General features: G+C 38.5%; 2 protein-coding genes across 4 annotated transcripts; both read right to left on the minus strand.

Annotated features, from left to right (window-relative positions):
- Window positions 1-7,199: 7,199 nt before the first annotated feature.
- Stk31 (serine/threonine kinase 31) lies at window positions 7,200-79,605 on the minus strand. 3 transcript variants are annotated; one of them, XM_034519286.2, is made up of 24 exons: window positions 79,448-79,605; window positions 77,525-77,571; window positions 77,383-77,435; window positions 72,550-72,648; window positions 67,383-67,457; window positions 65,824-65,982; window positions 53,687-54,045; window positions 51,710-51,884; window positions 49,292-49,407; window positions 46,470-46,629; window positions 45,603-45,725; window positions 41,068-41,247; window positions 40,484-40,600; window positions 40,027-40,146; window positions 38,397-38,528; window positions 36,467-36,568; window positions 35,105-35,185; window positions 32,486-32,611; window positions 31,019-31,147; window positions 30,763-30,849; window positions 29,789-29,938; window positions 25,838-25,960; window positions 11,415-11,483; window positions 7,200-7,584 (listed from the first exon to the last, which is right to left on the minus strand). In XM_034519286.2, exons 1-24 carry the CDS (start codon window positions 79,507-79,509, stop codon window positions 7,348-7,350), a joined length of 3,081 nt encoding a protein of 1,026 aa, XP_034375177.2. In that variant the 5' UTR covers window positions 79,510-79,605; the 3' UTR covers window positions 7,200-7,347. The 3 variants fall into 3 exon arrangements, with proteins under 3 accessions (XP_034375177.2, XP_034375176.1, XP_076769303.1); XM_034519285.2 differs by having other exon boundaries at window positions 79,341-79,475; XM_076913188.1 differs by having other exon boundaries at window positions 79,366-79,467.
- A 9,429-nt stretch (window positions 79,606-89,034) lies between these two features.
- On the minus strand, window positions 89,035-110,559 carry Fam221a (family with sequence similarity 221 member A). Its single transcript, XM_034519501.2, has 7 exons — window positions 110,384-110,559; window positions 105,988-106,161; window positions 102,333-102,523; window positions 100,215-100,421; window positions 95,256-95,372; window positions 93,147-93,226; window positions 89,035-89,497 (listed from the first exon to the last, which is right to left on the minus strand). Exons 1-7 carry the CDS (start codon window positions 110,446-110,448, stop codon window positions 89,429-89,431), a joined length of 903 nt encoding a protein of 300 aa, XP_034375392.1. The 5' UTR covers window positions 110,449-110,559; the 3' UTR covers window positions 89,035-89,428.
- Window positions 110,560-127,247: the final 16,688 nt, after the last annotated feature.

The following is a 127,247-nucleotide window of genomic DNA, read 5'->3' on the forward strand; positions in this document are numbered from 1 at the left end:
AATACATGTTCTTCTACAAGCTGACCGCCAGTTGAACCAGCACCATTTGTTGAAAATGTTGTCTTTAAGAATGCAAATTGACCCATTCTCATCTCCTTGTACAAAGCTCAAGTCCAAGTGGATAAAGGACCTCCACATAAAACCAGATACACTGAATCTAATAGGAGAGAAAGTGGGCAAGAATCTCAAACACATTGGCTCAGGGGAAATTTTCCTGAACAGAACACCAATGGCTTATATTCTAAGATCAAGAATTGACAAATGGGACCTCATAAAATTGCAAAGCTTCTGTAAGGCAAAGGATACTGTCAATAGGACAAAACAGCAATCCACAGATTGGGGAAAGATCTTTACCAACCCTACATCTGATAGAGGGGTCTAATATCCAAAATATACAAAGAACTCAAGAAGTTAGACTCCAGACAACCAAATAACCCTATTTAAAAAATGGGGTACAGAGCTAAACAGAGAATTCTCAACTGAGGAATCTCAAATGGCTGAGAAGCACTTAAAGAAATGTTCAACATCCTTAGTCATCAGGGAAATGCAAATCAAAGCAACACTGAGATTTCACTTTACACCAGTCAGAATGGCTAAGATCAAAAACTCAGGTGACAGCAGATGCTGGCGAGGATGTGGAGAAAGAGGAACACTCCTCTATTGCTGGTGAGACTGCAAGCTGGTACAACCACTATGAAAAGCAGTCTGGCGGTTCCTCAGAAAATTGGACATAGTGTTACCTGAGGACACAGTTATGCACTCCTGGGCATATACCCAAAATATGTTCCAACATATAACAAGGACTGTAGGAGCTGAAGGGGTTTGCAACCTCACAGGAACTACAACAATATCAATCAACCAGACCCCCCTCAAAGCTCCCAGGGACTAAACCACCAACCAAAGAGTACACAGCGGGTACCCATGGTGCCAGCTGGATATGTAGCAAAGGATTGCCTTATCTGACATCACTGGGAAGAGAGCCCCTTGGTCCTGTGGAGGCTTGATGACCCAGGATAGGGAAATACTAGGCTGCTAAGAAAGGAGTGGGTGGGTGGGTGAATGGGGAGCACCCTTGCAGAGGCAGGGGATGGAGAAGGGGATAAGGGGCTTGTGGAGGGGAAAGTGGGAAAGAGGATAAAATCTGAAATGTAAATGAAATAATCAATAAAAAATGAATACATGGCATACCCATATTTATAGGACTCAATGAAAGCAGTGCTAAGAGAAAAGTTCACAGCACTAAGTGCTATGAAAAAAAATTGGAGATATCTCATACTAGCAACTTAGCAGCACACCTGAAAGCTCAAAGACAAAAAGAAGTAATCATACCCAACAAGAAGTGATGCAAAAAATAATCAAACTGTGGGCTGAAATCAATAAAATGGGAAAAATATAAAGAGTCAATGAAACTAAGAGATAGTTCTTTAAGAAAATCTGTAAGATTGACAAAAACCTTTACTAAATTAACTAAATGGCAGAGATAAGGCTGTCAACTCTATCCATATCTATTCAATAGAGTATTTAAGTTTTAGCTAGAGCAGTAAGAAAAGTGAAGATCATGAGAATACAAATTCTAAAGGAAGAAGTCAAGGTATCATTATTTGCAGATAATATGATAGTACACATAAGTGGCCCTAAAGATTCCACTGGAAACTACAGAGGACAAACACTTTCAGCAAAGTAGCTGGATACAAAATTAACTTTAAAAAAAATCAGTATCTCTCTCTCTGATACAAATAACAAATTGACTGAAAAAGAAACCAGGGATATAACACCTTTCATGGTAGACTCATATCAAATATCTTGGGGTAACTTTAACCAAGCAAGTGAAAGACTGGTATGATAAAACTTTTGTCTTAAAAAAAAGAAACTGGCCAGGCAGTGGTGGTGCATGCCTTTAATCCCAGAATTTGGGAGGCAGAGGCAGGCGGATTTCTGAGTTTGAGGCCAGCCTGGTCTACAGAGTGAGTCCCAGACAGCCAGGACTACACAGAGAAACCCTGTCTCGAAGAAAGAATGAATGAATGAATGAATGAATGAATGAAAGAAGAAAAGAAGGAAAGAAAGAGAAGAAAGAGAGAAAAGAAAGAAAGAAAAGAAAGAAAGAAATTGAAGAAGATATCAGAAAATGGAAAGATCTTTATGCTCATGAATCTGTAGGATTAACATAGTAAAAAGGGCCATCCTACCAGAAGCAATCTATAGATTCAATGCAATTGCCCTCAAAATTCCAACACAATTCTTTACATCTTCAAAGGACAATTGTCAACTTCATAGCTAAAACAACCTGGAATAATAAAAGAACTGCAGGTCTCACCATGTCCAATACCAAGTTGTATTAAAAAAGCTATACTAATAAAAACTAAGATCAGACCCATTGATCAACGGAATTGAAGACCCAGACACAAATCCACAAACTAGACACCTGATTGTTTTATGAAGTAGCCAGAAATAGACACTGGAAAACAGACAGCATCTTCAAGAAATGGTGCTGGTCAAACTAAACAGCTATATGTAAAAAATGCAAATAAATTCATACTTTTCACCCTGAACAAAATTCAACTCCAAATAGAACAAAAAAAAAAAAAAAAAAAAAAAACAAAAACTCAACATAAAAGCAGATACACTGAATCTAATAGAAGAGAAAGTGGAGAATAGTCTTGAACACATTGGCACAGAAGACTTTCTGAACAGAACATCTATTATCCAGACCTTAAGACCAATAATTAATAAATGAGAACTTGTGAAAACTGAAAAGTTTCTGTAAGGCAAAGAACACAATCAGATAACACAGTAGCCTATGGAAGGGATTTTTTTTTTACCAACTATATAGCCAATAGAGGGCTGATATTCAAAGTATATGAAGTACTCAAGAAACTAAATAATTTTAAATCCAATTTTAAAATGGGGTGCAGATTTAAGCAGAGAATTCTCAACAGAGAAATCTCAAATGGCTGAGAAACACTTCAAGAAATGTTCAACATCATTAGCCATCAGGGAAAAGCAATTCAAAACTACTTTGATATTCTATTTTATACCTTTCAGAATGGCTAAGATCAATAACAGAAGTGACAGCGCATGTTGGTGAGAGCAAAGGGAACCCTCAATCATTACTGATGGAAGGGGAAACTTGTACAACCACTACGGAGATCAATATGGCAGTTCCTCAAAAAGTTGTGTATTGGCCAATGTACCTCAAGACCCAGCTATACCACTCTTGGGCATATACCAAAAGGATGCTCCATCCTACCACAAGGTACTTGCTCAAAACTGCTTTATTCATAATAGCCAGGAACTGGAAACAACCTAAATGTTCCTCAACAGAAGAACAGGTGAAGAAATTGTGGCATATTTATAAAATGAAATACTATTCAGCCATGAAAAAATTATCATGAAATCTGCAGGCAAATGGATAGAACTAGGAAAAAAAATCATCCTGAGTGAGGTTAACCCAGACCCAGAAAGAAAATATGGTAATCACCTATAAAGTGTTGAATGTTGGTCTTCTGCTATGTATGGCCCCCAAGACTTGGTTGCCCCAGAGATAACAGTCTGCATGTAGATCCGAGTGACACTATGTGACCTTGCCCCAAAGTTATTTCTGATTGGTAAATAAAGATGCTAATAGCTGATAGCTGTTCAGAAGAGACATAGCCAGGGTTTAGGGTTCCTAGGCTTGGGGTCAGAGGAGAATGAGGAGGTCAGGAAGGTGAAGGTGAAGGAGGGAGAGGAAAACATCATGGGTTAGGAGTCAAGAAAGCATGGACCTGGCCAACTGAAGTTAAGAGCAGCCCAGATGAAATAGTAGTAACTTGGGGTTATCAATTTTTTTAAAAAAAAAGATTTTAACAGCATAGAGGGTAGATATCTGATGAGTTTTAATGCTAATTAAGGCTTATTGTAAATATAAAGGTCATATGCATTTTTTTTATCCAGGAAACTAAGAGATTAAAGGTGGGTTAGAAACCTCACACTGGGACTATTTTCTACAATAATATAGAGATACTAGCCATTAAGTAAATAACCAAAGCTACAGTTCATAAAACCAGAGAGGTTAGGTAAAGAGGAGCAGTTTGGGGGATGCAGGGATCTCCCGAGGAGGAAATAGATTTTACAGGGAGACTGGAGGTGGATTAGTGTGGATGGGAATGAAGGATCAGATGGGAGGGGGGGGAAATGGGGTAGAGGGAGAGAATTGGGGAAACACAGCTAGAATTGGGGAGCACTTGGAGGTGGTATGTAAAACTAGTGCAGTGGGATCTTCCTGGAATCTATGAAGGTGATCCTCATGAAGACTCCTAGTAATGGGGGAAATGCTGAGTCTTACCTGCCCATCTCTCATAGTCAGGTAAGGTGTCCAGGGGTAGGACATGGCTGCATTCAATTGCGTTGTTGGCCAAGGAGGTCCCATAGAGATTCCCAAACAGTCTAGGCTGTTGCTAAGACAAAATGTTGAAAATTGACAGCAACTTCCCAATGCTGAAGACAATACCCACAAAACTCATCTAACACGAGAGGTCGAGCAGAGCCTATATGGATCCTTCATCCCCGTGTTCTAGTGTCTTTAACATGGAAAGGTACTCTGCAGGCTACCAAAAGAGAAACATAAACACCAACCCAGCCATAAAACCTTTGACCTACAATCTGCCCTGTCTGAAAGATATGTTGGTTCATATTGCACAGAACTTTGAGGAGTAGCCAATCAATGTCTGATTTGACTTAAGGTCCACTGCATGAGACAGAACCCATACCCAACACTGTTTGGGTGACCAAGAACCAATAACTAGCTCAAAGACTAAAGGTAAAAGCAAACACTGCTGGTCTTTTTTTTTAATCAATAAAATAATTCCTAATAATATTCTGCTATACTCATGTATCAGTGCCTTATCCAGTTATCACCAGAGAGACTTTCCCCAGCAGCAGATGAGACCAGATGCAGAGACTAACAAAAAGACATTATGTGGAGAGTATAAACTGGAGGTCTCCATCAAATCTATCCCCTCAGAACTCACTGAATCCCATGGAAGAAGTGGGAGAGAGAATGTAAGTCTTAGGGAGAGGGGAATGGAGATATGGCTCAGCACTTAAGATCACTGATTGCTCTTCCTGAAGCTCTGAGTTCAATTCACAGCAACTACTGGGATGGTGGCTCACAACCATCTGTAATGGGATCCAATACCCTCTTCTGGTGTGTCTGAAGACAGTTGCAGTGTATTCATATACATTAAATAATGAATAACTTTAAAAAGTCTGAGAGGACAAAGACACAAGAAGAAGGCCCTCTGAATATCTACCTAAGGTGGATATGAGTTCACAGAGGCTGAAGCAGCAAGCATAGGGCCTACAGGAGTCTGCACCAGGTCCTCTCTGTATATAATGTAGCTATTAGCTTAGTATTTTTACGGACCTCCTGACTATGAAACAAATGATCTCTGATTCTTGCTTTGGAGACTCTTTTCCTACTGTTAGGCTGTTGTTCCCACTTTGATATGATAGTTTTTGCTTATATTTTGTTTTTTCAAAAACTTATAGTCCATTAAATTAGAAAATCTTAGAGAAATGAATTAATTTCTAGATGAATATGACCTACTGAAGTTAAATCAAGATGAAGTAAATAACTGAAACATATTTGTAACAAACAAGATAAAAGCAATTCAGGATAAAAGCAAATCTCCCAAAAATACCCAAGAAAAAATGGATTCAGCACAGAATTCGAGCGGATTTCAAAATGAAATATAAAAGGGAAGAAAACTTCCAAACTCTTTTTGACAAAGTCAGTACTGTGATACTAAAACCAAATAAAGTCCTCACAACATAAAAGGATTACAAGTCAGTTGTTGGCCATGATAAATACATACCTAAAAAGCCTAAAAATACTGACAATGGACATATAGTCCAGGTGTAGATTTTCTAAACAAGATCCTGGTGCCCAGGAAATGGGGCCAATATTCAGCACATGGAACTTCATAACATTAAAAAGCTTCTGTACTATTAAAAAAAATCTTAATCAGCTAAAGAAACCTCCTAGAGAATAGGAAAAATCACAGCCAGCTACACATCTGACATAGGGTTAGTGTGGAGAATATAAAAATAACTCAAAAAAAAAAAAAAAAAAAACCCTAAACACTAAGGACACAATTTAAAATTGAGATATAGATTTTAACAGAAATTTCTCAAAAAAAGACATAAATAGCTAAAAAATATTTTTTAAAGTGTTCACCATTCTTAGCTATGAGAGAAATCAAATTAAAATTACTTTTTGAGACTTCATTTTATCTCAGAATGGTCAAGATTAACATGATAACATGTGCTGACAAGAATTTGGGTTAACGGGAAATGTCATGCACTTTTGGTGGTACTGCAAATTGATAAAGCCACTATGCAAATCACTAGAACAGTTTTTTAAAATAATAAAGATGAATCTACTGTATGATCCAGCTATCATATACCCAATGGATTCTACATCGTATTACAGAAGTAAATGATCTTTTATGTTCATTGCTGCTCAGGTCTCTATTAACTGATGAATGGATAATGAAAACTTGGTACCTATATTCATGTAAAGTAACATGAAATTGTGCAATTTGAAGGTAAATTGATAGAACTGAAAAACAGTATGCTAAGCAAAGTAACCAAATACACAAAGATAAATGTTATAAACTCTAATTCTTATGTGGAACTTACCATCAAATCTTTAGATTTGTATGATTAATTTGGATATCTTGTAGAAGGCAGGAGACTACAGACAGTCAATGTCTGTGGAATACTGTCATAAATGGAACATATGTATTATACCCTCTCCAAGATTCAGGGAAAATGGGGGGGGGCGGTATTAATGGCTGTAAAAATTAGCCGTCAAGAAAGACAAAAGCTAAACAGCTGTCTTCTGGAAATAATGGGACCACTGCACTCATTAATTCATAGATCTCTTTAAACACTGAAAATTTCTAAAATTGTTAGCCCTATAAGTTCAAGGAACATGTCTTCACTTATTTTTATGTTGCTAGAACTGGATTAAAAACAGATGCCAATTATCCTTTGCTACTAAAAATATCAGCCTTTACTACAACTAACTAGCATACATCAAATATAGAACTTGCACTAACACTATAATGACTTAATTCCAGTAAGTCTAAATAGAAACTCCTTCCATAATAATGCCAAGTTAGGCAAACTTGCAAAGAATATGAATGATTTTTCAGACGTAACCAAAACATGTCTTTTATTGCTTACAACCCAAATCTAAAGATACAATCCAACAAGTTTCAGAACATTTACACACATTTTTGTCTACTAAGCAAACAGAACAAAGTTTTTAAAAGGGATATACACAGAAACAATAAAGGACTAGTTTGTCAGTAAAGGGTTGGCTTCATCATTTCTTGCCTTTTCACTATATCTATCTAAACTCTCCATCTTCGATTCATCTTCTTTGTTATGCTGAGTATATTCAATCTCTTTTTCTGCGTTTGGAATTGATTTCTCCTTTGGAAGCAAGAAACATTCAGCATTCAAAACTTGTTCAGCAGTCATTGAACTTCTAAAATATATCAAGCTACAGAGGAGGGACTTGACATTATTATCCTGCAAGGAAAAAGAAACATTTAATAAAGAATCAAAGTCAAGGCTACACAGAGAAACCCTGTCTCAGATAGATAGATAGATAGATAGATAGATAGATAGATAGATAGATAGATATAAAAAAAAGTCAAAATCAAAACTAATGGCAAAAAGAACCAATCTGTAATGACAGAGAATCCGATTTAAAAACAAAAACAAACCCTTTTAGTTACTAACAAAGGCTAACATCAGTTTCTATCTAGATTTTTAGATTCTTTCCAAGTTTATCTACATTTCAACGGAAAGAGGTATCTCGAGTAATAAGAAAACAGAATTTACATACCAAGGGAGACGCAAAAGCAAAGAGAATTATAGCTACAATAAAATGAGTGAAATATGAACAAAATTTTCCCCCTTTTATGGGATAGTGGTCAGAGTTTCACATGAAAATTTCACACCACTACTACCCAACATTGTATGGGAGACTGAGACCACTTAGGCATGGGAAATAAACAAAAATAAAACAAAAAAAATTAAAAGGGGAAGATGTAAAAAAATCACTATTTGCAAATGATACAGATGTTAAAGCATTAAGAAGCCCACTTAAAAGTTATTAGAACTAATAACTAAGAAAATTAAACAGGGAACTGGAGAAATGGCTCAGAAATTAAGAGCACTGACTGCTCCTCCAGAGGTCCTGAGTCAATTCCCAGCAACCACATCATGCCTCACAATGTTCTATAATGGGAATATGAGGCCCTCTTCTGGTGTGTCTGAAAACAGCTACAGTGTACTCACATACATAAAATAAATAAATTAAAACAAAGAATAATTAAAAGAGTTTCAGAAGCATATACTTTGAGCCACAAGATATAGTTGAAAGAAATCAAATTTCTATAATAAATGGGGAAATCATCAATGTTTTGTGGCTCAGCAAACAACACTAATAAGGAACCATAGTGAAACAACCCTTATTAGATTAACCGGCTTTTTTGTAGATAAACTACCTCTGAAAATTTTTTAGATCAGAATAATAATTCTGACTATATTTAAAAGAACAACATGCAACAACTCATATACCCCAATTCCTAATATCTATTAACAGTGATATCAAGACAACATGATACTGGCAAAGGACAGACACAATCTGTCCTTGATTTCTGATGCTTGGACTTACATTTTTACTTTACAATGATGAAAAACCAAAAGCATTTTACTAAGACTATACTTCAAAGTTTAAATTTTTGATACTTCCCATATTAGAAATACATAGTATAGTACTCTCATTGATGCTGGGCATACTCAGTGATCTGCACTCTAAATCAGCACATGATCACCAAGACAGTCAAGCAATGTTCTGCAGTGTACTGTGTGCTAAGACGTTAATTCTGCAGGTAATGTGGACCATATGCATTTTAAAGTTAAAATGTAAGGCCATAATCCTACCATAATAGAGGAACATCTGTAAGACAGAAGAATAAAATTCAGAGTCTAGAAAGAAACCCACACAGCTATCAGCTACTGATTCTCACAAGAGTGGCATGACGCTCTAATGATTACAAAATGGTCTTTTCCACAAATAGTGCCGGGACAGATAGCCACATGCAAAAGACTGAGGCTGGAATATTACCTCTTAAAATATACAACAATTTAATTCAAAATAGACCAAAGATCTAAATATAAAAGCTTAAATTATACAAGTGTAAGAAGAAAATAAAGGTAAATTTTTCAAATTTTAGATTTAATAAAGAACTCTTGAAAATAATCCCATAAGTACAACCAACAATGGACAATTAAAAATTATACTTTTGCTCCAAATGACACTATCAAAAAATGAGAATACTGCTCATAGAATGAAGTAAACCATTTGCAAGCCACATGCCCAATATGGTATTTGCTTCTAGAATACAAAAGCAGCCTTAAAATTCAAAAATCAAAGGGCAACACAATTTTTAAACTGTAAAAAATAGGAAGAGTCTGCACAGGCATTTCTCTGAGGAAGACATAACAAATTTAAATGAGGACTGTGAGTGAGACAGTACTCCCATTATGATAGCTAGAATAAAAAAAGTCTCACAGCCAGTGTTAATGCAGAAGGACTGAAGCTCAAACATATGCTGCTACAAATATAAGATAATGTCTTGGAATCTAATGGGTCTTCAAAGTACTAAATAAACAGTTGCCACAAGGCCCATTAATTCTACCACTAGGTATATACCCAAAAGAAATGAAACATATCTGCTCAAATGTCTGTATATAAATGTTTGTATACCAAAATGTCCATAAATAGGTACCAATAAATTATGGTAAATCTATCACTGGAATATTACTTAGCCACAAAAGGGATGAAACAGTAATACTAGAATTTGTATGAAGCTTGAAGCATGCTAAGTGAAAGCAAAGTATACTCTACTCATTATGATTCCATTCATATGAATGCCCACAATAGCAAATTACACAGAACAGAAAACATATTAATTGTTAATTAGAATTAAGATAAAAAAAAATTAAAGATCCTGAGAGATGGCAGATACAATGTAATGAGTTTTTGGTGTTGGTTGGACACATATGACTATACTAAAAAATACTAAGTTACACACGCAAGGTGGATAAACTGTAAAGTTGGTTATCTTTTTACTGCTTTAAAATTATTTAATGCTTTACAGAAAGGTGTGTTGTATAACACTAAACTTTAAGATGCATTAAAATTTTAAGAAAATTAAAATGTCAAACTATGAATAAACCATGATAAAAAAGACTCCAACAGAAAAAATACCTCATGAATCTTTCCTTCCTTAAATTGCTTCTTGACAAGTATTTGATCACAGCAATGAAAAAAGTAACTAACAGAGAAATTCCATCCTGAGAGGAGGAGTCAGTGACCTGACCCTGTCGTTCTTGGGTCTCTGGAACTGTACAGGAGGACTGTGCAGGAGTTTACAAGTTGGTGATAAAATCCCCTGGAATGTCAAAAGCAGAGCACACTGTGCTTCTAGTGGGAGTTAAGAAGGTAAGAATGCCAAAGAACATCAGACAGCGGCAGTCTATTCCACGAGGTTTCAGAGGGGAATAGGATTCTTACTGTTAACTGGACTAGATGCGATCCATGTGATATTCCAGGAAAAAAAAAAAAAAAAAAAAAAAAAAAACAAAGAAACAAAAAAACAAAAATCAAAACTTGTGCTTTCTTCCCATACCCTGAGACCCTGAGTGTGAGGAGAACCTGGATAAAGAAGTAACACTTTAACATATTTGGCAGGGGAAATTTCAAGACAGAAGAACATTCAAATTATGGAGTGGCTACTGGTGACTTTTCCCATTCAGATCTACAGTACAAGACAGCAAAGAGTGAACTAGAAGGACACATATACAAAAAAATTGTAGTTAAGAAAAAGAGCTTGGGCAAGATTACATTATTAATTTCATTTCCAATGTTTCAATCCTTGTACCTAGCAACCACTAGTATTAGTACCCTAATACCCTAGTAGCTAGTTCAATTCCTAATCCCAGACAAGTGTTCAGTATAAGTTGTCTGAAAACATATGGATGACAAAGCTCTATCAATGACATACATGAATTTCAAAGAAAAGATCTACATCTTAGACACAAAATATAAAACATTCATTTCAAAACAAAATAACCTCGAACATATAGTAAATACTGTATTTCCTTATTGCATAGACAATTTGTTAATTATCTGGCAGTGGCATAAGTAGGGTACTTCTATTTTCTTCTATACTTCTTTATTTCTAATGCAAGTTTGAATTTTTATAGAAATTAGAAAACATTTTCAAAGACTTGTACATTCATATTACTACATATTCCAAATGAGTAAATAGCCAAAGGAAACCTACCAAATGAAACTGATCTACTTTTGGAATTCCATCTTCATTTGTCTCAAACTCTTGATTTTGAACAGAAAGCTGCAAAAGAACACAAAGTGAACAGGCTTCAAAGGTATCTAAATCAGTGGTTCTCAACCTACAGAAGCTGCATATCAGATGTTTGTATGTATGATTCATAACAGCAGCAAAATTGTAGCTATGAAGTAGCAATGAAATAATTGTATGACTGGGAGTCACCACAGCATGAGGTATTAGAAGCGCCTTGGCACTAGGGAGGTTTAATTAGCATTAAGTACTGATCCTGGAGAGTCTGCTCTGGACCACTTCCACAAATAGCACACCCATGGCCCACTGGCTGCATGTATGTAGGAATAGTATGTAGGAATAACCAGGAATGAAACCCAACACTTTGTAAATTACAGTATCATACCACAATGTCCAAAGACTGGCTACCCTTAGATTATGGTGAACAGAGAAGAGCTCACAAGAAAGCATACTTCTCATGCAGGATAAAAGCTCTTTAGTAAAATAAAAGTACTTACACATATAACTAAATGGCTTCTGAAGCACCTACAGTGATAATTAGTTGGCAGGCATACCATAAATAAGCACTGTACACTTCCTTGCTTTCCAAGAAAATATTAGAGGAGCTAGAGAGCTGGCTCAGTGGTTAAACGCACTTACTGTTCTTACAAGGGACCTGGGTTCTGTTCTTGCAACCCACATGGTGGTTCACACCATAAATAACTACAATTCCAGAAAATCTAATGTCCTCTTCTGACTTCTGCAGGACTGGACACACACATTGTGTACATACATGCATGCAGGCAGACACTCACTTGAAATAAAGTGAATTAATCTATTTTTCAAAAAAAATGTTCTGAAACTTAGTAATCTGTACTATGTTGGATTTACCTATTCTCAAAACTTAAATACCAAGAAAATAAATCCAGTGAGTTTCCTTCCATTCTAACACTTACTTTCTGTTCCTGAAATATAAGATAAATTTTAAGAAACTATTTCTTCTGGTTAGTTCTATATCAACTTGGTACAAAATAGAGTCATCTGGTGTCAGGAGCCATAATGGGACAAGCTAGTAATTAGCAGGTGATCATCCAGAAATGGCTTGCCTTGGATTATTATATAATCTGCAACAAGTGAGCCCTTATTCAGCAAGGCTGCAAGGGACTTATTTTAGGAAAGATTTCTGCTATTAATATGCTTTTCCTATTATTATTATTATTATTATTATTAAACAAATATAACTACCACTAAGCAATAGCACACCTCTTTGGAGCAGATCTCTGCAGATCCACGAAGATGTACTGTCTTGTAGTGATGCTATATAGACAAATAGATGACTTAAGTCTTATCGATGATCCTAAAAGAATTCCTAGATTTATATCAATGATTATTTAAGCTCTTTTATGACGGGACTGCTATTAGGTCCTTTTCTGATAGTCAAAACTGCAATGAGAACTCTGACAGTCTCCCAAGTGTCACCAATTAATTGTTCTTAAGACAGTAACCAGACTTTCTCCAACTCAGAGCACATTCCAAGAGGTTGTAAAACAATTAACCAAAGGTCACTAATAGGGAACTCATGATTTATTACAGGTGCTGGGATAGAAGATAAAATATTGCCTGGGGTTATCTATGTAAAACTTCACTAATTTCTTAGTTATAGTTTTAAACCTTCAGTGAACCTGGGAAGCTAGACAGGTGATGGATGTTTAGTCAGATAATTACTCCTAATGGATATGCAAACATTCGCTGTCGTAAACTTCTATTTCAATTTATGATTTGACTTTTGATGTGAACCTGTGATGAACCTTGTAACATGTGATCATGTATTCTGAAAGATGTATACGTACTGAAGAAAAGACAAAGAGGGTTGTCGCCATAGTCATTCGTCCCTTCCTTTCCTTTTCCCCTGCCTAGAATTTTTAGAACTTTTCCCTTAGTAGAATTTTTTCCTTTTCCCCACTTAGGACCTTTCCACTTTTCCCCTTAGATACCTTTTATAGGAAACTTTTTACACTTAGTGATAAACTCTATAATAACTTCTCTAAGTGTTATTTTTTCCTGCAACCTCAGACTAGCAGGCATAAGTTAAGAGCCCAGCAGTTCCTGCTGAGATAGTACAAAGGCTATTTACTTAATCCTTTGCTGTTTTGGGGATGAGGTGCTAGTGCCAGAAACTGCAGTTTCTGGCTTCAGGATCACAGAAGTCAGGTCAGCTACAGTAGAATAGTAACATAGATAAGTAAACTTTTATTATACAGCAACCCTAAATATCTCGTAAGACCAAAGTCTTATGCGATCTCTTAAGACCAAGTCTTACCCCCTATGCCCCACTGACACTCTTCCCCCTCCACTGCCTCAAAAAGAACCAAGAAGAAGAAAGAAGATTCCACACCACACCAGGGCTGCCCCCACTCTGGCAATCTGAAAAGAGGGACTCTCAATTGATAAAATATCTCCCAAAAACTGGCCTATAGGCAAGTCTGTTGGGCATTTTCTTGATTAATAATTGATGTGGGAGGGCCCAGGCCACACTGAGTGGTATCAATGGTGCAGGTGGGCCTAAGAAAACAAACTGAGCAAGCCATGAGGAGAAAGCTAGTAAGCAGCACTCCTCCATGGCTTCTGCTTCAGTTCCTGCCTTCAGGTTCCTGTCTTGACTTATGATGATGGATTCTAATATGGAAGTGTAACAAAATAAACCTTTTCCACCCCAAGTTTCTTTCTGTCATGGTGTTTTATCACAGCAATAGAAAGCTAACTAAGATACTACTAAATATACCTTTGTAAGGTATTTTGACTCATCTATTTCATCACCCATCCTAACAACTATCAATCAATGATTGTTCTTTTTCTACACACAAATCCAATTCCATATTTACTACTATTTGGTGGGGAGAAATACAGGTACACAAGCATGTGTGTGTGTGTGTACGCATGCACACATGCACGCATATGTGTATGCAGAGAGAACAACCTCAGTTACCCTTTCTTGGAAATTATATTCACTATCTTTCTATTGCTGCGGTAAAATTCCATGACCAAGGCAACTTATAAAACCAAGTGTTTAATTTGGAGTTCATGATTCCACGGGGTTAGAGTCTGTAACCATCATGGCAGTAAGCATGGTAGTAGACAGTATGTCGCTAAAGCAGTAGCTGTATACTCAGATCTCCATACATAAACAAAAGATAAAGGAAAAGACACTGGGAATGGTGGAAGTCTTTTGAAACCTCAAAGCCTGCCCCCAGTGACACACATCCTCCAATAAGACCATACCTCCTAGTCCTTCCCAAACAGTTCCTCCAACTAGGGAGAAAGAATCCAAACATATAAGCCTATGAGGGACTTTCTCATTCAAACCACAAGAGTCATCATCACTACCTTGTGTTTTGAAACAGGGTCTCTCTCCTTATGCTGAAACTCCCAGATTAACCTAGCCTGGCTGGCTAGTGAGCCCCAAGGATCCACCTGTCTCCACCTCCCCAGTATTAGAATTTCAGGTATGCACCAAACTCTTGGCTTTTTTACATTAGTTCTGGAGACTGAACTCAGAACCTCATCCTTGCACAGCAAGGACTTTACTAACTGATCTATCTTCCCAGTCCACATGTTTATTTCTTTTGAGATAAACCCTATATAAATCATAATTTCACGTATAAATGCCTCACTACAAAAAGATAATACTGGGTCAGTTTCTTCATGGCCCCAGAACTACCACACCCACCATAAACTATACTGTCAGGAAACTCAAAGCAAGCATATGTCACAGGACAATATGCTAATAAGAAACTATGACACATACCCACACAGTAAGCAGCAAGGCAGAAACCTGCACAGAGACAGAGTATCTACAGGATATCTACACGCAGCACGCTCAATGTTGGGAAGGACAACCCAGGAGTGTGCAGCAGTCAACTGGACTCCTAAAAACTAACAGCGGCATGATTACCATCTGTAACCTGACATAGGATTGCTTACTAGTGAAATTAGAATCTGTGACCTTAACTCCTCTCCATTTATTCTTTTTGTCTAATAATTTCTATTTCATTTTCCTTTGGAATGGCTTTAACCTGGCTAAAGAGTCTTTAACAACCTCTCAAGACCTGGAACCCATTTAAGTTGTCTGACTACATTTCTTTCTTTTCATTCTATCTTTCGCTCCTACTGATGGATCCTCACCTCATCCCTTTTGTTCCCTCTTTCAATCTGCTTTTCCTTCTTCGTCATAAGTTCATAATGTTCCTCGTCATAAGTTCATAATGTTCCTCGTCATAAGTTCATAATGTTCCTCGTCATAAGTTCATAATGGATGGATCTAGGCTTTGGCAGTGATTATTTTTGAGACAATAGTCTACTTTCAGGGAAGTATTAGAGAACAGTGGCCTGAATACTAGTCTAACAGTAAAATGACACTTCAACCTTTCAACAAAGTCATCCCTTTTGAACAATGCAAACACACTGAAAGAAAGTGGGTATTTTTTAAAAATCCAACCAAACTAATTCCAGATGTGAACATCCCAGGGCAAAACCACAAAAAGAAAAACATGAAAAACTGGGACAACAATACTTCAAAAATGTTGATCCCACTCTCAGCACTCCCCAGTTGCCTGTAGTTCTTTGTCTAGAGATAAGACCCAGTGAGTTCTCCCTTTCTGTGTTAGCGTGCAGGAAGAGCTCTCCATTTGGTTATCTAATAATGAAATGATCAGCCCTGAGAGCATATACATGGAGGTAACTTTATACAGACTAAGAGGTTGTATTTATTCATGTATTTTGGAGAGTGTGTGTGTGTGTGTGAGAGAGAGAGAGAGAGAGAGAGAGAGAGAGAGAGAGAGAGAGGTAACTAGTGCACTACTAGAACATAATAAAACACATATGCATATTTTAATATTCATTAAAGACCATTAAGAAAATCACAGAGAGGCTGAAAGATACCTTAGTTAGTAGAGCACTTGCAGTCTAAGCATAAGAACCCCTAGCACCAACATCAAAAGTCAGCTGAGGTAATGTGTGCTTTTAAACCCAATTCTAGAGACAGCCACATGACTCTTGAGACTTGCTAGACAGCCAGGCTGGAAAAATAAGCAAGTTCTATATTCTATGAAAGACCATGTATCAAAGTGGAGAAAATAGAGTGTAAAATAACTAAGGAGATGGTTAACATCAACCTCTGACTTTCACACATAGGCCATCTGAACCTTGCTTGATGCTTCTGCTCCCTTCACCCTTGTGGGCAGGTGACCAATGAACCCCAAGGAAAAGAAGACTCACACATGACTCTATATTTAAATTTTCCTTAGAGAACTGACCATAAGATTACTAGATCTGATAAAAGATTCGGCCAAGTATCAGATTACAAATTCAATATACAAAAGAATCAGTAACGTTGATATACACTAATAAAAACTTTGCTGAATAAGATATCAGAAAAACAATCCCACTCAAACTATTTTAATACTTAGACATATAGATAACCAAAGATATCAAACACATCTATGTCAGAGGCCGAAAGAGAAGCCAGATCGAATCAGTTATCTTGGAGAGGAGTTTAAGCCAGAACAGGTGATTGAACCAGCCAGGAAGAGTTCAGAAAGAACTAGGAAGGAGTAAGACTCAGAGGCTAAAAACATTCTAGGCCTAGGTTAGATTGTACGGAGGCTAGTAGCTTCCAGAACTAGGCCTAGAACTAGGTTAGAAGACTGAGGCTCAAGAGAATAAAAAATGCTTTTACATATGGCACTTCATGTGTTTGGAAGGAAAAAAAAGACGTTAACAGAAGAAGAGGAAGAGAAGGAAGAAGAGGGAAAGGAAGAAGATGACAAAGATGAAGATGACAACAAAGAAGAAAAGAAGAAGGAAGAGGAGAAAGAAGGAGGAGGAGGAAGGAAGAAAGAAGAGGAGGAAAAAGAGGAGGATGAGGAAGAAGAAAAGGAGGAGGAGGAGGAGGAAGAGGAAGAGGAGGAAGAGGAGGGTGAGGAAGAAGAGGAAGAGGAGGAAGAGGAAGAAATTCCACCAACAACACTGCAGAAAGCAGGGGACATCTGACAGAAATATCACAGCGAGCAGGAAATAGCTGCCCCCCAACGTGATTGAAGAAATCCCACCAATGTTCCAGAGAGCAGAGGACAACCAGCAGGAATATCACATAGGGCAGGAGACATCTGACAGAAAACCACAGAGGAGTAATTTTCCTGGGTTATCTCCTTCAAGCTCAGCTGGATGTCCAAAGAGGCTCAGGAGACCCCAGAGCAGCAGGAGCCTCAAGCCCAGAGGAAAAACTGACACAGGAGCCTCTAATATATCGAACCACCATCAAATCATAGTAAGCCACCCTAAAAGATAATTCTAATAAAATAGACTTTTCCTGCATTAGAAAATGGGAAATTCCATTTCAGATCCCTTGAGAGCAGGAATAGAAGTTGAGGGGGATAGAAATATTATTTGAAAAATCCATTGCAGTACTCACTGCAATCTTGACCACCAGAGTAAACTTCTCCCTACTTTCAACTGCAGTCTTTTGTTTCTGTTAATAGCTGTAGAGCAAGAAAAATAGCTATGATAATACAAAGGCTTGAGAGACAAGAGACAGTAAGAGAACAGAAAATGCTAACTATGAACTGATGGTACCTAATGAAATTGAGGATAGGTAAGAAGTTCAGCTCAGTGGCATGGAGCTGGATATGGAATGCAAGTGCCTAAATGTCTAGTTTATGTGTGGATTCATAAAGATCTAATTGTAGCTTGACAAACCAAAAGGGGGAATAAGATTAACTGAACGATACTGGATTGTAGGAAAAAACTGCTGAATTAGATCAATCTATATACTTTAAAGATGTTTTAACATCAGAATGGAGATCTGAGTACACAGAAAGACAGCAATGCAGATAACGCAGAAAGCTGATCTCCCCTCCCCCTGAATGGGACAGCTCAACAAGCTAGCTGTAAAAGGACACGTCAATACACTTGTTAGGCTGGCAGACTGGAAAACCTTGATGCTGACATGAACTGATGTTGAAGGGCAGATGATCAGGACTGCAGCTGTGAAGGATCATCACATCAATTGGATCTGCATAAGGACATTTGGAACATTAAATTTATGGAGTTGATAATTGTTTCTGTTAAAATATTTTTTACTTGTGTTAAGAGTTAAAATCTTTCCTTTTTATTTAGACAAAAGGAAAATGTTGCAGGATATTTGATCACACTGTGAACCCCATGATCATGTTGTTTATTGGAAAAACCTGTTTCTAGTTGTGGTGTGGCTCAGCCTTAGCAAGCACCTTTAATCCCTCTGGCTGTAATACAGACACTTCTTTAGTGTACACCTTTAATACCAAACAATAAAGTTAAAGTTACATTTTAGAAGGAAGCACCCATGTTTCAAAGCAATGTCCAGTTGAGTGGCAGACACAAGTAATAAATGAAAGATTTGACAGAATAGGATATTCCCAATTCTCATGAGGAGAGGAAACGTAAGCTACTTGAGAGGCAGTGCAGAGAGAGAGGAGGCAGTTTTACTAGGACAGTTTTTCAGACAGGTTGCAATAAGAGAACAAGCTAGACATAGGTGAAGAATCAATGTGCTAGAGAATGAGAGGGAGCCAGAATATTAGAACAGATTGCCAGAGTTAGTTTGAGGCTAAGCACAGCAAAAGTCAGAGTCCAGGAGAGAAGCCAGATTGGATCAGTTGGCTTGGCGAAGAGTTTGAGAAAGAAGAGCTGAGTTGAACCAGCCAGATTTCAGAAAACGCTAGAAAGAGTGAATTTATTCAGCAGCAAGTCTCGGAGGCTGAAAACATTCTAGATTTTATGGAGGCTAGAAGCTTCCAGGACTAGGCCTAGGTGAGTATATGGAAATAGTAAGCCTAAGCAACAAGTGAATCAGGTGAATAAAACATACTTTTATACCTCTAGAAGGTATTTTAAATACTTTTTTTAAAAAAGTAATAAAACATAAGCCAATGAAAAACAGGCAAAGGGTATAAAGAGACTTCATCAAATATATAGAAAACAAAATGTGTTCAACATAATTGTCCATTATGGAAATGAAAACTAAAATCGTGACAGCATACATCTACACACCTATGTATATGGTTAAATAGAAAATGACAATACCAGTCAGTGACAATAATGTAGCCAAGGGAGCTCATTTTCATGACTAGAGTCAAAAACGATAGTCACTCTGCAAAGCAGTTTGGCAGAGAATAAAAATTATTCACACAATTGCAATATAACCCATCAATCTCACTCAAAGATGTTTACCCTAAAAAAGACATTTTGGTTACAACAAACACTATACACAAAGCTGTTACAAGCAGTATCATTTGTAATGACCCAAAACTAGAACTACCCAAATATTCTTTAATATGTGTAACAAATTAACTTGGTATACTCATACAAAAACACATTAGACAACATGCATGAGTTTCAAGGGCAATACACAGAAAGAAAATATTCTCAAATATTTATTGTTTTGTGGCCTTCTTCAATAGACAAAATACAGGTGTTTTTAAAATGACAATGTTTATTAAGGGCAAAAAGAGTGCTCCTACACATGTGTCCAAACCAGGGCCCATAGGCCACATGCCAAGAATATCTATGAATTGGCCTAATACAAAATCACAGACTTACTTAAATCATTATGGGATTCTATGTATAGATTTTGTTGTTGTTATTAACTAAACTAATGAAAATTTCTTGTCACAATATAAAATGGTTAGACACATTTGGACTAGAGAAAGAACTTGGTGACAAAAGGATAATACACATCAACTTGGGCACATTGCAAAATCCCTTAACAATAGCAGCAGTTACTACACTGCTGAATGATAACTGAATAACCAAAGAAATCAAAACTTTCTAGTACTGAATGAAAATGAATACATAACATACTAAAATGAGACATAATGAAGGCATTGCTAAGAGGAAAGTCTACAATACTCAGTGTCAAGGTGTAAAAATATAAGATCTCTAATAACTGGTGTATGTTCCTGAGGCCTTAGAAAAATAAAAGCAAATCAAACTCAAACAGTATACAGGAATAAATTAACAAAATCTGGGGCTAAAAATGATGAAACAGAAAAAAACAAACAACAAAAAGCATTACAGAGTCTATGAAATGATTAGTTTCTTTGAAAAGCCAAATGAAATTAACAAAGGTTTACTCAAGTTAACTAGAAAAGACTTAAAGTAATAAAGTTATAAATGAAAAGGGAGACATTACAACACAAATTAAATTCAGAAAGTGCTAGGAACATACTTTTAAAATGTCTACAACAAGAAATTAGAAAATTGACAAAATAGATTTTCTCCTGCTTTCTACTTGAAGCTTTACAAGCTCTAGTTTTACACTTAGATCTAACAAACGTTTCTCTTAATTTTTATGCATAGTACAAGGAATTACTCAGAGTTTATTCTCCATATATGGATGTCCATTGTTCCAGTACTTCATTCACTCAAATAACTGCCTTGTGGGAGCAGGATCAGGTGTAGAGAAAGACAGGAAAGAGGCCCAAAGGGCCAGGAGAATGTATGGAAATCTGAAGCTACTGGGATAGGAGGGGTGGAACTCACTCTCTAGGAAGTCCCAGAGACCTGAGATATGGGATGCTCCCAGGAGTCAATGCAGGTGACCTTAACTAAGATGCCTAACAAACAGGGATATGAAACTTGAAGAGGTCACTTCCTGTAGCCAGGCAGGATTCCCAATGGAGAGATAAGGGCCACAACCTACCCACAAAACTTTCGACCCAAAATTTGTCCTATCTAAAAGAAATGTAGGGACAAAGATGGGGCAAAGCCTGAAGAAATGGCCAAGCAATTACCTGCCCAATTTGAGACCCATCCCATGGGCAAGCATCAATCCCTGACACTATTAATGATACTCTGTTATGTTTGCAGACCAGAGTCGAGCATGGCTGCCCTCTGAGAGGCTCCACCCAGCAGCTGACTGAAATAGATGCAAATACCCACAGAGAAACATTGGTTGGAAGTTGGGGAATCTTATGGTACAGTTACGAGGATTGAAAGCCCTGAAAGGAATAGAAACCCTAAAGAAAGACCAACAGTATCAACTAACCTGGACCCCTGGAAGCTCTCAGAGACTGAGTCACTAACCAAAGAGCATACATGGGCTGGACTGAGGCCCCCAGCATATATGTAGCAGACATGCAGCTCAGTCTCTGTGTGCATCCAACAACTGGAGCAAAGGCTCTCCCCTAAAGCCATAACCTGACTTTGATATCTGTTCCCCAATAGGACTGGCCTCAGTGGCAAAGGATATGCCAAGTCCTGCAATGACTTGATGCAGAGTAGAAGGATATCCATGAGGACCCACTCTCTCAGAAGATAAGGAGAGAGGAGATGTGGGAGAGGGACTCTGTGAGGTAGAGACCAGGAGCAGGGGTAGCATTTGGAATGTAAGTAAGTAAATAAATAAACAATTTTTTTAAAAGTCAACTGGCCATACATGACCAGATACATTTCTACTAATCTCTATACCACTGTTTCTCAACATGTGGGTCAACCTATGGTCACAACACTCACAAAGGTTGCATACCAGATATCCTGCATATCAGATATTTACATTACAATTCATAACAGTAGCAAAATTACACTTATAAAGTAGCAGTAAAATAATGTTATGGTTGAGGGTCACCACAACATGAGAAACTATATTTAAGGGTTACAGCATTAGGAAAGTTAAGAACCCCTGCGCTATACCATTCTAGTCATCTATAACTCTAACTTCACACTGGTATCAGCCTGGTTTTATAAGCTATTATTTTATTGTCTTGAAATGAGATCCTACAAGCCTTCCAATTCTGATCTTTTACAAAGTTATCTTGGTTACTACAATCCTATACAGTTTATGTAAACTACAACATGTATTATAATACCTAATTATTGATTTCTACACACAAAACAACTACCAGCATTTTTGTTGAAAGTACTTTGAATTTATAGGTCAATCATGAGTAGAACTTTCATAAAGCATCATCAGGTTTTCCAGTCCATAAATATAGTATTTCTCTATCTGTAGCCTTAATTGTTCTTAGGAATGCTTTGTAGTTTTCTATGTACAATGTCTCATATATTTTTGGTTAAATATCCAACGTTTTATATTTTGGTATTTTCAAGATTTTCTATGAGTATGTGAGGGAGTGCATATACACAATTCCATGTGCAATAGTTGTCTTCCTCTGTTCCTCTCTTCCTTATTCCCTGAACTAGGCACAGGATGAAGCCATGCTTGGCTTATTTATGGTTCTGAGGCTTCAAATCCAGATCCTCATTCTTACAAAGTAGGCCCTCTTGCCCACTGAGTCATCTAACAAGCTACTTTCATGATTTTTAAAATCATTTAATGTATGTTTTGTCTGCATGTATGTATGTGTAAAATATGTGTACCTAGTGCTTGCTGAAGCCAAAAGAGCATCAGATCCCATGGAACACAAGCTATTCATGATTGATGAGCCACCATATGCTTTCTGGGAACCTGGGTTCTCTGAAAGAATGAATATTCTTAAGCAATGAGCCATCTCTCTGGGCCATATTTTCATAATTTTCCATTCCCTATTTTCTGCTAGTATATAAGGAAAGATTACATTGAAATTAAAACTGTTACCTTGATAAATACATGTTAGTTCTAGCAGATTTTACATAAACCCCTAAAAGTATTCTACTTTGTCAATCATGTCATCTGCAAATAAACTCAGCTTCATTTCTTTGCTTTTAAATTTAATGGCTTTTCCTTTCATTCATCTGTACTAGCTAAAGCAGGGACCAACAAACTATGACCTCTACAGCAAATCAGTGCTATTTGTTTTGTACAAACTGTAAATATTGTTCTCATGTTTTTAAATATTTAAAAGAATATCAAAGAAATACTTCTTTGACTATTTGTGTTTATTATCTTACTTGTTGACTATTTGCATCTACTGTGTTGCTAGTCCCTCAACCTCGAACTGGCCTTAATACTTGCATGTAATTAAAATGTTATAAAAGCAAAAAGGAGGAGAGGGGATGGGACAGGGGAGTTCTAGGGAGGAGAAATGGGGAAAGGGGATGACATCTGAAACATAAATAAACAAAATATCCAAGAAAAAAAAGAAATACTATTTAATAAATGTGAAGGCTATATAAAATTCAAATTTCAAAATCCATTAATAGACTTTCATTGGAACAGGTCACATTTACTTGTCTATGCTTTGGTGATACAGCAGCAGAACTTGGTCCTGACAACATATAACATGACATAGAGCCTAAGAATATAATGAGCTGTCCTGTTATAGAAAACATTTGCTCATCTCTGGGTAAATATAATGTTCACTAGAAGAACAAATGTCCTTCCCTTTAACTAACCACTCAAATTTGTAAGCACTAAGTTGTCTGTCCAGTACTTAATCACTCCAAGTCTTAAGCAATGTATAACATCATGCACACACCAAAAGAGAGAACATGCCAAGGGCTCACTGAGCATTATCTCCTGTACATGTGTTAATTTGTTTCACATGACTATAGAATAAAATCATATTCACAAATTGAGTAGAACAAAAGAAAAATGTAATGACTATAATTTATATATAGCATATAATACATGTAATATATACTATATATAAAAATAGAAAATTGATAGTAGTAAGATAGTTTATAATTTAAACTATATTTAAAAGATAGTTTATAATTTAAAAAACTCATATTATTGGAAGGAGATTCAGAATTTAAGAGTAAGAAGCCATCTCGAGTGTTATGCCAAATACCAGTGGATTCATGTTAGTTCTCAAATTTACAGTGGAAGTCGTTATAATTAGGAAAAAGTTTAAAGATACTTACAGTGTATCTGGCATAATTCTAACACCTACCTGAATGTTTTAACTTTACATAGTGAGCTTAGGAATTTCAAAAATGATGATCCACTGAGCGTTGATGCGGTAGATACTGCTGATAAAATTCCCCATGGCCTGAGGTCAGTAATTCTATTTTGGTCAAGCTTCAAGAACGGCATATATAGCTTGATCATGCTAGCCCTTTTTGTTCTGGGAATACTTTTATTCTTGCCCATCATGTGAAAGCATGTCTTTAACATCATCGACATGTTGGCAGCCAAATTACATGGCTTGAGCCTGAAAATGGACCCCCAGACAGAGTTATTAAATTAACAGGCTGACAAGCCAAGGATGGATAAGATTCTGCACAGAGCCTTACCAACCTAAGACAGAAGTGCATTGCTTTGGATAATGCATACTCCATGATGCATAAGGAAGGCATTCTTATCAGAACGACCTAAGACAGGCTCAATCTTGTTAATGAAATTAAAAAATGGGGAGAGGCAGAGAACCTTTGGGGGCTGCTTGGCAAGAATCTGACATGGGCCAAGGACAAGGAAGTAGGCTTCAGGCAGGAATCTGACATTAGGCTAGAACAAAGAAGTAATCTCAGGCAGGAACCTAAATATTAGGCTAGAACAAAGAATTGATTTCAGGCAGGAATCTAAATATTGGGCTAGAACAAGGAAGTAGGCTTCAGACATGAAAATGACTTTGGGCTAGGACAGAAAGTAGGCTCAGATACTTTGGTCATCCTGATAAGCCCTTAGAACAGTGATCAGGAGAGTGTTCACATAGTTGGGTTTAATGCCTTGCTTGTTCTTTGACTATTTGTGTTTATTGTATTGCTTGTTCCTTGACTATTTGCATCTATTGTACTGCTAGACCCTCAACCTAGAACTGATCTTAATACATGCATGTAATCAAAATGGTATAAAAGCAAAAAAGAGTAAGGGGTGGGATAAGGAGTTCTAGGGAGGAGAAATGGGGAAAGGGGATGACATCTGCTGTATTTTAAATAAATAAAGTATCCAATAAAAAATTAAAAAGGAAAAAATTAAACAACAACAACAAAAAGTTCTAAGCATGGGAAGACAGCATAGTTGGTAAACTGCTTGCCACCCAAGCATGAATACCTGAGTTTGATCCTCAGAACCCATGTAATAAAAAGGAAAAAAAGAAGCTGGGCCTAGCTGCACATGCCTATCATCCCAGTGTAAGAAGGCAGATAGGCAGATCTCTATAGATTAATGGGTAGCCAGCCTAGCCTACTTAGCAAGCTCCAGGACAATGACAGACCCTGTCTCAACAATCCAAGAAGATGACTCCTAAATAATTCATCTAAAGTTGATCTTTGGCTTCACCATGCATACACACAGATGCATGTACATTACACACAAACAGCACACGCGTGCACACACACACACACAGACACACACACAGACACAGCAAATTCTACTTTTTAAAAGTATAGTGTAGCATTATTCTTCATCCAGAAAAATGGTCAAAAATAACAAAAATCATCCCTTTAGATTGTGAAATATATGTAAACTGTTAATGATTTTTAAAGCAACATACCCATAATAAAAGACAGCCATAAGCATATAAGTCTGAACTTGCAGAAGGAGGTTTTCCAATTTTCAATTCGGGTGATAGCAAACTCAATCCACCAACCATCATGTTCACTGAAGCTCGCTGGCTCTATAAAAAACAGTATTTTAAACAATGAAGGTTTTGTGTGAAAGCCTCTGTTCTCAATTTAAAAATTGTTTTGAAATATTTCACTGTCTCAACTCTCAAATATATAATTTTCTATTCTTACAAATTTTACTTTTATTATACTCAGATGCAAATGTGGACTGAAAATGACTGATTCTGGTGTTTTTATCATAGACATTGTTTCATATTTTTCAATTTTAATCTACCATGTGTACACACGTTTGTGTGTGTGTGTGCTAACAGATAAATGGATAAGCAAGCATGCGTCACTGAACATACGTGGAGTCAAAGGATAACGTTCTGAAGAAAGCCTTTGCCTTCTGCCTTATCAAAGCAGGGTCTTTTTGTTCATTCTGCTACTATACCGCCTACTTCAGGCAAACTGGGCAGCAAACGTTGAATTCTCGTTCCTACCTCCCATCTCACTGTAGAAGTGCTAGAATTGCAAGTATAGGCCACTGCATTGGGTTTTCTTGACTTTTTCCATGGTTTCCAGGGATCAAACCCAGGTCATCAGGCTTACACAGACAACACTTTACCCACAAAGCCATCTCCCCTACTTCCTACTTGTATAGTTTAATAAATTGACAAAGCAGTACTATTTTCTAATTCTGAACATTCTAAATATTTGAAATTTTACAAATTCTTTTTCTTTGTGACCATTTTCTAAATATACCATTTTCCAAGAAATCAAAGGGTAATGACAAATCATGATACCTAAATTCAGTCTGCCCTTAAGTTACAGTTCTGACTATCATATTTATTTGCTGTGTGATTTAAATTTTAATTTCTCCACATCTAATTTTTAAAATCAAATAACATCTACATTACAGATGTAATATAGTCATAAAGATGTTAGATAGCACAGTGCCTACCATATATCACTAAGTCTTAATTGTATATCTTCTCCACTTACTCTCTCTACCCCAACTTCTCTAAGTATAGTTTAAAATCCAGAAGCTACAGCATCAACTGGGAATTTTAAATGAGCAACTAAAATAGCATGCTGGGAAGAATACCAGATGACAAACAGATATAAAAGAGGAAGAGTGATGGTCACACCCACAATTGTACCAATGATATGCTCAAAAATAAACTGACATGATTCCTTAAAATTTACTTGTAAAATCCTTATTTTCTTATGTTATCATAATTCTCAGATAAATTAATGTGGGACAATAGAATGTTTCAGAAAATTGGTCTATATAAATCATGTACAACTTTTGATTAGTTTTATATTCATTTTTCATCTTTTTGAGCTATCATATGAAAAGCACTAAAACTATATATATCCAGCATTTATTCTAAAACTTGTAAACAGCCAAATAACAAAGTACATAACAACAATGCTTGACAAGAATGTATGTGAAGAAACCTGACCTTTGTCTGATGCTTATGAGGACAAAAAATGATAGGCACTTTGGAAAAACTTCTCAAGAAGGCAAACAGTAAACTAGATATATTTATTATAAACCTATTAGAATCAATACATTACTTAAAATTATGTAGTTCATTACTATAAGCAATCTAGAACCTGCTTTTTTTTTAAATGGTCTAAGTTTGCCTCTTGAGAAAAGAATAAAATACTGTATTCTTATTCCAAGAGTCCATAGTACGTGGAATATAGCAAGAAACAAGTTCTGTTGCAGTCAACTTTCCTAACAGTTTTGGGCAGCAAAAATTCCAAATGTAGTAATGATTAGGAATTTAGATTTTCTATACTGGGACCCTTGAAACATAGATGAAAAGAATTCCAACCAGAATATCAACACTAGAGCATAATCTTGCATGGTAGGAAGATAAAACTAGTTGATCAAGAATTCTTGCCACTAAAAACCTTTAGTAGGGCTAGAAAAGATGATTCAGTGGTTAAGAGCACTGGAAGCTCTTCCAGAGAACCTGGGTTCAATACCCAGCATCCAAAGCAGCTCACAACTATCTGTAACTCTAAGATCTGACACACTTACCCAAACATACATGTAGGCAAAACACTAATGCACATAAAATAAAAAATAAAAACATTTGTGACTGTCTTAGGGTTTTCATTAATGTGAAGAGACACCATGACCAAGCCAACTCTTATAATGGACATTTAGTTGGAGCTGGCTTACAGGTTCAGAGGTCAGTACATTATCATCAAGGTGGAAAGTATGGCAGCAACCAGACAGGTATAGCACTGCAGAAGCTGACAGTTTTACATCTTGATCAGATGACTGTCTCCCAGTAAGATACGAGGAAGGTCTCAAAGCCCACTCACACATTGACACACTTCCTCCAACAAGGCCACAACTCCTAATAGTGCCACTCCCTTGGCTAAGCATGTTCAAACCACCACAGTGACTTTTTTTACAAGCCAATTCTGTTTTCTTATAATGTGTTTTGAGATACGTAGACATCAACTGTAAGACAAACTATTACTCAACCCCATACATAACTTGTTAAGTATTCTATCAAACACAAGGAATTTTCAAAAGAAAGGAAATAGAATTACACGACAGTTCCCCAAAGCAATGAGAATGCCTGCATAAATGACTTGTACACTAATGTTCATGGCAACCTAACTCATAATAATTAAAAAGCATAAACCTAGAGATAAGCTTGAGGGTACATACTTGTAATTTCAGCATGTAGAAGGCTGAGGCAGGAAGATCACTGGGAGTTCAAGACTTGTCCTACAAAGATAGTTCAAAGCCAGGATTTGCTACCCAGTGAGATGCTGTCTCAAGCAAAAACAAAAAGTGTAAACTCAAATATCTATCCACTAATGAAAACACATACCAAAGTAGCACATATACATACAATTAAATACATTTGGCCATAAAAAAATAAGTCCCTAAATATTCAACAACATAGATTAACTCTGAATGTTATACTAGATAACAAAAATGATTCACCAAAGGTCAACTATTACATAATTTTACTTATATGAGATTACAGAATAAGTTAATCCAGAAGCACAAAGTATATTATATTACTGGTTTCCAAGGCCTGAGCAGAAGCAGAAATGAAAATTAACTGCTAATCAGTAACTACTTTGGAATGTGATAAAAATTATCTGGAATTACATAGTGATAATCAATATACCACTACATAAATATGCTAAAAACTATCACTGAATTCTACACTATCTCCTTGTGAACTCTATCGCAATAAAGCTGTTGTATTTTAAATGGGAATTATTTAGTCATTTAATACACACACACATACACACACACACACACACATATATATAATGGGCTATATACAATTAAAATAACAAAGAGAAAAGTTCTCCTTTGTGATCATATATATTCTTAGATTTCCTATTCCACACAAAAACATAAAAATATCACATTCTCTCAATTGTCTGGACTTTGTTTTCTCTACAAACTGCGTATTGGGAGATAATGTGGCAACAAATTAAAAGCCACATAGTTGAACCTAGACTTAAACTAATTTAAAACACAGATGGTTCCCAGGCTTCCAAAAATGTACTATATTGATAATAACAAAGCATGTATATTTAAATGTAATCTGTGAAAGAAAGGAACACAAGCAGAGGGAGGTTCTTACATGTCTCTAGTAACTCTTTCCTGATAAGAAAAGTAACAATCAATGTTGTCAAGGCCACTGAGTACATCGGAGTGCTTCTGTATTTATGGCAAAACCACACACTGCTCACTACCATCTAGATGACTGTTACAGGTACTATTTGTACTACATGACACACCTTAATTCAAAGTGCAGATCTTACAATCAACCAGCACATTGAATGTAAATGCTGAACCACTTTAATAAGTATTTTCATCCTATAAAGCTATGATATTTTACCTCAGATTTGGTGAAGTCAAAATCTCCAACAATCCCTTGTTCACGATTTAGGGCAAATACATTGTTCTGATGAAGTGATCCATGAATTATGTTAGCTTTGTGCAATGTATGTAGTCCTCGAGCAACACCTTTCATGACTTTTAAAGCTTCCTGCAAATAAATACACATTAAAAAGGTGGAGTTTAGAAAACTGACACCTCACTTTAATATATAAATTTTGTCTCTATTAAAAGGCTAGCCTAGAATTAAGACCCAAGTCATTCCTAGTATACTCTCTGCCTCCTGCCTTCCTTTCAAGACAGGAGCTCCCAACAGTTGCCACCATCATGTCTTATTCTGCCATCGGGACACACTGGAATTTTAAATCCAATTAAATGTTTTCTTTATAAGTTGCCTAAGTCATGGTATTCTATCATAGCAATAGAAACATAATACTCTCTGTACCTGGTAACATCGTAAGTGGTTTTTGCATACATGCAGACATACACATACACACACATCTCTCTAAAGCAACTTACATTATAAATAACCAATATATAAAGCAGCTGAAAAATAATGAATAATGCTAATAATTAGAATCAGAACATCCTTCAGTAATTAGAAATTACTATTTCTAATTCTAATTTTATAATGATAAAAGCTAAAGCTGCCACTTAAAACTTCAGATACTAGCTACACACACACACACACACACATCATAGCTTAATAGTTGTAAGGTCAATTTGGGCTCTGGAATCAGAAAGACGTAACTTCAAGTTCCAGTTCTACTTCTGGATAAAGAGGTTCTGTCCAAATCACTTCATCTTTCTCAACCTCATTTTTCTCATGTATAACAAGATTAAGCGTAGGCTGATGCAACAATGAAATAGAATAATGCAGGCCAAATATTTGTGCAAGACAGCATGCAGCACTGGGTGTTACATATTAGATATTAGTTTCTCATTTCATGCAACTATGAAAGGATTTTTACTTACTTCTGAAGTTAAAGGCATACTGGCTTGAACTGCACTCAGGTTTGCCTTAGGGTAATATGGGACCATCAGATAGGCAACAGGATCAGACTAAGAAGCAAAATAGAAAATGTAACTCAAGTGACTAATGCATCAGTATATTTGCATTGTACACTAATCCTATGAGGTAACTACTATTTTACATTAAGAAGAATAAATTACTACTTTAAAGCTTATTTTAAAAGATCATTTCTACAATAGATTAGCTTAAGAACTTTACCTTACACATAAACAGGAATATTAATGGCAGTAACCCAGATTCTTCTTCTTTAGCATATCCACAAGCTCTATGATAGGAGGCTGCTCTCTGAATCACCCTGCCTTCTGTGTCAACATCCACAGAATAGGCCTAAACAACAACAAAAAACAGCATTGATAATTTCAACATTAAAAACCTAATTCTGATTTATTATTTCAACTTAAGTATGACAAGTTGTGTTAGCATTCTGTGTAAACCACAACCCCCACAGTTACGTAGCAACAGCCAGGTATGTTCCTCTCCACAGTTACCTGACAACAGCCAGGTAGGCCTAGTCTACTATAAAAGGGGCTTCTTGCCCTGCCCTCCCCTCCCCTCCCTTCCCCTCTCCTCCCCTCCCCTCCCCTCCCCCCTCCCTTCCCCTGCTCTTCCCTCCCCTACCCTCCTCTCTCTCTCTCTCTCTCTCTCTCTTGATCCCTCTGTTCCCTCACCCCTTCCCCCTTCCCTTCCCCCTCTCTCCACATGCTCATGGCCTGCCTCTACTTCTCTACTCTCTCTGCCTCGCTCTGCCTCTACTATCCTCTTAACTCCCCTCCCCATGCCCTGAATAAACTCTATAATATACCATACCTTCGTGTGTCTGGTCCCTCAGGGGGAAGGGATGCCTTGGCATGGGCCCCCTGAGACATCCCCTTCCCGCACACCTCACCACACCTCTATAGAACATATTCTCTTTCTCTTTATCTTTTTATAAACACATCAAGTTGAATTACATTATTTTTCTATTTTAACTTTTAAGTACCTTCTTCATCTGCATTGAATGCTATATTACAGAAGGGAATAATTCTACCTGCAGCCTACACTACATTTCCAAATATGTAGCAATAGGGCAATTTAAACATCTTCTGATGTTAACTCACAGTCTTAGCTCACAAGAAGAAATTGAGGGGCTGGAGAGATGGTTAGATGTTAAGAGCATTTGTTGCTCTTGTGAAAGATGAGAATTTGGATCTGAGTGCTCACATGGTGGCCCACAACTGTCTGAACTCCAGGTGGAAGGGATCCAATGCCCTCTTCTGACCAAAACATGTCCAGGCATACATATGTAACAAAGATACACATGCAGGCAAAACACTTATACACAATAAACAAAAATTTTTTAAAAAGCAACTTAAACTAAGCATCACAAGACTGTGTTGGCAATATAAATAAGTTTTCAAGAAATATCTTTTCTTAAAACAAGAATTTTTAAAGGCTACTGGACAAAATGTAGTAAGTTACCCTGAAAGAAAAAATGAATAACCCTTGTGAAGTCAGTGCTCATTAAGGAAAGAGGAGAAACTTTAAAGTCAAAAGTAGCTCTAACATAACCATCATACCAGTCAACTTACATACTTTAAAAATAGTGGGTTTCTTTTCTTCCTTAAAAGTAAAATCACAACTTCCTTTATAGTTCTGAAATTTCCACAGATCAGAACTTAAACTCACCTTTAAGAGAACCGGCTGCCCATTGACCTCAGAGCGCACCAGAGGACGCTTGCTGCTAAGTTCCCTCATGGGCTCGGTGTCAAGAAGGTCCCGCTCTAAGCTCATAGTAAGAAGACCACCAGAATTCTAGACACAAATTTGTATTACATTTAGATCATTGAAAATGACTTAGGGCTTTCAAATCACAACATGGTTAGGTGCATACTATTAACTGCAGTGTAGATCACCAAACGAAGAAAGAAAAAAATGCTTATTAAAGGTTAGGGTTTTTTTTTTTTTTTTTTTAAATTCCTGGCTCTTGAACTTCTCTTGGCTACTGTGTAACTACCAGACATTTAGTCACTGCTGTAAACTTAGACCAGATTGTAGAAACAAATGAGGTTAAGAAGACAGCTTAAAGGGAACTCAATACTTACTTGAAAAACCTCATACATATCTTTAAAAAATTAAAGACAACTGGGCAGTGGTGGCGTGTGCCTTTAATCCCAGCACTTGGGAGGCAGAGGCAGGCGGATCTCTGAGATCGAGGCCAGCCTGGTCTACAGAGTGAGTTCCAGGACAGCCAGGACTACACAGAGAAACCCTGTCTGGAAAAAAAACAAAAGATTAAAGACAAGTAAAAGTAGCTCAAGAACAGCAATAAGGAATCTAAGAGTTATGATCACAATGTAACGCTGACACCAGTACCCTGCTTAACATCCTTAAATGTAGAAATGATTTTCAAAAGTTTAATTCTACCATTTTATATGTTTACATTAAAATGATGGTTTTCTTCTTTAGTGGATTATTTTTAACTTATTTTAAAATTTTCATGTACATGTACTGTATTTATATTATGCCCCCTCCCTCCAAAGCCTTTGTCTCCCTAGTCTTAAATTCATAGCCTTTGTTTTTAATATTTGTTACACACATACACAAGTAAATACATAAATACAACCTGATGAGTCCATTTATTGTTGCTCACATGTGTATGTTTTTAGTGCTAAATGTTTTATACTGAATAACATCAGGGGCTTATCCCTGAATAAGATTCATTTTTCCCTCTTTCATGAGTCATGAACTTCCTGTAGCTTTTTATCTAAGGTGGGACCTTGTGAGATTTCCTCTATCCATACTGTGATGAAACTACTACTATCATTTTCCCATTATAATTTCTGTTATTATACTTATTGGTGGGTATTAAGTATTAAGAATACAGGATAGTTTATCAGACACAAGACAGTCTCTACAATTAGAGTTACTAGCTTCAAGGAGAAATGTACTTTTTTGCTTTTTTTTTTTTTTTTTAACTGTTTTGGTTTGGTGTTTGGGTTTTTTGAGATAGCTCTCACTTGGTATCCCAGGCTATTCTGGAACTCGGGTCACCCAGGCCAGACTTCCGTCAAACTGAAGGCAATCCCATTGCCTCAGTTTCCCAAAATCTGAGATTATATGAGTAAGTTATGATTTCCAGTTCACACATCATTTTTAAATATCATATGGGAAGACTTTATAATAATTGCTTAAAGAATGTTTTTGTTTTTGTGGCACTGGAAGCCATGAAGCTACATGACCAAATGCAATTCAAGAAACTTTAATCTTACATTTGTGAAAATAAACTCATAAACAAACACTTATTTATAGACTGTTTTAGCTATCACCATTACTTAATAACACATTTTTGAGACAGGGTCTCATGTAGCCCAAGCTGGCTTTGAACTCTGATCCTCCTGCCCCTATCTCCAAAGTACTAAGAATGCTGATGTGGGCCACTAAATGCATTTTATGCAATGCTGGAAGACTGAAAGATTTTATGCATGCTAAAAAAAAGCACTCTGCCTACTGAATTATAAGCCTGGACATGCACTAATGACAGTCTCAATAAATAAACACAAATATCTTCTTTATCTGTGGATTCTGCTTCTTTGTATCCAATCAATTGTAAGTGAAAATATTCAAAATTATATCTGCACAAAATGCAGGGTTTTGTCATGCATTTCTAAACACTGTATGCTAGTTAATTTATGTAAAACTTATATCTTACTAGGTATTGTAAGTATTCTAGATATAATTTTAAAGTATACTGGGAAAACAGAATATGGTCACTCAAGTCTGTAATCCTAGAACTCACAGCAGGGTCCAAGGAGGATGACAAGTTCAAGGTTAGCCCAGGCTGTGTCCCAAGACCCTTTCAAAAATCAAAAACAAAAACATATATTCAAATATTATGTCATTCTATATTAAGAACCTTTAAATGCTGAATTCTGGACCCAAGGAGTCTAGGGCACAATTTTAAAAATCAGAGAATAACAGTACTTCATCCAGTTCTTTATCACCACCAGGGATATGATAACTCTCCCTACAAAGTTAATTCTTAATTATTCTTTGAGTTATTTAATGGACTAATCTCCTGGCCTTTGTGAGACGTGCTTGCCAAGGAAACAAAGCTCACATCAATATCTCTACTTTAAACTATTTGGCGTAAGACAGTCTTGAAGAACAGTTCAAAGAACCTTTTAAATATTTATGGGGAGCATTTTCATAAAAACGGTATTTCAGATTTGACACTGAAATGATATGAACATAACCATGTTTTACATTCTCTGCATAGTGGCAATTCTCAGGGGAAACAAAGCTTACCATATACTTAAGCAATCCTATTTCAGGATACAGCAGCGGCAGCTCAGGGAACCAATTCTGGGTCAAGCTATTCAGCTTCTCCTAAAGTTAGAAAGTATTTTTATTATACATCAACATGTATTCAACTGTAGCGTGCTGCTTTTCAGGAAAATATATTTCCATCTGCTTTTTCCTCTAATAAAGTATCTAATCTTTAATATTTTACTTCTACTTCAAAATTATCAAGCAAAACATGGCTCACTTCATATTCAAAGTAAAATAAAAAGAAAATATTGTAATCTTAATAATAAACTGTCATTTCTTAAAATACTAAGAACATAATAACATTTTTAAATGACTACTTAATTTAAGAAGAAAATCCTAAAAGCCTTGAGAAAAAAAAATAAGTATGCAAGTCTACATAAAGCATTTTGAAGCAAATGAGAAAACCGAAAATTTTATAAAGAAAAGTAATGTATCAACATGTTTACTAAAGAAAACTTCTAAACATTTACTATAGAAAACCTCTAAACATTTTATTAAAAGATTCAAAGGGTGCCGGGCGGTGGTGGCACACGCCTTTAATCCCAGCAGTTGGGAGGCAGAGGCAGGCGAATTTCTGAGTTCGAGGCCAGCCTGGTCTACAGAGTGAGTTCCAGGACAGCCAGAGCTACACAGAGAAACACTGTCTCAAAAAACAAAAACAAACAAACAAACAAAAAGATTCAAAGGTATGCCAGAGATATCTAAATTGTATCATGGTACACAAATTGTACTTAAAATGTCTATTATTTACATACTATTTTTACTTTGAACAATTGTCCCTGAATTAACTCTTCCTTATAGTATCTCTCAGACATAAAATGCAGCAGTCTTCCCAATGAGAAGAGAATGTAGGCTGCTGACTTTCTAAGGCCACAGAATTTAGGAGGAGAGTGGAGAGGATGGCATGACCGTTCTGGTTATATCTGTCAGGTAATCACGCTGCTCCTCTCATGTCTTTATTGCTTCTCAAGCTGAAAGGGTATTCACGTAAATCTGTGAGAATATCTGTCATGTGTTAAATAACAAAAATAATGCAAAAGTGTGTGTACCACAAGCTAAATTCCAAAACAAACAGAAAAACAACTATCAAGAAGTTGAATTTTAACTTACTGCTTTTACCACTGAGAACATGACGAGTGATTTTTCTTCTTTATGATAACCTGAAATTTCTACATTGGTAGAATTCTCATGAATTTTATCATATGAAATTAACTTGTAAATTCATGTGAACATTACTATGCCAAGATAATACCTCTAGTGTATGGTTATATGAAATCTGTGACTTTAAATTCAATTTCCTGACTAAAATCTAATTTAAATTTTCATAGAAATACTTACATACTCCTCCCTTTCATGATAAATTTCCTGAAAGACACTATTGCGCAATTGAGTTATTTCTTGCTTTATTTTCTCAATTTCAGTTCCATCATGGTCATCAGACTTTATCAGAGAAAAAAAGTAGTCAACAAGATTATTATACTATAATGAAAACAAGTCTTCCTCTAAGAACTAATGCAATTTCCATAGTAAATCAGTCTGTGTAGTTCTTATGCATCTTTCAGTATGGTCTTCTAACATTAAATAAATCCATTTATTTTAACACTAACTTTTCTCAAAACTATAAAAAAAGTATTTAAATGTAAAATATTATTAAATACTTTTAAGTTCCTGTACATCTTCTTGAGGATAAAAACAACTAACTTCAATCTTAAAATAAATATTAACAAGAGCAACTGAATTGGATTCGGTGAAATTTTTACTTAAAATAAAATTTTTAAAAGCACACTCAACAAAATGATGAATGACTGTCTAAATTATCTGCTTTGAGAAAAATCTATGATTTAGAAATAAATATTCCATATGAGTTCAATGGAATGGTAGTAAATAAGTGGCCTCAAAAGGTAAAACTGCATTAAAGTTAGATATGTCTATAGCCCTAGTAAATTGAATGTGCTCAATTTCGGCTGATATATTTCTCTAAAAGTTGAAAAATAAGATGGAAAAAGACTACCTTTTCTACAATCTAGAATATAATAAAACAGGAAGCCTCTTAAACTGCAATTAGTTTTAGAATAGCTCCCACTGTGCTTCCAATTAAATCTAAGAAGAGGAACAGAGATATCAAGTTGGATAAAGACATACTTCAGATCTCTTCTGTATTTAAATAAAATCCCCAAGAAAATTTATAGAATTACTAATTTATTCACAAAGCTTCATGCCTAAGAAAGGTTAGTCAAAATTAGAAAATCCTAATCCTTCAGCTCTAGTATCATGTGAAAACAACTTTTAAAAGTTGTAAGAAATATTATATCCAGTGTTAAAATAAGTTTACAAAAGTGACCATGCTGTTTAAAGTTACTTTATCACAAAATTCTACCTTTGGAGATGGAACTCAATCAATAAAGTGCTTGCCTTGTAAGTAAGAGGATCTAAATTCAATCTCATAATATTTAAAAAAGAAAAAAAGGGGGGGGGGGAGAAAGTAGTGTGAACCTTTGATTCCTACGCTAGGGAGACAGAGACTGCTGGTTCCTTAGGGTTCAGCCTAACCTATCTGGTGAAATCCAAGCCAGCAGTGCACTATCTATCTGCAAAAAATAAAGATAAAGGGGACAGTGTCTGAGGAATGACACCCAAGGTTGTCTCTGACCTCCATGTATATATGAACACACATACATGTATGTACACACACAGGAAAAGAAACCCAACCTTTGGGAAAATAGTCTACTAGCTAAATATAGTAGGTTTTTATTAGACATTCTAATAGTCCAAAGGAAATAAAGCATTTGAAATTTTATTCTACAATTTTTGTGTTACTAAAAAAAAATCAATGTATGAATGTAAAACACTCAATTTTTAAATATTTAATTATATGAGAGGCATGTATTCAGTATAAATGTCATTCAAATTTATTTCCATATACAAAGATAAAAAGATAAACTACTGGGCTTGTAAGATTGCTCAGCCGGTAAAGGAATTTGCCTCTAAGTCAAGGAGCCTGAGTTCAATTCCTGAGACACACATGGTGGAAAGAAAGAACTGACTCTCCCAAGTTATTCACTGGCATCCACATGTGCAGCGCTACACACCCATACATTCACACATATACACTAAATAATGTAATTAAAATAAAAATTTTAAACTAACAAAGTACATAACACAAAATATGAATACAATGGTTCTCTGGTTTATAGAGTGTATTTATACATGGCTTTATAAAATAGTTCAACCAAAGTGAACAAATTAGCTAAAAGAATTTTTTCCTTACTTCTTCCAAATTACTCTTCTCAACCAATTTCCATCTCAGTTGAGCTTTTAAGCCTTTCAGTGTCTTCTTGATGGATAGCAAGTAATCCACACTGGGGCTCTTATTTAAACAGTCGATGATCTGCTTTTTAAACTATATGAGATAAAGAATTACCATATTTTCAATACATGAAACAATAGTCACGGAACATCATTGTTTTTATGAGTGCCTGGGTTTAGAGTAAGTATTAAGAAAGTTCCATAAATTTTCTAAAAAGCAATGCTATCAACTGATTTTCCTAATTGTCCATATTTCTATTTAGAAGAATCGCAGGTTTGGTGCTCAAGGTACCAAAGGAAATACTCTTCAATTCAACTAAGACATGAAATTAGACACATACTGCTAACATAAATACATACTGAAATTTACAATGAGAGTCTAAGCTGAAATGATTCTTCTCAAAAGTAGTTTGATAATATGTATCAAGTTTCATAATGTTCATTCATTTTAACTTAAAATTATAAGAATCTGAGAAGATATATGTAGAAGCTGGTAGAAGGAAGAGGCCATGTTTGAAAGTGACTTCTAGTTTGAGGGGCAAAGTGATGAATCAAAGAAAGGTTTGACAAAAGAAGTAGGATAAGCCCAACTCTCAGGAGAACAGAGAGGAAAGAGAGTCTGCTTAAGAGAAGGCAGAAAGAGGGAGAGGAGGCAACCTAGATGTAAAACAGAAGAGTGTTTTACATATAGTTTGCAAAAAGAACAAGTTAGACACAGTTGAAAACAGAATGCACCAGAGAATGAGAAGGAGTCGGAAGATTAGAATAATTGCCTGAGTTAGTTTGGGGCCACACAGAGTAATTCAGTGAGAAGTTGAGAGAAGCCAGATTAAATCAGTCAGCTTGGAGGGGAATTTGAGCCAAAGCAGATGAGTTGAAAAAGCCAGAGCTCAGAAAGAGCTAGAAAGGGTGAGCTCGTTCAGCAGCAAGCCTCCAAGATGACAATTACACCAAGTGAATAAAAGGTAGTTTTAATTATGCATAAGGTTATATGTTCAAAGATACATAAGCATTATCTATATGGTAAAAAAAATAGAAGCAACCTCAACAACCAACATGATATGGTTAAATAACATATTTATGCAAGAATTAAAATCATTAAAAAGAACAGTAAAACATCATTTATCATATGGGAAAATGTTCATATATACTATAAAGTTATTAAAAATACCTTCATAAGACAATGAAATGTAAAGCATATGTGTATGTTCATAAATGTGGATGAATGTACCCAATCACATTCTGTATCACTATCTCTTACACTCAAAAGTATTAAAAACAATGTTTTTATGTCTCAAATTTCTGTCTCTAGTAAATTTCAGATAGTTAACATGATACACAGAAAATGATGACCAAGATATTTTAAGTTCATAAGAAACTCAAATATTCCAAGGTTCAGTGAAATGCATATTATCAACAAAATCACCATTCATATTCTACAGTAAAGTCAATTATATACCAGAACACAATTGTATAGCATTTTTTTCTAGTAGTACTAATTAGCATAGATATTAAACTACTTGAGAAAATTCAACAAGTAAAAAACATAAAATATCAATTCATCAGACAAATCAGAGAAAGCAAAATCCAACCTCAACACTGTCCTTATACTTGGATAGCAAGGTGGCAATGAACCTTTCCTCAGAATGGATCTTTTGCAGCACTTGACTGTATGTACTTAAAATAATCTCCTTGTCTATGACACCTTGCTCCTAGATGAAATTATAAACAATAAAATGGTTAAAACAATAAACTCAAAGAGAAAATGCTTTTAATTTTGCTGCATCATATCAAATTATTTCTCAAGTCTTTTTATAGACAGAATACTGGCATCAACAGATGCTCACAGATGTTATCCTAATTATACCATGAATTACTTCTGAATCTGTCTGACAGGGTATCAGGACAATCAATATTCTAAATAAAAGAATAACCAATATATAAAACTTCAACACTTTGTGATTTTTGAAACTCTCAGCAACAACTTCTAAAATCAAATCTTATAAAACCAACAAAGTCTATTTAATAATACATAGCATCATTACTCACAATGAGAGACAACTCAAGCTCTTTGCAGACACATGACTCAGTCTTCTCTAGAATTTCGTCAATATTACCAATTATGTCTTCTGAAGTCAGTGGTTCATCCAAAGACAGATCAAAAACCTCATTTACATAAATAAAAACATGAGATATTTCAATTAAGTAATTCAGTTATCATTCACTGTACCTGAAACAGCACATAAAGCTAAACCACGGAAGGAAAAAAAAAAAAAAAAAAAAAGAAAAGGAAAATTCTGGGAAAAGAACAAGGATACTCTCTCATAAATCTTAAATACAAAAACAGAAAAGATGCACAAGCATAGTAAGTAGTCTTAAAGAAAACTGGTGGCCAAGGCAAGCAGCTAATACAAATGAAAAGAGAAAAACAGACACAAAAGCAAGATGAATTTTTTATATAATAAAACCAACAATCTAACTCAATGGTGATGAAAAATCCTGGCTACCCAGTATTAACTTTGACAGCTAGAAGCACATAATTTCAACTTTTGAACAAGGAAAAAACAGAATTAGAACAAACATACAATCTCTGCGTCCTTCCACAAACATTGCTAATTGGGAGCTCTGCTTACCTTCTGGCTGCTCTGGAACCATGCCACAAGATGCTGCAGAGAATCCTCTGTCTCACTCCTAATACTGGTGTACTCCTCTCTTTTGGTACACTGCCAGTCATGAAACTTTCTAAGGATTTCTTCAGAGTTAGCCCCTTCTTGGGCCTTTCCATACACTGATTCTAAAGACGTTGCTAAGTCCTAAAGTCAATGTTAGGATTGAAACACTATGTTATGATCCAAAAGATAGAATATCATAATGTTGAATGCCTACACTTTTTAAAATATATAAATATAACTAAAAGGCAAAAAGAAAATGTCCAAATAAACTAAATTAGAAATAAAAAGGGAGACATAACAACAAGCACAGAAATCTAGAGAATCTAAAGAACACACTTTTAAAACTTATATTCCGTCCTTCCGGTCTGCACTGGTACCCTGAGCAGACCATGAGCATCAGCTCTAAACCCAATCCTCCAAAACCCAGAGAAGGCTGGACTCCAAGGATCTCTAACACACACAAGAACATAGGATCATAGGATCACAGGGTCTCAGGATATTGGTCACACCAGGGTTTCAGAACCTCATAGGCAGCCTGACTCCCAGGAGCTATTAGACCCAGGATCACAAGATCACAGGATCACAGAGACAGTTGGACTAACACAACCAAGATAACAGGAAAAGACAGGCTCCAGTCAAAGACTGTGAGTGCAGGTGGCACTAGAGATAACCAGATGGCAAAAGGCAAGCGCAAGAATATAATCAACAGCAACCAAGGTTACTTGGAATCATCGGAACTTAGTTCTACCACCATAGCAAGTCATGAATACCCCCATCACACCAGAAAAGCAAGATTCTGATTTAAAATCACTTCTCATGATGATGACAGAGGACTTTAAGAAGGACATAAATAACTCCCTTAAAGAAATACAGAAGAACAAAGGTAAACAGGTAGAAGTACTTAAAGAGGAAGCACAAAAATCCCTTAAAGAATTACATGAAAACAGAACCAAACAGGTAAAGGAATTGAACAAAACCATCCAAGATCTAAAAATAAAAGTAGAAACAATAAAGAAATCACAAAGGAAGGCTACCCTAGAGATAGAAAACCCAAGAAAGAGATCAGGAGTTACAGACACAAGCAACACCAACAAAATACAAGAGATAGAAGAGAGAATCTCAGGTGCGGAAGATACCATGGAAAACAGTGACACAACTGTCAAAGAAAATGCAAAATGCAAAAAGCTCCTAACCCAAAACATCCAAAAAAAAAAAAAAAAAAAAATACAGGACACAATGAGAAGACCAAACCTAAAGATAATAAGTATATATGAGAATGAAGATTCCCAACTTAAAGGGCCAGTAAATATCTTCAACAAAATTATACAAGAAAACTTCCCTAAGAGCTGCCTATGAGCATACAAGAAGCCTACAGAACTGTAAATAAGACTAGACCAGAAAAAGAAATTCCTCCCATCACATAATAATCAAAACACCAAATACACAAAACAAAGAAAGAATATTAAAAGCAGTAAGGGGAAAAGGTCAACTAACTTAGGAAGTCAGACCTATCAGAAGTAGACCACACTTCTCACCAGAGACTATAAAAGCCAGAAGATCCTGGACAGATGTCATACAGACGCTAAGAGAACGCAAATGGCAGCCCAGGGTACTATACTCAGGAAAACTAAATTACCATAAATGCAGAAACCAAGATATTCTATGACAAAACCAAATTTACACAATAATCTTTCCACAAATCCAACCCTACAAATGATAACAGAGAAAAACCTCCAACAGAAGGAGGGAAATTATACCTAGAAAAAGCTTTATCCCAGGAATGCAGGGATGGTTCAATATTCAGAAATCCATCAATGTAATCCACTACAAAAGCAAACTCAAACAAAAAAAACACATGATCATCTCACTAGATGTGGAGAAAGCATCTGACAAAATTCAACATCCCTTCATTGTTGAATTCCAAAAGTCTTGGAAAGATCAGGAATTCAAGGTTCATACTTAAACATTGTAAAAGCAATATACGGAAAGCCAGTAGCCAACATCAAACTAAATGGAGAGAAACTTGAAGCAATCCTACTAAGATCAGGGACTAGACAAGGCTGCCCACTCTCTCTATATTCAATATAGTACTGGAAGTCCTAGGCAGAGCAATTAGACAACAAAAGGAAGTCAAAGGGATACAAATAGGAAAGGAAGAATTAAAAATTTCACTATTTGCAGATGATATGATAGTATACTTAAGTGACCCTAAAACTTCCACCAGAGAACTCCTAAACCTGATAAACAACTTCAGTAAAGTGGCTGGATATAAAATCAACTCAAATAAAACAGTAGCCGCCCTCTACTCAAAGGATAAACAGGCTGAGAAAGAAATTAGGGAAATGATACCCTTCACAATAGTCACAAATAATATAAAATATCTTAGAGTGAATCTAACCAAGCAAGTGAAAGATCTGTATGACAAGAACTTCAAGTCTCTGAAGAAAGAAATCAAAGAAGGTCTCAGAAGATGGAAAGATCTCCCATGCTCATGGATTGGCAGGATTAATTTAGTAAAAATGCCCATCTTGCCAAAAGCAATCTACAGATTCAATGCAATCCCCATCAAAATTCCAAATCAATTCTTTATAGAGATAGAGCTATTTGCAAATTCATTTGGAATAACAAAAAACCCAGGATAGCAAGAATTATTCTCAACAATAAAAGAACTTCTGGGGGAATCACCATCCGTGACCTCAAACAGTACTACAGAGCAGTAGTGATAAAAAAAAAAAAAAAAAAAAAAAAAAAAATGCATGGTATTGGTACAGAGACAGGCAGGAAGATCAATGGAATAGAATTGAAGATGCAGAAATGAACCCACACACCTATGGTCACCTGATCTTTGACAAAGGAGCTAAAACCATCCAGTGGAAAAAAGACAGCATTTTGAACAAATGGTGCTGGCTCAACTGGAGGTCAGCATGTAGAAGAATGCAAATTGATCCATTCTTATCTCCTTGTACAAAGCTCAAGTCCAAGTGGATAAAGGACCTTCACATAAAACCAGATACACTGAAACTAATAGAAGAGAAGGTGGGGAAGACCCTCGAATACCTAGGCACAGGGAGAAGTTCCTGAACAGAACACCAATGGTTTATGCTCTAAGATCAAGAATTGACAAATGGGACCTCATAAAATTGTAAAGTTTCTGTAAGGCAAAGGATATTGTCAATAAGACAAAACGGCAACCAACAGATTGGGAAAAGATCATTGCCAATCCTACATCCGATAGAGGGCTAATATCCAGTATATACAAAGAACTCAAGAAATTAGACTCCAGACAACCAAATAACCCTATTAAAAATGGGGTACAGAGCTAAAGAGAGAATTCTCAACTGAGGAAACTTGAATGGCCGAGAAGCACCTTAAGAAATGCTCAACATCCTTAGTCATCAGGGAAATGCAAATCAAAACAACCCTGAGATACCACTTCACACCAGTCAGAATGGCTAAGATCAAAAACTCATGATAGTAGATGCTGTCGAGGATGTAGAAAAAGAGGAACACTCCTCCATTGTTGGTGGGATTGCAAGCTGGTACAACCACTCTGGAAATCAGTCTGGCAGTTCCTCAGAAAATTGGACATAGCATTACCTGAGGACCCAGCTATACCACTCCTGGGCATATACCAAGAAGATGCTCCAACATATAACAAGGACACATGCTCCACTATGTTCATAGCAGCCTTATTTATAATAGTCAGAAGCTGGAAAGAACCCAGATGTCCTTCAACAGAAGAATGGATACAAAAAATGTGGTACATTTACACAATGGAGTATTACTCAGCTATTAAAAACAATGAATTAGAGAAATTCTTAGGTAAATGGATGGAACTAGAAAATATCCTGAGTGAGGTAACCCAATCACAAAAGAACACACATGGTATTTACTCACTGATAAGTAGATATTAGCCCAAAAGCTTGAAATAGCCAAGATTCAACTCACAGACCACATGAAGCTCATGAAGAAGGAAGACCAAGTGTGGATGCCTCAGTCCTACTTAGAAGGAGTAACAAAATACTCAAGGGAGCAAATATGGAGACAAAGTATGGGGACAGAAACTGAAGGAGGAGTCTTATGAAAGAGTTGGGGGAAGGATTGAAGGCCATGAGAGGGTAGGAACCCCACAGGAAGACCAACAGTGTCAACTATTCTGGACCTCTGGGAGCTCTCAGAGACTGAGCCACCAACCAAAGAGCATACACAGGCTGGATGGAAGCCTCTCCAACACCGTCCTCCAGACACCATACCCCTCCCCCGCACACATGTAACAGAGGGCTGCCTTGTCCTGCTCTAGTGGGAGAGGATGTACCTAATCCTGCAGAGACTTGATACACCAGGATGGGGGGTATATACAATGGGGGACTACCATTTCAAAGGCAAAGGGGATGGGAGAAGGGGAAGGATTCTGTACGGGGGACCAGGTGGGAGATAGTATTTGGGATATAAATAAATAAATTTTTAAAAATATATATGTATATCTTAATTCCAACCTGCAATGTTTTTAAGCGTTTATCAAGTGGCAACTCATCTACTTCCAGAACAAACACATCTACAGCCATGAACAACTTCTGTTGTACTTCATTTCTTTCGGCAATCAAAATATTACTTTCATTCTGAAGAAAAGAAAATTTCACACATTCACCTATATAGACAATAGTGATTCTAAAACTCAATACTACAATAAATACAACATTTAAGTTCAACAATCCTGCTAAGCTCATTTTTTGCTATTATTTTTACCATGAGGAACTTGTTTCTTTTTTTAAAAAAGTATACAATTCCTAGGTAGACATCAGTCTTCATGCTACTCCTCCCTTCACATAAACTACCTCCCAATACTGTGAAAATATAATAATATATATAATAATAATATAGTATATAGTCAGTATATAATAATGTGTCAGATTCTGATACTGTAGTAACATAAAACACTACTCAGATGAAAATGGAAGGTCCATGTTAGCAGGTTTAGAAGTCTAGTTAAAATCTCATATAAGGCCCTCAAAAGCCAGTATTTCTGTTGAGTCCTCCATAAGTTTAGCTTCTAGGAGCCCTGAAGGACAAACCCAGTTGTAAAAGTTCTCACTGGGTGTGTTATAGTCTTCCTAATACAGATATAAAAGGAATATTTATAGTAAATAATACTATTAACATGGTTAAAACATTTTATCACATTTCCAAGGGAATTCAAATATTAAATATGTATCCAGTTGCCAACTACCTATTCTAACTTTCTCTTAAACACTTACTTTATGTAAATAAAAATAAAGTATTACTACAGTATCAAAATTTCTGCTTTCTTAAAAGAGTCAACACATTTAAAAACAAAAACATAGAAGAGAAAATTTTTAACCTACCTCATTAGGACAAGTTTGGATCTTCTCCTGAGCAATAGTATATTCTGCCCAAATTTTCTCTAACTCATTCAAAGATGATAGACTAGTAAAGGACCCTTCATCCAACACTTGCATAGCATCTGAAAGGTCATTTCCGAAGCGAATACTGATGTTAATATGCCTATTTAAAAACACACACACACACACAAAAAGGAAGATATCAAGAAACTGCAAAGTTTGTATAAGAGAAATTAATTTAAAACATCTTAAAGTTACTATTTACAATACTGGCCTATGACTACTATAATGGTTTGAATATGCTTGGCCCAAGGAATGGCACTATTAGGGGATACAGCTTTGTTGGGTAGGTGTGGCCTTGTTGAAGGAAGTGTGTCACTTTGAGGTAGGCTTTGATACTCTCCTTCTAACTGCCTAGAAGGCAGTCTTCTGCCCGACTTCAGAACATAATGTAGACCTCCTCTTGTGCCATGCCTACTTGGACAATGCCATGCTTCCCATCATGATGATAACGAACTGAACCTCCTAACGTGTAAGTCAGCTCCAATTAAATGTCCTTTATAAGAGTTGCCTTTGTCATAGTGTCTCTTCATAGCAATAAAAACCGTACCTAAGACAACTAGGTACTTTTTTAAACTTTACAGAAAACCATGTGTAAATATAATACAAAGTTCTAATTAAAAATTGTGTAGAGAACTAAAGGAATGACTCAGTGGCTAAGAGGCTTGCTACTGCAAAAGACTTGGGTATCAGTTCCCAGCACCTACATGGCAGGTCATGCTATCATTACTATCTGTAATGCCAGTTTTGGGGGATGTAGTACAGTCTAGCCTCCACAAGAACCAGGCATGCATATGGTGCACATACATACATGCAGGCAAAATAGTCATACACATAAAATAAGAAATAGAGCTTTTAAAATGTGGAACAAATAATTCTATATTTTAAATAAAATACTGCCATTAGCCAGACATAGTGGTATACACCTTTAATCTGAGCAACTCAGGAAGCAGAGGTCAGCAGATCTCTGTAAGCCTGAGGCCTTCCTGGTCTATACAGTGAGTTCCAGGCCAGCAAGGACTACATAGTGAGACTGTGTCTCAAAACAAAAACAACAAAAGACAATGCTGTATCCCCAGTTTGGCCCCAGAATATCTTCCTGCCTAAGCTTCTTCCTGCCTCAGCCTCCAATAAACCTGTACCTACTGACACATGCTACCATATCTAACAGAAAGAAATCAATTGTTTTAAACTTACAGAAAGAAATCAATTGTTTTAAACTTTGTATAGAAAGATGACTTCCAAAATCTGCAAAATTTAAAATGTCAAAAATGACCTTTAATTTCTGTTCTATAACAAAATTTGTAAACACTTCTCTAAAAATGTTAGACATACCCAGTCTTGTTTAACCATAGCCATAGGCAAAGTCCTTCTACCAAGTATACTCTGAGCTGTTGGGGGTTTTTGTTTTTAATCTATAAACAAAGTACTCAGAGAGGTCAGGTAATAAACAAAACTAACAAGTTTTACCAATTTTTTTCTAGTTTCCAACTAGACTGCCACCATTCTAAGACCATTTTTCCTCAAAAATAAATTAAAATATATTGTCATTTTGACTGAAGTCTGGTTCAGAGCTTTGCCAATGCAGCCAGTTACCTGATTTTTTAGTACTGTATCAAAAGTTAATTAGCTCTGAGGGACCAAATTGCCAAAAAGACTTAAAGACAACAATGCTATGTGAGAGATTTATACTGGAGAATATAGATTTCCACTGGGGGAAAGAAACCAACATGCAATATATGCATTCATGTCAACATCGAAATATGGTGAAAATGAATCACTGGTTTTATGTCCAGCATACAGCAGAAACACAAAATACCAAATACCATCAAATACCAAGTGTTCTAATATAATATAGACTTTTGAAAACTACTGAATAAATGCTGTATAAGACTTTCTAATTAATTCCTTTTCTTTCATTTACAAGTAACATATTTCTTTAGATAGAATTAATAAAGAAATTCATATTGATAAAACCTTCAGTTCCAGTGAACTAAAAAAAAAAAAAAACAAACAAACCTTAAAATAGTACAATTAGGTATGTTGGTTCCTCATCAAACCACCACTTAGAAGATGGAATGTATGTATGTTTTGGGGAGTGGGGGGTTCTAATTTCACTCTCAGAGATGAACTTATTGAGAACAGAAAACTGATCAAAAGTTTCTACAAAATTAATTTTAGGTTTAGAACTTTCTCTTTGAAGTCATAAAAATTCAAAGATTAAACCTCAAAAGCAAAGGCAGTATATACAAATAAAATTTAAACAAAGCACCAACTAATTAGCAATTTTTACATTATTATTTGCAAAAATAAATATTATTGAAGAAAGGGTCTGAATAGATCAGTTGGGAAAGTGCTTGCCACAAAAGCATGGAGACCCAACTTGGATCCTCAGAATCCAACACTGAAAGGCTGGGTCTGCAGTGTTCATTGTAATCGCAGTGGGAAGGAGGGGAAGACCAGTGCATTCCCAGATCTAGGAGGGCAAACACAATAAGCTACCTGATGAGTTCAGGGTACTGAGAACCCTGTCTCAAAACCAAGGTAGAAAACACTTGAGGAATGATAATGGAAGCTGTCCTCTGAGCTCCACACATGTGCCCACACACATGTATGCATAAAAACACACGTAAATATCCACATATAGAACATTTTTTGAAGCTGAAATTTTTGCTCAGTGGTAAATTATCTGCCTAGTATGCATAAGACTCTGGGTTCTATAAACAAGACTACAAAGATATACACAGAATTTTACTTTTAAGTACCTAATTTCTTTCAATAGTTCTACTTTAGCTGCCAGATTCTTCAGTCTGGTTCCTACACACGTCTTCAGAGTGCTTTCTAAATGCTTAGTCAGATCCATGGTAGCTGTTTTCTCTTGCTGAAACATTAAAATAAAAAAACTATCTTAGTGAGAACCAACTAAGACACCATATTTCTAGCATTCAAATAACTTTTTAGTTAGACTCAAATGTTAAGAGTTAAAAACAATGTTAGTGTTAGAACTGAATTGAACTGTGGGATATCTAACTAGTACCAGGTCTGGGATCCTAGCTTAAAGAGATAAATTTTAAATACTCCATAAAGCAATATGGGAAATGTGATATAAATGATATTATGCAATTACTGTTTACTTTACTTTGAACTATATACTATGGTTAAAGTTTGATTGGCTTTACCTTGAGAAGGGCTGGGATGCAACCCAGGACACCTGTACATAGATGTAGTTCTTTGGAGGAGATGGTGGAGGAAGAAGTGGTGGAGGTGGTCAAAGTAGCAGTGGTAGTAGTGGTGGAGGTGGTGGTAACCCTGGCTGGCCTAGAACTCACTATGTAAATCAAGCTGATTTCAAACTCATAGAGATCTACCTGTCTCTGTATCCTAGTACTGAGATTAAAAATGCATGTGCCACCACACTCAACTCTAGCTTCTTAAATGTCTGCTTATATTACAATAGATATATTCATTTTTGTAGCCTTGGCTGGTCTGGAAATTGTTATGTAGAACAGGGCTGGGCTCAGATTCATTGATATCTGTCTGCCTTAGCTACTCCAGTGCTGGAATAGTCCAATTTTACTTTTTTTTTTTTTTTTTTTTTTTTTTTTTTTTTTTGGCTTTTCAAGACAGATATTCTCTGCGTAGCCTTGGCAGTCCTGGAACTCCCTCTGATGACTAGGCTGGCTTCAAACTCAGAGATCTGCCTGCCTTTGCCTCCCCAGTGCTAGGATTAAAGGCATGCACCATAACTGCCCTGCAAGACACATTCTTAAGAATATGAAATACTATTGATGGGGCTTATTTTGAACAAAACACTGAAGAAACAAAACCTGTCAAAACAGTAATAAGCAATATGTGAATTAATTATGAATCCTTTCTGGAATGTTTTGAGATATTTCCAAAATTTAAAAGTTTTAAGGGCTGGAACATTGACTTAGTCAGTAAAATGCTTGCCAAAAAAGCATAAGGACCTGGGTTAGGTCCCCACCAGCACATTAAAAAGCTAAGCACGGCAGTGGCACACATCTGTAACCTAACACTGGAAAGGAAGAAACAGGAGCGTGTTTGGGGCTTGCTGTCCAGTCAGTCCAGCCAAATCAGCATGCTCCAGATTCAGTGAAAGACCTGTCTCAAAACTAAGGTGAAAATGAGGAAAACATCTGACTTCAACCTCTAGTCTCTACACACATTGTCACAGACATGTACAGGCACCTGCACACAGGCATACACACAATCAATATACACACAGAAAGTTAAAGTTAACATCAGTTATAAGGAAAATATAAATAAGAAAATAATTAAATTTCAAACAGTCAATGAAATATAAACTTAGCTTGAAATGTAAAAAAAAATGTAAAGTTTTCTCTTTGCATAGGTATCAAACGAGAACAGAGACACTGTGACAATAACAACTAAGATCACTTGTTGCAGAGTATTTGATCACACTGTGAACCCAGAGATTGTATTATTTACTGAGAAAACCTGTTTCCAGTTGTGGTGTGGCTCATATTTAGCACATACGTTTAATCCCTCTGGCTGCAATATAGACATGCCCTTAGTACACACCTTTAATCCCAAACAATGAAGGTAAAATTAGTTTGTTGAAGGAAGCACCCATGTCTGAAAGTAATGTCTGAGTGGCAGAAAGTGATAAATCATAGAAATATTTGACGGAATAGAATAAGCCCAACTCTCACAAGAAGAAAGAAAGGGAAGCTACTTTCCCTAAAGGGGTGGGGGAAGTGGGGCTAAAAGGCAGTTTTACTGGGACAGTCCAACAGAGACAGGCTACAGAGAGAGAACTTGTTAGGCAGAGATGAAAACAAAATGAGCCAGAGAATGAGCCAAAAGATTAGAACATATTGCCAGAATTAGTTTGAAGCCAAGGAGAGTAATTTAGCAGTGGCCAAGAGAAGCCAGATAGAGATCAGAAGTCAGCTAGAAGTCAGCTAGAGATCAGAAAGAACTAGAAAGAGTGAACTTATTCAGCAGCAAGTCTCAGAGGCTGAAAACATTCTAGGCCTAGATTAGATTGCACAGAGGCTAGTAGTTTCCAGGACTAGGCCCAGGTTAGCAGACAGAGGCAATAAGCCTCCAAGATGCCAATTACATCAGGAGAATAAAAAGCTACTTTTGTAAGTGCTAAGTCCACACATTTCACAGAAGAACAAAAGCCACTGGCATACCTGCAACTCCTGAGCAGTCTGTTCAACTTTCAATTCTAATGCTTTATAATTTTCAAGAAGAACCTCTTTTTCTGTTTTAAGCTTTTCATTCTCTTCAATAAGTTTCTGGTCCTGTTTAATTTTTGCCAAGCTGACATTAGACCCTAAATTAAAGTCACCAGCAGCCAAACTTTCCCTGTTAAAAAAAAAATTCACTCATTTTTAAAAATATGTTTAAGGCTATTGGAACTCAAAAATGAAATTACCATGGGCTTTTTATAATACACCTTACAATTAATTGTGAATATTAAAACCATTGCCTAGCTCAACATTAAAAAGTAATTTAAGCTGAGCATGTTGGCACAAACCTGCAATCCTAGAATTTGGGAGGCCAAAGTGAATGCATACAAAATCTGAGGCCACCTTCAGCTACATACAGGGTAAGTGAGACTCTATATCAAAACACGAAAATAAATTATTTTAATGCGCTGGGCAGTGGTGGTGCACGCCTTTAATCCCAGCACTTGGGAGGCAGAGGCAGATGGATTTCTGTGTTCGAGGCCAGCCTGGTCTACAGAGTGAGTTCCAGGACAGCCAGGGCTACACAGAGAAACCCTGTCTCGAAAAACCAAAATTATATATATATATATAATATATATAATATAATATAATATATATATGCAAACTAATTTATGTTAACTGGGGCATACTTCAAAAACAATGCCTCCAATGTCTTATATTCCAACTCCCTTATACCGTTATCAACCTCAAAGAACACCATGAACATCAAATTGTTCTGTCCATTTTTTCTAATCCCTCCTCCCTTGTATCTTTTTATCTGTGTAGTTCCTAAACCACCAATAAAAATCCATCAAACTGGCATGACATCACTTCTTGCTTCCCCATATGTAAGAATACACTGGTATATACTAGAGCTAGAGAAGATGATCAGTGGTTAAGACACTGGCTGCTCTTGTAGAGGACCCTGGTTCAATTCCCAGCACCGCCATAGCAACTCACAACCTTCTGTAACTCCAGGCCCAGGGGATCCAATGCCCTCTTCAGGCCTCTAACTGCACCAAGCATACATGTGATACATGAATTTAAGCCAAACAGCAACACATAAAATAGTATTTTTAAGTAATATATTGGTATCCATGAATATCTAGACTGACTTTCTGACTCAAGTAGATAATTCAAAATTATCTAAAATGGTAGCTCAAATTATATACACCTGTGGTGGCAGATATGATACTTCCTCTGATCTTTTAATTATATGATAGACATGAATTGAAAAACATATCATACCTTAGAAATATATACAATTATTTGATCAGTTAACTATTAAAAATACAGGCTAAGGGCAGAGATCAATTCATAAAGTATATGCACTGCATGCATCAATCCTTAGGTTTGACCCCCAAGTACTGGGAAAAAAAATTCCAAAAAAGAAATACTTTAAAAGAAATGAATTCCTTAACAGAGAACCTTAAACTCCTTAAAATCTCCTTAAAATCTCACCTCAAGCTTTCACATAAAAGATCTCTTAAACACATGAAAACTATTCTCACAGCCAGAGGGGATGGAGATTGCATCCAGAGCCTCATAAACACTAGGCATGTACTCCACTGAGCCACAACTCTCGCTCCAGCTTCAACTCTTATTGTAAATTCTGGACTTTGAATAATTAATATTAGGGGAAGACTTTTATTTTTGTTAAAGATGTTCAAAAAATGAAATGAAAAGTTAGCAAAGGAACTTTAAATAATTCAAGAAGAAATTTATTTTGTAATTGGCTTTTAAGGAAAACACCCCTGCCAAAGAACAGAGGAACAAGTGTTTGATGGTGGGGAAATAAAAACAGAAATTATGTAAGATCACTCACAAGAGCATAGGCTCTGTTAAGGATTTCAAAAGCCTAAGAACTGAAAGGCTACTAAAGGCTACTACCATAAGTTTTAAATCAACTAAGATTTTAAAACAGCACCAGAGTCTTACTTTGGAAATGTCACCTGATTTCCTGCATCAGTCTCATACTTCACATCAAGAGTCAGCCTCCCATTAAAATGCCCCTTTGGCCTGCTGAAGGTCGACTGGTTTGATCTTCGTCCCCACAGGGGGATAGGGTTCTTGAGACTCCTGAGAGCAAGCTGATTAGGATCTGATTTCTTTGCCTCACAGGCATCATTGCCTGAGGTCAGTCTGCACTTTTCTGCAAACCCTTTCTTTGCCACTTCTTCCCCTATATCCACGGTGCCATACTCAGCCTGAGCAATAACTGTTCCATCTTGATAGGTTGCTTTAATTCTCATTTTAATTTCTTTTTCAAAAATCAAACTCCCCAAAAATGTTCTGCCCTAAAAAGGGGGGGGGGGGAGGGGGATAGGAAAAAAGACATAAGCCATTAATACTTTTCTCACTTACTTTGTTTCTATTGTTTCCTTTTTTTTCCCTAAAATCTCTATATAAGGAATCTTACTTTGTTGTTGACTTATAAAAATATGTATCCAGTGTATTGCAATATGTGTGAACATTCTTTTCCAGAAGCTAATATTCAACCATATTTATAAATGTTTTAATAAGTGCTGATTAAATACACTAGAAAAAAATTTTACTGTCTTGGCTCTAACTGAATGTAATGATGTCCTTTTGTTTGTTAGTTTTGATTTGTCTTTCGAGACAGGGTTTCTCTGTGTAGACCTGGCTGTCCTGGAACTTGCTCTATGGACTAGGCTGGCCTTGAACTCTGATATCTGCCACCCTAGTGCTAGGATTAAAGGCCTGTACCAGCTTGCCTGGCTGTGATGATGTCCTAAGGAGCTATATTTGTAAAAGAATTCGGTACCTCTAAAAGGAATTCAACAAAACTTAATTATTTTAAAGGCAAAGTCAGACACTTTGATTTTAAACTAAAACAAGAACAAAGACAAAAAGAATCTCAAAACACAAAACATGCTACAATATGATTCAGTGGGCTTGCAACCACATTGGGCAATCTAAGTTCAATCTTCAGTAGTCACATGGTGGAAGGAGAAAAACAATTCTCACAACTCCTGTGATTTCCACACATGCCATGCCAAATGCATACCCACGTGTATACATACACATACAATGAATAAATGTTAAAGAATTTCAGTTACAAAATTTCAGAATCTTTTTTTTAAATTATCATATGTATTACAGAATGTGAGATACTAGCAATGGTTTATTCGAATCTCCCTTAAATAAAACTTTAAGGAGGCCATTATCAGCACCATCATATGAGAAATTAGCTACCTCCTAACTTTACATTATTACCAACACACCACACTGAGAAAACCTATAATAAAATGTATTTGAGATTGGAAATCTTAAGACTTCATTTTACCAGGAACTTTATTACTGTTGAGAATCTGAATTCCTAAAATTACTTTGATAAAATCAAAGTACTCTTTTTTTTCTCAATTTCTCTATATTCCTTTCCTGATTTCAGGCTACACTAATTTAAATGAAAATACTAATATTTCTGAAAACATAAAGTATAAATTTAAAAATAAAAATGAGAAATTACTGCTCACATTTAACTGTTCACATCTTCCTTGAAACAGGGGAACCATTAAAATAAATGGACCTTCTCTCTCTCTTAAAAGAGGAGTTTTATTCTTAACTATAGTCTCAATAGGTATGAAAAAGAGTATAGCTGGGTTGTGAGGGAATACAGTAGCACAATGCTTACCTAACACCTAGGAAGCCCTATACTCAAACCCCAGCATCACTGCCAAAAAGAATATATATGAGTGATATATACCAACCAAGTAAGACTTGGTGAATAACAATCACAAAAATAAGGATGGAAAAAAAAAAAACAAAAAATGATGGAAAAAAAAACCAAAAAATAAAACTAGCCTCACTTTAAAAAAAAAAAAACCTCAAGATCTAAAAAATTTTATAAAACTAATAAAGATAAATATTTTATTCCCTTAACTCTATAGAGAAATAATTATATAAAGGACAGAAATAAAACCCATGTAAAAGTCCCAAAGTTTTCTTATACATGAGCTCTTTTTATCATTCTAATAAAATTTGTAGACTTCTGAGAATTTTTTCAATGTAAAAAAATGCATTGTATTACAAAGAAAATATTTCATTATGGGTTCAATTTATCAACATATTAAGAACACTAAGGCCTTCTGGTCTGGGCCCGTGCATTGAGCATATCCCAGGCCGCAGCTCTGCCCTCAATTTCACAGAACCCAGAGGAAGTGGGCCTCCCAGGAGCTCTAACCCAGGCAGTATCTTAGGTAAGGAGACAGCAATGCCCACCCAAAACAGGGAGTAACTGGGACCCACTAAGTCCCAGGAAGTCACTCCTGACCCAGAGCACTGGTTCCTTCCTGTCTGCGCCTGAGCACTGAGCAAATCTTGGGCCCCAGCTCTAACCCCAGTAGTAACACCTACCCCACACACAGTTCTGATATAACCAAGATAATAGAAAAGACAGGCTCCAGTCAGAGACAGGACAGGGAGAACTAAGGAGATCCAGAAGGCGAAAGGCAAGCGCAAGAACATAAGCATCAGCAACCCAGGGTACTTGGCATCATTAGAACCTAGCTCCCCCACAGAAGAAAGTCCTGAATTCCCCATATCACTAGGAAAGCAAGATTCAGATTTAAAATCAATTCTAATGATGATGATAGGACTTTAAGAAGGACATAAATAACACTCTCAAAGAATTTGAAGAGAACACAGGTAAACAGGTAGAAGCCCTTAAAGAGGAAACACAAAAACCCCTTAAAGAATTACATGAAAACAGAACCAAACAGGTGAAGGAATTGAACAAAACCATCCAGGACATAAAAATGGAAATAGAAACAATCAAGAAATCACAAAGGGAGACTACCCTGGAAATAGAAAACCCAAGAAAGAGATCAGGAGTCATAGACAAAAGCATCACCAACAGAATACAAGAGATGGAAGAGAGAATCTCAGGTGCAGAAGATACCATAGAAAATATTGACACAAACAGTCAAAGAAAACGCAAAATGCAAAAAGTTCTTAACACAAAACATCCAGGAAATCCAGGACACAATGAGAAGACCAAACCTAAGGATAATAGGTATAGAAGAGAGTAAAGATTCCCAACTTAAAGGGCCAATGAATATCTTCAAAAAAATTATATAAGAAAACTTCCCTAACCTAAAGAACGAGATGCCCATTAACATACAAGAAGCCAACAGAACGCCAAATAGACTAGACCAGAAAAGAAATAACTCCCATCACATAATAATCAAAACACCAAGTGCACAAAACAAAGAAAGAATATTAAAAGAAGTAAGGGAAAAAGGCCAAGTAACATATAAAGGCAGAGCTATAAGAATTACACCAGACATCTCACCAGAGACTACAAAAGCTAGAAGATGCTGGACAGATGTCATACAGACCCTAAGAGATCACAAATGCCAGCCCAGGCTACTATACCCACCAAAACTCTCATTTACCATAGATAAAGAAACCAAGATATTCCATGACAAAACCAAATTTACACACTATCTTTCCACAAACCCAGCATTACAAAGGATAATAGCGGGAAAGCTCCAATACAAGGAGGAAAATTATACCCTAGAAAGAGCAAGAAAGTAATCCTCTTCCAACAAATCCAAAAGAAGATAGCCACACAAAAAGAATTCCACCTCTAATAACAAAAATAACAGGAAGCAACAATCACTGTCCCTTAATATCTCTTAACATCAATGGACTCAATTTCCTAATTAAAAGACATAGGCTAATTGACTGGATATGTAAACAGGACCCAGCATTTTGCTGCATACAGGAAACCCACCTCAGTGACAAAGACAGTCTCTACCTTAGAGTAAAAGGCTGTAAAACAATTTTTGAAGCAAATGGTCCTAAAAAAAACAAGCTGGAGTAGCCATTCTAAAATCTCCTGCCCCAGAAAACAAAGGGAAGGGCTCATGACTCCACCTGTACAGGCAGTTGAGGGTGGCCTTGCCAGGCATCAGTGGAAGTGGACGGCCTTGGTGCCTGAAAGTTTGGATTCCCTAGTGTTGGGGAATTTCGAAAGCAGGGAGGCAGAAATTCGAGGATGGTGGGAGCACACCCCCATAGAAACTCCCAGAATTATATGGATTAGACATGACAGAGGCAGGCCGCCAGAAGACTAGATTCCAGAATTCAAACAAAAAAGTATCTTGATACTAACATTTGTTTTGAGAATTGTATATTGCAGAATACACAGCCCTGGTGTATCTACTCATCAAGCAAGCTGAGCAGACCTGCTCGAACCTCTGATGTCCTGCTATTTCAGCTGGATGCAGTGAAGACACAGCATCAGAGGCTTATCAATTTACTCTTCCCCCTGCCCCTCTTCTAATATCTCAATGCCCATAATCATCTTGAAGAAGTTAATGAAGAATCAGCGCCCCTATTCCCTGGGCTTGGAGACCAAGGTGGTTAATATTGGGCTGTCTTTCTAGGGAAAAGCAGTGGTTTTGTTGGAACAGGGAGGATTAGCTAGGATTTATTGCTTAGCCATAACCTATTGGTAGAAATATGTATAATTGTTATTAAGATGAAGTCATAATTTTTTAAATGGTACAAAATTTACTTTGATTTCAAATTTAAGGTTTTCATTGGTACGAGCTTCTTATTGCTATAAAAGTGAGATTAATATTGTTACTCTCATAGGCATTGTGCCTATAAAACACATTTAGAAATACAAGGCTTAGACCCAGTCCTCCTTTAACTTTTTTAACTGATTTGAGATGGTTAGCCTGTGAGTTAAGGGCCTATAGCAAATTCATGGCTTTGAGTTTATTGTTAGGGTGTTTTCTACATTTTATTTAGAAATAGCTGAGAGGAGTTAACAGACAACAAACAGTCCAGATTACCTTACATGGATAGTTGGTTTTCAGAATGTCAGAAGTCCACAGAATTGACGTTACAAACATTTCTGTATTAAAGCTCATTTTGATTAGAGACCTATCTGTTCCTGACAGTTTCCTGTCTTGGATTCTAAGAAGAAACTGAGCATCTTAGGAGTTACTCCTGTTGTGGTGAGATAGCCACTAGGCAAGAATTGCCTCTTTTCATCTACAGACAAATTATTGTCCAGAAAAGGACACACTTGTGGAATAGTCAACTGATTATATCTGCCAAGACAGAGTAATCAGCCCTTAATAATTCTGCATCACTAGGTCTGTCAGATGATCCTGGGCCAAAAGGCTGAAGATCAGATGCTCCAATGTTTTGTAGTATAGGGACTGTCCAGGTGTTCAGTGGTCTCTATATATTGGCTAAGTTTTAGAAGCTATGCTTTGTGCTTCCCATAATTTCAGTTAACTCAGTCAATCTGGATTTCTGACGGAGTTGAAAACTTATAGTCTCATAGTCAATCCTGGCTATTTACTTTGAGAGAAAAGATTTGAGAGGATGGTTTTCAGCTGACATTCATTCTAAAGCCAAGAAAAAAGCCAGGTTCAGAAAACTAAGTCTTTTAGTTAGGATAGATGACAGAGGTTCTGGTTAGTCAACAAAATGATGGACTGGGTATTAGGTCTATCTTGTACCTTACTGACACAAATTGGTATAGTTATGCTCTAATTGTATTTTAAGTTTTATTTTAACAAGAACGGTGATATGTAGGAGGAGCTAAGGTTGGAGGCGTATGGAGAGAAAGAGGAGTAAGGAGAGGAAGAGGTGAAGGGGGGTGGGGGGGAAGGAGGTGGGGGACATGGAGGCAGATGTTCTTGTGTCTCCGCCAGTCAAAGATAGTTGATATATCTAGGTTGGGTTACACTTCTGATTGTATGGACATCTTGTTATTGAGCATTACCAAATTTATAAAGCCTTTGATTAACATTTAAAAAATGTATAAAAGCAAAAAGGAGAAGGGGCATGGGAAAGGGGTTTTCTAGGGAGGGGAAATGGGGAAAGGGGATGGCATCTGAAATATAAATAATAATGTAAATATAATATCCAATAAAAAACAAATAAATAAAAAGAAAAGAACACTCAGGCCTGTAAGAATGCATCTAAAGGATCAAAGGTGATCCAATTATATGTGCTAAATGATAAACAATCATCACTATCTTTTAAAAAACAAGAGGAGGTCACTGCCCCTAGAATTTACTGTTGTTTTACTAAATTGACATGTTAAAATGCCTTCTAAGTGTTGTGTTTATGTCCACAGTTGTAGTGAAACTCTCAGCCTTGTTCAGATAAGCTGCTTTTTGCAGTGGACAGCAGTTAAAGCAGAGACTCAAAACTGGTCAAAGTGCATGAATGGAGTAACAGGAAAAAGCGTGTAAAGCCCAGATGATGAAATAGTACTGTGAAACTGTCTTCTGGATATGACATGACCCTTGCATTCATGAATACTCAGCAGCTGTGTTACCTCATAAGACCTGAATAAGTTTAAGATCAACAATACTCCAGTATGAATGGGGAGGGGTAAAGGAGGTCCCCACTCTAGCTGAGGTTATATTAGCAATTGGTGGCTGCTGGGGGAGGCAGAGTCACTTTTCTTCTTGGGTATAACCTCTGAGAAGTTGCCCATGATCCAGTAAGTAACCCCACACATATGCAAGCAACTCTAGATAAACTCAGTAGGTTATGGATTGTTTGCTATTACTAGGTGTTTTGAGGCATGTTTGTTTGTTTGTTTGTTTAAAGAAAGAGAGTAAAAGATAATGTGTTAGGAATAATGTTTCCAGACAGAGAGAAGGGGGAACTGGGGAGTAGAATATGGATTAAAAAAGAAAAGACAAAATGTTTTTAACTCATAAGCCAAAGGACAACATATTTATATTGAAAGAAGCATAGGCTTTATAAATTTTTCAAGCAAAAAAAAATTAGAAATACACACTAGTTATGGTGGCAGGAAAACTAAGAAATGTAACTTCCCATCCATTCTTGAGGCAAAGGCTGCTTAACCTGAGAAAGCATAATGGAAGACAGTCCTTGATGGAACAGTTGGTTATCTCTATAATAAATATCAAATATCAAATAAATATCAAAAACTGGAAGACACAGAGGAGAGGCAGGCACTATTAATGGAACTAGGAATAAGGGAGGCTGTATTTAAAACCCAGTTCACTGGCCCAGATAGAACTCTGTTCACAGAGAAATAAAACAAAAGGTTAATCCAGCAGGGACCTCAAGGCCAGTATCAAGCTTTAGTGGCTTTACTGAGTCCTTTGCTTGGAACAAGCTCTTTATAAAGTAAGAAAGGCTTTGCCAGATCTCAGTAACTTTGACCAACATGTAAAGAGTATCTGTAAAATAAAAGAAGCTAAAGGAGTTTTTGTTTTTTTTTTTTTTTTAAGGTTAAGCAGAAAAAGACGTCTGTCTAGGTTTTTCAAAGACAGATGAAGTAGAATGTATGTTGAGCTAGGATTGCTAAGGAAAACTCTTGATAGAAAGGCAAATTGTGTGCTACGGAGCTTCTGCCTAAGGAGAAGACATCCGTGACAGAATACAGATGAAGATCATCAAGCCTGTCGCAGAGATGAGTAATCCCTACAGATCGAGGAGGGTACATTTTCCTCCAGCAAAATATAATGCTAGGGGTGTAGACTGTTAGCCCAGCTACAGCTCCCCCAACAGCTAGGTGTGGTGAATGGGGAGGCTAGAGGCATGTGCCAATCCAGGGCCACTCTGAACCGGGAGCCAGAGGTGCAACGAGAAAGTAAGGCCACATTTACCTGTGACCCTGAGTAGGTCTGAACAAACTAAGTCAGACCCACTGAGTTGATCAGGTGTGGAGAAATGTAGGGAGGCTCCCAGAACGAGCTCCAGGTCATCTAAACCTAATAGTTCAGAGAGAATTGCAGAGGATTACAGATAACAAATTAAGTTAGCACCTCTAACTATGCTTTGTACTTGACTTTGATCTTTGGAGGGAGCAAATGATACAAATGGATGGAACCTGTCCATACTGTATTAGACCTTGCTCATTTCAACTTTAGTTATCTTCTTAGTTGTGAACTTCTGGGCTCTCCTGACACTTGCTGAGGACAGCTGACAACAGACTTTCAGAGTCTTTCACCAAAGTTATCTTTGGAACTTCACTGCTCTGTTATGAGACAGTAGTTCAGGATGTTGCTTTGTCCTGCCCAACCTCTGGAAAAGGTTTTGTTATATAGATAACATAATGCAAACCTGTGTTTTACAGATTTGTAAAGCCACTGGAGAGACAATCAGATATAATATACTTCTACCAACCTTACAACCTTACAACCTTACAGGGGTGGGCTAATTTTTTTTTTAATCCAAAAGGTACCCATTATGGGTAAAAAATGACATTTCAAAGACCATAAGGTTATTAAATAAAAACTCCAATGCCAGGAGAAGGTTTTTCTAGATGGATATGACATGCCTGTCAAACTCTCATCTAAACACATGTATTTAGATGTATCAGCCTCAACTCAAAAACTCCTGAGGAAGCTCCTAAGATCAAGTGATTATAACTGAGACATGATGACCTATTTCTTAGCTATAAGTAGACATATATTGTCAACCCCTTGAAGGCTCAGGGATCACTGTTGAAGAGGAGACAAAAAGAATATAAGAGCCAAAGAAAGGGGTATAGTATTGTATAATAATTTCCTCCTAAATTAAAGCATTCCATTCTGCAGGAATCTCCTTAAGCAGAAAGGTAAACAACTCAAAATAGCTTCAGGAAATCCCTGAAACTGACCAGATTCACTAGGCCCCTCCCTCCTGGAGTAAGCAATAAAAGCTGAGAGTCCCTCTCAGAAAAGGAAGCTGAACTGCCAAAAAGACTCTGAGATGAGATGAGCTTCCATAAAGACTCAGACAAGCCAAACTACAAAAAAGGACTCTCAGAGAAAAAAAAAAAAAAACTTAAAAAAAAAGACTCTGATTCCAAAATAGCTCCTTCGAATGCAAAAACCAGCCAGCTCACTCAAAATGGTTTAAACTAAAGGCACCTGGAAAGGATACTCTCTGAGAAACCTGATGAGCTGACTGCAGGCTGTGCAGTGCACTCCAAGTTCCCACCTTTGTGAGCTATCACCCATACTGGGTGGGCTTTGGTAATCAAACCTTTGAGCTTGGTAATCAAGTCAGTGAATCATTTCTGCTCCTGTAAGTGACCCAATAAAACTCTTTGGTTCACCAAGTTTGGACTTTGGTGATATCTGTACTTTGCTCTGTCATGGGATCCCTATCTGGCATGAGTAGACATGTGTTTCATCTCCCCAGAAAAGTTTTGTCACATGACAAACAGAAGGGAAAAAAGATTATTTGCCTTACACTTCCAAGTTACATTCAACACTGTAGGGAAGTCACAGAAGCTGAAACAGCCAACCATACCACATCCTCACTTAAAAGTAGAGAGAAATGAATATACCAACCTGCCTACTTATTCCTCTCATCTAGCTATCGCCTGTATTATATCATTCAAGACACCCTACCCAGGGAATGGTACTGACCACATGTATGGATTGAGCCTTCCCACATCAACTAGCAATCAAAACAAGCTCTCACATACATAACCACAGGCCACCTCGATCTAGATAATTTTCCTCAATTGAGACTCTCTTCCCAGGTTATTCTAGTTTGTGTCCAGTTACATTTAAAACTATCATATTGCCTAAAACATAAATCTGATTACTTGTAATACTAATAATTTCAAACTACTATTATTTATAGACAGGGTTAAAGACCACTGAGAGGTACTTAAGATTTAATCCCCAGTACTGTGAAAACAAAACAAACCAATACATTCACAAAAACAAACATTAACAGAATTTTTTTCATTATATAAAAGACAATCCTTTTAAATTTTTAGAGAAGAAACTATTCACATTTGGGGTTTTGTTACTGTTGTTTGTTTTCCCAATTTGTTTTATCTACTTACATACATACATTCACTTATTTGATCATTAAAAAAAGATTACTTACCCAATATGGAACAAATACATAACTGTTTTTCATGTATTTGAAGGGACTCTGGACAACTAGACCATAGCTTCTTCCCAGTTTCCTCTGCCTTACTAAAAACTTAGATTGCATTCCTAAAACTAGCCACCAAGGTCTATTCCGTTATTTGACTGACTGCTGCCTCTTCCTAAGGCTGAGGTCACCAAGGTCCACCTATCAAACTATTTAAATCCAGCAATCAAAAGCCCCTTTGGCTCACCTAATTAACATGCCCAATTAAAATCTCATCCTAACATGGAGTTTCTCTTCATACCTCTACAAACTGCCATTTTCCTATGTGCTATGTCTGTCTCCTCTCTACCCAAAGGCAGTCCTTTGCCCCTCCCAGACAAAAGTCCCTACTCCCTTTCCCTTGTCTCCTTTCTCCTTCATCTTCTGTCTCCTGTCTTTGTCTCTTATTCCATGTTCTCTGTCTGTATGGGACAAATAAATCTTTGTGCTAAGAACTTGGTCTTGAGAGTTCTGAGCCAATACTTTCTCTTTTTTTCTGATTTTTTGTTTTGTTTTTGAGACAGGGTTTCTCTGTGTAGCCCTGGCTGTCCTGGAACTCACTCTATAGACCAGGCTGGCCTCGAACTCAGAAGTCTGCCTGCCTCTGCCTCCCAAGTGCTGGGATTAAAGGCGTGCGCCACCACTGCCCAGCCTGATTTTTTTAAATACTTTTTTTTTTACAGTTTTATTTATTTACAATACAGATGTCACCCCCTTTCCACATTTCTCCTCCCTAGAACCCCCTATCCCCTCCCCCCTCCTCCTTTATGGTTTTATATCATTTTGATTACATGCATGTATTAAGGTCAGTTCTAGGTTGAGGGTCTAGCAATATAATAGATGCAAATACTCAAGGACAATAGCAAGACAATAAACAGAAATAGTCAAAGAAAAAGCAAGGCATTAAATCCAACTACGTGAACACTCCCATGATCATTGTTTCTAAGGGCTTATTAGGATGACCAAAGTATCTGAGCCTACTTCCATGTCCTAGACCAAAGTCATTTTCATGTCCTAAGCCTACTTCCTGTTCTAGCCTAAAATTTAGATTCCTGTCTGAAATTGCTTCTTTGTTCTAGCCTAATATTCAGGTTCCTGCCTGAGATTACTTCTTTGTTCTAGCCTAATGTCAGATTCCTGCTTGAAGCCTATTTCCTTGTCCTTGGCCAAAGTCATATTCCTGCCAAGCAACCTATTTCCTTGTTCTTGGCCCACATCAGATTCTTGCCAAGCAACCCCAAAGGCTCTCTGCCTACTCCTGCCCCTTTTTTATTTCATTAACAAGACTGAGCCTGTCTTAAGTCGTTCAGACAAGAATGCCTTCCTAACCCATCACGGAATATGCATTATCAAAAGCAATGGACTTCTGTCTTAGGTTGGTAAGGCTCTATGCAGAATCTTACCCATCCTTGGCTTGCCAGGCTATTAATTTAATAACTCTGTCTGGGGGTCCATTTTCAGGTTCAAGCCATGTACTTGGCTGCCAACATGTTGATGTTGTTGAAGAAAAGCTTTAATACAATGGGCAGGAATAAAAGTATTCCCAGGATAAAAAGGGCTAGCATGATCAAGCTATATATGCCATTCTTGAAGCTTGACCAAAATAGAAATACTGACCTCAGGCCATGGGGAATTTTATCTGCAGTATCTACTGCATCAATGCTCAGCAGAGCAGAATTCTTGAAATTCATAAGCTCCCTATGTATCGTTAAAACATCCAGAGAGGTGTTAGAATTATGCCAAAACACTGCATGTGTCATTAAACTTCTTCCTAATTACAATGACTACTACTTTAAATTGTAGAACTAACATGAATCCAATGGTATTTGGCATGACAATGACACTCAAGATGGTTTCTTACCCTTAAATTCTGAACCTCCTTCCAGTAATTTAAATAGGATAAAGACCAATACTTTCCCTAAAAGTATTTATGCTCATTTGTCTGTTTGTTTGATAAGCACCAGGGATCAAACCCAGGGTCTGATCATACTGAATAAGTGTTCAACCATGAACTGTATCCATAACCCTGAATTATTTTTCATATTTTTTTATAATTTTATCATTTATCATATTTTCTTAAACAAATTCATGATTTCCTAAATATTTAATAGTGAATATGCTTTCAAGTATATAGTTTCAAGTATAATACATTAACTAAAGTATTTAAATGTATGACTTGCCTGATCAAACTGGGTAACTTCTTGGCCAGAAGGAATCTGTAGTCCCCAAAGTCTGTACTTCTTGGCAATACTAGAAAATTGTAACTCTAGAGGAATTTCTACTATATCAGATCGGTTTAGAATTTCAGTATTTCCATAGTCAATGTACCTCACCAGACACTAGAAAAAAAATTGGAAGCAAACAGTATTACTAAACATAAACTACAAATTTGTAAACAAGCCCTATAAATGTTACCTCAGATGATGAACACCTTCAGAAATAGTTCTAATAACAACCTCAGAGAAAATCCTACATTTGGGACTAATTTCCAATAGTACCATTTGTCATTTGTCTTTTTTTAAAAAGACAAAATTTTTTTTTTATACCAACATGGGTATACACCATTGTGATCCTTTCTAATCTCTAATATTAAAATCAATCTACATTTTTAAGTTCAAATTGAAAACAGTAGAAAATGGGGTTTTTCCCCCAAAGGAAAAAAAACTTTGATAAAATTAAACCCACTCTAGCTTTACCTTGAAACTGACCAAATTCACCCTTACTTTCAGCCCTGTATCTATCTATATGTTCAATATGTTTTCCCCAGGGGTTGTATAGAGAGCTTAGCAACTAAAAGCACTAGCTGCTCTTCAAGAAGACCCAGGTTCAGTTTCCAGCATCCACGTGGCAGCTCACAACCAAATTTAACTCCAGCTCCAACATCTTCTTCTGGCTTCCACCAATACTACATACACATGGTACACAAACCATACACATGGTACATATGAGCAGAGAGAACTCCCAGACACAATTTAATTTTTAACATTTTTCTAGAAGTATATTACAAAATCATTCATCATCGCATGCCTTAATTTAAAAATCTTAAAGTCAATCCAAAAGACAAGTATAAAATATATTCTTCAACTGTCAAATTATGGAAAAATTTATATTAGAAAAGTCAATTTCACAAAGATAAAAACATTATGGCACTAGTAAATCATATTTTAAAAACACACCAACCAGAGAAATCATGAAATTTTCCACTTATTTTACCAAGAAAAATATTTATCACACACATACATTATGAAATATATCTATTTTTAGACAGCCTGATGATTGTATAGAAACTTAAATTCTGAAAAATATTTTTGAATCTTATCTAATTTTATGAAATTAATTTATTTTCATATTCACCAGAAAAAATACTTTCATAAATGTTAAGTTTATTAAACTAGACATTATCACTATGAATAGACAATAATAGACTCAACAGGCATCAAGTTTCAGAAGCAACAGCTTAGTAGGTAAGGATGTTTGCTGTTGTGGCTGATGACCTGAGTTTAATCTCAGGACCCAGATGGTAGTTAGGAGAAACCAACTCCCTCAGGCCTCACATATGCTATGCACTATTTGTGTTTGTGTGTGTGTGTGTGTGTGTGTGTGTGTGTTTGTACACATATATATACATGTATATATACAAAAATAAATAATTGTAAACAAATTAAAAACTACATTTTTAAAAAGTGTTGAACCAAAATAAACATTTCTTAAGCCCAAAATATGAATACATATTTCCTGCCTTATCATCACTGATAGTTTTTAGCACTTTGCATCTGTACCAGCACTTATCTTCAGAAAACAATCCACCGTAAATCTGTAGAAGAAAAAAAATTGTTACTATTATAAAAAAGCATACTAAGTAGGTCAGAATATAAGTTAACACTGGGCACTATTTTATGTTAATAAGTACTTTATATACGAAAACTTATCTAATTCTTCTAACATACCTGTGAGGCAGGTACTTTGTTTATACCAGTATGTGTCCAAAGTCATAGCCTAGTCTTCAGCAGAACCAAGTTTCAAACTTCTGACTCTAGAGTCCATTATCCTAGACTACCTCTCAAAAAGGTAGATAAAATGTTAAAAAAAAAAAAAAAAAAAAAAAAAAAAAAAAAAAAAAAAACCTCTTCTGGTCTCCTGGGAAAAGACAATACTCAGCCATCACAATCATGTACTTGCAAGAGCCACAAATGACTGTACTGAGTCTACATAACCATGGGACCATCAACAGCTAGGAACAGATAAAGAAGAAGCCCAGAGAAGCTCATGTCATTACTGAACAATCTCTGCATCAATCAAGTAACAGTCACTGCCTCTCAGATGTGCACTGACAAGTGAACCCACCAGGCTCCAATACTCACGCAGATTTCCCTGGTTAATGTGCTATATGTGCTACAAGATAAAGCAAAAGGTTATGAATCTGGAAAAGAGTCAAGTAGGGAACAGGATTGTGGGGCGGTGGGCTGTGAGAAGCAGCTGGGTGCTTGGTAGAGCATAAGCCTGGAACCCCAGATCCTTATTGGAAGGCAGGAGTTTAGCTCTGCTCCGGGGCCCTGGTACTTTTCATTTAGCTTCAGCCCTCCATAGCCCTTACCACAGACAGGTCTATGGCCATCAGTCAGGAGGAACAGGCCTCAGGCCCTAGAGGGATTTACATACTAATGAGATGCCTGAAGGCCAGAGAGTGGAGCCAATTAAGCATTCTTCCCCAGCCCCTCCCTCCCTATTTAACTCAAGTCTGCCCTGAGTTGGGGGGGGTGGGTGGTGGGAACACATCCAGATTCAACCATCATCCATCATGCCAATAAAGCCGTTTTGGAAGCCCAGACTTTCTTGTGTCATTGGGGCTGCCCCATGAGGAACCATGGAGAAGCCTTTAATGAGCCACCATACCTGAAGCTGCCATGCCTAACTTCCCACCTAGAGGAACCCTGTGTTCCCAGCCACCCTACCCACACAGGATGACAGGAATGGTATGGAAAAAGAATGACCAGAATGCATTGTATATGTGCATATGAAATTGTCAAAGAATTAAATTCAATTTGAGGGTAATCTGCAGAACAAGAAAAGGCCATGGTGGAGTATAGAAATCCATGGTAACTACCATGGAAGGGCTTACAACCTCCCCACCGTATGCATGCCAGAACCCCAAAACTGAGGCTGCAGTGTTCCTACTTGGCTCTTTCACAACTAGGATTCTGCTTAGAGCCACAGGAATCTGAGGGTATCACCTTTCAATTCAGCAGTTATTCCAGAAACTCAATCCATAAGTATCCTTTTTATTTCTTATTCTCTATTATTCAATCTCCAGTTTTGCATATATGTCTCATGAAGATAACCTGTTCACATATTGTTCAGACAAGTTTTAGGACTATTTCCTCCAGTCTAGCATTCTCTACTACATTCTCTCTGACATCTCATATATCACCACCTCTTATTCCTTTATCTTCCTTTCATCTTTATCCCCACCTATTTTTACTTAATTACAACATTCTATAGATATAACAACTCTAATATCTGTGGACCCTAACAGAATCCTAATTTTCCCTCCTACTTATATTATACACTTTGATTTTTTTTCTTTTCAAAGTCAATCTAATACTGTGCTGGCTAGATTTATGCCAACTTGAGCCAATCTGTAGTCATTTAAGAGGCAAGAACCTCAAATGAGAAAATACTTCCATAAAGTCTGGGTGTGGTCCAGCTTGTAGAACATTTTCTTAATTATTGATTAATGAGGGAGAGCCCATCCCATTGTTGGTGGTGCCATCCCTGGGCTGGTAGTCCTAGGTTCTGTAAGAGAGCAGGCTGAGCAATGCATAAGGAGCAAGCCAATAAGCAGCACCCCTCCATGGCCTCTGTATCAGCTCCTACTCCAGGTTCCTGCCCTGTCCGAGTTCCTGTCCTGACTTCCTTCAATGACATATAGAAATATTGAAGTATAAGTAAAATAAACCCTTTCCTCCCCAACTTGCTTTTTTGCCATGGTTTTCTGTCAAGGCAATAAAAACCCTAACTAAGACAAATATTTAATCTTTATCCTTGCCCACTCTACCTCCCTACCATTCCTAATTTTACTAACTAAAATCTGAGTATATTCTATACTATCCTTAGTTATTTATTCCCCAGCAATTATGGAAGCCAAATGGTTCACTGTCATTAACTAGCTAGTGTAGTATCTCCATAGTAATAATATCAAGCAGCTGTGGTTGATCTAGAAATTTATATCCTGCTAAGAAAATAATATATAATTCACACCAAGAACCCTGAGCTCCTAACTGGGGAACTATTTTCTGAACTAGACACTTAACTGTACTCTAGACACTAACTCTACCCACAAAAATATTGCAAATACTTCAACTGAAAGAATATAGCTGATATAAAAATATATGTGTACCAAGTAAAATAACACCACTTGTAAATCCTAACAGTGACATAACACACACACACAACAGACAACATAATTCCTCCAAATATTACTAATCTTATAGCAATGACATCTAGCAAGAATGAGTTAAATGAAATCACAGAGAACTCCAAAGAATTGTAACTATGTTCAAGGAAATCAAAGAAAACAAGCTCCTGATTAAGAACACAAAACAGTTGGGTAAAATAAGGAAGACTAGGTAATACATGAAAGAGGAATTAAACAAAGAGAAACACTGAGGAAAAAAACAATGAAATGCTAGAAATAAAAACATAATAAAATCAAATTAAAAGCTCTATAAAAGCCTAACTAACAGAACAGATCATGGAGAGTACAGAATATCTGAGCTTGAAGACAAGGTTGGGAACTGAACAGTCAAACAAGGCAAAGTTAAAATAGTAAGGTAACAGAAGGAATTCCACCTGAAAAGGCATAGAAAAGAAAAGGAATCTAGTTTGAAAGATAATAGAAAACAGTTTTAAGAATCGTAAAAGAAACATTCCCAGAGTTGAGAAAGGAGATCATGCCAATTCAGATACAAGAGGCATTTACACCAAGACCAGAAAGAACCTCATATTGTCAATATAATTAAAATTCAAATATACAGGACAAAGAAAGTATTCTGAAAGCAGCAAGAGAAAAACACCACAAATAAAGATAGATCCATCAAAATAACAACAGAATATTCAGTGAAACTTTAAAAGCGAGGAGGGCCTGAACAGGTGTATTTCAAGTTCTAAAAAACAACTGCCAACCCAGACTACTACACATAGCAAAGCTACCCATCATGACTCAAGAAAAAATAAAATCTTCCTATGATATAAACAGGCTAAAGGAATTTATGACCACCACTCCAACGCTACAGGAAAATACTTCAAAAAATTCATCGAACTGTAGAGTAAAACAAACCCATGCATGAAGCCTCAAGAAAGGTAACCTATCCTATCAAATAATGCACTGCTGAGAAACAACTGAGCCCTTGAAGAAATAAATATGTGAGGATATAATGAAAGCATCCTAAGAGGGATCTGTATAGTCTAAGTGCCTACATAAAGAAATAAGAGAACTCTCAAATAAGTAAGTCAAATATTCACCTTAGAGCCCTAGAAAAAAGAACACATCAAATAAAAAATCAGTAACTGAAAAAAATAGGTCAAAAAATAATGAAATGAGGCAAAATATACAAAGAATCAATTAAACAAATACTTGGTTCTTTGAAAACATAATAAAACTGACAAGTCCTTATCCAATAACCAAAATAAAAGAGAGAGACAACCCCAAATGATAAAGTGACACAAAGGGAGTCTTTTCAGCAATTACCAATAAAATGAGAAAATCATTAGGTATTACCTTGAAAACATACATTCCACCAAAGCAGAAATACTAACAGAAACTCATAATTCCTAAATGCAAATGACACAACAAATCAAGCCAAATGAAATGAATAATTTACACAGGTCTATAACAAACAGTGAGTCTGAATGAGTGATTTAAAATTTCCTAACTAAAACAATTCAAGGCCCAGCTGAACTCGCTGGTGAATTTTACCACAAAAACAATCATCAATCAATCAATCAATCAATCAATCTCTCTACCTATCTATCTCTCAATCTCTGCCTTCCCCCCGACACCCACTCTCCTCTTTCTTCTCTTCATCTCTCCTCTTTGTTAACTTTCAAACCCAGGACAAGTGGCTGAGGTGCCTATTTAACCTGCCCTCCAGGTTCTCCCAGCATCTCATAGTACCTACCTGTTACAGGGTATGGCTGCATATCCTGCCCTCTACCCCAATTCTCCAGCCCAGAGCTTAGCTATCCCTCTCCCAGAGGCTCTTTCCTATATAATCTAGACATTTTGGTCACCTGCCTTTTGTACCTTTGGACTCCTAGCTGCTGTTCCTGGTCCCTCTCTCCTCCCTCTCCCCACAAGGCCCAGCTCAGTCTGGTCATGTCCACTCTAGACATGCTCTCCTAGGAGCAGTTGTATCCTTTCCTTGCCTTTTCCTTCTATTTCTTTTTTTCATTCATTCTCCCCGTCTGCCTGCCTTCCCTAGCCCCATCTCTCTATACATGAAAAAAATTAAAGCATAAAAAATAAATCACAAATCAAAAACGAAAATTTAATATGTATCAGATTTCAAATGATATTCAAAGGTAATTAAGTTAGCCACAGACTAGGAGCAAGTATTAGTCACACATACAGAAGACAAAAGGCTCATATCAACTTAGAGGGCTGAGGATGTAGCTCTGTTAGTACTCACCTAAGATGTACTAGACCCCATTCTTAAGCAAGACTCATCCGTATTGTAGTTTATATCGAATTTCTGTCCATAAGCTATTTTCAATAAATAAATTTACTATGTATTTTATATAAAATCTGTCTTTCTATTCAAATAGGCCCCAAATTCCAAAATCTAGAGTCTAAAATCTAGAAAAGCTGACATGCAGGATGAATGGTTATATTCAGGAATAAATCTCACCTTCTTAGGATCAAGATTTCCAAAAACTGAATTAGCATGAGGACAAACTTCCGACAGTGAACAACCAATCTTCATAATATCCTTATTTCTACTGACATTCTAAGAAGAAAACAGAAAAAGTATGAGATTCAGTTAACTATTTTCTGAAGGTATCATATATAATTTAGGGTTTCTACTAAGCCTAATATTTAGGAACTTTAGAACACTGGGAATTAGATCATGTTCTTGTGCTACCTTTTTCTTCATAATTCAATTGAGTTCTTATAAGAAATGACACTAAGCATAGATAGAATTCAAATAAAGTGCCAAATATTATTAAATTATACTAAACAGGTTCCTTAGAAACTAACTGGGTAATTGTAGTAACAGAAAAAAAAAAAAAAAAAAAAAAAAAAAAAAAAAAAAAAAAAAAAAAAAAAAAAAAAAAAAGCAAGTGCTCAAAGAAAGACTAAGACATGTCTAAAAGACACAGAACCAACCTATGTTCTTTGGCCAACTTTTGCTCCATTGGCCAGACATGAAGAATTCAAACAGAAAAAGTAAATAGTAACAGCAATAGATTACAATCTGTGGCATATCCACTAGTCACACTATAGTCACATAAGTAAATGAATAATTAAGTAGCAGAAAAGAAATGACTCCTCCTTGCAGAAGAACAATTAATAGATGCAGCAGGAATAAAGGAGGCTGAAAGGCCATGATTAGGCCAGTACAATGCCAAGAAAAATAAAAATTTATGAGTGAAAAGTTAGGAAAAACAAGACTAGTCAGTCCCATGTGTCTTTCTCTAAAACAATTATTAATTACAAAAGAAAAATGTTAATTATATTTTTAAGAAATGAACATCTCAACCAAGTAGATTAAAGTTAACATATCCAGTAAGACATAATGACATCAGGAAACCCATACAATGCACACTAGACACATCATCATCTTTGGGCATTTTAGCCAATTTATGAGAAATCATCAAACAAACCCATATTAACAGATACTTTATAAAAAACAACTGGTAATCATCCAAAATATTCAAAGTCAAGAAATTTGATAAAGTACCAAAGGTTAGAGGCCTCTTAAAGATACAATGGGGAGTCTTAGAATGGATTCTGGAAGATGCAAAGAACTGGTAAAATTTGAAATAATGGCTATATAAAGTTCAATTGACAACACTATGCCAATATGAATTTTCTGGCTTTTGTTCCACTGTGCTATGGTTAATACAAGAAGTTACCATTAGTGGAGGCTAGGCAAGAAGTACACAAAAAGCCTTTGAACTGATTCTGTAATTTTACTGTGAATAAATTTCTCAAAATTAGAATAAATTAATACAAGCTAGGAGTAGAACTGCACACCTGTAACCCCAGAACTTGAGAGGTAGGGAATGCAGAAGGATCTTGAGTTCAAGGCCAGATGGGCTCTGAGATGACATGCTGCCTCAAAAACACAAATAAAATCAAATACACATACATCAAGCTTTACAGAAACACAAGAATAAAATATTCAATGTCTAGTGATAGAAAACCTCTCAAAGAGCAATTCCAAGAGATCATGATGAATGTCAATGTCACCATACAAAAACCAAGAACTAGGAGTTGTGGTAATAGCACAGTAGGTAAACATATTTATCAAGAACGCATGAAGCCCTGGGTTCACTCCCTAGTACAAAAAAGAGAGGAGGGGAGGAGAGGGAGAGGAAGAGAAAGGGGGAGGAGATGAGGGAGGGAAAAAAGGAAGGAGCAGGAAGAAAGGAAAAAAGAGGTGAAGGCAAAATACTTAAGATTCCTTTAGTTACAACTCATCTGACTACGAAAATTGACAATCCTGAAGTATTCTAAGTGGCAGAAAGCAGGCTGAGGAAGCAAACAACAGATCTTCATCCTGGTTTACCTCTGTATTTCCAAATCTCTATTTGTGTGTCTCTGCTCTCATCTCAACCTAATCTCGAAGAGATTTTATGATCTGCATCTTGGGATAGGCATTAGATGTATAGGAATAGCAGCAGGAGTTTTCATCTTTTTAATGCATCCATCTAAGGGATGCTTTGTGATGTTTTGCAGTGTATATTGCTGTTGAGTATGAGATCTGCCTGTCTACACAGTGAGTTCCAGGACAGCCAGAGCTACACAGAGAAACTGTGTCTTAAAACCAAAATAAGGAGCTGGAGAGATGGCTCAGAGGTTAAGAGCATTGTCTGCTCTTCCAGAGGTCCTGAGTTCAACTACCAGCAACCACATGGTGGCTCACAACCCTCATTGGATCTGATGCCCTCTTGTGGTCTGTCTGAAGACAGCTACAGTGTACTCATAAAAAAATAAAATAAATCTCAATAAATAAATATAAATACATAACAACAATATAAACAGAGAAATAAAAAATGTCTCATTCATATTTTATACCAATTGCATGAGTGCACTTTCTTCTAGCATTGGAAATGGAACCCGTTTCCATATGGCAAGTACTGTACCACTAAACCACATCCCCAGTCCTTGTTTATTGAACAGGGTCTGACTAAGCTTTCAAGACAGCTGCAAACTCAAGGTGTTCTTGCTTCAGCCCCACAAGTAGCTGGAATTACCATGCCCAGTTTGCTGATAAGATTTTGAAACAATATTTTGTATATTAAGTTAAATAAAGATATGTATTAAAATTAATTTTACCTGTTCCTTTTACTTGCACCAATGTGACTGCTAAAACTAGTTTTTAATTACTCATAGGATTCACTTTGTATTTCTACAGTAACAGCACTAACCTAGGAAGTATTAAGATAGTACATATACAGTCCCTATGTAATGACCTTAAATGTATAATTTGTCATTCAGTGTGGAGTACCACTAAGTGACACATGAGCTAGTAATATAAAATACAGACCCACATAGATCCACAACATGTGAGCACCATTTAAAAAGTGTATGTACAACTGGAGAAATTCATCAGCTGTTAGAGTTCTGGTTGTTCTTCCCAAGGAACCAGTTTCAATTCCCAGCACCCACAAGGCAACTCACAACTGTCTATAACTTCAGTTTCAGGGACTCCAATACCCTCTTCTGACCTCCATGGAGACCAGGTACATAAGTTGTACACAGACATAAACACAAGCAAAACAGACATGCATATAATTTTTTAAAAATTAGTTTGTAAGTATACCACAAATTCTGCCAATTTTCTGTAGTTTTGAAGAACTCTGAATCATATTCTTATACAGCTCTTTGTAAGTTCTATTTTATACACTGTACACTGAACCTCATCCTACAGCCATGAGCATGTAGGTAAGTGTAATTCCTCCCGTGCCCCAGCATGTCTAGTCTGCAGAATCAAAAACTCATCAGGAACAGTACATAGAGATTCACTTCTTAACATCTGAAACCCAAGAACTTTGTGCTTAATATTGTTTTGCTCTTTTTGTTCTGTTTGATCAAACATCTGTGTAGATCTGGCTGTACTTGGAGATCTACCTGCCTCTGCCTCCCACGTGCTGGGATAAAAGAGGTGCACCACCACACCCTGATTAACTTTGTATTTAAAACTGAATATACTTTCCTGATTTGCTGTCTATCATTGAAATAAGACACATTTTATTAGTTCTCCAAATGTCATAATTATATAAATACTTATCTTACAATAAAACACAGGTCATTAGAAAAAGAACAAAATCTGGACTTCCCCACAACATAACTTCTAACAAAACAATGCTGTCCCAAACCCCAGCATGGAAGAGGGGAAGTGAGCAGCCCTAGCAAAGAAGCTACTCAAAATTGATCGCTTCTGGGAAAGAGAAAATCCGTATTCCTTAATGGAGTGGTACTGGATACATCAATCATATCGTGGAGCAAACCTCATGTTCAGGACTAGTCAGTCAACACAAACTGAACAACATGGGCTTTCATTTTGTTTTAAAGAAAGACAAAGAACATCAAGTTGTGTGGGGAGGGAGGGAGGTGAGGATCTAGGAGTTGGGAGTGGGAATAATAAAATCAGTATATACTGTATAAAATTCTAAAAGAATAAAAAACTAAAAATATAAAACAGAAGTATGCTAAAATATGATTTATAAAGATATGAATGGTATATTTAACTATATTAATAAGTTAAATATAATTAATGCTATTTTTAAAACTAGACTTCCCCAAACCTCCGTCAACAGAACTATTCACTTTTATACCAAGAAAGTTGGAAAAACAAAAAATTTCTGTGTGTGACTTATAGGTAGGCCAACTTGGAAAGGAGCTGCCTACATTTTCTTCAGTGTCAGCAGGGACTATAATTCCACATATGCTAAGCTGGTCCATGACAGGATCAAGAACAAAACTTTATTTTGAGTGGGAGAGGGGTGTGGGGTAGCTAGGTCCACAATACTTTGAATAAAATCCTCAAAGAACTAATAAAAACGAGGAAAACACACACACACAGGTCAGAAAGCTAAGACTTATTTTTGTTTTTGTTTTTTGGACCACGGGATTTTGAGTAATTTTTTTTAAAAATATTGAGCCTAAGTTTTCAGGAAACAATCTTCCAGAGGAGCCCTAGGTGGAGCTACAGCCTGACAAATACAACAGCATGTGGCTCCAGACCCCACTGAACGTGAGTTTGAAGTTTCAATCTTCATTATTTTCTTGTTTAATTCAGCTATATTATAAACTTTTTTTTCAACATAGGAAAACTACAAGTTGTAATCAATCATCTTTTAATTATGCCTTGTGCTATATGAGTTAATCAAGATTAGGTACTGAAAATGAAAACAAAAAACACATTTATTCTTAGATTTTTATTTTTGTTGGAAAAGACTTGGGTTGGGTAAGAGAAAGGAAGGAATGAGAAAACAACCTATATTATATTTACCTGGGCCCAAAACGTTACTGCATCTTCTACATGACTTCCAACAACATCTTCAACTAAAGTAAAATCACAATGCAAAACAGATTAGAAGTTAATCAGTATCATTTAGTTCTTATACCCCCCAAATAATATTTAATGCCAGTACCTTTATTGTAATGTGTATCTTCATCCATTTGGACAAGTCCTGGAAAACTAACAATTCAATATCTTGAATTAGGTTTTTATATCTATTAACAATGAAAAAAATCTAAACCACATATGTTCAAAGTGTTTGCCCTAAGGTAGTTAGCAAAACTCAAACTCTATACTAAAAACTGTTTTCTCATGACTATTTCTTGTATTTGTTCTGAAAATACTATAGTTTTCAATGACAAAATGTATCATCTCTATCTCTATCATTACCTTTAGCCAAACCTTTACAGATTTACAAGGTAACTCAGATTATTTTGATCACTTATATAAATCAGTATTTTGAAACGACATGCATAGTGTGTGAGTGTGTGTGTGTGTGAGTGAGTGTGTGTGTGTGTGTGTGTGTGCGCGCGCGCCCGTGTGTTGCCTGAATGGACATCTGTGTACATGCAGTAGGGCTAAAGTGACAGCCAGGTGTTAACTACCATGTTGATGCTTCTAGAGAACTAAGGTTCAACATTTAACAAAATCAAGCTATCCCAAATCCCAAATCCCAGCATGGAGGACAAAAAGAAATAGTACAAATGCCTGAGAGTAGCTATTTTGTTTTCAAAAATGCCCTACAATTAAAAACTGAAATATATAAATTTTGCCTATTACTTCAAAAATCATGTTCATTACATAAAAAATATTTCAAAAAAAAGTATCTACTATTTTACAATTTGATTCTCAAAAATCCAGGAATCACTTTCTACTCATGAATCTTAAAATGATAAAATATGTAATCTATTTCACTGTTCAATTCCAACTGATTTTATTTCATTCTCAAAATAGGCACAATCTCCACCCTCAGAAGTTGGAGGGGTGAACACTGGCTTCTCCTTCAACTTTAAGGTAAATATTCTACACATTCCGATAAACAGAAAAAACTAATTCACGAAACTGCCTTTAAAACGTAGGGTACATGTCATGTTTTGAAATAAATTTATCCAAGAACATCTAATCTAATTTACAAAGTTTCAAATGCTCTCAACTATGAAAAGAGAAATTAACTCATCACAGAAAGTAATGGAGCTTATTTATAGGAATCTAAAACTTCCGATTTTTGTCTAGCTTAATTTTTTTTCAAATAGTGTCATTGAAATATCTTCAGATCAGGGATCCTTTAAAAGGCTGTTTTAAAATTCAGCTAAGAAGCTGTAAAAAAAAAAAAAAAATGGAATCTTTTAGAGACTATTTCTCTGGAAAGTTGTTGTTGTTGTTGTTGTTTCAAGGCAGGGTTGCTCTGTAGCTTTCCTGGAACTCACCCTAGAGACCAGGCTGGCCTCGAACTGCCTCTGCCTCCCAAGTGCTGAGCTTAAGGCCTGTGTTACCACTGCCACGTGCTTAGTAAAAATTAAAAGTTTACTTTGGAAATCCTGCCACTTGTTTTAAGAAACGTGTTTTCTAGACGTTATTTTAAGTCGTTTTTCAAAGACCCGCCAAGGAACTATAATGGCTTTAAGCAGAGGTGGATGCCTGACTGGTGAGTTGAAATGGGCCTGGGGGAGGTGAAGAAAGCCGCCCCCCACGCTTGCTTTCTGGGGGCCCTGGAGGGCCAAACCACAGGATTTGCCAGAAGGGGAAGCAATGCGTCCACACAGTGGGTCTACCAGCACCTCACAGAGAAGATGCGGTGCCTTCGCGCTCACTGAGGCAGGCGGCCTGAGGGCGGCGGGAGGCCGGAAGTAGGCCTCACCCCAGACCTTGAGCCCTAAAACGCCAGCAGCGTGGACAAGAACGCCCTGGAAGCGGTCCCTGTCACCCTCGCCACCAAGACTACCACTAACCTCACACTTTCCGCCATAGCCGTACCAGCAAAGAGCCGCTGGCCCCACATGCCAGGAGCTTCACCCTCAGCCCTCCAGCTCTCAGGCCTGCCCTCGGGCGCGCTTACCGCCTGAACTTCCGCGCCTCGGGACACACACTGCGCTTGCGCACAAGGTGCTGCTGCGCCATCGCGGATGGAGCGCAGCGGAAGTCACGTGGGGAGTCGGCGTCGCACGAGCCGCGCACGAGCCGCACGCGATCCACACGCGATCCACACAGGCTCCGAAAGCCGCAGCGGCCCGTGTGCTGTGAATTTATAGGAGGGCGCCCCCACACCTGTAGGCCAATGGCCGCTTCCCTTCTCTAGGCGCCAGTGACGTAAGACCGTGACGTGAAGTTGCGTGGGTCTTCCTAATTTGTACACTGGGATTTAAACTAAAAAAGGAAAAACAAAAAACAAAAAAAAAAAAAAAAAAAAAAAAAAAAACCAAAAATTGGGACAAACTGGATATTCTCTTCCCAAAGAAAAGAATAACATACTAAGTGACAGTGTCATTTTGTAGATCAATAGCATTATACATATTTCTCCTCAGACTTCGCATCCACATCAAACGTTGCTGGGATCGGAGGGGCCGAGATGGGGTAGGGTTATAGGCAAGTTATTACACTTGGAGTAAACATTGCACAGCTTAAAAACATCTCTAGCAGTTCTTTTGTTTTGCAAAGGGAAGAATTACACCCAAGGCCTCCTGAAAGGTCACTACCAAGGAGCCCTCCAAGTAATTCCTAAAGCTTGAAGTATAATTTGCATAGACTACAGATATTAAAATGTAAACAATTTTAATTTTTTACACACCATTGAAGTCATACCCATAATAAAACATTTCCATCAACCTCAAAAGTTTCCTCATGCTGTTTACAAAAGGCCCACTTTATGTACCTTTCTTTTTTTTTTTTTTTTTTGGTTTTTTGAGACAGGGTTTCTCTGTGTAGTCCTGGCTGTCCTGGAACTCACTCTGTAGACCAGGCTAGCCTCGAACTCAGAAATCTGCCTGCCTCTGCCTCCCAAGTGCTGGGATTAAAGGCGACCTTTCTGTTTCTTATTACTGAAAATTATTTTTTTTTCTAAAAGTGTTAACAGGATCACATATAAAGACCATTTTATGTGCCTTCTTTCAAATGGCATGGGTAACTTAAGATAAATTCCATCTGCTTTCTTCTATATATCAACAGCTTGTAATTTTCCATGTACTAGTCCACTGTGGATGCGTAACTGTTTATCTACATTTCTGTGTATAAGGATTGTTTTGAATTTAGATTTCTTTCAAATAAAGCTGTTATGGTCTGCAAGTCTTTGCGTGGACATATTCTTTCATTTCTTTTGGGTTAATGTTCCTTTGTGGATGGCTAAATCATAGAAGAGTGTACAAGAAATTGCCAGACTATTTTAACAAAGAAGCTTCTGTAATTTATATTACCACCATCAAAGTTTGTATATTCTAGTTGCAGGGCTGAAGAAATGCCTCAATAGTTATGAGCACTGTCTGGTCCTCCAGAGGACCTGGGTTTTGTTCCCAGAACCCACTCACTTGGGCAATTAGATCACAAAGCTCTAACTCCAGTTCCAGGGAATCCAATGCCCTCTCTGGCCACCTCAGGCACAAACCTGTGTTGCACAGACATAACTGCAGCCAAAACTCACATACATGTTAAATAAAAGTAAATCTTTAAAAACTAATAAAAATTAAAAAGTAACAATTCTAGTTGCTTCATACCTTCACCATCATTTAATATGATCACTGTGTTTGATTTTAAATATTTTTATATAGTGGAGGATTTCCTTGAGGTTGTTTGCATTTATTTATCTATTAAGTAAAAACATTAGGTATCCTTTTTTGTTGTATGTTTATTTTCCATGTATCTTCATATGTCTTCTTAGGTACTTAGGTAAAGTATCTCTATTCAAACATTTTTAGATTTTTTTAACTGGATTTTTTTTTTTGCTTGTTTTTGAGACAGGGTTTCGCTATGTAGCTTAGAACAGCTTCGAATTTGCTATATAGATCTGGTTGGACTTAAAATCATAGAGATCTACCTGCCCCTGCTTCCCAGAGTACTAGGAGTAAAGGTATGTGCCACCACACTCTTTTAAAAAGACAGGGCCCTGTGTAGCCCCAGCTTGCTTCCAACTCACTGAGTAACCAAAGATGACCTTGACCTTTTGGTCCTCTGGTCTTCACCTCTGACTGCTGAGATTACAGGAATTCTTCAGTATGTCCAGTTTTTAATTGAGTTATTTATTCACTTTATATCCTGGCCAGTCATCTGTGGTCCCATCCCTTAAATTCTGTTCCATCCCCCAACTCCTGCACATCCTGTAGATAGGATAAATTATGGTTCTAAGGTTTTGCGTTTGGGTTGGTATCCTAAAACCTCCATTGGAAGTCTTGCCTGGTTATAGGAGATAGACAGTTCAGGATCCATTTGCTAGGCCTGTTTTCTTATCATTAGCTTTTGATGATTTTTTTACACTATGAATGTAACTCCTCTAGACTTGTAAATATTTTACACAGGTTATAACTCTCTTTTCATCCTCTAGCAAAAGTATTTCAAAGAGAGAAAGTTCAGGGGCTAGAAGTATAACCCAGTTAGTGTGGCCCAGGATTGAATCCCCATCACACATACTCACACACACACACATACACACACACACACACACACACACACACACACACACACACAGCACCTAATTTTTTTTTTACAATTTTTTTGTTGCGGGGAGATGGGCAGAGACTGTAAGGACCTCTTACATGCCATTGCACACATGTCAAAGTGCGAGGAAAACTTTTGGGAATTAGTTCTCACCTTCTACCAGGTAGATTCCAGGAATCAAAGCCAAGTTATCAGGCGTGGCAGCAAGCACTCTTACACACTGAACCATCTATCTCACTGGCCCATGAAGTTATTTTGATGGAATCTAATTTATTGGCTTTGCCTTATAGCTCTTACATTTGCATTGTTTTTTAGCAAATTCCTGGCTGACTAGTTTACAAATGTTTCTTTCCTGTATTTTCTTTCTAACTATATACATAATGCTACCTATCCTATATCTGTGTAGCACATTTATACACATATATGATATCTATCATATAAATGTGCTACACAGATCTATAATAGTTGTGCAGTTAATTTCTATAGAATGTGAAATGTGACTCTAACATCACATTTTATATATTTGCGCCCAATTTTTCCATCAGCATTTCTTGAAAGCACTGTCATTTCTGTATAGAATTGTCCCTGCAGTGTTGGCAAGGATGGATAGGCCACATGTGTAGGAATCTACTTCTCGATTCCTTGTTTTGTAATGTTGGACTCTGCTTACTTTAAACTGTTCTGAGCTCTGAGGCTTTACAAGTCACCAAGACAGGTACTCGAAGGCACATTCCAACATATTTTTTTTCCTGAGATTGTTTATTTTGAGTTCCAAGAAAATGAAAATCACTTGTCACACTAATCCATCTAAGAATTGTTATCAGGATTATACTCAATCTACACATTGAAATGAGAAAAATTTGCATCTCAACTAAAGTCATCTGACAGTTGAACACAGTATATATGATATATATATAGATAGATCTAGATAGATAGATAGATATAGATATAGATCCATTTATCTAATTCTTTTGTTTTCCTGAACAATGTTCTATATTTTCAATGTAAAAGTTTTACTCTTCTTTCATCTGATTTTCTCAATTATTTCTATTATTATGCTACTGTTGATACTTTTTTCTAATTTCAATTTCTCGCCATGTTCTTATTTCTAGTGATGAGCAGGGTTTTGTCTTGTTTTCTGTAGACTTGGTAGATTAACCTACATGGATGATTTGTTACATGCACATATTCTTTCACTTTCTCCTTTCTAATTTGGTTCTCTTGTCCTGATACAATGCCTAACACCCCGTGTGGGACTATATAGAAGTGCTGACAGGAGATGTTCTTGTAGCGCTCTTTCCTAGGAAGGAGGAATTTTCCCTTTGCTACCAGATGCTCTCAAAGCCTTGTGGTTTTAGCAGATGCCCTTGACTGATGAGATTACCTTTTGTCCACAGTTTGATGGGAATTCTTAATCACAAATAGACACTGAGTTTTTTAATTTACATTTATTAATTTTCAGGTGTTAAATCTATCTTGCATTCCTGAGCTAAAGCCCACTAGGTCATGATGTATTAATCTTTTTATATATGCTTATGTTGGACTTACTAAAAGCCACTCAAGATTTTTGCATGTATGTTTAAAGCAGATATTTATTATCTTGAGATGGTTGCATGTATAAGGCTGGTCTGAACTCACACACCAGAGGATGACCCTGCACTGTTGGTCCTTCCGTCTCCACCTCCCTGTGATGAGATGACAGGCATTTACGACCACATCTGCTTTACACAGAGCCAGGGACCAAATCCACAGCTCATGCCAGCTTTTATACAAGCTCTTTACCAAAGGAGTACATGGACTCAACCTCCAAATGGGATATTGTTCTAAATCTTTCTCTCTCTCTCTCTCTCTCTCTCTCTCTATCTCTCTCTCTCTCTCTCTTTCTCTCTCTCTCTTCTCTTTTTCTCTCTCTTTTTCTCTCCCTTCCCTCCTTTCTTTTTGTAATGTCTTGATGTATTTTTATAAGAGACTAAGAGTTATCTTAAAATTTTTTCCACCATTAGTTTTCTAGAACAGTTGGCATAAATGAATATTCCTTGTTCCTTAATTATTTAATAAATACTTCTTTGTGGGACGATATTTTTGACTACCAGTTGAATATCTAAATACAAAGCTAATAAAGCTATCTTATTTATTATTGAATATGCTTGGTAGTTTATTTTCAAAGTTTTATAACTTTCCTGGTGCTTGACTACACCCACAAACAGGTGTGAGCACTCTGTTCAAGCAACTAGGTGTGCTAGTGTGGTGGCCCCTGTCTCGAGTTCCCCTTCCTATCCTCTTCTGTGACCTCATGACCTTCCAAAGCACCAATGAGATGCCCTCATGCCTTTGTATTTGCACTCAGTTCCTACTCCTACCATGATGCTTGCAGGTAGATGCTCACATTCGGCTTCCTGCCTGCTTCACTGAGCCTGTTCCCTCAGTGGCTCCTCTTCCTACAGAACCCTTAAGAGGCTTTCCTTGCCTTCCTTTTCCAGGACCCATGAGTATAAAGAATCCTTTAATCTCACATCTCTCTGTAATTTACCCAACATTGTCAGAATGCTCCTTAAAGATTCCACTTCCCCCTCAGTGTTTTCCAAGGAGTTTGACTGGTTGCATTAGCAAAGAATGGGGTAGTGGGGGGAGGGGGAATATTTACATTTTCAGTAACTATAGAATCTACCGTAATGGCAACAGTCACATTCCTAACATTTACAATTTGTGTCATCACCCTGTTCCCACCACACGCACATTGATCAGTCATGATACAAGCTTACTGGTCTCCAAGGAAAACAATGAACTTTATTGACTTCTTCTCGAGTTTTCCTGCTTGTTTCAATTCTTGGCCTAATCTTTATTATTTCCTCTTAACTACTTAGTTCTTTCTTTGTTGTATATTCACTCCACAGAATAATAAGTCTTATTGCAACATATTTACACATGCACTTAGATCTCTTATCCTGGCTCACATCACTCCCCTCCTGGGCTCTCTTTCTCTTCCCAGATAGTCCTTCTGCTGTCCTGTCTTTTTCTAGATTCTACATGAGAATCCACATATTTGTCTTTCTGAGTCTAACTTAGTTCACCTAGAATGGTGATGTCTTGTTCTATACATTTTTCTACAAATGATATTTAATTCTTCTTAAACAAAATAGTACTGCGTGACATTAAAAAGAAAGTGTGGTTCTTTTACGCATTCCTTCATTGTTGGCACTAGGTTGAGTCCATATCAACCAATGTGAATAGTGTTGTGACATATGTTGGTATGCAGGTATCTGTATTGTACAGTATTGATTCTTCAGGGGTATGAACCCAGGCGTGGTATAGCTAACTCAAATGCTAGTTCTGTTTTTAATTTCTTGAGCAGCCTCCAAACAGATTTCCAGATTTGCATCCCTACCAAGAGAGTATCTTACCACAGCCTCACCAGCGCTTGTAGTCCTTTGCTTTCTTGATGACGCCCATTCTATGAAAAACTTGCAGTCTCACTGGAGCTTTGATCTGTGTTTCTGTTACAGGGTTGAACATTTTGTCAATTGTTCTTCCTTGCAGGTTGCCATGCACAGGTCATTTGCCCATGTACTGACTGGAGTGGTTACCTTCCTGTATTTTTCTACCGACACAGCATAATGGCTGGAACCACCAGTTTCTTTGCTGTTATAGATATTTGGTGTCATAAGTTTTCCTGTAAATACTACTTTAGCTATAACCCAAGAATATTCTTTTATGTCATTTTTGTTTAAGCACCTTCTTTTGAATGGCTAAATAGTAAATGAAAGATGGAATGCAAGTAATGAACACTTAGTTATAAAAGGATATAAAGCTAGTTTTTCTATTTCCAACTCAGTTATAGATTTTTTGTAGATAAGTGTATAAAAATATATTTGAGAGTGAAAGTGTACTATCCAGTATGAAGTGCCACAGCTTCAGTTTTAAATGGCTATTTCAAGCACATAGAACTTCACGGAGTTGTGTAGTCTTTGGATCTAGCTAATTTTGCCATGTAATGCTTTTTGATTTGTAGCTTTTTTATAATAAAGTTGTTTTAAGACAAATTTTTAAATACAACAGATTCTGGACTGCAACCAGATCTGTGGGTACAGCAATCAGCATCTGAATATTAGTGTATAAAAACATCATCCAACAAGTTACCCTGGTAAATATCTGCCTCATAAGGAATTTCAGGGGATATGGGATACTTATTAAAGGGACCTGGGCTCTCTTCCTCCTAAAACCAAGACTGAACTTGGAACTGGTAAATAGGTAAAAAACTGTGTGGGGAGGGGTTGTTTGGATGGTTGATTTTTGTTTGTTTTTTTGTATTTAGTATTTTTATTCACTACCATGACTTATATGGGCATTCTGTTTGCCAGTTATCACAGTTTAGGTTTGCTTTGTTATATTATATTTGTTGTATTTGAAAGATGAGAGGTGAGGCAGGAGTAGTAATACACCTCAAATACCTTAACTGTCTTTCTATCCTGCCCTTTGGACCATGAATTTAAATTTAATCAGACTCCATGCCTTGTTGTCCATTTAATTATATTAAGCCTTTCACAGTTAAATCCCACAGCGTGATACTTCATCATCAATCTGCTCTAACAAGAGTCCAAGATAACAGCAGTGTCTTCCACTAATTTTAACCTGTATTGGTCCAACATTCTGCATTCTCAGTTTCCAGAACATTCTCAGCCATTAACATGTCTTAAGACCTTAATGGTGAATACCACCAAGGCTTCCTGGAGAAAATTCAGACTATAATTTCTCCAGGGTTTTTTTTTTTTCTCCCAACATATTTTTATTATTTGAGAATTTCACATAATGAATGTACCCCCAATCACATTTGATTCCCAGACCTTCCAGGTCTACCCTCTGAAGTGGAAACTTAAGGGTTCTTTGGAGAATAAGTTGTGTTTGATGGTGTTTTGTTGGAGAAAAGGAGTGTTTTCCTAAAGTGGATACAAGTGAATGACTAAGGCAGACTCATGAAGGAATTTCACTGAAGCAGACACAGGAGAGAGGATGTTCTGCTAAAGCAAACACGTGAAAGAACACGTGATGAAGGATTCTTTGTTAACAGCACACATGTATTGGCCCACCTTACACTGCACAGTTGAGCTCCATTCGTCGGGGCTCCGCTGACTCAGGCTGATTGGGTGCATGTGTTAAGGCAAGACCTGTGCTGAGGCAAGGCAGTGGAGGACACGTGATGTTTGGAGAGTGTAAACAGGACTCCAGGGAGTGACAGAGATAGAGCTTGGCATGCTGGTCCAGCTAGCTGTGCAATGCTTGTGGATCTCACATCTTCACTGATCTTCGCTTCTCTGAGAGAGGCACAGCCTAGAACTTCTCCTGGTGTTCCTGCTGGTCCCTCCTGCTGATTTGAGCTGAGGCTTGGCTGTCTCTGCTAGGTTGTCACCACTGTTGCTAACCTGACTCTACTGAACTGGACTGCTGGTGAAGTGTTTGCAAGTAGATGGAGCTGCCTGCTAACCTGTGAACTGAACTGCTGATTTTCAGACAACACAGATGGGAGTTGCTACAAAGAACCTTTCTAAACAAGTCCACTTCCCTCGTAGCTTGTCTCTCCCACTACCAGTGGGTGGTAGGCTAAAAGGGAGGTTAAGACCATCATTAAAAATAGGATTTGAAAAAATTAAAGTTACAACCTTCCCACCCTTGTGTATCCCCCCACCCCCCCCCAAAAAAAAAAAAAAAACACGGGAAGGAAAAAATGCATCAAGTTCAATTTGTGTTGCACATATACACATTGGAGCATGGTTAAACTCCCAATGGCCAGTCACTTAGTGATTAGTGAATCCTACCCTGCCCCCCTGTCAGAAGCTATCAACTTTGTGAAGAGCTACACCTCGGCGTCCCTAGCACAGTGTTTAAGTTCTCTCTTCAATGGCTTCCTGTCCAGACAGTTTCTTTTGGGGAGGGGAGGTGGTATCACAGAAGCCTTCAATATCTCTCATTCTCAACTGTGAGTCTCCAGTCATCAATACCACAGCAAAGAAGCTTCCTTGTCCTAACAGCCAGCAGCAGCATAGATAGTAGACTTCCAATGGTCTCCTCCAGTGGCAGCATGGACCACTGACATCCACATGGCCTCTGGCTATAGCACAGGCCACAAGTCAACATGGCCTCCAGCAGCAACATGGACCATGGAGGTCTTTCGAGGAGGTCCAATCCACAGAACGAACCTTTCTTCCTCTTGGACATCCTGCCATTGCCTAAAGCCAGGGCAATCGTGTGGCTAGGCATCACATTCAGAAGCAGAGTCTACCTGAGCTCCAGGCTGCTGTGCACCACCCTGTCGGGAGTATTAGGTAACAACATGCTCCTTTGTCAGCCGAGAGACTGCACTCCCACACCAGTCACCACCACAACCCCTTAGTTCCGCCATCTTTTCCATCTCTCCTTGCATGTTTATTCATTGGCGTGGCATTGGCGTGCAAACAGCAGTGTGTCATACTTTTTTTTTTTTCACAAACAGCTTTACATACAAATACTTATTACAACTAGTTATTGGTCTGATTCAAGGTTTCTGGTTTCTGAAGCAGCATAAATATTGGGTTATTGCTAAGACTCCTGTTGGTACCCAGAGGCAGGGTGACTCTGTGGAAAGGCAGTACAGCTGGGGGCATAATACTGGGTTAAGGGCTCAGAAACTCGGGCGTAGGAGAATGTTAAAAACTGGAGAAGCAGCATCGTGGCAGCACACAAAGAACAGGTTGCTGAGTAGGGCCAGTCCTCAGCCGGCTGGAGGTGAGGCCCGGCAGGTCAGTAGAAGCATGCAGCCACTGCTACAGCCCTCACTGATTGCTCTACTGAGGAGAGGAAGGCATGGAACCCAGGCACTGCCCAGGCCTGAAGGCACAATGGTCATAACAGGTGAGCCAGCTGAGTGACTGTCACTAAGGGCACAGAGGAGTGCAACACTCACTACCCAGCCACAACAGGATAGTCAAGACAAGTCTTGCTACTTTGAATGAAAAAAACTGACCCTAGGTATTTGTTTAAAAACCTTTAATAATATCCTTAATCTTTTAGGTAAACTAGAAAAGTTAAATTATGATAAACTAAAAATATTTACTGTACATGAAAATAGCATATAAAACTTGCCAGGAGAGACAGAAGGTATATGTGTGCTGAGGCAGGAATACTGTGACTTCAGAGCCAGTTTGGGCTACCCCATAGACTATCTTAAAAGGCATATAAAGTGCTTAAGTCGTGGATTCTGACCAAAAAAATAATAATAATAATAATTCATTTAACTTGTTTCAATAAGCTAAGCAGAATTCAAAAAGACATGTTTACACAATAAGAAAGTACGCAGATTGAGAGAAAATAAACTTAAATAAATAGAAGATGTGTCTGGACGGTGGCTCGATCTGTCCAACAGACTTCAAGACGGCTTTGTGCTTGGCAGCGGTGGGGCTTTTCCTTTCTGCTTAGCAGACTTTTCCATTTTTATCTGTAAATTTAAAGCATTTATTGATAAATTTTTTTTAATGATCCTAAATAAAGGTTGAGCATCCCGTTAGCCATGCCTTATTTAACATGACCACAAGAGTTATTAACTGCTAAACACTAGATCCAAAATCTGATCCAAAATGAGGAATGTCTGAATGTCTTTAAATGACTGGCTTTAGCTTCTCAGGGGAAGTTTGATGAAAGAATATATAAATGAATACTGCCTTGGGTGGAACTTGAACTGTCCCTGATATATTTCTAAATGCTTAAAATCCTAACAGACACCCAGCCTCTGCTCGTTCCATGCAGCTACAGAAGACACCTAATTCAGCAAGATCCTTGGGGACACCAACACCCATAAAGCTCAGTTCCTAGGACTAAGAATCAGGGAGCCCCAGCAGCAGGCGTCTAATTTCAAGACCCATGAGCCTTTGCATGACAGTAAGGACTCCCAATAACACATCTCACTGTTTCTTTATCACCGTCCCTCAGGACAACTTCCAGGCACGTCAGTGTCTCAAACTTTCAAGGGGATGAACAAAAATAAAAGGCCCAAAAGTAGAAATGCGGGGCCTCTAAGCTTAAATGACAGAAGTAATATCAAGAAACCACGGGGAGATGAGGCAGGGTAAATGTGATCAAAATACATTATATACACTCTGAAATTCTCAAAGGGAGCCTGGCAGTTTCTTCAGGATTGAACTACAGCTGCCTGGTGTCTGCTTGCTGACAGGACTGGACTGCAGCTGCTGGTTCGTGCCTGGTGTCTGCCTGCCTAGAGGACTGGTCTGCAGCTGCTGAATCATATTTGATGTTTGCTGCAGGACTGAACTGCTGCCCAAGAAGATCGAGCTCACCTCCACAGAACTATTGCTGAACAGATCCACCTCCCACAAATCCTAATAACTTTTCTCTTCTGCTGGGTGGTGGGCTAGAGGAGAGATTGAACCTTTATTAAAAGTAAGTTGTAAAGACTTTATGCCTACACAAGGGAGAGCATTTCAGTGTGGTCTTCTTAGTTTTATATTCCATTAGCCCCACTGCAGAGAGTTTAAAAACTGTCTCAGAAAACAATTAACCATACGGGCTAGAAAATTATAAACTGTAACTCATAAATTTATTAATGTAGGTTTATTTATAATAAGTAACCAGAAGCATTCATAACTAAGAACTTCACTCTATCTGTCAGCAAACAAATAGCACTGACATGCTTTCAACACACCCAACACTATCCAGACCCATGGGGAGGGACAGAAGGACTTCAGAACCCAGAAAAAAAATTAACCTGTAAGCATGTGTTCCAAGAATGAAGACTGACTAGATTATAAGTCCCGCCCCTAACATGCGACAAAAAGCCTTTTAACTCCAGCTCATCTCTAAGGTCCTTCGGCTCTGTCTTTCCCTTTGTTATGACTTCCAAGTGTCTGTATCCCTGCCAAACTCACACTTGGAAACTTAACTACCTCTGCTGGTACTGGGGATGTGAACTTTTGGTGGTAGGCGGATCATGTGAACAACTGTAGGCATGTTATTGTGCCCTGTGTAAAGATTATCCTTGTATTATTCAAATGCTGGTTTCTGGGCCCCATATCTGGTTGCAATCCTTAGTATAAGAATCTCCTGTCTCAATGTTGCATAAACACTGCTGTCCAGTTATACACTGATTGGTCAATAAAGCTAGTTGATCAGCCAATGACTGAACAAGGAAGAGAATAGGGCTAGCTAAGGGAGGAGGAAGAGGGGATGATAGGAGGGGGAGGAGGAGGGAGGGGAAAGATTCTCCATGAGGAAAGAGTCCACGAGGGGCGGGGGGAAGAGAGAGAAAGAGAGAGAGAGAGAGAGAGAGAGAGAGAGAGAGAGAGAGAGAGAGAGAGAAAGCCAGATCAGTACTAAAATGCAAGTATTGTGGGGATTCTGACTGAGAAGTAGCCAGATTAGTTTAGAGGATTAAAATAAAATACTACTACTCAGTTGTTAAGCTCCTAAAGATTGTTAACTACGTACAATAGTCCAGTCTCAATTATTCTTCAGAAGCTAGAGGAAAAGTGCAACACCCTTTATAAAAATACTAAAAGTTGGCATCCACTGTCAGGCATAGAATCCAAACTTAGGAACACACACACACACACACACCAACACACACCACCAACAACAACAACAAAAAGCACACATATAAAACACCAATAGCAGACAACCCTCAAGAATGCAGTTGTCTATGAAAAAGATGCCAGACAGCTGCCTTCCCTCACTCACTGCCACACAGAAAGAAGGCACCAACTGTGGACCAGAAGGCAGCCCTCAAGGGACATCATATCTGCAAGCACCTTGACTTAAGACTCCCTGGCCTTAAAAACTTAGTAAGTTTCTGTTGTTTGTGGTATTGTGTTAAAGCTGCCCAGACAGAGATATCCTTAAGACCAAGTTCTCTAAAAGAATGGTTTGCAATGGTGGAAAGATTTCTATCTTTGCTGTCCAAGTGAGAGCTACTAGACACATGTGAATAGTGAGCACCTCTGCCTCCCTCAGCTAGTGTCACTAAGGGACATTTTTTCATTTTTAATTTTATTTAAATTTAGACTTATACAATCACATATGGTAAATGATTACAGCACAGACAGAGACAGTTTCCATCACTGTAAAATGTTCCACCATTTCTCTCTGGTTTAAACTGTGTCCAGGATGCTCCCCTCCCGACTTCAGGACCCTCCCTGTGGACTTTAAAATTCCTCCTGGGGGAGGCTAAGATAATCTTGTTTTTTCGGTACACTGCCTCTTGTGTGAAGAATTTATTTAACATTGTAATTCCAACCCCTCAGTTTCATGGGAGCTTAGCAAGGCACCATGGAAGGATGACAGTAAGAGGGAGGGAGAGCCTTGCTGTGTGCAGTGTTTGTGTGGACTGCGGTGGTGCAGGGCGGTTCAATACCCACATAAAATGTTATCGCTTCCATCAAGGTAGTTGGTGTGTCTATTGCCTCAAACATCTACCAAGTACTTCTGTGTCTGTTCATATGGGGAAGTGACAGGCCTTGGAGCTGGTAGGATCCAGATTTGCAATGAGACCATGTGGGAGACCAGCAGATCCTATCCACATAGAAACCAAATTACAAATGAGGCCAGCCGTTAACCTTGGAGACCCATGCAGCAAGCGTTTCTCTCCCTCGTTCCCCTTCTCTTCTCTCTTGCCATTAAGGCCTCTCTGCTAGCCATTCTGTAGCCACTGCAAACCATGACCACCCTGGTGAGCTACAGAATATTAGAGGGTATTCCTCCTATGCACCCTGCACTCATCAACCGGCCTCCCTGTAGCCTCACCCCTGACACTTACGTATTTTTAATTGTTTTAAGCCATGTATAAAAAAATTCAAGATACACAAATTTATAAGCATGCAGATGGTTGATATTAATTTTATTTATGTATTTAATCAATATCTATGAGTTCCATGAATCAGCTGGTATATTAGTCCTATTTACGCATTACTCCTTTTTCTATGTGAATTATTTTAAGGAAGCTTCAAAGCCTAATACCATCTGTGAGTTAAACCTTCACAGATTACTTTCAATGATGTTGCACATACAAGCACTAATCTTTCCGTGGTGTCTGTACCTCAGGTAAAGCCTTATGCAAGTAGATTTCTGCAAACACTTACCCTTGCCTGGTATTGTCTTTCAAAGTAAGCCATATCATCCTCTTCCAGTTTCCTCAAGGAAGATATCTGAGTACTTGGGCCTATTAACATGAGAAAAAAAAAAACTCAGTCATGTTTTTATAACATTATATGTCCCCCAAAAAGAGATGGAAAGGAGGGATGGAGAGATGGCTCAGAGGTTAAGAGCACTGACTGCTCTTCCAGAGGTCCTGAGTTCAATTCCCAGCAACCACATGGTGACTCATAACCATCTGTAATGGGATCTGATGCCCTCCTTTGATACATCTGAAGATAGCAACAGGGTATTCATATATATTAAATGAATAAATAATTCTTTTTTAAAAAAGAGATGGAGAGGAGACAGGATTGCTTTATACCAAATAATAAGAGTTTATTATCCAAACCAGAAATAGACTAAATGCTCTGAAGTCTTTATTGGCAAGAATCTCATCACAAAACAAAAGTAATTTGCAGTGGCAAACATTCTCCAAGTATTCGACTGGCTCCTATTAATAACACCACACGGCTACGCCACATGAGTTACCCAGAGCCAGACGCAGAGCTTACACCCAGTCCAAGTCATTGAGAGGGCGCAGCAGGAAGAGTTAAAACTGGAAGCCAGCCTGGGCTACCTATATAGCAAGTTCCAGACTAGCCAAGGCTATAGATTAAAACACTTCCTCAAAAAGTACAAGAGAAAGACAACGGAAGACTTGGTAGGTAAAGTGCTTGCCACCAACCTAACAAGCTGAGTTCGTCCCCAGGACCCACATGTTGGAAGGAAAGCATCAACTTTAGCAAGTAGTCCTCTGACCTCCACCCTCCACACACACACCTACCAACTCCTGACCCTGAGACACACACACACACACACACACACACACACACACACACACAGAACAAGTAGTCCTCTGACCTCCACATACACACCTACCAGCCCCCAACCCTGAGACACATACACACAGCAAGTAGTTCTCTGACCTCCACCCTCCACACACAGCAAGTAGTCCTCTGACTTCCACATTCACACCTACCAACCCCCAACCCTGAGACACATACACACACACACACAGAGCAAGTAGTCTTCTGACCTCCACATACACACAGTAAATGGTCTTCTGACTTCCACATGCACACCCACCCCCCAACACACACAAATACACACCTTTCCAACTATGTTTAGGCTGTAACTAGAGATGATGGATAGCATTCTACACTATTGAGGCTTTCTATTGGCAACCATAGAAATGATACTAACTGCTTTGGAAAGTTCCAGAACTAGAAAGAGGGAGGGGAAGAGAAAGGGAGGGGGAGAGACAGGGGAAGGGGGAGGGGCAGGGGGAGGGGGAGGGGGAGGGGGAGGGGAGGAGGGGGAGGGAAAGGGGAAGGGGGGAGGGGGAGGGGAGGAGGGGGAGGGAAAGGGGAAGGGGGGAGGGAAAGGGGAGGGGGAGGGGGAGGGGAGGGGGAGGGGGAGGGAAAGGAGGAGGGGGAGGGGGAGGGGGAGGGAGAGGGGGAGGGGGAGGGAGAGGGAGAGAGGGCCAGGGCCAGAGGTTAACGTCAGGTGTCTTCCTCCATCACTCTTCACTTTACATTTTAAGAGTCCTGGTATTAGGAAAGACTTGGCAGCCATTTGCAACATTACCTCTAAACTGAAATACTGCCTGGAGAAGGGAAGGGGAGGCTTACAGCCTCAGAGGAAAATACGAAGTAAACAGAAGGTCACCAGTAGGGAGAAAACAAGAATTCAGATTTTTAGAGGGCTCCAACCCAGCAGAAATTTAAAAAAAAAAAAAAAAAAAAAAGGAGTGAACAGTTGCTCAGGAGAGAGGGGACAACCAATCCCTGGGAGGAGGTCCCGGCTGGCCTGTGACGCTGCCTGCCAGGCTGCATGGGGAGCTCCTGGGTGCAGCTCTTCACTGAGTTGGGGCCTTTCTGCTAATGCAGCGACATCTGAGGTGTCCCTGCTCCTCACCCATGTTCCTGTTGGCAACCCCAATAAGAACTCACTGGTTCGCTGCACTGGACTCTGGGGAAGTCCTTACTCCGCTCTGTTGCCTAGGAAGCACATCAAAGCTCTATTCCGCTACTTCACCAAAACCTCCTTCTTACCTTCATTCCCGCCCCCTAGTGGCTGTGGAGAAGAAGTAGACGGCGTGTGCATGGCTCTTAGGAATGGATGGTCCACGGCCGAAACAGGGGAGTCCAAAACGTCAGCCGAGGGTGCACCTGGAAACAGGAAATGTGCAAAATGGAAATCAAATATCTGTTTATAAAGATACAAGCAACTCATTATTTGTACTGTGAAGTAAATCAGAATATCAGCAGAATTGTTTTCTAAAAAAAAAAAAAAAACAACTTCATTCTTAGCTGGCCAAAGTAGCACATGCCTACAATCTATACCCTTGGGGAATGAGACACCAGATGAGTCTGAAGAACACACTGTGGTCCCAACTCAAACAAAACAAAGCACCAAACATAAATCAGGAAACAGGTAAACAGAAGGCTTTATTTTAAGTTATTTTTATTTTATGTGTATAGGTGTTTTGCCTGCATCTGTCTGTCTGTCTGTGTTTCATGTGTGTGCTGATGCCCAGTGTTGGGTCCTCTGGAAATGGAGTTACAGAAACTTAGGAGCTGCCACATGGGTTCTGGGACTCAAACCCAGGTACTTGGCCAAAGCAACAAGTGCTCTCAACCACCCAGCCACCTCTCCGTCCCAAGGAAATTTTATTTTAAAATTTTATCTTTCACCCAAAGGGGAGAAAAACACTTAAAAAAAAAGAATTTTTGTATTTCTCAGAAACATTCCAGGAGGAAAAGTATTAGCTAGTAATGTAACTATGTCAGGAAAGAAGTACCAGGCCCCAATATAGCCATGAGACACTACAACAAAGCATTCAGTATGAGGTGAGCTGCACTTCTCACCAACTCCTTACTAGAAGACCAGCGAGCTGCTCAGGGGCGGTCAACGGGACACCAACTAGTCACCTGAGAGAAGGGAACCTCACTGAGGACCCGCCTGTGTCTGACTGTCCTGCAGGCATGTTGTAGGGTACTTCCCTAATTAGAAATGGTGGATGGGGCCATAGAGATGGCTCAGTGCTTAAGAGTGTTGCTCTTCCAGAACCCATATCAGGTAGTTCATAAATGTCTGTAACACCACTTCCAGGGGATCTAATACCCTCTTGTGGCCGCCAAAGGCACCTGTATGCATGTAGCTTACACAAACACCACATTAAAATTTATTTATTTATTTATTTATTTATTTATTTATTTATCTTTTAAAAAAGAAAAGAAATGACTGATGCAGGAGAGCCCAGTACAATGTGAGTGACATCACCTCTGGGCAAGAGGCCCTCTTTGGTTATTTATTCAGAATGATTGTTTTGTTTTGTTGGTTTTTTTTGTTAAACAGGGTCTCTAAATGTCGTCCTGGCTGTCCTGGAACTCACTATGTAGATCCCTGTATCTCTGCCTCCCCAGTGCTGGAATTACAGGCATGCAACCTCCCCACTAGAGGTCCTGGGTTATATGAGGTAGAACGAGCTATGGGAAGCCTCCAGTAAGCAGGGTTCTCCCATGATCTCTGCTTCAGTTTCTGACTAGCTTCCTGCCATGGCCTCCCTCAGGAATGGATTGTCACCTGTAATCCTCTCTTTGATTGCTGCATGGATCTCTAATGTTAAGGACTGGGCTCTTTTGTAATTTAGTCCCTACATGGATTGGGCCTGGTGGTCTCCCATTTGGTCTCACTGAAAATCCGGATTCTACCAGGCTCCAAGGTTTGTCACTTCCCACTGGATCTTCCAGTGCTGGGGACCCACCTTCAGCTACACTCTAAGGTCACCTGAGCCCCACTATGATACACAGCATGGCAGACCCATCATCTCAGGGCTCAACTGTCTCCTGTGCCCTCCTGGGAGCTTTGTGGAAACTTCTATATCACACAGAAATCAAGTCCCAGGCATAGAGCCCCACTGTCTAGAGCACTATACATGGCTCAGAGTCTAAGCACCACCACCCCTGGGTTCTCTTTCAGCAGGACAGAAATTTCTGGATCTCCTCTCCTCACTTACCTTTACTTATCACCTCCCCTTCCTCATGGTGTTTGCTGGCATGAATAAGAATAGCCCATAGACTCATTATATCTGAATACTTGTCTCCCACTAGGTAGAACTGTTTGAGAAGGACTAGGAGGTGTGGCCTTGTTGGAGGAAGTTTAGCACTGGGGTTGGGCTTTGAGGTTTCAAACGCCCACACCATCCCCAGTAAGCTCTCTGCCTCCTAGTTGTAGCTCAAGATGTGAGCTCTCAGGTATTCTAACAGCCATGCCTTCACTCCCAGTCAGGGACACCAACCATCTGGAACCATAAACCCAGATTAAACACTTTCTTTTATAAGTTGCCCAAGGAATGGAGGGAATGGTGTTTTATCACAGCAATAGAAAAGTTTTTTTAAAAAAAGATGGGGGCAAGATGAAAAGTTTCTTTCTGTACACTGCAGCAACTTGAGGGACAAATATTAGAAAGGCCAAGATGAGAATTCACCACCACCCTTCAGAACAGTTATAAAACAGCTGATAGGATTAGGAAGACCTGTGTAAAAAAAGAGGCAAATATATCACTATTTGCAGACTATACTGAAAAACTACCTAAAAGTCCCAAAAGAGGTCCCGTGTGATAGAAAGAGAGAAATTACTCCAAAAAGTTGTCCTTTGGATTCTACATGTGCTCTCATACATATACACATGTGTGCCTACACACATAACCACACACAATAAATAAATGTCTTTTTTAATAAATTTAAAGATTAAATAGAAACAATAAGAATTATGTGGGCCTTCTAGAAAAATAATTTCAGGGCTGGAGAGATGGCTCAGGAGTTAAGAGCATTAGCTGCTCATTCAGAGGTCCTGAGTTCAATTCCCAGCAACTACATGGTAGCTCACAACCATCTGTAATGGGATCCAATGCCCTCTACTGGTGTGTCTGAAGACAGCTACAGTGTACTCACATACATAAAATAAATAAATAAATCTTTAAAAAAAAACAGTATTTCAAAATTCCACTTGTCTGCACAGAAAAGCACAAATAAATGAAGACAAAATATAAATTATCAGTTCTCTCTATATTAATCTGCATAGTGAATGTGCTATTAAGTAAAATGTTGCAATGTTTTTATAATAAAAAATTAGGCCAAATTTCTGAAAAACTTTACCAATAGGTCAAGAATATTCTGAGGTAGTAAAATTATGTGAATTCACTTATTTACTCTGTGCTTGCAACATGAAAACAATATGGTGGCTATAGAGAAAGAGACAAGAATGAGGCAGACCAGAGTTTAGAGCAGTCTCTGGGTTGCACCCAGTCCAACTAGCTGATGAACAAGAGCAGTGGCTCTCAACCCCCCGTAATGCGGGACCCTTAATACAGTTCCTCATGTGGTGACCCCCAACCATAACATTATTTCATTGTTACTTGGTAACTGTAATTTTGCTACTGCTATGAATGGTAATGGAAATTTCCAATATGCAGGATATCTGATATACAACTCCAGTGGGGTTGTAACCCACAGCTTGAGAACCACTGAACAGGAACACCCTGTATAATGTCTTTACTCCCCATCTGTAAAACAGAAGTGACGGCTGAAGTCACAGATTGCCATCAGGAACATGTGAGGTCCTGTGAAGTGGTTGGAGCAACTCTGAGCACTAGGAAGCCCCGACCACTGTCATCACCTTCGCACTTGTGTTTACGTTTTCTGAAGCTGTTTTATGTTTTCTAAGCTAAGAAAATCATGTACAGCAGGAGGTGGTGGCAGTGGTGGTGGTGGTGGTGGTGGTGGTGGTGGTGGTGGTGGTGCCTTTAATCCCAGCACTCTGGAGGCAGAGGCAAATGGTTTCTGTGAATTTGAAGCCAGCCTGGTCTACAGAGTGAGTTCCAGGACAGCCAATGGTACACAGAGAAACCCTGTCTCAAAAGACAGAAACAAAAAATCATGTACATTTAATCTACAGAAGAATAGAAGAATTTGCTTATATGATTTAACAAACTAGTTATATAAAATGTAAAAAAAAATATGTTAAAGTATCATAATTTTGGCAGATGAACACAAACAGGAAGAGTGTTAAATATCAAAGCAAACCATGAGATAATAAGAAATTAAGTAAGTGTGCTACTGGTAAACAAATAACAAGGACAACAGAATGTGACAGTGTCTCCAATTATTTGAGAAAAAAAATGATAGTTGTATAACCAGCATCAATTTGAACAAAACCTTACAGTATCTCACATGTGCACAAAAGTAAGTCCCAACTTCATGAAAAAGAAGAAATTATATATTAAGATAAAATGAAGACAGAAAAATACATTTATAAAACAAAGTGTAAAACGTGGAATCACAAACCCTAGTTACAAGCTTTTTAAAGATAATCTTAACAACATCAGGAGCTAGGGGGACAGTCCTGAGAGAGAGAGTGCCTACGGCTCTTCCAAGGACCCGAGCACCAGGGACCTGCCGCCCTCTCCTGCCCCACAGGCACCCTAACACACAAATACACACAGAAACACAGACACATAAATAAGAACAAAATAACACTTTTAGTGTTAAAATAAAACAGTTAATGGCATATCAGAGAAAATACTTGCAAAGTAAAGAAAAGTATTATTAGTACATAGCAGTTTAAGGACTTGATATAGGTCAGTGAGAAAAGATGGAAAAGGGAAGGAAAAAGAAAGATGGTGCGGGAAGGGGAGAAAAAGCATTACAATAGCAAGCTGCACACAATAAAGTAACAAGTAATTCTGTTGCAGCAGACAAAAGTGCCCTTCAGCTCCTCCCACCAACAGGGATGGGGGACTCTGGTTAAGTATTGCCACAGAGTAATCTTTTCTCTTGTGTTTTGTCAGTTTTCTGACAATATGTTACATAGTGCAACAAAGTTTTTAAAATAAAAACCGAGTAAGGAAAATTTTTCTGAAAGAAAATGACTCTGAAATGCTAAGTCAGCGTAAGGTGTTGTCACTATTGTTGGTGTGCCTCATACCACGCTCACACTTCCTCACTTACCGATGCCACTGTCATCTAAGCGCATGTAGCCTTCTGCCAGTGAGCTGAAACCAGTTAGACCTCCCATTGCAGCATAGGGAACATCCAGTCCTACTGGTTTTCCCTGCGCCAACCTTTCTTGCCTTGTTTCCACCACTGTGTCGTGGGCATACGCCGGCTGGCCACAGGCACAGGTGAAGCAGCTATGGAAGCCGGAACACTTGGAGCCTGAATCAAGACACGAAGGGCAAACTGTTAACAAGCACTAAGCTGCCCACCCTGGGACATTTATCTTAGCCAGAGCCAGATAAGGATAAGTCCTCTGACTCTGCATCTCTTCTCTCCAGCCACTGCAATTCTTACAGATGCTGAAGTGGTTAACAGGTGAACATTGAAGTGGGGGTGGGGGGAGGTTTCAATGACCAATTGGGCCCAAAAGACACTGCATTAAAAATTAGAGTGACAGAAAACGCAGACTGTCTCCTCAAAAGCTACCGAAAAGCTGAGCACTGCGGAGAACTACTGTAAGCCAAGAACTCTGGAGGCTGAGACAGGAGGATCACAACCCTCAGGTCAGGCCTGTATACATAGCAAAACCCTGACTCTAAAAGAATAAATAAATAAATAAACAAATAAACAAATAAACAAAGGCTGAAGAGATGGCTCAGTAGGTTGAAAGCACGTACTGTTCTTTCAGAAGACCCGAGTTCAGCTCTCAGCACCCATACAACAGCTCACAACTGTCTCTAACTCCAGTTTCAGGGGATCTGATACCCTCTTCTGGCCTTTGCCAGCACCAAGGTCACACATGCAGGCACACACGTGTGTGCACAGACGTGATTTTGAAGCAGACATATTGGAATGGAGACCAGAATATCTAACTTAAAATCTTTACCTGCTCATACCACTTATACCTGTGGATGAGAACCAAAGCCTCTAAGTTTTATACAACTAATTCCATGCTTGTCAGATGAAACACAGTTACTCCGCTACTGTCCCTTTGACCAAACTTGAGTTTCCTTTAACCAAAGTGCTTGCAGTAAGCAAAGCTTCAGATCTGCTTATGGACTTGGAACTACAACATTAGAATTTACTGTCTGAGCACCCACAGTCAGAAAATCTGAAATGTTTGTCAGCTCATTGCATTATTTTTAACTTATAAAATCCCTTTTTTTAAAAGTCTGTAAAGAATTCCTTTAGGACTGGTGGTATAGCTCAGTGGGCTTGCCTAGCATTCCTGAGATCTTGGGATCAATGCCCACCCAACACCAACTACCATAGAAAAAAGGAGCCAGGTTAATGAAACTCTCATTAAAAACATTTTTATTATTTTTATAGATTTATTTATTTTATTTTTGTGTATATGAGCAATTGCCTAATGTATGAATGTGCACAATGTCTGTCCTATGAATGGTTGTAAGGCATTATGTGGTGCTGGAACTGAACCCAGGCCCTCCATAAGAATAATTGTTCCTTACTGCTGAGCCGTTGCTCCAGTCCCTGTTACTGAAAACTTTTTATCAGAGCTGGAGAGATGGGTCAGTGGTTAAGAACACTAGTTGCTCTTCTCCAGAGAACCCAGCACCCACATGACAGCTCACAACCATCTGTAACTCCAGTTCCAGGGTATCTGATACCCTCTTCTGGCCTCCACATATACCAAGTACACACATGGCACACAGACACACATGTAGACAAAATACCTATAGGCATAAAATTAAAATAAATTTGAAAAACAACAAAAAACAACTTTTGAGCTGGGCAGTAGTGGCTCATGCCTTTAGTCCAGCAACTTAGAAGGCAGGGGCAGGTGGATCTCTGTGAGATCAAAGCCAGCCTTGTTTACAGAGAGAGTTCTAGGACAGCCAGGACAACACAAAGGAACCAAAAACCAAAATGAAAATAATAATAATAATAATGTCTTGTCTAGTAATTCTTTAAGATCTACCCCTATTGCTTAAATTATTTAAATTCTGTGACACTAAACTTTAAACATTCCAAGAACTAAGTATCCACCCATTGAATTCTGCTTTGTAGCTAAATACTGACTTTGTAACTACATAAATTGTCTTAAAATCCATTAAGTATTTAATAAAGAACTTAAAACACTCTGCGACTTTGTATAAGAATAGAACTTACAGGCATTGCATGTGAAGTCAGGGGCAGCACTGTGCTGGTCAGCAAAGTGTTTGCATCTACAACGAATAGGCTGGGTACCATTCAGAGGCACATAGTGGTAAGCCTTGCACCGGCAACCACTCACTCGGCAAGGTAGATCAATGGGACGCTGCTGTGGAATCATCTCAAAGTCAGTTTTGTGCTGTTTATACCTTTAAAAAACAGAAACACAAACACATTTGGATATTGTCAAACATTACAATTTGGTGTCTATTAGATGCCTACATAATTATTTTGATTCTGTTTTTTTCTCTTGTTATTTATTTATATTAATATGGTAAAAGCAAACCCTATCAGTTAGTAGCCTTCACTTTTTCAGATCTTAATTTTTTGGTTATTTACAAAGTTTTACAACTGTATAAAGAAATATAAATCCCTTAAAATCTTTGTCACTGCAGCTCTTAGTCTGGGATGCATATCTTCAATGGAAGAAAATGTTCCTTTTATGGGGACTATGCTGGAAATCAAACCTAAGGCATCGTCTTTGTTCCACTGCTAAAACACAACCAGCCACACAAAACAGCTCTTTATAACAGGCTTCTCTGAGTCAGGTGTAATGGCATACAGGTATGATCTCAGCATTCAGAAAGTAGAGGCAGGAGGATCATGAGTAGGAGGCCAGCCTGGGCTATTCAGCAAGACCCTGTCAAAATATTAAGGTGAGAGGGAAGTGGTAAGTCACTCAAAGGGTTTGCCGCCAAATCCAATGACCTGATTTTGATTCCTGAAACCTACATGGTGGGAGAAGTGAACCACTGCCCTTAAGTTGTCCTGTGCACATCCACAGTGTCATGGCAGGCCTGTGTCATCTATCTATCTATCTATCTATCTATCTATCTATCTATCTATCTATCTTATACACACGCATGATAAAAATATATAAAATGATACAGCTTAGTGGTAGATCACTTGCCTACTGTGTATATGGCAGTGAGCACCCTAGCACACCGAGAAAGCTAAAGAGGGCCTGTGAGATGTCTCAGTGGATAAAGGCACTTGCTGCCAAGCCTGATGTCCCGAGTTTGATCCCGGACCCACTGACCTCCACGCATGAACGCACACATGAGTAAATAAATAATAAATGAACAGATAAATAAATGCAAGATTTTTACAAAGAATGGTTTTCATTAAAGTCCATCACTTACATGTATTTTTACACTTTGGTATCTAAAACTGAAATGAGTTTAATATAATTTTAATGCAATTTACTTATCTCAAGGAACTCTAAAATTCCCATCCTTTAACCTTAGAATTCATGTCGGAAAATACACTCTTAAAAAAATAATAATAGATTAGGATTTGATGTAAAGGTGGTGTGGTAAATGCACTAGCAGAATGCAAAAATCCATTGCCGGACAGCCGTCTTCACATTTTTTTAGCAGCTAAGCCCTCTCTTTGGATAAAAATCTTCACAGAATCCCAATACTATAACATAAGACATTTAGAAGTTAAATCGGGGGCTGGAGAGATGGCTTAGTGGTTAAGAGCACTGACTGTTCTTCCAGAGGTCCTGAGTTCAATTCCCAGCAACCACATGGTAGCTCATAACAATCTATAATGGGATCTGATGCCCTCTTCTGGTGTGTCTGAAGACAGCTACAGTGTACCCATATAAATAAATAAATCTAAAAAAAAAAAAAAAAAAAAAAAAAAGAAGAAGAAATTAAATCGGTTAAAGCCCAGGGAAGGACAGGAATTGGAATCCCCTTTTTTGTAACCTGACTTTCTGCCTAACATAACCTGAGACTCACCCATGGTTTCAAGAATGACAGTGAACACCACTGGACTAGCTGAAACACAGAGCAATTATAAAAACCTGCCTTGAGATTACTAATGATCACGTGCATACACATTTCCTGTGACTCAATCATGGAAAAAAAAAAAAACAGTGTCATATTTTATACACACACAGAATATACAATGCAAAGAGAAAATTACACAGATAAAATGAAAAGTACTAACAGGTTCTGGGTGGTCAGTGTCCGACTACCATTCTGTATATTCTCCATTTTTTGTAAACAGAAAGATACACGTTGATTAGAAATTTTATTAAGTAATGAATACTCCAGAGTAATATCTTCATTGTAGTTGGGTTGAAGCTTGAGGATCACTTTCAGGCTGCACAAATTCCACACAGAAACTGACATAAATGTTCACAAGCACAGATTATAAGACTTTTTTGCCCAAGCCCTTCAGTTTTGACAGATATGAACATGTAGCCATCACCCTCCATTCCTCCCTGGTGTTTTTCGTCAGGGTTTCTAGGTAAGTTGAGAGGCAGTCTATACACATTACTCATCCTAGCAACTGCCTGGCAACTTCTGGCGAACTACAACTCTGTAAACAGCAACTAGACAAAGAGTCTCTCAGAAACAGCCTCAGAAGTTACTGTTGAAACAGGGCGGTTCCCCTTCAATGGATTCCTTAGGCTGAAAAGTTAAACCTGGTCCCTAGAAATAGGTGCTGTGTTCAGTGGTTCTTTTGTCTTATACTTTTGTTTTGTTTTGTTTTTGTCTTTCGAGACAGGGTTTCTCTGTGTAGCCCTGGCTGTCCTGGAACTCACTCTGTAGACCAGGCTGGCCTCAAACTCAGAAATCCATCTGTCTCGGCCTCCCAAGTGCTGGGATTAAAGGTGTGCGCCACCACCGCCCGGCTGTCTCAAACGTTTTGCAAAGCAATTTGGTCATTTTGGTGGTTACAACTGTGAGATGATAGAAAAACTGGCAGAAATGCACAGGTGCAACAACAGCACAAACAACACACATTATGACTGGCCCCTCAGGGCTCTTTTCTAGGTAATGTTTTTGAACACAACAATTTGAAGTCAAAAGAATGGGTATTTTTGTTTTTCAAGGTATAAGGCCAGGTATGGAGATACATGCCTATAATCCCAGCACCCAGACCAGAGAATCATGAATTTGAGGCTCGTTGGTATTATACACCAAGTCCCAGGCCAGCCTGAGATAATTAGCCATACTCTCTCCAAGAAATGAACAAATGCAGTACTCCCCGAGGATGTGAAGGGTAATTTGTAACTCTGAGGAGATGTGGGTCTACTGTGGATGAACATGCTTACCAGAATGCATCAGAGTGACCACCAAGTATCCACCTATGTAATAGTAGGACCAGCAGATGCTACTTTCCCCAAACTGAAAGACCCCTGGAAAAACATCATCCTCTGTTGCCAATGGCAACACAAGAGCTGCTCATGGTGATAGACTCTGTGATAAGTTTAATAGGATTTGAAAGTTCATTATACATTTAAAATCCCTCACATAGTTCTAGTGCACCATGGAAATAGAAGCATCCAATGTTTCTTAATCATCGCGCTGTTATTTATAGAAGGAAGTTACGCTTTTGCTATAGTTTTAATTTTCTAGCCACCAAAAAACCATGATCAAGTGAGTTGGAGAGACGGCTCAGCAGTTAAGTGCTCACACTGTTCTTGCAGAGTCTGGGTCCCTGTGCCCTATCTTAGGTGGCTCACAGTCATTTGAAACTCCAGCTCCAGGCAGATGCCTGAGGTTTCTGCAGTCACCTGCACATACCCACCCAGAGACGCACACATACGCATAACTTTAAAAACATTAAAAAAGAAGATGATACAGTAACTTACCTATGTGTACAAAAACACAGTGTCTCTGGGCCAACAAGTTTGCAATCCATTCCTGTTGGCGAGCGCCAACTCACAAATAATCTGTTCTGTAAACGCATGGGTAAAACTTTTTTCTTGTATTCTTCATATTCTTCAGGAGTAAAAAGTTTCCCTCCATCGTCCTCACCAACAATTCTACAACAACAAGCATTGCTTTTAATCCTTGAGTATTTTCCAATCCAAAAATTAAATTATTTTTGTATATTTAATTGAAAAGTGGCTTTGACATTGATTTTGACTTTCAATACAAATACATAGCCAAATTACAAACAGTAACAATAAAGTGTTTGCTTCTTATGGAGTTCAGTATGTGCAAACAACTTCTTGAGCCAATAGCCAAAGTAGGAATGCCATGCCCATGATCCCAAATAGTCTTCCATGAAGCAGGTCCTACCCAATTCCAGGAGCCTCCCTCTCTACCTGGAAAGAAAGAACATACTTATTTCTGAAGACAGAACAGGACAGAGAAGAATCTAGACAAGCAGGCTAAATCCCCTAGTCCACTGCCCGTCGGTCACACTCTGTTGTCATTCAGTCATACTGCTCCCCGACTGTACACCACTCAAGCAACCTAAGCATCAAGGTACAGGATTTCCTGTAAGTTTATTTTCTTTCACTCCAATGCCACATAAAACTTGACTCTGTAAGCTTTTCCCTGCTCAATCTTCCTTTCATTTTAGGTACTTCACCCATGGACCCAGCGATGCCTTAGGAAAGAAATCTCTCCACTCGTTTTCCATATAAGATTGTAGGTAACAATTTTAAAATACAGCTTTACTGATTGTGGTGGTTTGACTGAGAACTGTCCCGCATAGGTTCTTGTATCTGAACACTTGGTCCCCATGTGGTGGCACTGTTTGGGGAGGTTATGGAACCTTTAAGAGGTGCAGCCTTGCTGGAGGAAGTCCATTGCTCAAGGCCAGCTTTGAGGGACTATAGCTTCTCCACTTCCTGCCCTGTCTCTCTCAGCTTCCTGTGTGCAGACAAAGCACAATCAGCCATCTTCTGACTCCTGCCACCACACCAGGCTAGGCCACACCATCCTGGCTGGAATTGACTCTACCCCTCTGGAACCCCAAGCCAAAATAAATCCTTCCTTCTTAAATTTCTTTTGACTATGGTATCTTATCACAGCAACAGAAAAGTAACCATACACTTACCAAGGTTTGCCAGTAGAGACTTATCACATACTCATCTTAATTTCTCCTTTAATTCTGAAACAAATATACATTCTTCTCATTAAAAGCTAGAGCCTAAACTAGATGTGGTGGTTGGATTCCCACAATCCCATCTAAAAACACTGAGGCAGGAAGATAAATTGGAGTCCAACCTGGACTACACACCAAGACCCAACCCATCTCAAGAAAATAAAAATCTTGAGCTTACTCTGCTAAAAATTATGTTTTCATTCTTTAAAAACAGTACCTAAAACTAAAAATATATCAGTGCAGAAGCCAGCATAACTGTTTGCCATACCTGACCTCTGACCTATGGGCAGAAGCTGAAGGTCACGTGATCTCTGAAAACATGCTCTGATTTACACAAGCTCAAACTCATGGGATGTACTGGGTGATCAGATGTTTCAAGGTTTAATTTCAGATCCCAAAATTTTATGAAAAAAAAAAAAAAAATCAGCCTGCAGCCTGCACTATTTCTATGGGGAAATTTTTGCTTTGTGAGAAGGAAAAGTATACTTAAAAAAAAAATAAAAGAATTTGTTCAAACTGGAGAAAAGTTCTCTTTGAAAATATCTCCCTTTAATTCCTGGAAAAGTGGTGTTTATAGAATGTTTATGATTTTTGTGTACATAACATGCTTTTTCTTGTTCTGAAATAGCTAGTTGTAGTAGAAATTAAAAACCTAATAAGCTATACAATCAGCAAAATCTTCTCCCTTGTTTTAAATAAACTTTTTTTTTAAAGATTTATTTATTTTATGTATATGAGTACACTATTGCTCTCTTCAGACACACCAGAAGAGGCATCAGATTCCATTACAGATGGTTGTGAGCCAACATATGGTTGGTGAGAATTGAACTCAGGATCTCTAGAAGAGCAGTCAGTGCTCTTAACCGCTGAGCCATCTCTCCAGCCCTTAAATAAACTTTTAAAACCCTGCAAATATAATAAAAGTCACACACTATGATTACCCAGCCCCAAAGTCTATACATCTCAGTGGACTTTCGCAAAGTTAGAATTTCTAAGGCTGTGGAGCTTCCCATTGGACTTTACACTTAACAGTCTAGTGTATGTTTATGTGTTTATCCACCAAGAAAACAAAAGAATGCAGACAGAGCTTTCTACCCCCTTCCCACTGTGCCTGTCGTCTGAATCCTTCCTCTCCCCTAAGGCTTGCCCCTTTTTTGTTCCCTCCTTTGCTTAAGTACTCTAGGCACACAATAGTTTTTTAATGCACTTATTCTGAGATAATGTTTTATTATATCCATCAAAGAACACCAGCAGATACAGAAAAAGTGAAGGATAAATGCAAATCTTTTAAGAAAGTGTTGGTGTCTAAATTCCAAACCAAAACAGCTCAGGTTTTATTGTAAGTCCAGTGTCTCCAGGGCATTGTATTCACCTGCTGAACTGAGCTACTGAGTCCAGGTAAGTCTGAGAGCCTGCTTTTCTAGTAAGCCCCCAGGCACCCCATCTTTTGATGGGGTCTTTTTGATCCAGTCTTTTGAGGAAAAAGACTGTAAACTCCCTCCCAGGTGCCTCATCAAAGGCAAGACAAAAATTAAAAAGTGGAAATTCGTTTTGTTTGGCATTTTTTATGTGTTTGTTTGTAAAACCCAATGCCTTGCATTTGCCAGGCGATGGCTCTGCCACTGAGCTACAGCCTAGCCCTTAGGTTTTTCAGCAGGTTCTTACCACCTGGTTTAGACTGATCTTGAACTCACTACCCTCCTAGACATCTCCTCAAGGCTGAAATTGCAGGCCTGGCCCCTGACAATAGAAAGTTTATTTCTGATAGGGATCATTTTGGGAAGCCTTTCCCATAAAACCCTTTTATATCTAAAAGGTCAAGTCCTCATGTTTCTCAATCTTGTTGATTGTAAAGGATGAAATAATCTCTTTTAAAGGAACATGTTCCATAATATTTATGCTTGCAAAAATAACTTTCCATGAGCCTGTCCCTAGCATTTTTCTAGACAAGAGACAAGTCTTAGGAAAAGCCAGAGATCAAAATTAAGGAAGCCAGTTTTATGTCAACTTGACCCAAGCTAGAGTCATATAGAAATAGAAAATCTAAATTGAGAAAATGACCCCAACACACACACACACACACACACACACACACACACACACACACACACACACCTGTGGGCAAGCCTGTGTTTGGACCACTGATTGAAGTGGGAGGGCCCAGCTCACTGTGAGTGGTGCCGCTCCTGGGCACTGTCTACAGTGCTATAAGCAAGCAGGCTGAGCAAGCCATGAGCAGCAAAGCAATGAGCAGCACCCTCTAGGGGCACTGCATGACCTGACCTCCCTGGATAATGGACTACAAGCTATAAACTGAAATAAACCCTTTCCTCCTCAAGTTGCTTTTGATCATAGTATTTCAATAGAGCAATAGAAATCTAACTAAGCCAGACCAATCAAGCCGTTCTATCTCACATTTCCTGTCCAGAGTCTTCAGAAAGTTCTAAGCATTACCCACAACTACAATAGTGAGGCAATATGCTGGGAAACCCAATTCCCTAGACACCGCCCCCACCCCCAATAAGCTCTATACATCTGGCCTTTCCTTTGTGCACACACATCCTCCAAGTCGTCTGTAACCCCTATTCTCCCAGTTTCCCAACTATCAAAAAGAAACCTTTCCTGGGCGCTGGGAGCTTGGAGGCAAATGTGTAAGCCTTTGTGCGTCCTCGGGCCAGAGGAGCAAGCAGCTGTGTCCCCTGCTTCCACAGAGGAGTCTCGGAAACTAAGTCCTAAAACCATCTTCCTTGGTTTGGGAGAGCATTCGGCAGTTCACGTCTTATCCAGCACTGAATTAATGTACAAACTGACACCTATTAACTTTTATAGGCCCAATATGTAATTCTTCAATTGTCACTAAGAGAAACAAAAAAGGATCCATTATAAAAGTAGTTAATCATCCCCTTTTGGCAAGGGAGACTCTCAAGTGGTCTCAGAAGAGATTCATTATAGAATAGAACTGTGTGTCAGCAAATTTAATTACAGAAGATGAGATATGAAATTAATCCAGGCCTCTCTAACAACCCAGGAACGGACTCCTGGAGCGCTAGTGCGTTCGCCCGCCGGGTCCCACTTTGTCCCAAGGTGCTCCGACAAGAGACCCAACCCTGAACGGGAGCCCACCCCGCGGAGCAAAGTTAAGGCCTCACCTCCGGTACTCCAGGTATTCGTCCACCGCCTCCGCTCCGCCGGGAGGCAACGTCAGCCGCTCCATGGCCGCGGGAAGCGAAAGGAGCCCTTGCCTCGAGCTCTGAGCGCGTCCTGCAGCTGCCAGCAGGATCCGCCAGACCTGCGCGAGCACCAACCTTGCCGCCAGAAACTGCCCGGCCCCGCCCTTAGCCCCGCCCCGTCCTCGGCCCCGCCCCCGTCCTCGGCCCCGCCCCTCTGTTTCACCCACTTAGTTCCGACCCCTTAGTCCCGCCCTCGTCCCCCTTAGTTCCGCCCTCTCCCGCAGCTCCTCCCCAATCAACCTCGCCCTCTCCCCTGGGCTCCGCCCCACTTAGCTCCGCCCTCATCCCGCCCCAGAGCCTTATCTCTCACCAAGCTCCCGCCCTACCCTTGCACCCAGCCGGTCCTAGCGCCGGGCTCCTCCCTTGTGCCGCGACCCCTAGCCAAGCCCCGCTTTGGCCCGCCCCTCCTGCTGCTCCAGGTCAAACAGCTCCACCAACCCTCAAGATTGTTTGCTTGGCCTACAATCTACCTGGCGATCCTCTTCTGGCCTTAAGCCTAACTTTGCTTGAGCATCGCCACCCTACCGCTACCAGAGCCCTACAAACTGGCTTCTCCTGCGTAGCCCAAGGCTGCAAAACAGATGCTGTTTGCCCACTTCCAACATCATGCTTGTCACTCCTTCAATCCCAGAGTCTCCTTAAGAACAAGTGCAGTGCCAGCATACAATGGGTTCTCAAAACAGGGCTGGCTTTTTATACCTCTTTCTATTTAATCCGTCTCTTGAAATATACGTAGTCTTGGAGAATTGGCCACTTGGAGCAGTAGCTAAGAGTGCTTGCTGTGCAATGATAAGTAGTTCAGATCCCAGCACCCACATAACGAACCAGGCATCTCAGACTCTTACTACCCCAGTTCCAAGGTAGGTAGAGACCGAAAAATCAGTGAAGCTTGCTGGCTTTCGGCCTAGACAAGAAAAGTCCAACCCTGTGTTCAGGGAGAGACTACTTGAAAGGACTAGATGGAGTATGGTAGAGGAAGACGCCCAACGCCCTCCTCTTGTCCCCTGGCCACAGAGCTTGCTTACACAGGTGCACGCATCCATTCACAGTTACACACTTTGAATCCGTACATCTCTGGAGTGTGGGGGAGAGGTGTCAACGTCCATGTTTTCAGTATTAGGGTTGAGGCTGAGAACTGAGCATAGAAACTTAGTTGGACAGCATGAGTTTAGCATGTTGAGACCCTGGGTTCAAGTTTCTATGCCCATGAAAAATAATAAAATATAAAACCAACAGCCCTGGGTACCTGTCCGTAGTACAAGTGACAAGAAAAAATGTTCTCCAAAGAAAATAAACGACAGGTTAAGGAAGAAGAAGCAGGCACAACTTAGCCTGAGTTCTTGCCATCTGGGCGGGAGCATTTGAGCTGTTAGGTAAGTTCTGTACCGCCAAACTATCCACCTGACTCCAAGCTAAGTCTGTTTCAACATTTAAAAAGAATCTTCAGCCGGGCAGTGGTGGCACATGCCTTTAATCCCAGCACTTGGGAGGCAGAGGCAGGCGGATTTCTGAGTTCGAGGCCAGCCTGGTGTACAGAGTGAGTTCCAGGACAGCCAGGGCTATACAGAGAAACCCTGTCTTGAATAAATAAACAGAATCTTCATGCATTTTATATAAAAAGAGAATTATCATCCATTAGTAATTTAGCTGTAAGTTGTTCTAGCAAGCTGAAGGGGGTAAGAAATCCATCATTACTCAGGAGAAAAGAATCCTCGAACATTGAAGCTCTCTATGGACCAGATTTAGCATCCTTTGTAAATCTTCATCTTTGTAAATCTAAAACAGATAATTGGATTTTTACAAATTCATGGTTCACAGCAACTCGAATGCAGCAGGTCAGCTGTGGCTGTTTCCCAACAGGGTGTTCCCACTTCAGGGAAACCAACTAAGCCATGTACCCAGCCTGGTCAGGTTGGTGATGATTTTGAGAGGTCTCACCCGCTATGTGATCCTGGCTGATTTAGAACTCACCATGCTGTCAAGTCCATTTTCACACTGGGGCTCCTCCTGCCTCTGCTACCCAGGAGCTGGGATTGGGAATGTTCTCAGTGTTAAACTTCTTAAAGTTCTTTTTGTTATTAGCCCTTCATTCAAAACCCTTTTTTAAATTATTTTAATTAGCATACAAAGTGTTGAATTTCCATGAGGCTTTTTCATACATGTGTAGTTTCCCCACAGAAACAAACCTTTAACCCCCAGTACCACTCTCAAATCACATGCACTCTCCTATTCCCTCCCCACCCTGAGGCTTCCTTCCCTCCCCCTTTGTGGGACCTTTCCAGCTTACTGACCTCCACAGGCACTCCATTTTAGGTACATAATGAGAAAGAACATGTGGCATTTGTCTTTCTGGGCCTGCGTCCCCTTGCTTAGTATAATATTTTACAGTTCATTTACCTGCAAGTTTTATTTTTCTTTCCAGCTGAATAAAGTCCCATTGTGTATACATACCACATTTCCATTGTCCATGCAGCAGTTGGTGGGCATCTACTCTGATCCTATTTCCTAGTTACTTTGGATAAAAACACAGTAAATATGGGTGTGCATGTGTGCTATAGTAAGACATGGAATCCTTAGGATATACGCTCAGAAATGGTATAGCTGGGGCAGATAGAAGTTCTAGTTTCAGCTTTTCGAGAAACCTCCACACTACCATCCATCATGTGTGCACCAGGCTACACTCTCACCAACAGTGGAGAAGGGTTCCTCTCTCTCCATGTCCTTGCCAGTTCGTGTATTTGGGTTTCTTGATGGATAGCCATTCTGAATGGGTGGAGTGAAATCTCATTTCATTTCCCTGGTGGCTAAGAAGGTGGAGCATGTTTCAGAGTAGTTATTGGCCGTCTGTATTTATTGAGAACTCTCTCTAGCCCATTTAGTGATTAGATTATGTGATCTCTCAATGTTTAGTTTATTGAGTTCTTTGTATATTCTAGATACTAATCCTCTGTTGAATGTATAGTTTACAAAGATTTTTCTCCCAATCTATATGCATTCTTTTAATCTGATCAACAATTTGCTCTGTTCTTGCTTTTAACTGTATTGATAATTGTTCTCCCTGGGCAATCAGAGTTCTGTATCTTGAATGTACTCCTTGATTTCTCATCTATGCATCTCAGGCTTTGAGATATGACTTTGAGGTTCTTTGAGGATCCATTTGGAGATGTTTTCTGTAGGGTGAAAAATAAGGATCCAGTTTCATTCTTTTGCATACAGACCTAGCTTCCTAAACACCATTTGTTGAAGGGCTGTCTTTTCTCTAATGTGTATATTTTACACCTTTGTCAAAAATCAGGTAGCTCTTAATTGTATGCCTTGTTTCTGGGATCTATCTTCTATCCCACTGAGCTACATGTCTGTTTTTGTGCCAGTAGCATGCTGCCTTTATTACTGTGGCTATGTAGTATGGCATGAAACCAGACACAGGGATACTTCTGCCTGTACTCTTTTTGCTCAGAATTTCTTTGCTATCTAGGGTAATTGAAGTGAAAACTTCTTTGGAGAGTCAGTTGTGTTGGATGGTGTTTTGCCAGAGCAAATATGTGAAAAAGTGTTTTCCTGAAGTGGTCACAGGTGAAAGACTAAGGCAGACTCGTGAGGGAATGTTTCACTGAAGCAGACACAGGAGAGAGGATGTTCTGGCAAGCAAACACATGAAAGGACACATGAAGAAAGATTCGTTGCTAACAGCACACGTGTGTTGGTCCACCTTACATTGTGTAGTTGAACTCCATTTGTCAGGACGTGATGTTTGGAGGCTATAAATAGGAATCGACAGAGTGACAGAGACAGAGTTTAGCTTGCTGGTACAGCTAGCTGTGCAACACTTGTCGGTCTCTCATCTTCGCTGATCTTGGCTTCCCTGAGAGAACAGCCGAGAACTTCTCCTGGTGTCCCTCAGGGTTCCTCCAGATGACTCAAGCCAAGGCTGAGGCCTGGCTGTCTCTATTACATCATATTAGCACTGTTGCTAACCTGACGCTACTGAACTGGACTGCTGGTATACCCGTGAAGTGTTTGCAAGTGGATCAGGTTATGAACGGAACTGCTGATTGTACCTAAGGAATAACACCCAAGGTGCACTACACACACACAAACACACACACACACAGACACACACACTCTCATACACATACACAAACTCATATGTATATATGTGGATATGCATATATATAATAAAAGATATATATATATATATATATATATATATATATATATATAAAGAGAGAGAGAGAGAGAGAGAGAGAGAGAGAGAGAGAGAGAGAGAGAGAGAGACAGGTCCCTGTCCCACTTTAACTACCTCTCTATATTAAGTACCTTTTACTACATTGTCATAAGTAAGCCATCCAGCTTAGAAGCTGTCTTAGAGTTTTATTGCTGTGAAGAGACATTATAACCATGGCAACTCTTATAAAGGAAAACATTTAATTGGGGCTGGCTTACAGTTCAGAGGTCTAGTCCATTGTCATCATGGTGGGAAGTAGGCAGCACACCAACAGACATGGTGCCACAGAAGAAGCTGAGAGCTCTACATCTTGATCCAAAGGCATCACAAGTGAATGCCACATTAGACCTAGTTTGAACATCTGAGACCTCAAGGCCCAGCGCCCTAATGAGACACTTCCTCCAACAAGGCCACACCTCTTAAGAGTGCCACTCCTTACGAGCCCATGGGAGCCATTTTTATTCAGACCACCACAGAAGTCTCCCAGGTATGCATGAATTTGTATAGAGACTATTTAAGACCAAAAATAATTCACTATCAGATACATGTGCAATTCTAGGATCAGGTTCACAGGTTAGGGAAGTGTCGCCACAAAGCTCGCTCCAGTCACACCTGTGTTTGCTCATGCCAGTCTTAAATTTTGTGAGCACCTGGTGCTGCAGCTAAATTAACAAAGACAGTAGCAGAAAAAGCCAGGCCCTATGAGCTGGTAGAAAACTGGCAAGGGAGTGTCTGGGAAGGCAAAAAGTGTTTAATGAATCCAAAGGGAAATAATTACACAGGCTCAGCACAGTTATGCACTCTCTGGGAAGGTGCTGGTCAAGGACTCTATGCAAAAAAATGGACAGACAAACAATCCAGAAAGTGTAATCCTGACTCTGTCACTTTCATACAAAACTAACATTTTCCTAATCACAATACTGTACTTAGGTGTAGCTTGCCAGACAAAATCCAACTGCAGTTTTCTTCTCAAGCATAGCTAAGTTGTTTCAGGAGGTAGGATGGACAGGGAGCTAGGAAAGTTGCCTATGTAAGTAGTTGTTAGATGTTTTGTCCATTTAATCCTCAAGAAATGTCAAGATAAGAGTCGTGTGCACTGTGCAAAGACGTAGACATTAGGAATGCTCTCTCTGCAAAATAATGAAGAAATCCAACTGGCAGTGGGGTAAGCTTAAACTTTGGCAAAGGTGTATTATTATTATTATTATTATTATTATTATTATTATTATTATTATTATGTACTGTGCAAAAGTAGAGGGCAGCTGATGGCATTTGTTCAGGGCATTTTGACATGGTTGCAAGAACAGCAATGACTCCAGAAATTACTCCCAAATTCAAGGAAGAAAACAGGAGGGTCACCAACATCAGCTGTCCTTTTGTCAGGTTTGAGTTTCCCAGAAACTTCCCTGGAAAAGGTTTTCAGTGTCTCTCACCAGAACAGTGTCACGTGGCCTCCTCTAGACACAAAGAAGGCTGAGCCAACAAGCTTAAGTTTCCAGAAGATGATCAAAGATGTGTTAGTTTAAAAATCAAATAGCAGGTCCAATCCAGAGGGTCTGTCACGGCTCACCCCTGAACCGTATATACACAGCATACCGTCTTCCCATGCTGGTGTCTCAAGGCCGAATGCATTCACAGACCACCGAGGAAGCAGCCTCTAAGCCTCAGCCAGTTACTGCATCCTGCCCAGCCTAGGATCTGCAATGTTTTCAAGGACCCATTCTCTCCTGCTTCTCCTCAGCAGCAGTCACTGAGCCACACACCCCCACCCAGAATCTGTTTCCTAACAGACTATGCTCTGCATAATGGAACCCATCCTTGAAACTACTACAGAGGTGCTACTCTAGGACCAATGTGTGGGTATGAATGGGCCCCAGACGCACTCCAGTTCCCTCACCAGTGACGCAAGCCCCGGAACTCCTTGCCTCAGTCTCTGTTTAAATAAGAAAATACAGAATGTGTGCCACGTGACAAACAAACTAGACGCATATAGGAAAGTTTTCACTCACTCTCAGGTTATTTCGGATTTCAGTGTCCTCATGCATGCTTTCAATATTCATCACTCTTGACCAGGTGGAGTGCTGCATACCTTTAATCCCAGCATGTGGAAAGCAAGGGGAGGACAATCTCTGTGAGTTCAAGATCAACCCAGTCAACATAGCTACAGGTGAGTTCAGCTAGGGCTACAGAGTGACACTCTGTTATAGATAGATAGATAGATAGATAGATAGATAGATAGATAGATAGAGATATATATAACATATATATCTATATATATGTTTTATATATATGTTATATATATGTGTGTGTGTTATATATATACATATATATGTTATATATATATGTATATATGTGTGTGCGTGTGTATATAGTGTGTATATAGTGTGTATATATAGTGTGTATATAGTGTATATATAGTGTATATTATAGTGTGTATATAGTGTGTATATATAATGTATATATGCATATGTATATATAGAATTATATTATTCATATATTTATTTACTTACAATTATTTATATATTAATATACTAAATATATTAATATAATTATTTTCCTCCCCCTGAACACTCCCTCTGAATTCTGGGCAAGTATCCATATATATTCTGTATATTAATATTAATTATTATATATTATTCATGTATTTATTTAGTTATAACAATTATTTCTATATCACTATATTAAATATATAATAATATGATGTAAATGTTTTTTCCACCCTGATCCTCCTTCCCTCTGAATTCTGGGATAGAATCTGGTCCTCCTAAGCACCTTTCCTCATTGCACACTGGCACCCTGGAGCCTTAGCACATATATTACGTGTACTGTTATCCTCATTCCTGTAGGTGGCAAACTTCTTGAAAAAATTCTTTTGTCTCCCTACCTATACACCTATATACCTATATGAGGATGGTAAGGGGGACAAACCAGGCCACAACAAAGCATTTGCCTGCCCACTGTTGGCTAACACAGAAAGACATCTACTGGGAAAGTTTGCTTCCACAGTCTTGGGCCCTCCGCTGGTGTTGACATAAAACATATAGCTATAAAAATGTAATACACAAGTATACGTTGATATTTTTTTAAAAGCCCTAAGAATATACTTTAAATGTCTGAAACTAGGCCTTAAGTACAGTGGTTGCCCTGATTCATTGATACTGTCTGCTGACATTTGGCAGCCTAAATTGCCACAGACACCTGTGCTGTCATTGTTTTGAAGGAATTGTGTTCAAGACTGCATGAAAATAACACAGAACAGTGAATAAGTTCAGAGAAGAAAAGGTTCTTGCTTTTAATTTATTTCATTTAGACATGTAGATATCTCACATTATAAATTAAGACCAAAAGCTAAAAGTAACTATTTTCTCTTTTCTTTCTCTGGTCCATTCCCTTACTTCATAGTATGGAGAAAAATAAGAAGATAGAAAAGAGCTAAGAAGTAGGGATATGGAAAGATAGCTCCGTCAATAAAGTTCTTCAGGATCCGTGTTCAATCCCAGGTGCCCACTATAAAAGGCTGGGCACTATGGAGTGTGCCTGTAATCCCAGTGTAAGGGAGGCAGAGACAGAAGGACCTAAAGCTTACAGGTCATTCCGGCCTCTCCAGTGGGCTCAGGCCAATGAGAGGCAAATAACGTTCTGGGCAGGGAAGGAGGTAAGGAGTAGTACAGGCCTTTAATCCACTTCTAGAGAGGAAAGGGCAGGTGTGTCTCTGAACCCAAGGCCAGCCGGAACTACACAGTAAGAACCTGTCAGAAAAAGGAAATCCATCTGGGGCCAGGGAGATGGCCCAGCAGTTAGGAGCTCACACAGCTGCTCACGCAGCTCTTGCAGAAGACCCATTTGGTTTCCAGCACCCAACATGTGGCAGCTCACAACTACGGGGAACTTCAGCTCCAGGGGATCCAGCACTCTTTTCTGACCTCAGAGGACATTGTACTGGGGAAGCTGCAAGAGTGAAGGACAGATATGAGATGGACTGGACTGGAATGCATGATAGGAAACTCACAAAGAATCAATAAAAAGGTTTTTAAAAATTAAAAGGCAAGGGCATTGTACTAATATGCCCAAACCCACTCTGAGATACAAACATATGCACATAACTAAAATAAAAATAAAATCTTTTTTAAAAATGTTTTAAACAAGCTGGGCACGGTAACACAGGACTTTAATTCCACTATTAGGAAGGCAGAGGATGTCAGATCTCTGCGGGGTTTAGGCACAGCCTGGTCTATATAGTGGATTCCAGGTCAACCAGGGCTATATGTAGACCTTGTCTCAAAAAAAAAATTGTTTTTAAATAAACTAGCAAAACAAGGTGCTCAGCTGCACAAACATAAGGACCGGAGTTCAAAACCCCAAAACTCATGTAAAAAACCTGGTGTGGCCACCAGTGCTGGTGAGTCCAGTACTGTAAGGGAGCAGAGGCAGGGAAATCAGCACAGCTTGCTAGTCATCTGCCCTGGCTCTGTCTCAAGGCAATAAGGCAGAGAGTGATAAAGCCGGACACTCGGGTCCTCCTCTGGCCTCCATGGACACCAGAGTATTCACACGTACATATCAACACATATCTCCACACTGGTATACATGCATACACATACACTAAAAGGAAAACAAAAGCAACCAGGGTGGATGGCTATTGAAGAATGACACCCAAAGTTGGCCTCTAGTCCCCGTACAAAAACCCATACACTCTCAAGCGTGACACACAGGGGCACATGGAGCAAGAAAGGAGCGCTTGTCTCATCGATGGGACCTGACTCAAATCTCTGGGGTTTGGTGTTAAAAGTTACAACACAACCCCAGAGAGACTGTTAAGTCCACAGACACCACTCTCAGTTACCAAAAGTATCACAAACAAGATTATTAAGATCAACTACACATGGAACCAAGATACATTGTTTAAACTCTTTGGTTGGTTATATAGCATTTTTTTTTTTTTTTTACAAATTTGACCCATATCTTCTTCAGGTATAAACCTGCCAGTACTTTTATAAATCACCCTGTGATTTCATCTGTTTAGAAGTACATCTTACAATGAGGAAATGAGGAAAAGGACACCTCTTCTCCCTGGATCTTAGCCTAGACCACTTCCTTTAAACAATGTAACTCCTAGCTCTGTGGCTTCAGCACTTGGATACGTCTCCCTGACATCCTCAAGTGCATTTGCCCTGCAGTGAAGCAGTGACCTTCTGACCTTGCTTTACTCTGTCCCTGACATTCTTTCTTGCAATCCCAAGTCCTGATCCTGGATGCATCTTTACAGAGGGAGGTCCCAAGCCATGATCCCAGCTGCACACGCACAGAGACCTGGGGCTCTGCACCTCTCAAAGGAGTCCTGAGGTTTCACAGTTGGCTAGCAATCAACCTTCCCCAACTCCCGTGACCCATAAGCTTTGAATGAAGAACAGCAAACTCCTTCAAAGATTTGCTCACAGCAGATCAAGTTTTGTTATAGTTATCAGCATCCCAAAGTTCCAGTGTGTCCAAAAAATTTCTAAGCTCCTAACATGCCCCGAACAACTGGGTTTCTTTTTTTTTTTTTTTTTTTTTTTTTTTTTTTGGTTTTTCGAGACAGGGTTTCTCTGTGTAGTCCTGGCTGTCCTGGAACTCACTCTGTAGACCAGGCTGGCCTCGAACTCAGAAATCCGCCTGCCTCTGCCTCCCAAGTGCTGGGATTACAGGCGTGTGCCACCACCGCCCGGCCAACAACTGGGTTTCTATGCTTATGATTTAAAAAAAAAAAAAAAATGCCAGAACAAGAGAATTTGGAAAATTCTTTTGAGAAATAGAGTTTTACTTATTATATAAAAGATATCACCAACTCTTAGGTTAAACCTAACCTACAGTACCATAAATGGATTATGTCTAATTGGCCAAAGGAGCCACAAGGAAAAGTTCAAACAACTCAGGCTATTCCCAAGGATATTGGTCTCTCTTGACAAACTGACAGTAAGACCCTACTGCTAAAGACAACACTTGCAGAGCTCACTGAACACAGAGAAGTCGAGCTGGCGCCTGTCTAGAGCCTCCATCCCCTTGACTAGTGTTCACGGCACTGAAAGGTGCCCTGCATGCTGCCAGAGGAGAAAGGGAACCAACCAGTGGCAAACCTTGTGGGCTACAAAGCTGACTTGCCTGTATGCTGTGCTGGTGCAACAGTGCCATGTAAGCTGTGGGAACATCCAACTGCCATCGACTTAAGGCCCATTCCACAAGACTGAGCCCACGGCTGGCACTGCTAGGGTGCAAGAGCCTGAGACTGGAAAGGCTATGGGCCCAAGGGAAAACCAGATATTACTGCTCTGCTAAAGTAACGTAGCAATAAAATGACTCCTAACGACATTCTACTACACCCATACACCAGTGCCCAGCTCAGCAATCATCGGAGAAGCTTCTTGCAATAGACAGAAACTAACACAGAGACCCACAACTGCACAAGGGCACAGAGTTAGAGATGTTTGGAACACTCAGTCTGAAATGGGATGTCTTCATCAAACCCCTTCCCTCAAGGTTCAGGGATCTGTGTGGAAAATGGAACAGGAAGATTCTAAGAGCCAGAGGGCATGGAGGACTCCAAAGACGTGGTGTTTTTTAGACACAGCAGGACTAACCCACATATGAACTCACAGAGACTGTGGCAGCTCAGGTCCTGCTCAAGTCCAAGTCATACAGGGTCTGAGACAGGGAAGTGGACAGGAGCTCCGATCCTGGCATTCATTTGCAAAGAAAAAATAGTTCTCTCCAATGGAGTCTCACTGGGTTTATTAACCATTCCCAGTACAAAACAAGCTCACCAGTAAATTTGTAGCCTTTTTTTTTTTTTTTTTTTTTTGGTTTTTTGAGACAGAGTTCCTCTGTGTAGCCCTGGCTGTCCTGGAACTCACTCAGTAGACGAGGCTGGCCTCAAACTCCGAAATCCACCTGCCTCTGCCCCCCCAAGTTCTGGGATTAAAGGCGTGGGCCACCACTGCTCAGCACAGACTTTTTTTTTTTTTTTAATCTCATCTAAGCTTTGTTTGGGAATTTATTTTTATCTTATTGGCCTTTTGCTTATACATTATAGTTTCCAATTTTGTATTTTTATGGATTGTCCTTATGCATTTGTGTGTGTTTTTTATTTTTTTCCTTTGTTTCATTGTTATTATGTTTGGGGATTGTTTTTTGTTTTTTTGTTTGTTTTTTTGTTTTTTGGGTTTTCGGGGTTTGTTTTGTTTTGTTTTGTTTTGTTTTGTTTTTTTCCGAGACAGGGTTTCTCTGTGTAGCCCTGGCTGTCCTGAAACTCACTCTGTAGACCAGGCTGGCCTCGAACTCAGAAATCCACCTGCCTCTGCCTCCCAAGTGCTGGGATTAAAGGCATGCGCCACCACCGCCTGGCTTGGGGATTGTTTTTATTATTGCTGTTTGTCCATTTGTTTTCTAAGGACAGACAAAGAAAAGAAAGGGTGGGGAGGTCTGGGAGTAGTTAGGGGAGGGAAAATTGGATCAAAATATATTGTATGAAAATTATTTCTCCATAACAAAAAATCTGTATTAATCTGTATTTTATTAAGATTCTTCCACTCTTTTTTCTACATATTTATTTGTTTTACGTGTATGGTATTTTGTCTGTATGTACATCTGTGTATCATGTATTGTACTGGCTGGTTTTGTGTGTCAACTTGACACAAGCTGGAGTTACTGCAGAAAAAGAAGCCTCCCTTAAGGAAATGCCTCTATGAGATCCAGCTGTAAGGTATTTTCTCAATTAGTGATCAAGGGTGGGAGGGTCCATTGTGGGTGGTGCCATCCCTGGGCTGGTAGTCCTAAATTCTATGAGAAAGCAAGCTGAGCAAGACAGGGGAAGCAAGCCGGTAAGTAACACACACACACACACACACACCCATGGCTTCTGCATCAGCTCCTGCTTCCTGACTGCTTGAGTTCCAGTCCTGACTTCCTTTGGTGATGAACAGCAATGTGAAAGTGGAAGCTGAATAAATCCTCTCCAACTTGCTTCTTGGTCATGGTGCTTGTGCAGGAATAGAAACCTTGGCTAAGACATGTATATGTGTAATGCCTGAGAAGGCCAGAAGAGGGTGCTGGACTCCTTGAAATTGGAATTACAGACGGTTGTGCACCACTATGTGGGTGCTAGGCACTGGACCTGGGTCTTCTGAAAGAGCCCTCGGGGCCCTTAACTGTTGCTCCATCTTCTCCAGACCTACTTGCTTTAACTCTTTACATCTCTAAAACCCCTGTCTTAGTACTTATACAAATACAGCAACATTGAATAATATCATTTATTTTACTTCAATTTTTTTTAAAAGGAATAAAATAGTCTATCCATGTCATATTAGAATGAATTTGTTTTCCTGTGTAATCTTGTACTCTAGCAACATTTACTTTTTAAATGTTTAGGGAAACTGAATTGTTAGTATTGAACTTCACATCATTATTTCTTCATCCTACAAATGTCGACATATACCTGTTTTAGATCCATGACTATCATCTCCCATAGACTGCCCCCATGCTCAGATGATAAGATGATGAATTACCCTGACCTTGATGTGAAGTGAAAATTTCTGGCTTCTCTAACAACTCAGTTGTGTCACGTGATGTTTTCCTGAAAGCTGCCTTGTGAGAGGACAAGTGGTGTTTTGCTAAAAAAGAAAGACTGTAAGTAGAAACGCACAAACAGTGAGAGGAGGCCCTTGCATTGAAAGGACACCAGTGCTTTTCTGGTCTTCAATGGTCTTCACTTCATAGAGAGAAATGTGCAAAGAAACTTCTTGTAGTATTCTGACTGGTTCTGGCCATTTTCACAGACAAATGCCAGGTCAGCGAAGCCTTGATGTTTCTGCTGGATCATGATGCCACTATTGATTAGTGTTTGGTGTTTGCTATTGAACTGGACTGCTGAAATCCTGCCAATGAAGAGTGAAATTGCCCCAAGGAACTACTACTTCTAAACACTTAAACAACATCCTTTTCCTGTTTATCTTCTGTTTTCCTATATCTAGTCAGTGGGTGAGAAGGGAGGTTGAAGTGTTTAAGAAATCTAAATAAAGTAGGTTTTGAAAAGTCTAATCTGACAAATGAATGCCTTTATGTGCTGGAGGTTTGATCTTCTGTGTGGCAATGTCCAAGTAGTATAATCATGAGACATGGACCCTATGAAGACAGGGACAACTGAGACATTGGATTGCTGCCCACAGAAGATACTGAGGAAGTTCTCTTGGGACCCAGTGAACATGAGTTGTTCTATAAAAGAGCAGGCCCAACACAAACCCGCTACAGTTCCTGTCTTGCCATCTGAACTCATCCGGTCACATATGCCCCTACTTTGATACCTTGCATCATGATGGGGACAAGTGAAGGGAGCCCTCACCACAGTTAGCAGAAATCAACCCTTGAGCCTGCAAAACTAAACAACCTTTTCTTTATGAAGTAACCAACCTCCAGGACTTTACTACAGAAAACAGAATGCAGACTGCTAGAGCCATGATAAGTATTAGAGAGGGGGAGGCTGAAAGGGGGATTTCTGGATTCTTTGGAGACTTAGTTGTATCTTGTGATGTTTTGCTGGGAGCTGTCTTATGAGAGGATGTTTTGTTGAAGCAGACATGTAAGAGGATACTTCGGTGAGAACAGAAATGTAGTGTTTTTCTGGAAGCTCTCTGGTGAAAGGGCATGTGATATTTTTCTGGAACAGACACTTGAGAGGCATGTAATGTTTGGAAGGAATATAAGTATAACTCAATGGACAATAGATGACCCTCTTGCATTGATTCGCCTTGCAACTCTTTGCTGGTCTGCTTTGGGCTTCAATGACATTGGTCTTCACTGAAGACTCTCTTGTACTGTTTCACCTTGCTTTCTTCACTGATCATTCCTTGTCATGACTTAGAAGAGAAAAATACATCAAAAAAAACTTCTGGTAGTATTCTGCCAGTCACTTCTTGCTGCTTCCACTGACTTGAGCCAATTGGTAGAACCTCAAGGTTTCTTCTGGTTGAGCTGCTGCTACTGATTTGTGTTTGGTGTGTTGCTAGTGGATTAGATGGCTGACAGTGAAGATTAGAATTGCCCTAAAGAACTATTTCTTAACAGGCCCACAATTCCCATTCCCTATTAACTTTTCTTTTCCTCTACCTCTGGTGGGTTGAAAGGGAGGTTGAAGCAGTAAAGAACCATAATTAAAGTAAATTTTGAAAAAGTCTAAGCCTACAGGAGGAAGATCCAGGGGAAACAAAGAGTGAAGTAAGTGTTAGAGTGTTAGGGGTCAGGTAAGTATCACCAATATGGTAGTGGCTTGAATGGATAGCAGGAGGAAGGAAGAGGATGAGCAACCCAAGCAAAGGACTCTCTGTAGTAGACTAGCAAGTTCCTGTCTCCTGAGGCAGAGAAACGTACTCTAAACAAACGGGTCATTGAAGTGGAAGTTTCTGGATATGTGAGGTCATACAGACTTGTAGGAGGAGCTAAGTAAGTAAGGTGGGAGGAGTAAGGAGAGGAAGAGGAAAAGGAAGAGGAGGAGGTAGAGACAGAGAGATGTAGGAGGATGAAGAGACACGCAGGTATGGAGAACAGTCCTGGGTAACAACTTATATTTAGGTTAGCCAACTGGGAAACATCTCTAATTGTATGGGCATATTGTTATTGAGCATTACTAAATATATAAAGCCTTTGATTAATATTTAAGCATTAGAGTCTCATTTTCTATCAGGCCTGTGTGGATGGGAGATGGTCTGGGAACAACCCAGCCTTGTAGAGACATCGTGGAAGATTGGCAGAACCATCTCCCATGCTGGCATCTCGTGGCAGGGCTGGTGTTTCTGGCTGGCTATTTCTAGCTGCGGTGTGCACATGGCCTCTGGCCACGGAACAAAGCAGCTGAGCTAGGCAGAGCCTCCAAAGCTTATATAGTCACCTTGACCAGCAGCCATTTTAAATAATTACATCAACACAGACTCATGTGGTATTTTGTTTCAGGAAGACCCACAGGCCAACACATGATGTTTGGACAGAGTATAAATAGGATTCAACAGACAGTGATGGTGGGTGTGCTTACATAGCTAGCCTTGCAATGCTTCGTTGGTCTCAAATCTTCTTCTTTACTGATCTTCCCTTCATTGAGAGAGGCACAGCAGAGAACTTTTCCTGGCATCTTGGCTGGTCCTGGTCACTGCTGCTGACTCACGCCAATTCAATGGAAACCTGACATTGCCTAGTAGAATCTGCCACCACTGCTAATTCATGTTTGCTCTCCTGACCAACTGAACTAAACTGCTGATAAACAGAGATGGGAATCACCTCAAGAAACTACTTCTAAACAGGACCACATCCCCTTGTCCTGTTTACCGTCTTTTCTCGCCTGTCACTGGATGATGGGCTAAACGTGAGGTCGAAGCATTTGAGAACCCTTATTAAAAGTAAATTTTTAAAAAAATCTAAGCCTACAGGTTATTGTAGTTGAAATAAGTGTAAACAAAGAACAGAACTCTGGGTAATGAGGTCAGAGAGAAAGCAGAGCAGATCACAGGGCCTGATCTCATAGAAACTTGGCATAAGACACAGATGTCATTTTAAATTTTGAAGGAACCATATGTGAAGAATAAAAAGAAACAAGTGAAACGTTAAGGACATTTTATTTTGTTCTGTATAACCACAATATTATATTAAGATGAAGTAACTGTGTTACATGACAAAACAAGATATTGGTGTGATAATTTGCATTTTTGTCTTTCTTCCTAAGTCTTTAAGTTTAGAATGGATTACAAATTCACAGCATAGATAAATTCAAACTAGCAACACTTCAAGTACCCATTAGCCACACATATCTACTAGGTACCTTAAATGATTGAGTAGTTAAACAAAAATTGTGACACTTTTCAAAGGTTTTGTTTTGTTGTATGTATGAATGTATATATATATATATATGATGTGTATACATAATATACATATATGTACACACACATTCATATCTTGATGTAATTATTGAGAATTTATAAAACTAGAAGGTTTGGACTTGCTGGAAGTAGTAGGTCATTTGGTGGGGTGGAGGGTCCTCAAAAATATATACCCTGCCCCTGGTCTTTCCCTTGCCCTTTTGCCAGGGTCCTGCCCTGACAGGGTCATTCTAAGTTCACAGCAATAGTTTCACATGGCCTTGCTTTATCATAGCTCACACCTGTGGCTTCATCCTTGGGCCTGACCTAGAATGAAGGCTTTTGTTTGATCACAGATCTGTCCCAAGCCTATCTCTCTTCTTAGTGTAATTTATGAAAGCTCTTTGTACTCCTTTACTTGTGCAGCCTTTACTCACTGTTCTATGAAGAGGGGAGCATTCTATTCTTTTTTTGGGGGGGTTGGTTTTTTCGAGACAGGGTTTCTCTGTGTAGCCCTGGCTGTCCTGGAACTCTCTCTGTAAACCAGACTGGCCTCGAACTCAGAAATCCGCCTGCCTCTGCCTCCCAAGTGCTGGGATTAAAGTTGTGAGCCACCACTGCCTGGCTCGAATTCTATTCTTTTTTTTTTTTTTTTTTAAGATTTTTTTATTATTTAATGTATATGAGT

This window comes from Arvicanthis niloticus, chromosome 15, assembly GCF_011762505.2.
Source record: "Arvicanthis niloticus isolate mArvNil1 chromosome 15, mArvNil1.pat.X, whole genome shotgun sequence".
In the NCBI taxonomy this organism is placed as follows: Eukaryota; Metazoa; Chordata; class Mammalia; order Rodentia; family Muridae; genus Arvicanthis; species Arvicanthis niloticus.

Bases quoted from the DNA above. Each gene is read 5' to 3' on its own strand.
- Stk31 (XM_034519286.2), bottom strand. From the start codon at position 79,509: ATGGCGCAGCAGCACCTTGTGCGCAAGCGCAGTGTGTGTCCCGAGGCG. The intron at 65,983-67,382 runs GCAGGAAATATG...TTTTTTTTCTAG, and splicing joins AAACTATCAGTGATGATAAG to TGTCTGGTGAGGTACATTGA. The intron at 49,408-51,709 runs GTATGCCAGTGG...TTAATGTTTCAG, and splicing joins AGACTGCTCAGGAGTTGCAG to CAAGAGAAAACAGCTACCAT.
- Fam221a (XM_034519501.2), bottom strand. From the start codon at position 110,448: ATGGAGCGGCTGACGTTGCCTCCCGGCGGAGCGGAGGCGGTGGACGAA. The intron at 102,524-105,987 runs GTAAGTTACTGT...TGTTTTTTAAAG, and splicing joins CTGTGTTTTTGTACACATAG to GTATAAACAGCACAAAACTG. The intron at 93,227-95,255 runs GTAAGAAGGAGG...TCATGTTAATAG, and splicing joins ACTAGGGGGCGGGAATGAAG to GCCCAAGTACTCAGATATCT.